This window comes from Panthera pardus, unplaced genomic scaffold (genome assembly GCF_024362965.1).
Source record: "Panthera pardus isolate Hobbes unplaced genomic scaffold, ASM2436296v1 HiC_scaffold_17, whole genome shotgun sequence".
Taxonomy (NCBI): Eukaryota; Metazoa; Chordata; class Mammalia; order Carnivora; family Felidae; genus Panthera; species Panthera pardus.
The window spans coordinates 37,014,138-37,139,395 of record NW_026526732.1 but is presented as its reverse complement, the minus strand read 5'-3'; the positions used below and the strand labels follow the sequence as shown (position 1 = coordinate 37,139,395).

General features: G+C 38.6%; 2 protein-coding genes across 5 annotated transcripts; both read right to left on the bottom strand.

Annotated features, from left to right (window-relative positions):
- Positions 1–45,435: 45,435 nt before the first annotated feature.
- Positions 45,436–62,516, bottom strand: KIAA0408 (KIAA0408 ortholog). Of its 2 annotated transcripts, none has more exons than XM_019418291.2 (5): positions 62,382–62,516; positions 56,797–57,159; positions 56,628–56,707; positions 53,339–54,659; positions 45,436–50,626 (listed from the first exon to the last, which is right to left on the bottom strand). In XM_019418291.2, the coding sequence occupies exons 1-5, from the start codon at positions 62,514–62,516 to the stop codon at positions 50,453–50,455; spliced, it is 2,073 nt and encodes a 690-aa protein (XP_019273836.2). In that variant the 3' UTR covers positions 45,436–50,452. The 2 variants fall into 2 exon arrangements, with proteins under 2 accessions (XP_019273836.2, XP_053760488.1); XM_053904513.1 differs by lacking the exon at positions 45,436–50,626 and adding an exon at positions 51,906–52,128.
- A 7,965-nt stretch (positions 62,517–70,481) lies between these two features.
- SOGA3 (SOGA family member 3) lies at positions 70,482–124,928 on the bottom strand. 3 transcript variants are annotated; one of them, XR_008422896.1, is made up of 8 exons: positions 123,937–124,927; positions 120,827–122,025; positions 120,143–120,367; positions 117,954–118,112; positions 89,713–89,784; positions 82,969–84,144; positions 81,230–81,536; positions 70,482–72,540 (listed from the first exon to the last, which is right to left on the bottom strand). XR_008422896.1 is itself a non-coding variant. In XM_019418290.2 (8 exons), the coding sequence occupies exons 2-7, from the start codon at positions 121,922–121,924 to the stop codon at positions 82,197–82,199; spliced, it is 2,742 nt and encodes a 913-aa protein (XP_019273835.2). In that variant the 5' UTR covers positions 121,925–122,025; positions 123,937–124,928; the 3' UTR covers positions 81,457–81,536; positions 82,170–82,196. The 3 variants fall into 3 exon arrangements, 2 of the variants coding, with proteins under 2 accessions (XP_019273834.2, XP_019273835.2); XM_019418290.2 differs by lacking the exon at positions 70,482–72,540 and adding an exon at positions 82,170–82,208 and having other exon boundaries at positions 81,457–81,536; positions 123,937–124,928; XM_019418289.2 differs by lacking the exon at positions 70,482–72,540 and having other exon boundaries at positions 81,226–81,536.
- Positions 124,929–125,258: the final 330 nt, after the last annotated feature.

Here is a 125,258-nt window from a genome sequence, read left to right as displayed (position 1 = left end):
TTCAGTTAAAGAATTGTGTCTGATTTTAGGAGGTGACAATGCAAGTGACTTTCCCAAATTAGGCGTATGTGGTCCAAGGACTTGTATCAGATATTTAATAAGAAGCATCAAGTATTAACAAGAATTTCTATGAAGGGGTGTCTAGATGGCTCAGTAGGTTGAGTATCTGATTTCAGCTCAGGCCATGATCTTATGGTTGGTGAGTTTGAGCCCCACATAAGGCTCACAGCTGTCAGCACAGAACCTACTTTGGATCGTCTGTCTCCTCCTCTCTCTCTCTCTCTCTGTCTCTCTCTCTCTGTCTCTCTGCCCCTCCCCTGCTGGTTCTCTTTCTCTATCAAAATAGGTAAATAAACTTTAAAAAAAGAAAAGAGTTTCTGTGGAAACAAACAAAAAACAAAGGTTGGTGATTGGAGCACATTGTAATCCCAGTTTCTAAGTTCTGAAAGCAGCCTGTTTATAAGATTTCTAGATGTGACAAAGTGGCCTAGGTCAAAGTGGCACATTTTAGAGCAGCCTGACCTTGGCCACTGAGGAAGTTTTGGTGTGATGGTGGGGTGGTCTGGAGCCAACAGCCAGGAAAGAATTCTTACAGATAGATGTCTTTGGTGCAAAAGGTGACTTTGCTAAAGTATGGGGACAAGACCCATGGGCAGAAGAGCTGCACTGGGGTTATGAAGAGTGACTGGTTTTATACTATGAAGTTGGGGAGGTAAAGTCAAATGGGAGGCCTCCAGAGGGAATTTGGTATGCCAAAGAGGACTCCTAAGATACCTGAGGCCTTGCTGTTGTCAAGCTAAGGTTGTTTTTCACCTCTAGCAAAGCATTAACATTAGGACGGTAGGAGGTTTCTGGAGAAATGTTATACTCTGTATTTGCCTCAAGTATTTGTCAATGGGCTGCAGGTTATAAGGAAATTTAATTTTACCTGCCATTTCCTTCTTGCCTTTGTTCCCCATATCATTATGGAGAGATGATGTTGGGGCTCTAGGAAACTGAGTCTATGTGTTTCTGGAGCTTAGGCTATTGATAAGATTGCCTTTTTCTTGTAATTTATTAAGATACTTGTAAACTGATGGAGACCCATGTCCTGTATAACTGTGATCTGTATCAGTTGCTCATTTGTTTTCTTTCCTTTCCTTTGTCCTTGGGCAGCCTGAAGTGCCTGAGAAATATCAGACATAACTCACCTGGGGAGGGGGAGGTGTGCTCTAGCTTGCATTTTGTACTCAGCCCGCCCCCTCCCCCATCATACATAACATATATCTTCAGACATACATAAACACACAGACACAGAGACTCTATAACTTCCAGATTTTAGCCAGGAATCAGGTACAACAATATATAAGTCACTAGTTTATAAATAACAGTTGAATTCAAATTTTGTCTCTGGCAGATGGAACTCGTTAAGCTTACCTACTCCAATGGCTAAAGCTTTTTAAAATATAACTGAGGGGCAGACTTTCGTATCTGTCACTGACAAGTAACCTTACAGAGTCTGTGGACTAGATTTTGGGCAAGAGCTTTTACAGCACTTTGTATTTTAAGAGTCCTCTTCCCACACTCCCCACCCCCCTTTTCTCTTTAGTCTCAGGTGATTGAGGGAAGTGTTTAGTTTCTTGCTGGGGTGTTTACATTTTGAAGACATGGTAAGATTTACATATTAAAAAGTCAGAAAAAGAATGTGAGTTTTCGCCAAGAGCTTTAGTGCCTCTGGGTTCGTTTAGACAGTTCCCATAAAATGTAGTTGTGCTACCCTGTAATTAGGAAAAACACTCTGTAAAACTAATTTTTTGGACTCAGAGTCAAATGGGGCCTCTTCAGGGTTGGAAATGAAGAAGGTGTCATTCGGGTCACTGTGGTCATGGAAGTGATAAACCCACTGGACTGTGCCAATTTTGTGCAGCAAGAGATGGGTCTCATCCTAATGTTTTCCATGCACTGTGAACCTAGCAGTGACCGTGATGGAGGAATGGACACAGTGCCAGGCATTAAATATCCAAGTGAGGAAAGGGAGGGCCCTGGTACAAATATTGTCCTAGGTGCCTTTGCCTTTCCATTTCCCTTTTCTTCCCCACTGGAGATCCTCAATAACCCTGTCGGCTTTTCCTTGGTGACTGAGACACTTCTTAAGGCATGTTTCTTAGCTCTGCCCCTTTCAGAAGAAAGTGGAGGCAACTGAGGAGCTCTGGTATCTTGGAGGCAACAAACATCTTGCCTGGGAGGATCTATAAGAAAGTTATGGATTTGGGGTACCTTGGTGCTCAGTCTGTTACACGTCCGACTTCAGCTCAAGTCATGATCTTGCGGTTCATGAATTCCAGCCCCGTATCAGGCTCTGTGCTGACAGCTCAGAGCCTGGAGCCTGCTTCGAATTTTGTGTCTCCCTTTCTCTGCCCCTCCCTTGCTCATGCTCTGTCTCTCTTTCTCTCAAAAATAAATAAACATTAAAAAAATTAAAAAAAAAAAAAAAGAAAATTATGGATTTGAAGGTCTGTAGAGATACTGGCAGTTGACATTTTGGCAGCCATGTGCAACAGTTCAGAGCCTTTTCCAAACCAACCAAGTGAAACCCTACAAGGCCAATTGGCTCCCCTACCTCCTACCTGCTGCATAAAATCTTTAAGAAAAGTTGGAATTTCAGTTAAGATATAGTTTCTGATTTCACTTTCTGCTTCTTGTTTTTCTCCTGTTACCCTAATCCTACTTGTTATCAGAAAATTTTGACTGGATGCCACTGTGAGCCTTCTTCGTAGGTGGCCACTTTCCTTTCCAAAGTGTCCCAGCTGACCTCTCCAGAATTGAGGTCTGCCTCTACTAGCATGATATACACATGGTCTTTGGGAAAAGCCCCTAGGCCTCTGGAGTGCAATACCAGAGGCTCGGCAGGACATTATGCCATGGCACTGCAACATCCGGGAAGCTTCCGTGCAGTTTGGCATACATCAAGGGACTGGTATACTCCCTCAGGGTTCTTAGGAAGCCATAACACCAAATGTTCAGAACATTTCTATTTGTCCATTAACTTTTTCTCAGCAACACTGTGCCAGGGATTGAACCCACAATGTTCCATTGGGTCAGAGAATGGAGACTGGCAATGTTGAATGACATGATAAAACAGAAACCATAAACCTGTTTTATTTTCCTCTGGTGGTGCCATTGGCTTCTAGCTGCAAGATTATTTTCACTTTTCTGGGTTAGGACACATAGTCCAGGTACAAGGCACTGACTCAGTGTTTACAAATGAAGTTCTCCCCTCCTTCTTACCTAAGGGAATCCTTTCCTTGTGCCTTTAGCCCAGAGCCTCTCCTTAGGTGGGGACAATAGCCTAGGAATCCAGTCTACTCCCTTAGCTCTCCTTGGCATGGAAGGAGAGGCATGGAAGTTCTTCATGGATCTCAAAAGTTAAAGCTTTTGTAATTAGTGGTCTAATATTCTTATTAGACCATGAGACCTTGATCATGCTGCTTTGGGGAAATTGTTGGATTATTATGGCAATCAACCTTTTGGGCAGACAACACACAACAGAGGCAACATGCCAAAGCACATAGCAGCATAACAGGCTCCCAACGAGAGGTGCTCCTTTCCCAGATCAGGAAACTACCTGACTCTGGTGGTTAGTTAGCAAGTTGCAAGTAAAGAGCAGTTAACTGCAAGGGCAATCACAAATTAATTGCAAGGTGCTGACTCTGTCTACCAGTTGCTCCGTGCTAGTCTCAGCCTATCAATAACCAATGCTATGGCTGGACCAGCCCTGTGGTTCTCATTATCATTGCAAGATCCCTTCATCAATAACCATCAGGAAACTTTTTTTTAAAAAAGTTTATTATTTGCAAGTCCTGAAAAGTACATGGCACATCTGGGGCCACATGGTGAGGTTGAGAGGAGGGAGGGAGGAAGGGAGAGAGAGAGAGAGTGAAGGAGAGAGAATGCATGGGCCTGATATTCTGGTTTTATTGCATTTGAGAGTGGAGGCCTAGGATTTCACAAGCTCACTCTTTATTGGTGAATTTAAAACAAAAGAGTGGGATTTTCAAGCATAGAAAGAGAAAAAAAAACACAACAAACAAACAAACAGGAACAAAAAACCCAGAGACCCAAAGGTTAGTTATTGAAATCAACCAAGATCTCTAAAACAAAGAAGAAGCCTCAGTGTGGGTAGCTGGCCTGACTCATTATCTAGTTGTGTGGCTGGCAGTGTGTTTGAGATAGCCGTCTTTGAGGCGGATACCTCTTTGAGGTGGATGCCTCAGTTAACAATGCTTAAATCAAGCTCTTGCATTACAAAAAGAAAGAAAAATAACCACTGTCAGGATTTATAGTACCCTGGTTTCGCTCTAGAATACATCCTTGGATTAAATAGCTATGGTTCTGGTGACAATGATATTTTCTACAGATATCGCCCTTATGTGTCCTGCCTTCTTCCTAAGGCAGAAGCCAGAAAACACACACCCACAAACTTATTTGTATCTACAGTACAGGCATAAAAACTAGGTTTGATCAAATAGATTTAAGCCTTATATATAATAATAACAGAAACTTCTACAGCACCAATTATTCCTTGTTGAAATAGTCAGATGTCAGATCTGAAATGTGGTGTCAGATCTGTACTGTGTCATTTATTTAGGTCTCCAAGGGTTGTGCATTTCCCTCACATAAATACATGGTGTCATTAGCATGGTCCTCTATAATCTGGGGCCTACTGGTCTATCTAGCTTGGTGTCACATCAGTCCTTTCACTTAATAGAAAGGAACTATTAGCTTGCATATAATGCTCACATTTTATAATTTTTTTTTTTAACGTTTATTTATTTTTGAGACAGGAAGAGACAGAGCATGAACAGGGGAGGGTCAGAGAGAGGGAGACACAGAATCCGAAGTGGGCTCCAGGCTCTGAGCTGTCAGCACAGAGCCCGACGCGGGGCTAGAACTCACGGACCGTGAGATCATGACCTGAGCCGAAGTCGGCCGCTTAACCGACTGAGCCACCCAGGCGCCCCAATGCTCACACTTTAAACAACATCTCAAGATATACAATTCAAAGGCAAGCAACCTTTTCAACTTTATTATTATTAAACTAAATATAAATTAAATATAAATAATTACATTGGCTTGTTAGTCTGCCCTATTCCATGGGTACAAATTAGCTGTGATTTGGCAGAAAACTGTGAAATGATCATGTTTCCATATATGTTTTATATCACATACAAATATTTTTAGATTTATAGAATTTTATTTTCTATGCCAATTTGGCAGATATAAATATATTTTAAATAGAATCTAGTTAAGAGTGCGTTAGAGGTTCCCCTGTTGTTCAAGAAGTGATCAGAAAGTTCAGGAGTTAATTGTGAAGCCTGACAGAGAGGTCCTGCTTCCTGGATTGAGAAGATGAGTTACCACATCATCTGGGCCTCTCTTATTCCCCGAGATGTGTCAAGAATAGTGGTAACAGCAGAAAGAATAGTAATAGTGTCTCTTCCTACTGCTACCTCTACAGGCTGTTGGGATGTTCACTACTACTCTTTCCCTGTAGAGCTGAGTGTATCCGTTTGCACAAACAACATACATTGTATATTTTCTCTTCTCTAGGTCAAAGTTAAACTGGGGGCAAATTTAGACAAAGAATGTATTGTATGGAAGACTGAATGATGAGCTTGTCAAAGATCTTCTCACTTAATAAGGTAATTAAGAAATTGGTTTTACTGAGCTCTTGACCGGAAACCAGAGGAACAACAACTTTGCAGGAAACACCTCCGATATTAGAGGGATTCTAATTGACTCATTCTCCTTATTGTACAGCTACTCATCATGACTGTGCAAGCATGAGAACCTCTAGGCTCTGCTCCATTTGTGAACTGATGTTCAGCAGGTTCTCAACGGAATGATAACCCATTATTCCCCAGGCTCAACTTCTTGGCACCCTGCTCCAAACCAGTTTCTTTTGTGAAACACTTGGAACTCAATAAAATAATGGATAGGGGCACCTGGGTGGCTCAGTCAGTTGAGCATCCGACTTTGGCTCAGGTCATGATCTCACAGTTTGTGGGTTCGAGCCCCAAGTCAGGCTCTGTGCTGACCGTTCAGAGCCTGGAGCCTGCTTTGGATTCTGTGTCTCACTCTCTCTCCGCCCCTCCTCTGCTCATACCCTATCTCTCTCTCTCTCAAAATAAATAAACATTAAAAAAAATTTTTTTAATGAAATAATGGATAAAGCCTAAAACCAGTTATTATTCTACTGGATGCAAAAATTAAAAGGGAGAGAGATTTGTTTTAACAAATCTAAGGCTACTAAAGAAAAAAGGAGGGGTAGATGGAGAACTATTATTTACTGATGAGTCTGTGGCTCACTGTGCTAGGAGCTTAACAGGTTGTCACATTAAATCTTCATAAAAATATTTCCCGGGCTCCTGGGTAGCTCAGTCAGTTAATTGTCCGACTCTTGATCTTGGCTCAGGTCATGATCAGGTCATGATCTCACAGTTCATGAGTTCAAGCCTCTTATCGGGCTCTGTGTTGACAGTGTGGAGCCTGCTTAGGATTCTCTCTCTCTGTTCCTCCCCAACTTGTGCTTTCAGAAGGAAGGAAGGGAGGGAGGGAGGGAGGGAGGGAGGAAGGAAGGAAGGAAGGAAGGAAGGAAGGAAGGAAGGAAGGAAATCCTTTTAGAAAAAAGGTATGTCGGGGCGCCTGGGTGGCGCAGTCGGTTAAGCGTCCGACTTCAGCCAGGTCACGTTCTCGCGGTCTGTGAGTTCGAGCCCCGCGTCAGGCTCTGGGCTGATGGCTCGGAGCCTGGAGCCTGTTTCCGATTCTGTGTCTCCCTCTCTCTCTGCCCCTCCCCCGTTCATGCTCTGTCTCTCTCTGTCCCAAAAATAAATAAAAAACGTTGAAAAAAAATTAAAAAAAAAAAAAAAAAGAAAAAAGGTATGTCCCATACAAAGTATTTTCATATTTCAAAGATGATGAAACAGAGTTTCATAGAAATGAAGTAATTCAGGGTGCCTGAGTGACTCAGTCTTTAAGCATCTGACTTTGGCCCAGGTCATGATCTCACGGTTCATAAGTTTGAGTCCTACATCGGATGAGCACAAGCCCTGCATCGGGTGGGCGCGAACCCTGTTTCAGGTAAAAAACATGAGCCCACTTTGGGTGAGCCTTGCTTCTCTGTCTCTCTCTCTTTCTCTCTACCCCTCCTGGGATTCTCACTCTCTCTGTCTCTGCCCTTCCCATTGCACAGAGCTAGTAAGGAACAAACCTAGAGATACCTGATTTTAAAAGTCATGTTCTTTCTACCATGTACCTTTCTTATAAGATTTGTGTCTTAGTTTTCATTTCAGTTTCTTTTTTATTGTATTATTATTTTTTTAAGTAGGCTCTACACACAATGTGGGGCTTAAACTCTTGACCCTGAGATCAAGAGCCACTTGCTCAACTGACTGAACTTCCAGGTCCCTCATTCTTGGTTTCTTTTCAAAACTTGAAAACTCACTTAAAATTAATCCTCAGAGTTTGTAAATTACCAACTAACTAGGAATTTCCTACATGAGGTAAATGAAAATTAAGAAAGCAGTGTTTATAAGAGCTGCATTCTAATATCATCAGTGGCATAACTTATTAAAAATGGGGAGAAAACTTGAACCTATCAGTTTTTTAAGATGTTGAAGAAAGAAATATATGGCAGAACATATTCCTATAATATTTCCATCCTCTAAGAATGTACTAACAACACAGAATTTAATTCAGTGTGTCAGACAGATTTCAATACTCTGTCTCCACTAGAACTAATAAAATAAATTAACTTGAAATACCTTTTGTGAGAAGAGAGCAGAGACAAGCCAGAAATCATCTTTCAATGAGAACACACACTTTATAGGGCCAAGAAATCTCTGGACACTTTAACATGACTGAATAAGGAATAGAAGGCACTAACTATAGTGTGGGGTAGAGCGTATCACACATTTTTGCAATGCTGTAGCTATTTCCATGCCTAAGAATGTGATGTCTCAGAGCCATCGCACAGCCAGGAACCCCTCATGTACAGTCTAATTGGCAGGACAAGGGTGCACTGCATCCCAGTGACCGCCCGCTACATTAGGTGAGAACTCCATAGCAGGAGGGTAAGGACAATGCAATCCCCACTCACAGACAACCTGTTGACTACCCTGTCTCCCAGAGCTCATACTTACCTATGAGTGGGTTCATCTCTGAAAAAGCCTGAGACCACACATCTGTGTAATGACCAGAATGCTCTGTGTCGATGTGCAACTTTCTGTCAAATGTATAGCTATTTGCCTGTATAACATCAAGTGAATAGGCATTCATTAATTTTCCCATTCGTTTATCACAAAGTTTTCTTTTCTCATTTGGATGTTTAATATCCTTTAAATATGATCCAGAACTCATTTAGAAATTAAAAATTCTCCTTTCTTATACAGCTCCAATAACCAGCGTGATATCACCGCCACCTGGCTATAAATAACAGAGTGTCAGTGATCCTGCGGCCTCCCTCACACAGGGCGGATGATAAACTCCTACCTCTTTTCTCCAGAGGAAGCTCATGTTTTGTTATTTCCAGTTTATGGTTTATAAAAGATCTAATCCACAATGTTCTTCTATTTTTACATCTGCAAAAACTGAGTCTGGGAGACATAGGAGCTATTTAGGATATTTTAGTTCTGCTGGCCATGTTGACTCAAGGGCATTTGAGAGGCCCAGTCTCCAGCAGAAAAGCTAGGCTCACTGCTTGTTTCTGACACTGCTGCCTGCATAAACCAGGTGGCTCACTAGTGTGGCTTCTCTCAGCTCAACCACTATAAAAGTCATCTTGAGGGGTGCCAGGGTGGCTCAGTCAGTTAAGCGTCCGGCTTCCACTCAGGTCATGATCTTCTGGTTTGTGAGTTCGGGGCCACGTGGGGCTCTGTGCTGACAGCTCAGAGACTGGAGCCTGCTTCGGATTCTGTGTCTCCCTCTCTCTCTGCCCCTCCCCTGTCACACTCTGTCTCTCTCTCTCTCAAAATATAAATAAACATTTAAAAAAAAATTTTAAAGTCATCTTGAGTTATGTCGCTATCAATCTCAGAGACCTTCATCCATGGTACAGGCTAGTAATTTTCACTGGCAACTCACCAGATAATCTGTGTTATTGGTATCATCTCATATTACCATTATCAATATTAGAATCACAGATTTCTAGAGCTAGAAAGATGCTTCTGGATCATTGATTCTTCTCCCTAATTTTAGATAGGAGAAAAAAAGAGGTCTGATCAGGTGTTGGTGGAGACACAAGGCTCTCCCATGAACCAAGGTGAGGTTGTAGGATTTCATACAGAGTAAGACCATGAAATTCTTGGGTACATGACATGGAGTGCTAGGCAAGGAATGATAGAGACAGGTGGTCTGCACCATAAAAATGCATGAAAACTAAGAATTGTCATAGGCCAAAAGGTAGCTCACAGTGAGTTGCTGAGCAAGAGGGGTGTCATCTTTGAGGTCAGGCTTTTCCTGGCAGGACCTGGCTAGGTGATTTCACCCGGTAAACCAAGACTTTCAGGCCTTCTTTCTGACATTGATTTGATACATTCCTAAGTTTGATCTCAGAACTTTCTTCTAGACCCCAGGGAACTTCTATTCAAAAACAAGAAGAGTATAAGTATATACATTGATATTCTGTAAATAGGGACTTAATTAGAAGTGTGGTCCACCTTTCTAGTATTGTCCATTTTTTAATTAATTGAAGCACTTACACACATAACTTGAAATACTAGTTATTAAAATAATTGAAATTAGAATGGAATCAGATTTATAAGGCCTGAAGAAAGTAGGAAAATACATATTACAAATACATTAGATCACGATTGAGGAAATAAAGCCAACATATTTTTTAAAGGTAACTGATCTATATCAGTAAATAATTTGATTTTCTGCTAATTTGGTTCAAATGTCTATTGTTCTATGAATGTATCTATGTAATCTATTATAAAGTTCTATGAGGGGAACCTGGTGGCTCAGTCGGTTAAGCATCCAACTTCAGCTCAGGTCATGATCTCGCAGTTTGTGAGATCAAGCCCCATGTCGGGCTCTGTTCTCTGTGCTGACAGCTCAGAGCCTAGAGCCCCCTTCAGATTCTATGTCTCCCTCTCTTTCTGTTCCTCCCCCTCTCACGCTGTCTCTCCCTCTCTCAAAAATAAAGATTAAAAAAAATTTCTATGAATTATTGGAATAGAATAGCTTAGTATTTTCTTATATGTTCTTTTCTAACTTTTTATTTTAAAATATTTCCAAATTTGTACAAAAGTTGCAGGAAAAATGTAAATAACTTACATTACCACAGTATAGTTAACAAATTCAGTAAATTTAGCCCTGATACAATAGTTTTATCAAATCCACAATCTGTATTACAATTTTGATAATTTTCCCATAAAATTCATGGTATTTTTTCCCTTTAGTACAAGACCAGTCTAGGATCATATATTGTAGGAAGTTGTCATGTTTCTGTGTTCTATCATCTGGAATAGTTCTCAGCTTATGACATTCGTATTTTGAAGAACACAGGCAGGTTATTTCATGGAATATTCCTGAATTTTTAATTGTTTGATATTTTCTGATAGTCAGATTCAGGTAATGGCTTCCTGACCAGAATGCTACAGAAGTGATATTATGTCCTTTTCAGAGTTCGTACCTGGAGGCACATGAAGCCTGCCTACCCCTCCTTGCTCCTTGGTGACTTCTGATCCCTGGTCAGTGTGTTGTATGGTTTCCCCACTATGTAGTTATTAGTCTCCCCCTGGAAACTAATAAACAATCTGTGGAGGGACACTCTGAAATCAAATCATCCCCTACCCCTGTCTTCATATCTGTGCATTGATTATTTTTGTCCAAGCCAGTATATACTTCAATGGAAACAAAATGATGATTTTACAACTCCTGCATTCCGTTCAAGTTTATTAGTTCTTATTTGGCTCTAAGGAAGAGCCCTTTACTCTCCTCAACTTCTCTCTCCATGTGGACCCATAGATTTCCATTTCATTTGATGATATTACTGTCTTTATTTACTTAGATAATTAGAATAGCTCGGGTTGCCAAAGAGGCAGCTTAATTTGTGGCACAGCAGTGGGTTCCACGCACATCTTGTTCCTTCCTTGCTGCAACCCTGGAATCCGTCATCTCATCTAATTAGCTTCATGGAGCCATTTTAAAGAGTTTACATTTTAACATTTAACACAAAATGCAGAGACTTATTCTGGCATTCTGGATATAGTCCTTGTTATTGCTTGCTGTGCTAATGAGAAAAAATATTAAAGCGTTCTCTTTTTAACAAATGTGCAGCTCTTTAAAAAAAAGTTAATCATACTTCTATGGATTAAAAATAATCAACATGAGGAAATTTGTAATAGAACTTGTAAATTAGAGAATACTGTGCTGGATGAGAGCATTTCCCTTGGTCTCTAGGGCATGTTCATAAGGAATGATGTGCTAACTATACAATTAAGTATTGCTGAACTGATGGGAACAACAATAAAATCTGTACTTACCTGCCCAGTATCTACTGCTCAGTACACCTATCACTTCTGGGGACAGCTCTTTGCATTCTGCCACAACCTGTCAGCAATAAAAGTTTGCTTTCATCACTGATTTTTAAGCAATCTGAAGTACTGCATTTTATCTTTCTTAATTAAACCTTTTAATCCTATGATCCAATAATGAATTTCTGTTTCTCCAAATAAAACACTATATATTCATCAATGAAGACTATCTTGTTAAGTTATATTACAATACACAGATGGGACAAGTTTAGGAATAGATTAAATGGATCTCGATTCTGAGACAAGCTATTACCCAATGAAATGAAATTGTCGTCAGACCAATTTTATTTCTTTAGTGCATTTGCAAGTTATAGAATTCACTGTAGTACTTTAAGTACTTTAAGTAATGCAAATAGCCTGAGAGGCACATCTGAATAAAATCCTATGGTGAAAAAGGAGCAATTTTGAAATGAGTGTTGAGTTTTTCTGTGAGTAGTATTTTTCTTCCTAGAAGAATTTTTGTCTTTCTGGACCTGTTTCAGAGAAAGCAAAGGCCAAGAATTCTCTTATTTCCTTTGTAGTATTTTAACCAGTATTTCTAAGGAAGCAAGTATGACATGGTATGGTATGATGCGATATGGTAAATATTGTATACTCTTCAAAGCCTTTTCCAAGCTTTTGATGTGGCATCAGCATCTCTGGAGCTAGTTTAGGAGACCCAGGGCCTCTACCTCACCGGCTGAGTTATAAGGTGAGTGAGGGTTGACTGATTGTATATATAGTGGTTTTCAGGGTTACCTTCCAGATTATTCCAACATGTGAGAACTTGTTTTGTGATAGCAGAGCATGTCCCAGCGTGCTATTGGGCAGAGAGCACAGGATTAGGAACCAAATGGATCTCTATTTGAGCTTTGATCACTCCAAAGCTGTGTGAATTTAGGACACTTAAACTCACAAATTTCACTCTTCTAGAGTATTAAGTGGGGGCTGAGAGTAACCACCTCATAAGATTATTTTGAGGTTTAACTGAGATAAAATAATAAAAGTGCTTTGAATATCTTGAAGTGTTACATATGCTGCTTCTTTTTACTATAATAATAATTGTTATTAATGTTAACATTATAGGTGTGTCTTCATCTTTTCTGGATGGTCAATAAATAACTTGGAATCAACGCACTTGGACAAATACTGAACAAATGAAAACCGCAATAAAACACCTCGACTAAGAACCTTACTACATCAAGCACTATCAACATACTTTTATAAATATCCATTTATTGTTAACGATCCTATAAATCATAAGTTATTCCCATTTTGCAAATGAGAAAAATTGGGAGTGGACATATTCAATAATGTGCCCAAAGTCTTTAAGTGACAAAGCTGGGATTTGAAGTTACATTTGCTGGACTATGTCTTCATCAAATGTTGTGTTCAATATTAACTTTGTTACGTGTCTTGCTAACTTACGTTGACAACAGGAAGAAAGCTGAGATGTTATAAGAGGAAAGAATTTTCCATGGGCTATAATAAACTCTGAGTGGGATTGGGAGTGCTCATCAGGTGAACATGATTGTGAACAACTGAGAATATCATCAAAGATGATCACCATGAAAGATGAAAGGCAAAGGAGAGGCTGAAAGAGAGTTTGCTTTTTGCTTTATCAGATGGAGGACTGTGCCCTAGAAAGAATTGTGGGAGGAAGCTCTGGAAAGTATTTTTTCTTTTAAAGATCAGTGAGGTAGTGCAGCTTTTCTTTTTTCATTTTGTAAATTAAAACAAAAAAAAAAGCACCAACCAACAATATACCCTAGAACCAAACAGGTACAACTTATTCTGAAAACAAAAGAATTGGATTACCTGAAATCTAGGATATTATGACGCTTATTAAGGGAATGAAACACAGGGGTGCCTGGGTAGTTCAGTTGTTTAAGTGTTCAACTCTCGATTTTGGCTCAGGTCATGATCTCACAGTTCAAGCCCCATGTCAGGTTCTGCACTGACAGCACTGAGCCTGCTTGAAATTCTCTGTCTCCCTCTCTCTCTAACCCTCCCCTGCGCTCTCTCTCTCTCTCTCTCTCTCTTTCTCTCATAAATAAAAATAAAAATATATAAGTAAATAAATAAATATGTGAAAAGCAAAATGAGATTAATACATTAATTTAGAATTTTATTACTGTTGCATACTATGATGACTTAAAGACACTTATCAGGGTCAGACAAGGAATAGAGCAACACACATGGTTATGGTGGGATTTGCCTTACTTGCTTTTGTTCATTTTTTTCCCTTACGCGTAAAATTTTAATTTATTGACTACATGTGTTGGATTTTGCTTCATGGCCAATTGTACCCAAACTTAGTGTCTTAAAGCAACAAATACTTATTTGGCTCATGAAATTTTGTTTGGCTTTCGCTGGTTGGAGGTGAGGCCTTCCTTACTCAGGTGTCTGCAGGGAACCCAGGTTGGCCTCAGCTGGCATGGCTTACCTCTTGTCTGTGCCATCTGTCATGTTTGACCTGACCAGCCACATGGGCTTGTTCACCGGGGCAAGCTACAATCCACAAGTGCCTGTCAAGCTTCTTCTCCTCATGTCTCCTTCACTAAAGTTCAAATCAAAGGTGAAAAAATAGATTACACCCTTTGATAGGAGGATCTGTAAAGCCAAATTGCAATGACATGGTTTAGGGAGAGAAAGAATTTGTAGCCAGTTTTAGAATCCATCCCATTGATCTACACTTAAATATAAATAATATAAAATTAGAAATAAATGATTAATTATAAATACTTATTCTTTGACATAAATATAGATAATAGTCTCCCCACAGTTCGGAGTTTTCTTGAACCGAAGCCTACATATGCCTGTATCTTGTAGTCTATTATAGCGCTTAACTAAAGAAACACTCTGCATCATGGTAAAGTGAAGGTGTTGGACATCTGTTATTTTTTGCAGATGTCCCCTCGTCAATTTTTCTGATGTCTGTTAATGGCAGCTTGCTCTTCTTTTTGGAAATTGTTCCTTCCTCATTCCAAATTCAAAGGGGTAGACAGGCAAGCAATACATGTTTTTCAAACTGTACGAATTACCATCTCTTAAAATCTAAATCTGAATTTAAATCACACAAGCACAAAAAGCAGGGCCCTACCTAAAAAGACTTGAGGGTTTCTGCAGCTGACACCCCCAGAGATATCCTAGTTCCTGTATTTCTTGGAATCTGATTGTTTAGCATTTAGCATCTGATTGTAAAGCATTTTGCTTTAAATAAATACATTTACATATTTAAAGTATATATATAATTTGCTCCATTATATGTAAATATATATAAATTATATGTAAAGTAGAACATTTATGAAAAGATAAACATTTATATATTAAAGAAATATACTTAAGTTTGCTGGAAATTTTGACTTTTTTCAGCCACTGTATGCTTAATAATAAATTAACATAACTCATTCTAAAAAGGGATGTTACAAGCCCTGAATCCCAAAACCTCCCTAAGGGACAGTACATTCTTTCATTCAACAAATATCTACTGATTACAAACCATGCCAGGCCCTGTTATGTGATTAGGACATATCAGTGGACATAGCAGACAGGAATCCCTGCCCTCCTAGAGCTAATATTCTGAAAGGAGACGATATGGTTGCAATGACTCTAAAAATTCATGGGATGTAGGTCACTGAACCTTAAAATGCTCAAGGAAGTCTTCATTGAGGAAGTAATGGTGAGCTGTGCATTCAACTAAGATTTAGATAACCAGAAGGAAGAAACAACACTATAGTAAATGTATGCCTGGAATTTGGTATGCATTTTTAGTTGGTATTGGTAACAAAAAAATCTAAAATCTGCATTTAAAAAAATGTAAATAAGGTCGATCTCAATTTAAATTCTTCAGATGGTTTTCCAGTGCTTACACGGTAAGATCTAATATCCTCAATAGGCTTCCTCAAGATCTGGTTCAAGCATACCCATAAAGCTCCTTCTTTAACCTTTCTTCTCCTTGATTAATAAAACTCTAGACACACTGACCTACTTTAACTCTTACAGCTTATTAATCTTCATGCCAAGCTTTGCCTATGAAGCCCTTTACCCACCAATTTTGCTTAACTAACTCCTACCCATCCTTTACTTCTCAAACATTTTCTCAGAAAGCCTAAATGTCCCAATTACATAAGATTCCTTGTTACATACTCTCAACATTCTGTATTTTTCCTTCAGAGCAGTTAATAGAATATAATTAAATAATTATCTGTGTAATTATGGTTTAATATGTGTTCTCCCACTTGATCATAAACATTTTTGAGGACTTTCAATATTCGTTAAATAAGTTAATGAATACCATGAAGGTGTTGTGCCTGTTGAGACCCTTTCTTGTCCCGGGAGTGTTTACTGTAGGGATTACTCTTGTCTGGGAACCAATGACACTAGATAGTCTCACAATGAGATTTGCCAACAAGGGACTTTCTAGCAGAGAGTATAATCTTTTCAATCTCCCTGTCTAGGTTAGAGACTGCAAGACAGGTTGCTTTTTTAGGGTGAAAATTCTCCTTTCTCCTTTCATCTGTCCCTTCTCATAGGATGACTACCCACCCACCCAGTTGGATGCTTGCTGCGTTGCAGGATCTGCTGTCCCATCCTGTGCCTCTGGGGTGTGCGGAAATATCTTTACAGCGAGGTGGCATTGTGAATATATAGGGAGCAATCAAAAAATTAACCGATTTAAAATATTAATCAAATTCACAGTGGTGAGTGAGATTCCCTGGAAAATTATAAAAAAGTATAAAAAGAAGAGAACTAAAAATCTCAGGGCATTTACATTTAAGGGAAGATTTGAGGAAGAGAAACAGCATACTGAATGGGAGAAGCCAGCGGTCTGGAAAGAAAACATGGAAGCTGTATGTCATGGAGGCCAGGAAAGAGAATCATTCAAGATGAAGGACAGCCAGTGCTTTAAATGCTGCAAAAACAGGGCAGGGGTGTCTGGGTGGCTCAGTTGGTTGAGTGTCTGACTTTGGTTCAGGTCATGATCTCACGGTTGTGAGTTTGAGCCCTGCATCCAGTTCACTGCTGTCAGTGCAGAGCCTGCTTTGGATCCTCTATTCCCCCCACCCCCCTCGAATCCCCATCAAAAATAAATAAAACATTAAAAAAAAATTTTTAATAAAATAAATGCTGCAAAAGGGGTGGAGTATAATTTTAGAACTTTTCAAATTATTTCCAAAAAGGAGATCATTGATGACCCTGGGAAAAGATACTTTTATGGAGCTAATATGGCTTGGAGGCATGGGGCATATTGAGTTGGGATGTGTTTTAGAGCGAGTATATTTAAAGACTTGTGGGACAGAGATTATAAAGATGGAAAGATTTCAGATATATCAACAGGGAAGGAAAAGTCCCTAAGGGAGTAGGAGGAGATAGCATCTAGGACTCAGGAAAAAGCCAACCTTTGAGGTAGGAGGGAATTAAGGTTGAGTGTCTGGCATGAGCATGGAGGGGAAACATGACCCTGTTCTTGCCAAATGATGTTTGTTTGTTTGTTTGTTTGTTTGTTTGTTTGTTTTCAGTTATAAATGAGGTGAGGTAAATTGTCAAAAACTAGGAGAGGGTGCGAAGTAGAGTGCTTGGGAAAAGTGGAGGACTGAAATTCATAGTGTAATGGAAGGGACATAACAGAAAAACCAGAGTAGTGCCTCAGTAGAAAAACTGAGGCCCAGGTGAACTTGATGATTGCCTCATGTGGCAATATACAGACCAGCCTGGACTGGTGTAGGATTTCCTTTCATTTGTTCAGCAGTCCCACTAGATGAGAGGAAAGAAACTATTGGATTGGTATAGATGTGGATTTTTCTAGGTGAATGGCTAGGTGCCATGACCAGGATACTTCTCTCTCCTATGATCGTTATTTAAATTATAGAAGAAAATCCAAAATTTAGAAAACAGAGGAAAGAACATACCACATCAAAGAAACACACCAGTGGCACTTTGATATGTCTTTTTGTCTTTTTATGTCTTTTTACTATGTGTTTTTATTTTTTATATAATGAAAATCAATACTATATAATGAGGACTTTTTTTTAAATTTAAAATAACCTTTTACAGTGACAAAGTTATGTCTCAGGCATGGAAAATTCAAGTTAAGAATTCAAATTATGGGAATGATGGGTAGGTGAACTCTCATTTTTTCTTTTTTTCATAATGTGCTGAGTAGCCTATATTCTCAATTACATACCTCTCTTATGGCTACTTGGATAATTATCAAGTATCTTTTGCCCAAACATGACCTTGTAAATGCTTTTAGTAGTTTTCCAAATTGTTCTGTTAGACTGGAATTTGAAAGCAAAATAAATAATCTCCGTATTCAAAAACTACTCATGCAAATATCATCTCTTTTAGAAATGTTTGATTAGAAGAATTATTTTTACATGATATGGTAAGAAGATGAGTCGAAATTAGAAAGTTTGGTGTTTTAGTTTTTCATTGTGATCTAGTGAGAAGAAAAAGGCCAATGAACATCTGTTGATGTTTTTGTTACATTTAACTCAACTTTGGATGAGGTTCTTAAATCCCTCCTAATCTGATCTTTTTCCTCTCAATTGTCTCTACCTGCCTAGAGCTGCATATTGAATTTAATAGCTCAGGAAGAGGAGTCCTGCATCCCACCTGTTAGAAGGCCAATTGTATTATTCCTTTGTCTCCCACTTAGGCAAACAACATTCTCTTATACAGTTGGTCACCAACTCACTGCCAGCAGGCTTTCTCTCTCTCTGTTACTTCTTTGGCTGCTTGACCTCCTGGGCTCTGACCTGGCCTGCTACAAAATCCCTGACTGACTCCACTGAGCCCTGAATCTGATAACTCTGCTTTCAACATCTCTAGTCACCTCTTGTGGACTCCACCATGAGCTTTTAACTACCTCATTACCACTGGGGCGCTTGGGTGGCTTAGTCGGTTGAGGGACCGACTTCGGCTCAGGTCATGATCTCATGGTTGGTGGGTTCAAGCCCTGCGTCAGGCTCTGTGCTGACAGCTCAGAGCCTGGAGCCTGCTTCAGATTCTGTGTCCTCCCTCCCCCGCTTGCAGTCTGTCTCTCTTTCAAAAATAAATAAACATTAAAAAATAATAAGTACCTCATTACCACTTTTGTAAGGGCAAGGGGAAGTCCTCTCACCTATATCCTTTAGGTGAAAATAAAATTGTGTCTTGGATACAGTCCTGGCATTTAAACTCTCAGGAAGTACTTCTCCCATGAGCTGGGTGTGTATATGTGTTTATGGATTGGAAGCAGGGGAGGGAAGACATTGAGAAAGAAAGTAGATTTCCCGCCTTTTCTCTTGTTATGACTTTACCTTCTCCCACTCAATGCTAATCTTACTCTTCTCTGAGGCCATGCAGACATGGAGAGAAGAGAACTTTATTTATATATTTATTTTTAATTGTTAAGTTAGCTAACATATAGCGTAGTCTTGGCTTCAGGAGTAGACTCCCATGATTCATCACTCACGTACAACACCCAGTACTCATCCTAACAAGTGCCTTCCTCAAGGTCCATCACCCATTCTCCCCACCCCCCCAACCGCACACCCCCATCAACCTTCAACCTTTCTTCTTTCTGCTTCTCAACCTTCTCCATGAGAAAAACAGATGCCACACAGATTCCTCAGCATGTTTCTCTAAAGCCCTCTATTTCTGGCAGGGAGGCTTCACCTGCCTCTGTGATCAAACCTGAATATTCTAAATCCCTGGGTTGTTAACATACTCTAAATAACCCAGATTTTAAAGAGAGATTTACCTTTTTAAAGCTATATTTACTGAATCTGCTATTTTTACTTGAATTAGCAAGATAATAATTCATATCAGTGCTATGCTTACAGATATAGAATCTATCTGACAGACAATAAATCACAATCACGTTTCAATTCTAAGGGTATTTCTTCGAACTTTTAAGTCCTTGATTTCACAAGTTGCTCATTGACTCTTGTAAAACCTGAAATACAGGTTTTTTAATATGAAATTTATCATCAATTTGGTTTCCATGCAAAACCCAGTGCTCCTCCCAACAGGTGCCCTCCTCAATGCCCATCACCCATGGAATACAGTTTTATGGGAGGTGGTTTGGATGCGGTTCCTTTCCTCCTGTGACTTTAGAAAGCAATTCTTTTTTTTTAATATAATTTATTGTCAAATGGTTTCCATACAACACCCAGTGGTCCTCCCAACAGGTGCCTTCCTCAGTGCCCATCACCCACTTTCCCCTCTCCCCCCCAACCCCCATTAACCCTCAGTTTGTTATCAATATTTAAGAGTCTTTTATGGTTTGCCTCCCTCCCTCTCTGTAACTTTTCCGCCCCTCCCCCTCCCCCTTGGTCTTCTGTTAAGTTAGAAAGCAATTCTTTCCAGGATCTCAAATTTCTGTGAGGAAGAAAGTGTTTCTGGGTAAGGTTTTCTGGGGCTCGGTCATGCCACGTTCAGGTGCTGTGGCCTCTTCCTGTTCACAGAGCCAATGTTGATTCAGATTCCTCCCCACCTCCCATTTACACAGTCTAAAAATCAAGCTCATGGTAACTGAGAGGGAGAAATCACCGCACAGCAAACAAAAGGTGGACTTTGACTCACCTAACCCTCCTGATCATCAGCCAGGATCTTCTTGACCTCTAGGCTCATTCTTCTTTTTTTTTTTTTTTTTTTTCCAACTTTTTTTTTTTTTTTTTTGGGGGGGACAGAGAGAGACAGAGCATGAACGGGGGAGGGGCAGAGAGAGAGGGAGACACAGAATCGGAAACAGGCTCCAGGCTCCCAGCCATCAGCCCAGAGCCTGACGCGGGGCTCGAACTCACAGACCGTGAGATCGTGACCTGGCTGAAGTCGGACGCTTAACTGACTGCGCCACCCAGGCGCCCCTAGGCTCATTCTTCTTATGTCTGTTCAAGAAAAAGTTTGAAGGAGCAATGATCCCTAAGAATGTTCTATTATCTGTCCTGCTGCAGAAATAAAATGAAAAGCGGTTGTCCCACATTAGCTTTAGACTAGCTAGTACCCAGGTTTATCTGAAACCTGTGAAAGTAAATGGGAGCTGTATATATTTTTTAAATTTCAGTACTGTTTTACTTAATCCAATATATGTTATAATATCAATAAGTAATCAGTGCCAACATGATTAATGAGATATTTAACATTCTTTTTTTGGTAACAAATCTTCAAATTCTGGGTGTATTCTGTGTGCACATTAGTGGTTTTGTCAAAATGAAGGCAAGAAAAGTACGTGTAATGGAATCTATGATAATTTATTAATTGTGTTTGTCTGTATTTGTAATTATTTTTATTTTTAATTTCTTAAAGTTTATATATCTATTTTTGAGAGACAGGGAGCAAGCAAGAGAGAGTGTGAGTGGGGGAGGGGCAGAGAGAGAGAGAGAGCCAGAGAGTCCCAAAGGCTCCCTGCACTTGGGGCCTGATCTCTTGCCCCCAAGCCCCATAAATGTTAGGGTTAGGTTTGATTACTCTCACCCTATGACCAGAATCCATGAGTATCATAGACTCCTTCTGTGATAGCACTTACCACTGCGCTTCTCATTGCTAACTACCTTCCCACATTCCCCCTTTTCTCCCTAACCTTTCCCTTGCAATGAAAGAAGTACTTACTATGTAAATTAATGTGGTGTTTTTATATCTGCAATCTATAAGGACTTTCACATGCATCATCTAGGTGATACATAACATACTCTGGGAGGTAGGTAATAGCAGATAAAGAAATGGGCTGAGCAAGTTTAAGTGACATGACCAAAGTTTAGCAACGTTTTGATTTTTCTACTTCATTCTGTTGCTTCATTTTGAATATCTTTAAGGAAACAGGAGAAAGGGGAATTCTGGAAGCATTTTAGGCAGAGCAAACAGCATAAGCAAACAACAGCTGCTCAGTTTGGCTAAAGTTCACTGTCCATGTTCAGGAAAAATAGAAAATGTGGTAAAGAACAGTGCTGTGTGGATGAAGCATTAGATGTCAGGTTTGGGAGTTTGCATTTTACTCTGATGAGGATGTGCTGTATATTTTTGTAAAGTACATTCTACACCCAATGTGGGGCTTGAACTTATAACCCCAAGATCAAGAGTCACTTAGTATGTGCTATATTTTTTAAAGAAAGTAATTGAAGTAAAGAAGTCTTACTTTTTATTAATAAATTCACTGTTTATTTGCTGTTGAGAGCAAATTGACTTTCATCTTAGCAGGAGCAGGAGGAGAAATAAGAAATGCAATTTGCATGTGCCAGTAATAAGTTCCTGAGGCCCACATCTTCCTTTCATTCCCCAGTGTGGGCAGGAAGCACATAATCTGCCAGCTGGCTCCTTGGTGTGCACAACCGGTCACAAGGGTGGCAAAGTTAGAGAGGGTGGATGGACCAGTTCCAACTTCACCACCATTTTTTAGCCATATACTTAAATGAGGATGAATCAGCCACATCTTTGTACAAAAGACACGACATTTTCCTTTTCAATTCATGTATAATACTTTTATGGATTCTCTATTTCCAAGGCAAAGGAAAATTACATGTTTAGACTTGTAATTCTCAGCACAGCAGTGAGAGAAACCCCTTTAAAACATGTGTAATATCATGTTGTTCTTTTGCTTAAAACTCTATAATAGCTCTCTGTTCTACTTGGAGTGAAAGCATAATTTTTTTAAAACATCTCAGAGGGTTTACACAACCCTTCTTCATTACCCTCCTAGTCTCTTCTCTCTCCCTGTCTCTCTCTCTCTCACACACACACACTCTCACTCTTCTCTAGACACATTGGACTTTTTCCTGTGCCTCCAATACACTAGACACACTGCTGTCTCAGGACATTTGCACGTGCTGTTCCCTTTGCCTAGACAATTCTTCCAAATGCCTATAAGCTCACCTCTAAACCTCCTTATGATCTTTGCTCAAGTATCTTCTTCTCAAAGAGGCCTCAATGGTCACTCTATTCTAATAGAATCGCCTTTCCTCTTCCCGTTTCATTTTTCAATATACTACTCATCACCACATAGCATCTTATGTCTTTTATGTATATGTTTCTTTTTGGTCTCTCTTCAGCCACTAGACTGTTAGTACCAAGGGAAGAGACTTCATCACTTGTGCTTATGGTTATATTTTACAGGACCTATAACAGTGCCTGATACATACATGTGCCCAACAAATATTTGTTGAGTGAAAAAAATGAAGTCTTTTATTCTCCGGTGATTGAGCATAGAATTTCTTTGGATGTTTTCATTTGTTAAAGAAATTATAATCTTCTGATTAATCTCTATAAATCTCGATAAATTTCTTCATTCCCCTGAGCATTTTGGGTTGCAATACTAGAGCTTCACTTATTTATTTATTTTTTTCCTTTTCAGGACTGGCAATATCAACAGGGTTTTAGTCTGACTAAATAAAAATGACTTATTACTTCTAGGTCATAGAATGGGCTTGTCAAAGCCTAAGGCTTTGAAAATAATTTCCATCTGCTGAATGAGACATAGATACTGTCTGCAGTCAGAAATATTATTCCCCAATCTGTCTAGTTTGTTATTTCTGCTCTGATTCTATTTTATGTGTGTGTATTGAATTTGTGCTATTGAATATTGAATATTGTTTTATGCTCACTGACTGCTAACTTTGGAAATGCTTCAAAGCATGTATGTTTTTGTTTATAACTAAGTTTTAATATTTGAGGATCAAAGATCGGGTTTCTATGATGTCTAAAATGGTGGTGTGCATAGAGGTTCAGTAAATATAGGTTGACTTGGTACAGTAATGATAGTCTTTTAACTACGAGAGTCAAATAACGCCATAGAAATTATAACCATCATCCATGAGTATCAATTATAGCAAGCTTTTCAAGATCTGTATAACAAATAAATCCTGTATGTCCTTAAAGTATCATGATATGTGACATCAGAGAATGGAAAGAAAGGAATAAACAAAAAGATAACTTTCTATTTTATTGCTTCAATGTTTATCTTCAATTTATTAATTATCTTCAATAATTTATCTTCAATTATTTAAACATTGAGAGCATTTTGAAAATGCTCACTAATTTTATTCATCCTGGTATGTCATGCTTCCATATATTGTTATAAAATTGATTGGTATAATGCTCATAAGAACAATTTTAGTGAATCCTCCAAACCCATAGATTCCATGCTTCACCAACAAAGAATTTTATAAGAAGGGCAAAGTTCTATTAGAGAAAGTACCAGTGGTGAAGGCCTTTATTCTGTTGCCTCAGCAAAATGTAAGCTAACTGTTCAGCTCTGATCTGGAAGGGAAAGACATAGAAGCAATGTTCCCTACTCTAAATCTGAATCTACCCTTAGGTTTTAAAACCTCACTGCATGGACTCCACACCAGTGTCACTGTGATGTCATTCACTCCCCTTCTGCCATGCCTTTCCTGTTTCTAGAAAATCTCAAGGCTTTTAAGAAACAACATTGTGCCTGAAAAAATGTTCTAAGTCCTTGAATCAAAGGCTATTTATTAGAGATGATAATGGCCCCAGTTTTCTCTTCAAAAAAATGATACTTAGAATATCTGGGCATTGTTACAAAGAAACAGTTGGCCTACATGGGCATCTTTTAGCTAGTATCAAACAGAGTGAAAGTATCTGTGAAGGGATTTTGACAGCCCAATGATATCTGTACAATTTTTGCCAAGATTAAGTGGTCTGAAAATTTATTCTGTCATAGTATGGCAGTCCTGAGTTCCTAGAAATAATTCAATTAAAAAAAAGGAAAAACCTTTAAACTCATGTACCTTATTGATGCCTATTGTCATTTTCTTCAAAGATAAAAGTCAATCCCTTATTCTAAAATTTTCATTTTCATTAGTTACCCATTGGTATACCTAATAAAGCATAGCCTTTATTTATAATAAAGTTTATAATAACTTTAGCCTTACCACTCCAGCCTCACCTGAAGCATCCCTCCAGCCAAGCTGTTTTACTCACTTTTCTCCAAATTCCAATGTAGGCCTCTAGAATTCCCATTGCCAGACCTTTGCAACAAACTTGTTTTGGACTTAACACGACCTATGTGCTTAGGTCCAGTCAAATCCAGCATCCATCATAAATGTTCCCCTGATAGGGCCATGCTCCAGTTTTGATCTTGTAGATATTTAATTGCCTTCAGAATCATGAATTATCTTTTATTGAAGTGGAATGATGGGCATGTCTCCCTAAATCCCATTTCTTCATCTGTTGAATGGCATAATAATACCAAACACACAGAGTTGTTGTGAAGGTTAAAGTTTCTAAACCCTACGAAGTTATAAAAATATTAGGTCTATCATAATTTCTGTTCAGTATCATATATCATTTTTAGTTATCATTCTATGTGTAATTATCTTATTTATCCATCTAAAGCCTAAAATCTTTGAGAGTGCTGTATAGTTCTCATACTTTGTGTCCCTAACATGTCTGGCCAGGTATCCTTTTTGCTCTACATGAACATAAACATTTGTCAACTGGTGGCCTGGATTTGATACGGTGATGAAATGCTGCCAGAGTAGCTCACATGTGGTATCTTATTCATTATATAGGGCTTAATTCATTTTTGTAATTGTTAATTACAGTGGTTTTGGGATAATTTAAAACAATCATCGTGACAAAGAAAAGCTATGTTGTGTACATTAGTAAAAATATTACATTCCCCTCCTTTTCATTTCTACTAGAAAACCAGGGCTGAATTTTATCAAATGTCACCTGTTGTTCACTGTTTTAGTTTTTTTTTTTTAATGTTTTTATTTATTTTTGAGACAGGGAGAGACAGAGCATGAATAGGGGAGGGTCAGAGAGAGGGAGACACAGAATCGGAAACAGGCTCCAGGCTCTGAGCTGTCAGCACAGAGCCCGACGCGGGGCTCGAACTCACGGACCACTAGATCATGACCTGAGCCGAAGTCAGCCGCCTAACCGACTGAGCCACCCAGGCGCCCCAACTGTTTTAGTTTTTAAAATCCAGGACCCAGCCTTGAGTGTCTGTAGAACGACTTGTAATTCAGTCTTTTAGGGGCTGGCTATGTATAAAAACACAATGGCTTTAATTAGAGCTTTTAAGCAGCTGATAAAAGTAGAAAAGCTTGGGGTGCCTGGGTGGCTCAGTTGGTTAAGTGTCTGACTTGCTTTTGGTTCAGGTCATGATCTCATGGTTCATGGGTTAGTGTGGAGGAGCCTGTTTGGGATTTTTTTTTCTCTCTCTCTCCCTCTCTCCCCCTCCCTCCCTCTCTCTCTGCCCCTCCCCCACTCTCTCACTCAAAGTAAATAAATAAACATTAAAAAAAAAGTGGAAAAGCTTGAGATGGGGTAGAGAAAAAGAGAAAAGATACTTTGTTTTAGGGATCTATTTTTCTTTTAATTTTTTTAAATGTTTATTTAAAAAAAATTTTTTTTTTTTCAACGTTTTTTTTTTTATTTTATTTTTGGGACAGAGAGAGACAGAGCATGAACGGGGGAGGGGCAGAGAGAGAGGGAGACACAGAATCGGAAACAGGCTCCAGGCTCCGAGCCATCAGCCCAGAGCCTGACGCGGGGCTCGAACTCACGGACCGTGAGATCGTGACCTGGCTGAAGTCGGACTCTTAACCGACTGCGCCACCCAGGCGCCCCGTTAAATGTTTATTTTTGAGAGAAAGAGAGACTGAGTGCTATCAAGCAGGGAAGGGGTAGGGAAAGAGAGGGAGACACAGAATCTGAAGCAGGCTCGAGGCTCCAAGCTGTCAGCACAGAGGCCTACTCCGGGTTCAGGGTTCAAAGTTACAAACAGCAAGATCATGACCTGAGACAAAGTCAGATGCTTATGATATGCCCCGATTCCAGAGACCCCCCGAAAACAAACCACCAGAGTCCAGAGTCAAAGCCAAGCGGCAAGGGTCGTTTATTGCAGGTTCGAACCCGGTCCTCCGAGCACTCGTTGCCGGTGACGCTAAGAGGCCCCGAGCAAGGATCTTACAGCTTCTTTTATAGACCGGCACAAACAAGTTAGGGATTTTTTTTGAGGTTACAGAGCTGTTATAGGTTGACATTTAAATTTGAACGCTTGGGGCGCCTGGGTGGCGCAGTCGGTTAAGCGTCCGACTTCAGCCAGGTCACGATCTCACGGTCCGTGAGTTCGAGCCCCGCGTCAGGCTCTGGGCTGATGGCTCGGAGCCTGGAGCCTGTTTCCGATTCTGTGTCTCCCTCTCTCTCTGCCCCTCCCCCGTTCATGCTCTGTCTCTCTCTGTCCCAAAAATAAATAAATTTGAACGCTCAGCAGAACTTGATTGGTTCCCACCTTTATTTCAAACCATTCAGCAGAACTTGATTGGTTCCCGCCTTTATGTCAGACTACGACCGGGCGTGCCCTGGCTGGTTTCAGAAAGGCGGGGGGTGGGGGGGTGTGGGGGGGGGAAGGGAAAGATCATTTCTTTGCAGTTGTGAGTACACCTGGTAATTTTTCTCTTAGCCTCTCACTTAACTGATTGAGCCACCCAGGCGCCCCCGTATTTTTTTTTTTTTTTAATCCATTGCTTACAGGATATCAGTGGCTGCTTCAGAGACTCAGGTTAGTGGAGTTGCCAGGATTTAATTTAGCAGGTCTCTAGGGGAAATGTGACAGTCTGGAGCAGAGCAAGAAAAATATGTAACACAGCCAATATATTACTTAAGAGGCTACCTTTTGGTTATTAATACAAAGTTGAACAATCTGTTTCTCTATACATTATCACAGGTGTCCATTAAGGCTTTAAAGTTGAAGGCAGCCACAGATTCACCAAGTATTCCTTCTCCTCTTATGTTTGATGGCTTCTATTGGGTCATTGGTGATGGCTCATTGTGCTTCCAATGATGGCAAAGAGGGTTGGGCTCTCCCTAAAAGGAGGGGAAAAATAACAGGGACATTCTTATCCATGACTCCCAATGATTTTGAATGTTTCGGACTATTTAATCGAACAAGAAGAAGGAATTTTAAAAAATTACTTAAAAAAAACATAGGAACCTACAATTGCTTGAGGAACAAGGAGAAGACAAACTATTGAATGAGACCATTTTGTGCTACTTAGAAAACTAACTTTTAGCAATTCAGCAACATCAAAACTTTTAAAATATGTATTTGTATTTACTTAGAAATCCAATTCTTCATAATCTTTCCAAAGGAAATAATAAGAATTAGAGGTTTATTCACCAAGATATTACCTAACATAAATGAACTATAATGTGGCTCTTATAATACTGACATTAAATGTGATATTTATAATAACATGTGATAATGTTAAGAGGAAAAGAAGACATAAAATTATGTTTATATTGTATGATTAAAGCTCTAAAATATAAACAAAATGATATATACAATATCATAAGAAAATATACCAAAATGCTGATTGGGTTATATCTAGGTATAGACAGTATCAAGTTATCTCCTTAACTTTCTGTGTATCATATCAGGACAAATACAATTTTAAAACGAGAGGCCTAATTATTCCTGTTGAAATTAAGGGAAGAAATTTCCCTCCCCTCCTTTTTCTCAGAACATTTCCTTTAGAAAATTTGTAATTGTAAATACTTTGTCTTCTCTTTGAAAGGCCTTTTGTCAGCTCTGTGACCCTGGAACATCTCTCTCAGGGATCTGAGAACCATCACTTTGAAATGTAAACATCAAACATTCCTACCAAGTGAGGACACAGTGGGGATGAACCTGGTTGTCTATGAACATGCAAGTGGGTTGTCAACAGACTGGGAATCTGCCAGGCGACTTGATTTTGGACTTCCCAATCTCTATACTCTTGAACTGTGAGAAATACATGATTGTTTTTAAACCACACCTCCCTTCCCCCTTCACCCACCCCCATCCGTGCAGGCGAAAGAAAATGTAAACATCAAAGAAGATAGCACCCCAGTGGGAAGGCAGGAAACTCACTTTTAGTGGGCACCTTGTTCCAAGTTGCAAGAATACCTTCTGTTATAAAAATATAAGAGGTTTGCTTTTGCTCTGGATAAGGCTGGTTAACTAGTACATATGGCCACTCCATTACCAGGTGAATTTAGGACAAAATAACGTGTGACAAATGGTGCTATCCAGTTCTCTTACTAAGGACTAGTTATTGTCACCTTGATAACTACTGTTGTTTTACATAACTTCTATGAAATGACTTGAATCAGCTTTGCTATAGAAGGGAGTGAGATTCCTTTCTGTTTCTGCAGTCTCTTAGCAGATTACCTCTGATGTGCATTGCATTCTGGTTTAAGACCTATTCAGTAATAAAAGTGCTTTCTTTCTCTGTTAGTGTTTTGGGTTGGGAAAACATCGTGTTTTAAATTATATTTCTTCAACAATATCAATTTTTTTTTTTTTTTTTGTAGGCTTCACACCTAGCTCGGAGCCCAATCTGGGGCTTGAACTCGTGACCCTGAGATCAAGATCTGAGCTGAGATTAAGAGCCAGATACTTAACCTGAGCTACCCAGGTGTCCCAACAATGTCAAATTTTATGTAATGAGCTTTATTATGCTTGCAATGGAAAAATATTTTATTTTATTTTATAATTAGCTTTCATTTTCCTAAAGGATGATTTCTTTATCTTTTTGTTCTTAGTTTGTAACTACTTTGATGATTTACCCTACTCTAAGCTATAAGCTCCTCTCTGCTCAAAATCTTTTGACTTGGACACTGTTCCATTTTTTCTGAGCTGCAGATTGTAGAATTTTTAGCCTGCAAAATATATATCAGTACCATCTTGCTACAACTAGGAGCTCCATTAGTCTCCCATGGAGATCAACTTTTCAAACTATCCAATGTCCACTCTTATCATTCCCATTCACTATTATACTGGATGATTTCCAAGTCAATTAGTGAAGAAAAGGAAAGAAAAGACACCCAGATAAGAAAAGAAAGTAGAACTATGTCTATTTGCAGATGCTATGATCTTGTATGTAGAAAATCCTACCTCCCCCCACATACAAACACTAGCACTAACAAATGGATTCAGCAAGATTACAGAATAAAAGAAAAATATACACAAATAAATTACATTTCTGTGCATTAATAATGAACAATTTGAAGATGAAAACAATCCCATGCTCAACAGCATCAAAAAGAATAAAATACTTAGAACTGGTTTTAACATAAGAAGTACAAGACTTATACACTGAAAACTATAAAAAATTATTGAAAGAAATTAAATAAATTGAAAGACATCACATGTTTATGGATTAGAAGATTTAATATTGTTAAGATGGCAATAATCTCCAAATTGATTTAGTACAGATTTAGTACAATCCTTACCAAAAACCCAGCTGCATTCTTCTGCAGAAATTGCTAAGGTGATCTTAAAATTAATCTGGAAATGTAAGGGACTCAAAAGCTTACTATATAAAGCTACAGTAATCAAGGGAGTGTGGTACTGACACAAAGAAATACAGATCAGTGGAATAAAATTGATAATCCAGAAATTAATTAATGTTTACCAGGATACTGGGGAAATTGTGTATTCTCATGCAAAATCATGTACTTCTTCACCCCATCTCACATCATATGCAAAAATTAACTAAAAATCAATAATAAACCTAAATGTAAGAGCTAAAACAACATGTGTATAAGGAAATATAGAATTAAATCTTTATGACCTTGCATTAGGCAATCATTTTTTAGATATGACACCAGGCACAAGTGTTAAAAGACAATAATCTCTTAATGGACATTTGCATCAAAATTAAGAACTTTTGTGTTTCAAAGTGAAGAGGGAGCATAAGGCAAGCTGACACCCCGAAAACCACTGCCCCTCGATGGGATACCTATGACATTCCTCAGGCACTCCTGGCTGCAGAAGAACAAAGGAAAGGGAAAAACCTGTGGTTAACTGATAGAGATCACAGTCACACAGGACTTGAGTCTCCGTCAGTTTAATACTGTAAATTACAAGAAAAAGTCACTCTTATCAATAGCCTAGCCTCCAGAAACCCATAGATTCAGTTTCCTGGGGCCCTGGAAACTGTGGCCTGGGGGCCACTCCATGGTGATGTGGGAAACAAAGGCAAGAAGGCAATGGTAGATAGAATTAAATTTCTTATAACCTGCAGTCCATTGACAAATACCTAAGATGGAGGAGTATAACTCCCTACTGTCTTAACGGTAATGCTTTGCTAGACAGAAAAACCACCTTAGCTTGACAATACCTAGGCCTCTATCTTTTGAGTCTGCTTTAGCATATGAAAGTCCTTTTGAAAACTTCCCTTTTGCCTTTATCTCCTCCAACTCCATAGCATATAATCAGCCATTCCTCACAACACCAGTGCAGCTCTTTCAGCCCACTATCCTGTCCCTGTGCTTTAGTAAAATCACCTTTTGCACCAAAGATGTCTCAAGAATTCTTGGCCGTCAGCTCCGGGCTTCCACCACCACTCCAAAACCACATCAAAAGGACACCATTAAGAAAATAAAAAGGCAACACACAGAATAAGAGAAAATATTTGCAAATCATATATCTAATGAGGCACTTATATCCAGCCTATTTAAAGAATTCTTAGAAGTCAACAATAAAAGACAGCACAATTATAAACTGGGAGAAATTTGAATAGACAGGTCTCCAAAGAAGACATACCAATAGCCAATAAGCATATGAAAAATGCTCAAATTTTTTGGTCATTAGAAACATAAAAATCAAAACCACAATGAGATACCACTTCACATCCAGTCATGTGAATTCAAAAACGAATTGCTAAAATAAAAAAGCCTGATAATTTCTAGTGTTTGCCAAAGATGTGAAGAAATTTTAGCCTTTGCACATTGTTGGAGGGATCGTTTTACAATGATGAAGCCACTTTGGAAAAATATCGGGCAGCTCCACAGAATGTTAAACAGATTTACCTATGACCCAGAAACTCCACTCCTAGGTATCTATTCAAGAGACATGAAGCACATATTTTCATGAAATCTTGTTTCTGAATGATCTTAGCAACATTCTTCATAATAACCCTCAGATAGAAACAACCCAAAAGTCTATCAACTAATAAATGGAAAAAAGATATATCCATATAATGAAATATTATTTGGCAGTAAAAGAAGTGAAGTACTGATGTGTGCTACAATGTGAATGAACTTTGAAAACATTATGCAAAGTAAAAAAAAAAAAAAGCCAGTTACAAAAAGCCACATAGCATATAACTCCATGTCTATGGAACCTCCAGAATAGCCAAATCTATGAAGACAGAAAGTAGATTAGAGTTGCTGAGGCATGTATGTTTGTGTGTGTTGGGGGTGAGGTGTAGACTAACTGCTATTAGCCTATGATTTCTTTTGGGGATGATGAAAATGTCCTAAAACTAGATAGTAGTTATGGTGGTACAACTCTGTTAATAAACTAAAAACCATTGAACTTTACATTTTACAATAATGAATTGTCTGGCCTATGAATTACATCTCAATAAAGCTATTATAAAAAAGAAATCATTTGGGGAAGACTGCTTGTTCTGGCCAAGATGAAATAGCCCAATTCTTTCCAGGTCTTTCTTCTTTAAAAACCCTGGACATAATACTATAAACAAATATCTGAAGTCTCTGAAAACTGGGATGAAGACAGAAAAGTGACCGGTTACTGGGACTTGAGACACAATACAGGGTTGAGTTCCCTGGATTTTCTTTCTGCCTTCCATACATCCCAGACAGGGCACTGGGGAAGCCTGCAACCTGAACCATCAATCGGCATGAACCAAAATAACTGCAAGGAAAGACTATTTACCCTGGTCAAAGAACCAGGAAAAAAACCCAACAGAACAGAAAACCTTTTCGACAATACCTACTGCACTCAAGCAAAAAATCAACATTCAATACTCTGTCCACCTCACCCACAGCACACACTCCATGGTTTTGGCAGCGATGAGTGGGGAGACAATTCTACCTCCTACTCAATGGATACAGGTGGCAATGATCTGCTAGTCCTGCCACAGTAGTGTTATTGGGGTCCAGCTGACAGGAGGCCTCCATCCTAACCTGGCATCAGTGAAGTAGAATGAGGAGGAGCCAGCTGGGCTGGTCTTTACTCTGTATTTCCACTCACCCTGTGGTCATCAGGACACAGTGGGAGCCGAGCCTCCACCCTCACCTGACATCAAGGTAGGCCAAGGTGGTATAAGGTGGGCTGGATGCCACTCTGGTTTCCTCAATTCTGGTGCAGCAAGGAAATGCAAACTAGAACCACAATAAGATATCGTTGCATACCTATTAGACCACCTAAAGTAAAAAACATTAATAATAAATATTGGTGAGAATGTGGAGAAACTGGAATTCTCATACATTGCTGTTGGGAATATAAAATGGCACAGCCACTCTGGAAAATAGTCTTCCAAATTTTACAAAACTAAATATGCACTTACCATACGACCCCACCAATTGTACTCTTTTGGGGCATTTACCCCAGAGAAAACCTATGTTCACACAAAAACTTGTACATGAATGGGCAGGGTGGTTTATATAGTAAAATACTGGCAACTATTGAAATGTCTTTAAGTGGCTGTATGTCTTTAAGTGGCGGTGTGTATCCACACAATGGAATACCATTCAGCATAACAAGTAATGAAATAATGATATATGCAACAAACTGGGTGGGTCTCAAAGACATGGTGTTTAGTGAAAAAAGTTAATTTCACAATGTTACATATCGATGATTCCATTCATATAACATACTGGAAGTGACACAACTACAGAGATGAACAGTTTAGCAGTTGCTAGCACACAGGGACAGGTGTAGTGTGGGAGGTAGATACAAATACAAAGAGGTAACACAGGGAGTTCTTTGGTGATAATAGAAAAAAAAATCTGTATTTTGACTGTGATGACAATTACACAAATTTATACATGGAAAATGCATGCAGTTATACACACAAACACACACAAATGAATGCAGATTTTAAGGCAGTAATATATCAATGTCAATGACTATGCTACAGCTTTATTATATAAGATGTCATCATCGAGGGCACTGGATAAAGCACGCGTGGGACTCATTCTATTTTCTCAACTTCCCATAAGTCTATTATTATTTCAAAATAAAAAATATAAAAAACTGTGTTTTCTACTTGCCAAAAAAATGAAAATAAGAAAAATCTACATTTTTTTTTTTGGTGAATATTTCATCAATTTTATGTAAGCCCAGAAAGCATAACATTTTTATGCACAATTATTGACTGAAAAATGTGATACCTCTGTGCTTGGGGAAAAAAAGTAATGTCAATATTGCAGCTCCAATAAACTGGTCCGGACCCGCTACTCAAACAGAACGTGCTAAGGTTGCTCATGGCACTAGCTGCTAGATTGAAAAAGCTGAAAAGTGTGATTTCCCCATGTGTCCTCAGAGACCTGCACAGGCAATTGCAGGAATCAGTGTTTGGTTTTTAAACTTTAGATTATACCACCACACCCCACAACCCCAGCCCGGAAAGTCACTGATTCCAAAATGTAGTTTAAGTATTTGTAACCATTACTCTCATTATATATTTTGTTTTACAAGTGCTTGATTTCTTTTAGTTCTTCTTCCTGCCAATAGCAAATAAGTACCCCAAAGGTCTGTACTATGTGTGTGATGTTACCATTTTTTTCACTGATACATTTAAAGTGTAATGATTTTAAAATTAGATTTCCAACAAGAAATATATGATTTAATACAGGAAGTTTGGACCACAAGCTGGATATTGGGTAAAATAGGAAAGGTTATTTAAAATTTTTAGTACAGCCAGAAGTCAGCAGTCAGCCTTACCAGTGACACTGATGGTAAAAAAGATCATAGACCACTAGTGAATGGGTAGTAGGTAGCTGTCAACTAAAAATAGTAGGATACATTTAGAATCATATTTAAAATATGAGCTGTGATATTGTAGCACTGCCAAAGAGTCTAATCCTTTATATCTTTCAGTGGATACAACCCTGAGAATAATTGCAATAAGCCATCATTGCTCTTTTAGGTAACATTAAAAATGAACTATTCAAACAACCAGAAAATGTTGCACCAATAAAGGAAACAACAATATAGGCTAGGTATGGAAAGCACAACTAAAAAGACAAAAGTGCTTGATGATCAATTTAGAGTCTATTTAAAGAAAAAAGAAAAAACTTGCTAAAACTCCATGTTATAGTTATGGTCAAATCTGTTGGGAGCTTAAAAAGAGATGGAAAAGATGCCCTTACTGGCTGTTGCTCAATAGGTTTGTTTTGTTTTTGTTTTTGTTTTTAAAGGTTTTATTTTTTAAGTAATCTCTACCCAACGTGGGGCTCAAACCCACAACCCCAAGATGAAGAGTCCAGACTCCACTGACTGAGCCAGGGCAGGTGCCCCAAAGTCTATTTAAGTAAAAAAAAAAAAAAAATCTTCATTAGACTCCATGCCATAGTTATGGTCAAATCTATTGGGAGCTTAAAAAGAGGTGAAAATGATACCCTTATTGACTGGTGCTCAATAGTTCTAACACTTCAGAAGGATATCTTAGAATGTACTGGTTGAGAGATGAATGCTAACTTTGCTCTTTATCTTAAGTTGGAAAGATGGACACTAATAATTTAGCAATTTGATCAGCTATTGACTTTTTCCCCTAATTTTAAAAGGATACTTTATAGTATAATAGCCAGTACAAATAATTTTTAAAAGATATAGGATATTTACTTTTAATGAAGGTAAAAACACATATTGATCGATGCATGCAGAGAAAAAAAAAAAACTATGATGCCGACATTGGTGGAGAAGTCACCCTTTTGTATTTTGCATGAGTCATCAGCCCTGGACCAGCCCATCAATAATATCTCCTTTCAAAGAGTTTGTTTCTTGATTTTCCTTGTGTATTAATGGGTTGCCGAAAAAAAAAAAAAATGCTGGTTTTTGTTGTAAATTTGCAGAAATAATTATTTAGATGCTTATATTTTTAGATAAATTTGTAAAGAAATGGGAAGTGAGTTTGAAAACTTGCTCTTTGACATATATATGTGCTGACTTAGACAGAGAAAAATGCTGATTGAATTTTCAATTTAGTGAAATTATACTTTTCTTAGTGGAGAATTAAAAACGTTGTAACAGGGGTTAAAACATGGGTTAAAAGGACTAATTACATTTTTGCCTAATTATAAACAATTCTCAGAGTTGGCTTGCTCAGCAAAAACACTTCAAAGGTAAATTGTTTGTAGATGGGAAATCACGTTGTCACTGGGTGTGACAAGACACAGCAGAATTAAAGTGTGAGAGCGATAATGAGTTGATTTTATTGACAATGAAATTTTGGAAACTTAATTCAATTACATTGATAAAAGTTATTTTGTTTTTCCTTTGAAAAAGGCCTTCAGGATGTGTGGGTGACAAGGATCACCAGGGTTTGTTTGGCTCATCTGGCTGGTTAGGCAGCTGTCCCCTTCCACCCTCAGCACTCCTGGGTGTCCCTCCCAAGGCAGCATGCTGGGTCAAAGAGGAGGAACTTCCATGATAGAGGAGGATGGGTCTTCCATAAATGGGATAGAAGTAGTTGTGCTCCTGTTGAAACCTTCCAGCAAGCTCTCAAGGTCCATTTGTAGGAGAATGTAGGGTAGTCAAGCTTCCAAGACTCCAGACACATGCAAATGAGGCACGGCATGAAGCAGTCGGCTTTTCCCAGAAAAAATAAAAAGAAATAAAGAAAAAAAGAAAAGAAAAAAGAGGCCTTTCAACTATTCTTCCTTTAAGACAAGAAAAGAGACATCCTTACAATATTTTCTATGACATGAGTCGCTTGACTTTTCAGTTAAAAGATACTTAAATTATTCATCAGTAATCATGTCAAATATTCCAGTGTACTATCACTTTAATAGTGTTCTGGTCATCATACTTATTATGCTTATAAAGTTTGCAAAACAGCGAAAAGAATTATTCTTTTTTTTTTTTTTTTTTTGAGAGAGTGTGCACTCATGTGCATGTGTGAGGTAAGGGGCAGAGCGAAAGGAAAGAGAATCCACCACCAGCACAGAACCCCCCCAGGGGGCTTGATCCCACCACCATGAGATCATGACTTAAGCCTAAAACCAGAGTTGGATCCTTAACCGAGTAACCCAGGTGCCCTAAACTATTTTGATTTGTGTGTACATTTTTTAAACGCGTTCATGGTCTCAAAAGACAATGACACTATGACAGGAAAAGAAGTTACTATACAATGTAAATTCAGATTGGCTCAATTTTATAAAATAAGTATATTACCAGCTGTGATTAAATAGGGAGCAGAGAGGAAAACCTTTTTTTTTTTCCTGATAGCAAACTATATAGTGTTTAAAATTTGTATTAATGTAGTCAACAAATATTTACGAGCCTACTATTTGCTGACACTTTTCTAAGTGTTTGGCACAGTCAATGGAAAAAGCAGAAAAAAGTCCCTGTTTAAGAGCTAAAAAATGTGGGGGATAGGAACCAAATGTGGACAAGTAGGGCGATCCAAAGTTCCCTTGGACAGGGGAACAGAAAAAACAGAGAAAGACCAATTTTTAACTTGCAAACGATCCAGGGTTGTGGGACTTTGTCCGGACTGGAGCAGGCCATCCTGCATGTGTGCCTGGTGGGGAGGAGGGATAGCCCAAGCCTCCAGAGCGAGCTGAGAGGCACAGTTGGAGAAAGTAATCCCCTCCCTTGAGTGCTGTGGGAAGAAGGTATATAGGCCCCTCCAAAGACTAAAGACCCTGCAGGTGCCTTCCAGCCAGAGGTGCTTTGTCAGCTGGCTAGGCAGAGTGGCACTATGCCAGAACCAGGGGGAACAGAGCAGGATCCTTTAAGACATCAGGGCTTGAATTCCAGCCAAGCACCTGGGAGGCACAGGAGGTAGTGGAGCAGAACAGAACCAGCCTGCTTGTGCTTGCATTGCACTGTGAGGATGGCCTGAACAGAGTGGTCTGGGACACCCGGTCCAGGGAGGAGAGACTGCAGTGTCGCCATGTTTCTTCCCATTGGCAACAAGGTGGGGCCTCAGGGAACAGGATAGGGGGCCCACAGTGGAGGTGGACTCACCTACACCAAACCCCACCTCTCCAAGTTCGGAAACTGCGTCTCTACCAGAATGAGACTGACACTGACTGAACCAGACAGCACCTCCTCCAAACCACCGCAGTCACAGTTCCAAGGCACCATCAAATATCTGTCCAGTTGTTTTGCATTTTCTGATTTGATTCTTGGTGAATTCCTATTTTATGTAGACATATATATATTTTTTCATTTTTCTTCCTCTTCTTTCTCTTATTTCTTCCCTTCTCTATTCTGGTTGTTGGTTTGTTTAAGCAGACATTTTATATCTATTCTTATTACATCTCTTCTGTAGCTCCTTCTTTATTTTCCTCTCTCTCTCTCTGGACTAAGCTGTATAGTTTCTCTGATTCTCTGCCTGATCAATTTTTTTTTTCTTTTCTTTTTCCCACACCTGTCATTTCTCTTTTTGTATGAGATAAGGCTTCTTCCACCACCGTCCTCTTTCTAAATTTTTTCCAGGGTTACTTCAATGAACAAATTAAAGCACACTTGGTGGAAGATCCAAACCACCACTATGAGTAGGGAAATTAAAGAAACCAGAGTCAAAACAACAGAAAGCACACAACATACTCCAAAAATACCTCCTGAAGGGACAGGCCTGGACAGAGTATAACCCCTTTCTTTTTAATATAGTAGCACTCACAGATGCAAGACACATAACAAGCTATTAAAATACGTAAAGGACAGAGAACTACCCAAAATGATGAAACAGAAAAATTCTCCTCAAAAGTAATTCCAGGGAGAAATGACAGAGAATTGCTCAAAACAGATATAAACAATATACCTGATCAAGAATTTAGAATAATAGTCATAAGATTAATCACTGGGCTTGAAAAAAAGCATAGAAGACAGTAGAGAATCTATTGCTGCAGAGATCAAGGAACTAAGAAATAATCATGACAAATTAAGAAATGTTGTAAGTGAGATGCAAAATAAAATAGGTGCAGTGACAGCAAGAATGGAGGAAGCAGAGGGGAGAATAAGTGAAAGAGAAGATAAAATTATGGGAAAAGATGCAGCCAAGAAAAAGATAAGAAAATACTAGACCACGAGCGGAGAATTAGAGAAGTAAGTGATTCAATGAAATGTAATAATATCCAAATCATAGGAGTTCCAGAAGAGGAAGAAGAGAGAGAAAGGGACAGAGGTTTATTTAAACAAATGATAACTGAGAACTTCCCTAATCTGGGAAAGGAAGTAGATATCCAAATTCAGGAGGTACAGAGAACGACCTTCAGATTCAACAAGAATAGGTCTTCACCATGGCATACCACAGGGAAACTGGCAAAATATAAAGATAAAGAGAGAGTTCTGAAAGCAGCTAGGGACAAACGGATCTTAACCTACGAGGGTAGACACATAAGGGTAATAACAGACCTGTGAACTGAAATTTGGCAGTTCAGAAGGGAGTGACAGGAAATATTCAATGTGCTGAATAGGAATCCTTTATCCAACAAGGCTGCCATTCAGAATATAAGGAGAGATAAAAGCTTTCCCAGACAAACAAAAACTGAAGGAGTTCATGACCATGAAACGAGCCCTGCAAGAGATTCTAAGGAGCACTTTGTGAGTGGAACACTGCAAAGACTACAAAGGACCAGAGACATCACCACAAGCATGAAACTTACAGATAACACAATGATACTAAATCCATATCTTTCAATCATAACTGTGAATGTAAATGGACTAAAAGCCCCAATCAAAAGACACAGGATATCAGAATGGATAAAAAACCAAGATCCATCTATATGCTGTCTACAAGAGACTCATTTTAGACCTGAGGACACCTTCAGATTGGAAGTGAGGGGATGGAGAACCATCTATCATGCTACTGGAAGTCAAAAGGAAGCTGGAGTAGTCATACTTATATCAGACAAACTAGATTTTAAACTAACAACTGTAATAAGAGATGAAAAAGGGCATTATATCATAATTACAGGGTCTATCCATCAAGAAGAGCTAACAATTATAAATGTTTATACCTCCAACTTGAAAGCACCCAAATATATAAATCAATTAATCACAAACATAGGCAATCTTATTGATAAGAATATGGTAATTGCAGGTGACTTTAATACTCCACTTACAACAATGGACAGATCATCTAAGCAGAAAATCAATTAAGAAACAATGGCCCTGAATGATACACTGGACCAGATGGACTTGACACATATATTCAGAACTTTTTATCCAAAAGCAGCAGAATACACATTCTACTTGAGTGCACATGGAACAATCTCCAAGATAGATCACATACTGGGTCACATAACAGCCCTCAATAAATATAAAAGAATTGAGATTATACCATGCATATTTTCAGATCACAATGCTATGAAACTTGAAATCAACCACAAGAAAGCCTCCAAAAGCATGGAGGTTAAAGAACATTCTACTAAAGAGTGAATGGGGTCATCAGGCAATTAAAGGAGAAATTTAAAAATCTGTGGAAGCAAATGAAAATGAAAACACGACAGTCCAAACCTTTTGGGATGCAGCAAAGGCAGTCTTGAGAGGAAAATACATTGCAATCCAGGCCTATCTCAAGAAACAAGAAAAAAACCCAAATACAAAACCTAAAGGAACTAGAAGCAGAACACCTAAAGGAACTAGAAGCAGAATAGCAAAGAAACCCCAAAGCCAGGAGAAGAAGAGAAATAATAAACATCAGAGCAGAAATAAACAATATAAAGTCCAAAAAAACCCAGTAGAACAGATCAATGAATCTAAGAGCTGGTTTTTTGAAGAATAAACAAAGTTGATAAACCCCTGGCCAGACTTCTCAAAAAGAAAAGAGAAGACCCAAATAGATAAAATCACAAATGAAAGAGAATAGTTACAACCAACACCACAGAACTACAAACAATTATCAGAGAGTACTATGAGAAATTATATGCCAACAAACTGGACAACCTGGAGGAAATGGACAAATTTAGACACCCATACACTACCAAAGCTCAAATGGGAAGAAACAGAAAATTTGGATACAGCCATAACCACTGAAGAAATTGAATCAGTTATCAAAAATCTCCCAACAAATAAGAGTCCTGGGCCAAATTGCTTACCAGGAGAATTCTACCAGACATTTAAAGCAGAGTTAACACCTATCCTTCTCAAGCTGTTCCAAAAAATAGAAATGGAAGGAAAGCTTCCAGACTCATTCTATGAAGCCAGCATTACCTTGATTCCCAAACCAGAAGAGACCCCACAAAAAAAGGAGAATTACAGGCCAATATCTCTGATGAACATGGATGCAAATTTCTCAACAAGGTACTAGCAAATCAAATTCAACAGTATATTAAAAGAATTATTCACTATGATCAAGTGGGATTCATTCCTGGGCTGCAGGGTTGGTTTAATATTGGCAAATCAATCAATGTGATACATCACATTAATAGAAGAAGGGATAAGAACTATATGATCCTGTCAATAGATGGAGAAAAAGCATTCGACAAAATACAGCATCCTTTCTTAATAAAACCCCCCGAGAAAGTCAGGATAGAAGGAACATAACATCATAAAAGCCAAATATGTAAATCCCACAGGTAACATCATCCTCAATGGGGAAAAACTGAGAGCTTTCCCCCCAAGATCAGGAACACGACAGGAATGTCCACTTTCACCACTGTTGTTTAACATAGTGTTGGAAGTCCTAGCCTCAGCAGTCAGACAACAAAATGAAATAAAAGGCATCCAAATTAGTAAAGAAGAAGTCAAACTTTCACATTTGCAGATAACATAATACTCTGCATGTAAAATCCAAAAGACTCCACCAAAAGTCTGCTAGAACTGATACATGAATTCAGCAAAGTCACAGGATATAAAATCAATGTACAGAAACCAGTTGCATTTCTATACACCAATAATGAAGCAACAGAGAGAGAAACCAAGAAATTGATCCTATTTACAATTGCACCAAGAATGATAAAATAACTAGGAATCAACCTAACCAAAAATGTAAAAGATCTGTATGCTGAAAACTATAGAAAACTTATGAAAGGAATTGAAGAAGGCACAAAGAAATTGAAAAATATTCCATGCTCATGGATTGGAAGAATAATGTTGTTAATTGTCAATACTAACCAAAGAAATCTACACATTCAATGCAATCCCAATAAAAACTGCACCGGCATTCTTCTCAGAGCTAGAACAAGCAATCCTAAAATTTGTATGAAACCACAAAAGACACCAAATAGCCAAAGTAATGTTGAAAAAGAGAACCAAAGCAGGAGACATCATAATCCCAGACTTTAGCCTCTACTACAAACCTGTAATCATCAAGACAGCATGGTATTGACACAAAATCAGACACACAGACCAATAGAATAAAATAGAGAACCCAGAATTGGGCCCACAAAAGTATGGGCAACTAATCTTTGACAAAGCAGGAAAGAGTATCCAATGGAAAAAAGACAGTCACTTTAGCAAATGGTGTTAAGAGAACTGGACAGCAACATGCAGAAGAATGAAATTGGACCACTTTCTTACACCATACACAAAAATAAACTCAAAATGGATGAAGGACCTAAATGTGAGAAAGAAAACCATCAATACCCTAGAGGAGAAAACAAGCAACAACCTCTTTGACCTCAGCTGCAGCAATTTCTTACTCAACATGTCCCCAAAGGCAAGAGAAATAAAATAAAAGAAATAAAAGTGAACTATTGGGACCTCATCAAGATAAAAAGCTTCTGAATTGTAATAGAAACAATCAACAAAACTAAAAGGCAACTGACAGAATGGGAGAAGGTATTTGCAAATGACATATTGGATAAAGGGTTAGTATCCAAACTATATAAAGAGTTTATCAAACTCAAACACCCAAGAAACAGAAGCAAATAATGCAGTGAAGAAATGGGCAGAAGACATGAATAGACACTTTTCCAAAGAAGACATCCAGATGGCCAACAGACACATGAAAAGACTCAACATCACTCATCATCAGGGAAACACAAATCAAAACCACAATGAGAGACCACCTCACACTGGTTGGAGTGGCTAAAATTAACAAGTCAGGAAACAACAGATCCTGGCGAGGATGTGGAGAAATGACAACCCACTTGCACTGTTGGTGGGAATGCAAACTGGTGCAGCCACTCTGGAAAATAGTGTGGAAGTTCCTCAAAAAATTAAAAATAGAATTACCCTATGACCCAGCAATATCACTACTAGGAATTTATCCAAAGGATACAGGAGTGCTGACTCACAGGGCACATGTACCCCAATGTTTATAGTGCTATAGTGCACAATGTTTAAGTGCTATCAACAGTAGTCAAATTATGGAAAGAGCCTAAATGTCCATCAACTGATGAATGGATAAAGAAGATGTGGTTTATATATACAGTGGAATACTACTTGGCAATGAGAAGGAATGAAATCTTGCCATTTTCAACAACATGGTTGGAACTGGAGGGTATTATACTAAGTGAAATAAGTCAGTCAGAGAAAGACTGATGTATGTTTTCACTCATATGTGGAATTTAAGAAACTTAACAGAAGACCATGGGGGTAGGGAAGGGGAAAAAGTAGTTTCAAACAGAGAGGGAGGCAAAGCATAAGAGACTCTTAAGTACATACAACAAACTGAGGGTTGATTGGAAGCGTGGGGGAGAGGGGAAAATGGGTGATGGGCTTCGAGGAGGGCACTTGTTGGGTTGAGCACTGGGTGTTGTATGTAAGCAATGAATCATGGGAATCTACTCCCAAAGCCAAGAGCACACTGTATACCCTGTATGTTAGCTAACTTGACAATACAGTATATTAAAAAAAGAAAAGAGAAGCAAAAGGGTTGGAGGCTAAAAATAAATAACTAAGTAAAATTGATGAGAATGGAAAAAAATAAGTAAATAAAAATAAAGTTATTAGAAAGTCAAGCAGCTAAAAAATAAAAATAAAAAAATAAGAGCTTAATGCTCAGGTTATAACCACTCCCCCCACCCCCTCATTTCAAGAATTGTAGAAACCATCCCAGACCTTTGGGTACCTATTTCCTTTCTCTGCTATTATAGCATTTTCTGAAACATTCAAGAAACACTGGTCTAGATGCTCTTTTACTTCCTTGAATACCTAGATAGTTAATTTGAGACTCTGACACTCCTTGAGTGTGAGTGGGAAAAGTGAGTTTCAGGTACTGGGGGACCTTGAAGGATATCTGTGTGGCACAGATCATTCTGGGGGAACCTATTGCTCCCATGACCAGAATAGAATCGGCCATGGCCAGGAATTTCATCTTTTCAGACCCGGGCCTTTTCCACTGGAGGGCAGTGGAACAATACTAAATATTCTTCTCTAGGGCTACCTTTTCTTTGGCTCCATGAAGCCCATATCTTTCCCATTCAGACAGAGCTTAGAGTAAGTAATTTTTTTTTAATGTTTATTTATTTTTGACACACACACACACACACACACACACACACACAGCATGCAAGTAGGGGAGGGGCAGAGAGAGACACACACACACAGAATCCAAGGCAGGCTCCAGGCTCTGAGCTGTTAGCACAGAGCCTGACAATGGGCTCAAACCCACGAACTGTGAGATCATGACCTGAGCTGATGTCAGACTTTCAATCAACTGATCCACCCAGGCGCCCCTGGAGTAGTTAAGTTTTATCTTTAGTTTTAATTGCATTGTATTTCTTTTTCTTTGAGACAATATTCTATTCTCAGATGCATTTTGGGTGTTCCCTATGCTTACCCCCATCATGTATATAGACAATTTTTAGTGATTTTCTAAGTTTAAAAAAAGGTCTTACTCTTTGATTACGTGCCTGTTTTATATTACTATTGGAGAAAAATACCGCTTCCAATTTCTGGGATACCTATTTTGCTCTTATGGTCTATTATATGAAGGTATAAGTGGCTTATTTTATCCGATTGTCTGTATAAAATTTTTAGATTTTGCCGATACAGTCACAACAATAAAGCAAAGGTGGAGAGAAAAGAGTATCAGTCCACACGTAATCATCTTTACCTGTCTTTTTAAATTCCTCATAGTGAGGTCTTCTGATGCCCTCCTATCGATTCTAGTTCCTAAAAATATTCCGGATGAGAGCTCAAGATGCACTGAAGCTCCATTTATTTCAGTTCTGCAGCGATTACACTGCTAGTTGTCTGCTAGCAATTACTGGGTCCTTAACTTGCTATCCAAGTCTCCTTGACTCCCAACTTCAGTAAAGATTTGGTGTGCTGATGAAGACCTCTCCATTCCTATTTCCAATGGAAATACCCCTCCCTACCTCTAGCAGCATCTCTTCAATTTTTTACATGTTGGTCCCTAGGACAACACTCTTTGATCTAGAGTCCTGCCTTTGACAGTTTCCTTCCAGAGTCAATTCATTCCTACCTTGGCCCAAGCATCAGTTTTGGGTCTTAGCTGCTTTATGAAGAATCTCCTTGTAAATGACCACTTGCCTGAATCCTAAGCATGGATTAAGCATTGGAGTCTTTGATGTTGAGGTTTCCCCAGACCCTCGATTTGCCTGGGAAAGTCTAGTGCTTGCTTTTGCTGAGTTGAGTAAGTTATGAATTCATATAGTTTTTGCTCCCTGGGCTGCACCATGACCAGCTTCCTTTTTAACAAGGTGACATGCTTGTCTCAGCTCCTCTCTCCTTGCCTGGGATCTCCTAGGAAGAATCTTTATTCCCAACAATTTACCTCTTGAATTTTAGCAGGTAGAGACTATATTGCCCACTTTTACTCCAACATGTGACTTCTTTTAAAAAATATTATAAATGGTTCTCTGGCCTTCATTGCATATTGAATATTTCACTCCAGGTATCAATTCAGAGAATTTTTTACTGGGTTAACTTTAACACAAAATTTTGTGCAAAGATTAAAAAATGTATATAATTCAAGTTAGATAATTTGGCATTATTTTGAGGCTGAACGGCATTATATAGGAAAAAAATCTACAGATCCCAAATAGCTGGATTGAATTTGTTTAATGATTTTTATAAAATTACATAAGTAATTAGAGGATAAAGCCTCAAAATGAAATTGGCAGATACAATTTATTTCAGAGTAAGATTATAAATTGGAAATAACTGCAAGCTTCAAGGGAAAGTTCTCATTTATTTTGTAGTACATTTAAGTCCTATAGTATGAAAATTTTTCTATGATTCTTTTGAAGGTTGAAGAGATCAGGATTCACTTGGTACTATAGACGAGGATTGCTTTGGCTACTTATTAGTTTACCTTCAACATTTTGGCCCATATACAAAATGTATACAATATTAGAGGATAGGCATCAAAAAATGAAAAAAAATTTTTTGATAAAGTGAGCCTTCTTCATGACTTCTTTAATACTAACTCTTGAAACCATTGAAACCATATAAATCATGAATGATGAACCTTGATTAAGAAAATTGAAAGGCAAAATTAAGAGAAACTCTCAATGAAAGCAAAATAAACAACTTGTTTCATGCATAAAACATAAGTGGAAAAGAACTGCTCTTCCTCTTCCTCTTTTTTTGGGAAAGAGCTTGCATTAGGAGTCTGGGCAACCACCTATATATTTCTCAGTATTATCTTGGGAAATATTTATTCTATTATCTTCATTACTTAATTTCTCCAACTGTAATGAGAAATCACAGAGGCCAGCCTGAAGTTTGTTGTAAGTAAACAAGTCAAGGAATATAAATGTGCTTTGTGAACCACCAAGTCATAGATGCACATAGGTGTACAAGGAAGGCAGGACACTGGTGTTGGAGGCCAGGTTGCTGCCCATCCTTATAACCTTGGCAAGCACACAGACCTCTCTGAGTTTCAAGTTTCTCCCATCTCCACGAGATTGTTCTGCATGACTTTTATGGTCCTTCCCATTCTCGACTCTTCCTTCATTTCTAGATTACATCACAGCTTCATATAAGCATACTATTTTTTTTCAGAATTTGCCAAATTGTACATTTTGGATTAATAAGATCATTGCAATATGTATCAGATTTTAAATTTTTTGGTTTTTTCCCTCACTGGAACAAAAATTATTTTTTATGAGAAGAAAAATTCCTACAGTTGAGTAGACACTTGCATGAAAAATGTTGAGTAGACACTTGCATGAAAGCTGCCCCCCAACTTTTTTTTGTTTTAATTTTTTTACTTTATGAAGCCAATTTTTTTGAAAGACCATATTATGTGCTATATTAAGCATGTCATAGTTGTAAATTCTAATAATGATACTTGCTACTGAAGAAGAAACATGCAGAATTGGAAGCAAAATAGTACTATAATAGAAATCTGAATCTATCTAAAAATAATTAAACTAATTCCACATGTAAAGGCAAGTTTCAAAGGAGTAATATTTTTGAAACAAAAATTCAATAAGTGGTTAAATGGGCAGAGTGGCTGTCCGGTATAAGAAATCATATGGGGTTTTGTGTGGCCAGGTGCAGGAATTCATACAGACGTGGCTTTTAGATTTTATTATGTAGAGATATTTTAAGAGAAGCTAGGCTTAAGTGTGATTTTAGACTTCATAAAACTTTCGGCTTTACTGGAGATCACTATAGAAAAGGAAGAAAATCAAAATGTTCTCAATGTATGTACATGCCACAGCAGGTGTTTCCATATCTATTTTATTTGATAACTTCCAATCACTGAAGGAGATTTTAATGTCAAGTAGTTGTTTGTCAATAAATGTGCCTATGCCTGGAAATAATTTTAAAAATCTTTGTAAGGAAGCAGATTCTTTTTTTAGGTCCAGATATTTTCTCAGAATGACATGGAGTCTGGCTAAATCCTCTATGTAGAGGTAAATCATGCATGATAATATCTGGTCATCTTCATTGTCTACGTAAAAACAAATGAAAGTTAAGGTTAATTTTTGATAAAGTGAATTATGCAAACATAATGTACATATTTATATTTGGCTTTGGTGATAAGGCAATATAGAGAACTCGTGCAAGGATTGTGTGCACACACACACATGCACAAAAACTCAAGCACTTTTTCTGCCTTGTTCTTATTCCTTTCTGAGAGCAGACTCCTCAGTTGAAATAATGTAAGTTTTCTCCCCAATAGTCTGCTCAGGAAAACGTCTATTAATACAAGTGTTTCTAAGCAAATATTTCTGAAACGTTGACAAATGTCTTAAATCCAGCAATGACAGCATAATGAAGGGTATGTTGTTGGGAAGAACATGCTCATCCAAAGTAGAAAAACTACCAGTTAAAAATCACAATACATAAAAAAATATTTTTCAAGGATAATTGCCATTTACCTGATAGGTTTTTCATAAAAAATTATAAAATATTTTAAAAGAGAAAACAGAATATTTCAATAACTTTTGTTTTAGTATATCTTTACAATCAAGGAGTTGGACTATATACTAAGTTTTTAGTTTTAAACTCTACCATGCTATGATTTTAGTCAACATAGGAAGGTGTTAAAATATGTCCCACTGTTTCATTCAAATGGTAATAGAAAAGGTGGTTTAAAATTGTATGCCTGATAATATAATCCTTTTCTTTTATAGGTAACAAAAGCAAGTCCCAGGGAAGCAATGTGACTACCCAATGGTACCCATCTATTGGGGCATCAATGTCACTGCTTCCAAATCTCTCTAATCATTAGATATTTTGCTTTCTTGTTGCTGTTGTTATTGTTTTATTAAAGACTCCAGATTCCCACCCTGCACCCTTGGAAATTCTGCTCTAGTAAATATGAAATGAGGTCAGGAATCTAATTTTTTTTTTAAAGAAATCCTCAATATTCTGACTTGTAGTTAAAGATAGGAACTACAGATCCACATCAGACTACCTGGGATACAGTGATAGAGGGGAGCAGGGATGTTGCCCAGTTCTCGGGCAGTCTTTCCACTGTGGCATAGCAGCACCTTCCAAGCGGGTCTATTATTGTATGCCAAAAACTACCATTGTCCTAGTGTTTCCCCACTTCTAGATGAAAAGCATAAAACATAAATGACATCAGTTGGCATCTAGGTTACTTGTCTCTGATAGGTTTCCTATGGAAAAGGATATTCCTGAAAGAAACAAGAATTAAATGAGTGTATCTAAACACCAACCACAGAAATATAAACAATTATAAGAGAATATTATGAGAAACTATATTCCAACAAATTGGACAACCTAGAAGAGAGGGATAGATTCCTAGAAACATATAACCTACCAAACCTGAAACAGGGAAGAAATGGAAAATTTGAACAGACCAATTACCAACAAAGAAATTGAATTAGTAACCAATAACTCTCAACAAACAAAAGTCCAGGGCCAGATGGTTTCACAGGCGAATTTTACCAAAATCTAAAGAAAAGTTTATACCTGTTCTTCTCAAACTATTCCAAAAAAGAATGGATCTATAGCCTTTACTTACCATCTGCTCCATCCTCACATTCTAGAAGTTTAATTCAGCTCAACTCCTATAAACTCTCCTTATTGGAAAGTACAAATCTGTCCATCATCAAGCAACAGTCTTGAGCATTTTAAGGCAGTCTGGGATTTGGAAATTATTTACTTTACCTCAAGTCATGATGTATAATGAAATGAATTACTCTTAATTGTTAGAATATATCATAAGAAGAAGGTCATGGGTGCTTATGTCACAGGAATTTCTTAACCTTTCTGGTAGTAAAAGAAAAGCTTACATAGAAGTATCTACTAACGAAGTTGGTTTTATAGAGAGACCAGAGAGAGCAAAGGTGCTTCTAAGATCGTCCATGTAGAATTCCAAACACCTCAGCATTCATACTTCTTTCAGTTCTCAACATAGATCTTACATGTTCACTGTGTGTAACTGTGGCCAAAATACACATTTCTGTTCCTTATCCTACTCATGGATGCCAAAGTTTACTTTAAGGCTTTTTTTTTTTTAATGTAGCACACTATAAGAAATATATTATAATTTGGCTCTCAATGAAATATCATTTCTAATCTTCCCTGTTAATAAAAAGATGAATTAGCTTTTTACTACTAATTTTAGAGAAAATTAGAAAAAAAAAAAGGAAATGACTTACCTCTAAATATGACTTCAAATGAAGGAGCTTAACTAACAGCTTACTACAATTTAACAAAAAAGTAGAATTCAACATAACTGAATTTATTTTCATATCCTATTTAAGGATTATTTGTTACTGAAGTTGACAAAATAAGTTCATTTTTAAGTTCTGTTGTTTCTAAGGCAGTCTCATGATGTGGCTCTGGGGATCAAGTACACGGTTAAAGCCATAATAGACTACCAAATGATATACAAAAGATTTTGTGAACATTTTATGTTTGCTTTGGAAGTCTGATCTATTAAACCTGTGACAATTTTATTTATTAAAAGAATAAACAAGGAGATTAATGGCATTAGTCCATCCTTACATTGGTTAAGAAACTATGAGTTGTATATAGAAATCTACCAAGTGTTATTAATGTGTATAATTCTTATTTTTCAATGTAGTTGGGACCAAGAAAGTGGTTAGTTAATATATGTACCTCAAATGCCTTAAGTGGATACCTATTAAAAGGTATACAAAATAGAAATAGTACTGTATATTTTCAAAAATTTTAAATAAACACAAAGAATATATAGGTATACATATTATAATTTCAAAGTCAACACTAGCACAGAAGTTTTTCTTATCTAAGTACATACTAGGATACTTCCTGTTTCAACACATGCACCTACAAACACATGGCCATGCACATAACCTTGCTTTCTGCCACTTGCAAGAAAGATAGAATATACAATATAGTACATTGTTTTGACTTAAATCATACTGGCAAATTAATGAAGATGGCATTAAAAAATTCTGATCTAAGAAATCAAAATACAGGAAGATAATTATTCCATAGATTAAAAACACTGAAGACTGATGGGAAGTTAAGATTTAAACTGTCTGTCCCAGTGATCTTGAAAGACAGAGAAGAGACCGGATTGGCTGTAAACACTCAGAATGCTCTGTTTGGCAATTAGGACTTTTGTCATCTAGCAATCCAGGCCAGAGACTCAGACCATCGATGCTGCAGATTGCAGAGAAAAGGTATAGCTGGGGGTAGTTCTCTGCAAGGCGGGGGGCGCCGATGGAGATCTCGAGGCCCATCTGGATGGGAGACGGCGATTTGCTGGTCTAGCAGGTCGGGAAAATCCTTTTCCAGGTGAAGATTTCGCTGCCATGGATTCCTAGGAGACAAAGGAAGACATTTATCTCACTATACAAGCACAAAAAATGGGCTTAATATGTTATGGATCCCAACTACAGGGTTAATGTATTAGCATATTTATAAGCAAGTAAAAGCATCAATAACTAAAGAGGGTAATTGTCTAATATTTGTGGTCTTAAATGTTTTAATCAAAGCAGTTCATTTTTAATATGGAATATGACATTTGATAATCTTGTAGATCTTTTCACATTGCCAAATTTTAATACAACTGTTTTAAAACAACAATTTTTTAAAACGATGAGTTCAGGATTCAAAAGTTTATGTTAGATAAACTTGATGATGGAGCTCTAAATGTTTCTTAGAAGGATATTAGGATATTTTAGTGTTATTAAAAACAAAAAGCTAATAATTCACAGGAGAAACTGTGCTCATTTATGTCAAGTTTTTGGAACTTTCAGAAATCATAAGCAAAATTGCACACAGATCACCAAATGATTTATCTGATGCTATCTTTTTTTCCAAGAGCTGTTGTTACTATTTCTCAAGTTTCAAAGTTATCATGAACATATTTTAAAATATAGTTTTATTATAAATGCTAATAAAGAATCACTATATTGGTCATTATCTGAAGACTTAAACCATTTCCTTCCTTTCCCTTTCTTTTCTTTCATTTCTTCCTTGTTTTCTCTCTTTCTATTTTAATGGAAGAAAAACATTCTTAGACCCTTGCAATTAAAAAAATTCACGTGCCTGGGTGCCTCAGTTGGTTAAGCGTCTTACATTGGCTGAGGTCATGATATCTCAAGGGTCCTGGTTTTGAGCCCCACTTGGGACTCTGGGCTGACAGCTCAGAGCCTGGATCCTGCTTTGGATTCGGTGTCTCCCCTTCTCTCTGACCCTCTCTCACTCACGCTCTGTCTCTCTCCCTCTCAAAAATAAATGAACATTAAAAAATATTAAAAAAATATTTAAAAAATTCAAAAGGGGCACCTGGATGGCTCAAAGTGTCCAGCTGACATCAGCTCAGATCATGATCTTTCAGTTTGTGAGTTTTAGCCCTGCACTGGGCTTGCTGCTGTCAGTGCAGAGCCCGCTTGGGATCCTCTGTCCCTCTCTCTCTCTGCTCTTCCCCCACTTGCACTCTCTAAAATGAACAAACATTAAAAAAAATTTTTTTTAAAGCTTCCATGACACATATTATACCAGAGTATTATTACTGACCTTCTTAACAAAGCCTGTGCTCTTTCAGCTGAGATGGGTAGTGAGGATGGTCTCTATTCTTATGACAATAATCTGCATTTTCTTTTTCTCTCTTTGGAATCTTATTTTTTTAAAATTTCCACCAGCAGCAGGGTGAGGGAGGGGATGAAGAACTACTCTTAAGAATCTACACTATAGGACCCCTCCCAAATTCTCGACCAGTGCAAAAATGTAGCGGATCAATATTTGGCTGGTTATTTTACAACACATTTCCTTTTGCCGTCTGAAGCTATAGGGCTTTCCAGGTATTTATGGGCTCAACTGAAACACAGAGAAATACAAAAGCAGGGTAATTATTTGTACCTTGTACAAACAGGCAAGGTTTCTGATAAAATAGATAAAAACTGATGTTTTTATTTATTTTAACTTTATTTCTTAAATGGGCTTCACGCCCAGCATGAAAGGAGGGCTTGAGCTCACCACCCTGAGATCAAGATCTGAGGTGAGATCAAGGGTCAGATGCTTAACGGACTGAACCACTCAGGCACCCCCAAACTGATATTTTTATGGAGTCTGAAAGCCATATAAAAATAATTTTTTTACACCAGAAGAAGGCAACCTGCATAGCTTAAAACTATGCTGCACACACACTGCATTTTGCAAAACTAGGATTTTTTGAAGCATTAGCAAATGATAACAATATGTCACCATGTAACTTTTTGTAAATCATGCATAAAAAGGGACTGTTGGAGAGCTCTTTTTTGTAAACACCAATCTCTTCCACCTCTTTTTCTCCCATAACTAACAAAGAATATATTCTTTTGCGAACAAATTGGAACAAAGAAAGAATAACTGTTTATTTAAATACTTATTTTGGGGGAGCAGTTTTCATGCTAAGGATTTACACAAATAAGAATGGCCTTAAAAAATTTTAAGCTATAACATAATTTTATTTCCATGTACTGCCTTTCTGCTCCACAAATAAGAGAACTCTATGAGGCACTATTTTATGATGTGTTATACCCATAGTCACATTCATGTGACTAATCCCATGAGAAGGAAAATGAATCAAATGCTGGGAATGACTGCAGTAATCATGGCCAAGAAGTGAAAAGTTATTTTAAAAATATTTCCAATACTCTTTTCTTAAAAATATAAAAACTTTAGAAGAATAAAATTCTATAAACCAATCCATGCATTTTTGGAATGTTTTTTCAAGAAAGAAACTTAAAACAAACATTTGATCTTCTTGAGGTTCTTAAGCCCATTTATTTTACTTATGTTGTCCCATTTCAGAATGTTAAAAGAGTTGTCATGTACTATTCCCAGTCTTAAAAACTGTATTTTAAGAAGTTCATGTTGAGTTACAGTCCTAAGGTTTATGCTTATTCAGAAATAAAGGGTTGAAAAGTTAAGAAGATGCCAAAATATGTGCCTACATTTTATTTATAGAAATGGGCAATTGACTGAACTCTGAGCCACTGCTAACTATGGACACAGTTCTACCAACATATGTTAATTGTTTTCTCACCTCTGTTATCTTTTTCCAATCTACTCGTCGTTTAACTTGCTGTGCTCCATACATAGCTGTGTTTTGCTGAAGCTCTTGTTCTAATTGAAGTATTTGTAAATGCTGACTTAATGTGGACCCACCACTGACATCAGAATTACATCTGGTCCAATTATCCTGGAAGCATTTAGAATTTTGCAATGCAGGCCCTGTTGACTTCTCATAGGTTTTCAGCAGCTTTTCCACAACACCATAATTTGACTTAGGATCAGCTGATCTTGGCCGGCCAGACAAATTACTTGGTCTCCAGTCATGCTCTTGGAGCATACTCCGATAACTGCTAGGACTCATGTGTTCCTGCATTTGTCTGACGAGGCCTGTTGTGAATTTTTTGGTGGGATTGTCAGGCACATTTTCTTTGGGCACAGGCACGGGCACGTGGACACTGGTTTTCAGAATATCAGACACATCATCATTTTCTGATATGTTACCTATATGAGTAATTAAGGTATCACAGGGCTTAGGATCTTCAGATGATTCTGAGTAGCTTTGATTTTGCTGTATTGCCTGACAATTTCTATCTGTTCTAAATACAATTCTGTTAAATTCATCAGTCTTTGCTGCCAGCTTTTCATTCCTAGTTGTCCTCTTAAAGTCACAATTGAAACTTCTAAGTGACCCACTGCTCTCTGTCACTGAAGAGCTACGGTCACTACTTATATGAAGATCAGGATGAGATTTAGCAGAATGATCTGGAATCATCTTTTCACATTTTGGCTTATTGGGAGTAGAGCAGATTTTCTGATACCACAATGTAGAGGGACTATTTTTTGCACTGATCCCTGTGTCATATGACCACATGCCAAGTCCAACACTTTCATCACATGGATGCTGGTTATCTATTTTGGTTTTGGGTGCCAACAAAGGGAACATGATACCATCTTTCAAAGTCTTCCCTTCATTTAGACACAGCTTCAAAAGGAAATCAGGACTGTAGTTCCTTTCACCTTGACCCTCTTGGGTCACGTGGCTGTTGTGGTCTAAACTGTCCTTCAAACTTTCATGAGCTTGTTCAGAAAATGAGCTGGGAAAATTTCGAGATGTGCTTCTTGGAGGAGGAAGTGGTGGAATTTCATTTCTTTGCAGATCAATTGTATCAAATTCATATTTTTTCATAGAATTGCTTTGGAGCGCATTGGAACAGCTCAGATTCTTTCTATTTTTCTGCTTTTCTTTTTCTAAATCAATTGGAAGAATGCCCTGGCCATCGTTGATCATGTGGTCTCTGTGACGCATATGAATTACATTGGGCATTTCCTGAAGAAAAGAATCTGACTTCATTCTAAACAATTATAAAACAAGTTATATTAGTGATAACTTTATTTAGGACAAGTTCTCAAAAGAAACCATGGCATAAGCAATGAATTTCTGCTACAAGGACTCACAACTTCCCAAACAGCATTTTCATATAAATTCTCTAGTCAAAACCCCCAAGTCCTTTTACTGTAGGATCAAGTCCACCTCTCAGTACTGCCCTCACAGCCTACATGGTCTGACCCAAACTATCTTTCCATTACATTCTCAAATTGTCTCTTACACTTAGACTATACTGTGTAGTCTCTTGAGTGTCTGCTACTGGGATTTCCATTTCTGTGGGTTCTCTCCAGCCATTTCCTTACCTCTGCTCTACCTGCTCAATTCCTATTCATTATGTCACGTGAGCTCAAGTTCCTTCTCTTGACTTTGAAATGACATTCTAAGCTAAGAAGTATGACAGAAATCTGAATAAAAGTTCAGTGAAACATAAGTATTACCAAATGGAAGATGTCATTTGGGCATCATGTGGGCAAAGTGAGCCACAATAAAAATAGGGTGGCTCTTCAAGGTATAGGGAGCACTTTGGTATGGATGGATCATAAAGCAGAGGGTGGAGGATGAAAGAAACATTAAGTTACATTGTAATGTATTTGAATTACATACTAAGGATTTTGAACTTTCTTCTAAAGTTTATGGAGTAGCAAGGAGAACTTGTATACCAGGTGTGGTTTGTAAAAGAAAATTGACAGGTGAGTCTTTTCTAAGTTTAATCAAAACAAAAAACCTAAATATAGCAACAATATAAATTCAACAATGTCAATTAAAGTTAATTGATCATACTGATAAATATAGATAGTATTTATATTTCTTCAACTTGTAAAGTATTATGAAACAGATTACAATAAAGTATAGATAAATACTTATTAGTAGAGAATGGTAGGCAAAAGTGAAATGGGCAGGTAGAGGGCAAAATTATGTATAAAACATGGTTATATGAGAAAATCTATTGAGGTCAATACAAAAATTCTTTCTGAACTTTTTTTTTTTTTTTAACGTTTTATTTATTTTTGAGACAGAGAGAGAGCATGAACGGGGGAGGGGCAGAGAGAGAGAGGGAGACACAGAATCTGAAGCAGGCTCCAGGCTCTGAGCCATCAGCCCAGAGCCCGATGCGGGGCTTGAACTCACGGACCGCGAGATCGTGACCTGAGCTGAAGTCGGACGCTTAACTGACTGAGCCACCCAGGCGCCCCTCTTTCTGAGCTTCTTAACAGCTAAAGAAAAATATGGGTATACATTGCTGTTGCTTTTTAAGAAAAGCACATTCCCTCACTATGAGATAAATATTGATCCTAGAACAATCTCTCTTTACTTACCTTGTAGAGCATACCAATTTATTTTTCAATTTGGTGAAAACTTACAATTATATAGGTGCTTCTAAATTGAAACGGCTTTTTAAAATATCATTATATGTGTGTGTACACATATTTACAATATGTTGTGTTGAGAATTATGTATGCTTCCATTATATACCAAATAAATGTAGAGAAATAAACGACTCTTAGGTATAAAAGACTGCAGTAGAACATCATTATATAATTAAAATTCCACATTGTTAAGTCTGACATGTTTTACAGGTGTATTTAACTGGATTAGCCCAGCTATAGGCTCTTCCACTGGCCAAACACTCAAAATGAAAAAGAACTACATTAGAATATAGTTGTTAATGTATTATGCATAGTATATCTTAACCAAATACCAAAAGAGTACAATATTCTTAACAAATTACAAAGAATGAGAAGATTTGGTTTAAAAATCAAAAACAGAGATATATTCAATTAAGGTTTTTATTTCCTAAGATAACAGACTTTAATAACTCATTGTTAATTCTCACTTAACAAAGTGTAAGGAAAAGGCAGTTGGGATTCCTTAACTGAAAACAATATTTTTCTTGATTTTCTGATATGAAATAATCATAGATGTACCAGCATACCTTCTGTGGTTAGACTGCTTTCGGATTTCCTCTTGAAAGCTGTATAATTCTTCACTAACTTTCGCAAGTTCTTCCAGAGCCTTTATACATATAAGCAATAGCATGTTAGCACTTTGAAATGTAAGTATTTCTTCAGAAACAGTTCTAAGCTAATCACAGTCCTACTTACTGTGTTGAGGGCGCCAGAACAGCTCCTGTCCTCTACCCTGGAAGGCCTCAGGCCAGGGCACGCTCCACATTGTTTTTGGTTATCTGTGGCCAAAGGATCCATAATCCCTACTTTTGACTTTTTTGTTGCTTTTTGTTCCTTACACATTTGATTTCCTTCACGGAGTAAGCTCTGCTCTGTTTTATTTTCTTTTTCCAGATCATCCCCGTGATTCATCCCTGTAAATTCGCATTGTCCTGAATTGGGGTAATTTGGAGAAGATTCCACCACTTTATCTTGAATCGCTTTTTCACTATCATGATCAAGGATCTTAGCACGTTCATTCATGTTGATTTTCCTCCGAAGCTTTACTTCATGGCAAAGCTGTAAGGAAAGCAAAGATAAAACTTTTTCTCCCCCTAGTTTACTTTGTCAATTTTTTTTGATACTAAGCACACCATTCTGAGTTCTCTTTGCCATTTCATGATATACTGCTCTGGGGTATTAATGTTCATGCCTCTGAGTAGTGCTTCTCAAATGTGATTAGCCAGAACAACTTGGGTGAACCATAAAGACTAATTTTAGTAGGTCAAGGTATGGATGGTAATTTTTGTATCTTTGTGTAGAAATCAACTCTGCAAAAATTAAAAACAAACAAACAACTTGTATCTATATAAATGTATATAGAGGTACATCATGATGATGTAGAAGCACTGTTAACCAAGTTGAAATGTCCTGAATCAATTACTGGTCATGCTCTCTAACTGCTTTCAGAGAAAAGCAAGAGTTTAACTGATATTAAAATGATGTTTTAAAAATACATGATTCCACTTGTATGCCAAATAGTTGACAATATCATGTGGATATCATGAAATCAAAAGAAGTTTCCTTTGCAAGTTGTGTTGGTGCTACTGAAGTATTACTAGGAATTACTGAGATTTTTTTTTAATAGCAACCCTATACACATTCAAAAAGGATTTCTCATCCTGATTAAAACAAATGTGACCCTGTTCTATGTGATATTAGAATTCTAAGGCTTTGATCATCTATTAATCTATGTTAGAGTGGATCCCACATTATTTCCCTTTTTTTCCTTTTTTTAAAATTTTTAAATTTTATTTAAATCCAAGTAAGTTAACACATAGTGTAATCATGATCTCAGGAGTAGTATTTCTTTTTTCTTTTTAATGTTTATTTATTTTGGAGAGAGAGAGCATACAAGTCATGCTCTCTAACTGCTTTTGGAGAAAAGCAAGAGTTTAACTGATATTAATGCTTAAAAAATGCATGATTGCACTTGTATGCCAACATTCCAGTGTCTAAATAGTTGACAATATCATATAGTATGTCAGTTCATTTCATTGCCTAAGTAGATATTGTGAAATCAAAAGATGTTTCCTTTGGAAGTTATGTTGGTGTTACTGAGGTATTTACCAGGTGAAAGGGTGGGCCTACGCCAGCCGACTCCATCTTGTTCTGTGTCCTTCACCTTGACCATGCGTCCTCCCCTTGAGTAACCTCCTGCTCACCTGCCTAACAGGACTCTGACCCTTCCCCAGCCAATCGGCTGAGGCCACAGCCATTATCTCACCAACTGCCCCTATGTCCCAATAAAACCTTTGTCCTTTTGAAACTCGCTCTCTCTCCCAGGTATCTCACCTCTGCGTCGGTGCAGGTAGGGGATTGAGCTCGAGCTAGCTCGAATAAAGGCTCTTTGCTTTTGCATCGGACTCGGCTCCCCGGTGGTCTTTGGGGATCACAAATTCTGGGCATAACACTAGGTATTACTAAGATTTTTTTAATGGCAGGCCTATACACATTCAAAAAAGATTTCTTACCTTGATTAAAACAAATGTGACCCTGTGCTATGTGATATTAGAATTCTAAGGCTTTATTATCTTTCAGTCTATGTTAGAGTGGATCCCAAATTCGTTCTTTTTTTTTTTCTTTCTTTCTTTTTAATGTTTCTTTATTTTTGAGAGAGAGAGAGTGCTAGCAGGGCAGGAACAGAGAGAGAGAGGGGTCACAGGATCCGAAGTGGGCTCTATGTTGACAGCAGGGTGCCTGACGTGGGGCCTGGACTCACGAACCGTGAGATCATGACCTGAGCCAAAGTCGGACACTCAACCAACTGAGTCACCCAGGTGCCCCCATCCCAAATTATTTCTTGATGAAAGTTTAGTTTAATCTGCAGGCATGCACTCAGCTTACCCCTAAATAGAAGAAGTGGCTTTCTCCTCAGGCTTGAGTTGTGGGAAAGCTTGGCAAATTTCAAAGGCTTCTGTCAGATAACTATTGAAGCAAATGACTACATTTTATAGCCACAACCTATATCTACAGACATCTTTTAGTCAAGGAGTATAACAAAAGATTTATTGCTGCTCAATATTTACCCAAATCTCAGATGAAGGAAGCACTAAGCATAATTGGTGTCTGAAGGATATACAATATATTTATTTCCAAGGATACTTACATATCTATCATTGGATAATCTCAGGATAACATCAAATTATAGCCATGATTCAATTGTTTTAGCCCTCATAAACTTACTTGTTCTGAGCTATTGTGAGCATTATGATTTGGGCTGATCTTGAGAGATATCATAAGAAGCAACCCACAAAAGTTGGGAATCCTTAGTTGTTGAATCTAAGGATGCTTATCATGACATTGGTGACATTGTTCTTTTTTTTTGAGGAGCTATGGGTGAAAAACAAAATTGCTTTAGTTTCAAAATCAGGAACAAAAGTGCTATTTCTGGGAAATAGGTTTGCTTGTTCTGAATATTGGGAAATATGTTTCTGACAATTTTTCTGTTAGTTACTAGAAAGGCTAGCTGCATGCATTTCACATAAAATCCTTCTGTCTTCATCTCTTTTTTTTTTTATTTTGAAATACTTTACCTTATATAACATTTTATATCCCACTTTAAATTCTCTTGAGATTTAAGTGAGGTATGGAGAAGCAAATAATATCATGCTATTGATGAAAAACAAATTTATTTTGTATAAGGAAATCTGTGTTATTTCATATCCAAAAAATTGTCAATGGTTATCTGATTATTTGAAACAAGGCAACAAATAGGAAAAATTGCAACATGATTAAAAAAAAAAAAATCCCAGGTATATAAGAACTCTTTCTAGGGCTTCTATTTGGATTAGTCCAGGTTTCAAATGATCCAAGTACGTACATGTTGGTTCTGCAATAGCAAATGCAATGATTGTGGATAGTGGCTGAGCAAAGAATCATTAGCATCTTAATACACAACACTGGGTCCTCTCACTAGAAGATATCACTTGGAATCACTATGGTTACATGTGCACATTAGGGAATCTAAAATTCTCTAGTACTTGGCTTAAAAACTTGTTTCTGAATTAATACACAGAACCTAGTGATATATGCTAAACAAATACAGTCTGTTATGCTTGTGGCATGTTATATAATTTTTTCAAGTGTTGATGTTTTGTTTTTTTTTTTAACTTTTTTTTCAACGTTTATTTATTTTTGAGGCAGAGAGAGACAGAGCATGAACAGGGGAGGAGCAGAGAGAGAGGGAGACACAGAATCTGAAACAGGCTCCAGGCTCTGAGCTGTCAGCACAGAGCCCGATGCGGGGCTGGAACTCACGGACCGTGAGATCATGACCTGAGCCGAAGTCGGACACTTAACCGACCAAGCCACCCAGGCGCCCCTCAAGTGTTGATTAATTTTAGTTTTAAAAAATGTCTTGATTCTCTGTGACATGTGAAAATACTTTCCTCCTGTCTTCATCAAAATTATTTTACCCCCATTTGTAGCCTGTAAGATGAGTATATATTTTTTTGAGTAGGCTGCACTCCTAGCGCAGAGCCCAATGTGGGGCTCAAACTCATGACCCTGAGATCAAGACCTGAGCCGAGATCAAGAGCTGACTGCCCAACCGACAGAGCCACCCAGGTATTCCAAGATGGTTGTATTAAAAGTACATTCTCACAGGCTACAAAGTTGGAAGTAGAAAAATATATATTAGAATGATAAGGGGAGCACAATGTTAGTATTCAGGTATTAGAAAGCATTGTCTATCAGTATTCTGGGGTAAGCACATTATCCAAACATATTCTCAGTAATGGAGCTATATATTTCACACTGTAAGACATAAATAGCTTACAGTTACTATCCAAGATGAAGAAAAAAATATTACAGCCTTCTATCTCCTTGATGCAGAAAGGAATAGTATTTCTACAAACCATCATCCTATTTTTAAAATATGTTTAATGCCTACTAATCAAAAGGGTAATATTTACCATAGATAGAATTTACAGAGTTTTCAGAATAATTATTTGACCTTAAAATATTTAACCAGACAGCAGATTATTTTAGCTACATGGCTTAAACAATAGGCTAGACTAATCCTGACTCCTTTAAATTTTTTTGCTTTAATGCTAGACTTATCTGAGTTACTAACTGACTTTCCAAGCCTTTGGGAACTAATGACCCATGACTTCAGGTTTCTGTTTGGAATTTTGGATTCTTATTTGACTTAGACATCTCCTTGTTGATGCAATCTCAGTCTTTGGGTAAACGAGTTAAGAGAGTAAGCAAAACACATTTTCTAAACTATAGAGGTATGAGCAGTGGAGTCTCCTTTTAATATAATCATGCACTACATACCTGCCTTCTCAGTTCTAGGTTACAGAAACAGTTTAATAGCTACCCCTTTTAATTTTTCCTTGCAGTGTGCCAATTTATATTTTATTCACAACCAATTACATGGCTGTTAATGAAAAAAATATTTGTGCTATAAACACATAAAGCACCAGCTTTGATTGCTTGTGAATAAAGGCCAAAGAGTCTGTTAAAAATAATCACTTAGGCAATGTGCACAAACCATATAATACCATGGATGTCACTAGAAGAAAGCAAGGTAAGTATAAATAATTTTGTGTTGAAACAAGCTTAAAAAATACATCAATGTAAACACTTAGAGGGAATATTCCAGGGCCAACAAGCTGAGGGATGGTTAATGGGGATAAAATGGCTGTTTGTATCAGAGTCACGGCACGTCGTATTTCATAACCCTTTCCTCACAAACGTGCCAATAAATCCGGCACATTTTGCCAGATTAAATATCACGCCCGCTGCCATTTTCTGTTTGATATATGGCACTCCTTTTGACTATACTGACTTATCTAATATGTAATTTCCTTTAGTAGATATCATCCATAAATCATCTCAAGAAAGATCTGTATTTTAATGCCCAATTTGTAATATATGTTCCACCAATTATGCCTTTCTTAGATTTTCCTCCTGGACCCTGTGTTTGAAAACTCATGCAAAATACATACTTCACTTTTGATACCAAGGCACTTCAGTCAGAAAATAATAAATTGATATACTTTAGATTGACATTTTAAGTCCTTAATTTTCATGCAGGGCTATAAAAAAGCATAGTCCTTTGGATACCACTGGATAAGGTTCTGCTATTTTTGATCTAGCAAATATCACTGAGACATGCATCTCTTAGGCGGAATAAGGAAAAGAGAAATAGTTTCCAATACAACACAAATTTGAAACAGAATTTTCATTCTGAGCTTTAAGCTTCAATGTATTCAAAACAAATCAACTTGTACCTCTTCTATCTTCTTCTGCATGATTTTCCATTGACTCTCCCATTCCTTCCTTTCATTGTCAAACTGGTCCAGTAACTCCATCTTTTCCTTGTGCCAGTTAGTCTCTGTGTTCTCCCACTGCTTATGCAGGTCCATGGCAACCGTGTGAGTGTTAGTGAAGGGGTATTTCTGCTTGTCTCTGCCTTCTTAACTGTTTCTTGGAAGCTTGGAGTTGTTTTATTTGAAGCAGTCCCACTTGCCTTTAAAATAAAGCCTAATATAAACATAACAAGAAAGAGTTCCAAATCCATTTGCCTTTTGAAAACACATTATCATTTTATTAAGAGCCATGACATAAACAAACCATAGGAACACTGCCCTTAAAAGAAGAGAGGAGATGATTAACAATCTGCTTAAGAAGGACTAGCACAGTCAAAAAGTAAGTATTGTCCAAAGAATTTTTTTCCCCCTTTCTGAAATCAGACAGCAAAATTAAATACATACGTGATATGTAAGCATTCTTTTTAACTATCTAATCTAAAGATGGAATTTTTTCTGTGACTAAGAGTGGTAGTATGAAATTCAACTGTATGGCCATGTATCTACACAACCGTGGTAAATTCTACTGCAACAGAATTACTCCTTTTCTGTTGCAACCAGAATACATGTTTCTATGAATTAAAGTCCTGAAACAGTGTTGGACTACAGTTTCAATTTTATATTCAGAGTTAAAGCCCATGCCAAATGGGATTATTGTATTAATAAGAAACCTGAGTTGGCAGTTGATCTGGGACTGATGTATCAGCAAAAAAAAGGACAAACTAAATCATAAAAATATCTTCATTATTTTACTTCATCAAGGAAAATGTAAAAACAACAAAGTTATCCTGGGAGCCACATGTTAAAACTTATCTCTCATTTTCTTCTAATGGACCATATATTCAAATCTGTTTAGGCTACTGAATACAGAGCACTGAAGAAAATGGTTTGCTCATTTTGCAAGGATATCCTTGATCACATTAGGCTGTGACTGAAATAGATTTCTAGCTTTTAGGGTATGCGTGTTTAGGGTTTGAAGATGGAATTTAAAATACCACATTGGTAACTTTGTTATAAGTCATCTAAAATTTCTGAGATTTAGTTTATTTATGTTAAAATGGAAGATACTTACAGGGTTGTTATAAAGATTAAATGGCATATGGCATGCAAGATAGTTTGAAAATTTTAAACATTTTCCCTATTTTTTGCTTTAAAAGATATTGGTCTGACTTCTACTAAAAATAATTTTTATTAAGAAAGTCATATAGGGTGCCAGGCTGGCTGGGTCATTGGAGCAGACGACTCTTAACGTTGGGGTCATTAGTTCAAGTTGGGTGTAGAGCGTACTTAAAAAGAAAGACATAGACATTTATTAGTGGGTAGAAAAGCATGTTTAAAATGTTTAAACCATCATCTAAGATAATCATGTCTATTAAAAGTCTATATCTTCAGGTTTCTAGGCCATGACCGAAATGTGTTAATTTACCAGGTAGTGGCTTATGCTAATTATGAGCAAAGTGCCCCCAGGGTCTATAGCTGCTTGGATGTTGGTGCTGTGGAATGAAGCCAACATAACCAGGCAGCAAGCCCCATTTTGTAGTTGCAGAAGATGGCTGCATATTTCGTGTCCCAAATATAAGATAAACATTGAAGATTAATTTTATTTTTATCAGACTGTTCTGAGCATGCATATCCAAGTGGTAAACTGTTCCAAACATAGTTTGAGCTGCAATCTATCAGTGAATTATAACAGACTAATAAGGATAAAAAAATGTCAGTGCTATATGAGGGCTCCACCTTCAAAAACAGCTTAAAAACATTGAGATCTACATTGTTATTCTTCTCTTAAACTATTTCCCACAGACACTTTGGTCATTTTTACCTACTTCTTGACACTCCCAATACTATGACTAACCCAGTCAAGAAAAAGAAGTAATTTCAGATTTAGCCACTTGAGATGTTATCATGTCTCATTTTATCCACTTAGCCATGCTCTTTTTCTAATCCCATTTTCCATCTTCTCTGTCATCCTTCCTTCCTTTGACTACCTCCCACACCAATGAGCCAGGGACCACATGTACCTGCCATTACCAATGCTAGTTGCCCAAAATAAATACGTCAGTGAAGACCTAACAAAATGAAGATAGTAAAGAATATACATGATTTTGTTTTCTGTTTGTTTTGGAGACTCTGTCATTAATCTTGATTACCTAGTAATCTTTTAAGTTCATCTAATAATTATTCCACAGGAAATGCAGACAGTGCTTATTTTTAGACTGGTAGACTGCTTTAAAACCATATGTAATTAACTGTGAGCTGAAACTATCTTGCTCACTAGCAGGTAGTTAACACTAGGACTTCTTAGGAAGAGTGGAATGAGTGATTTAAGACCTCAAGAGATAGTTGGAAACGAACCAAGGAAATTATAGAAAAAAAACATACTTCTTTCAGGCTAGCTGGAAAAGAGGTGCTATGACCACCCATGATTCATCCTGTCTTTAAGCACTGTAAATGTTCAGAAATCATCATAAAGTGTCTCCTATAGTTATGTACAAATGGCCCCAATTTTTCTTTCTATTGCTAACTCTTCTAGAACCACTCCAGACCAGGGTTAAAAGGTTAAAAGATGCCAGACCCTTCCTCTTTTTTTTTCTTTTCTTTTTTTCTTTTTCCTTTCCTTTCCTTTTTTCTCTTTTCTTTTCCTTTCTTTTCTTTTTTCTTTTCTTTTTTCTTTTCTTTACAGTCTAACTCAGTCTAACTCAGGCTTGCCCCTTGTAAAACAGCACTATATATGAACCCAGGTAATGTTCCCAAAGCAGACAGAATCCTGCACTTAACTGCAAAGACCACTCATCATTTACTATGGACAAGGGCCAATCCACACAGCTTCCCCTCTCCAGGGCCAGACCCCCATCTAGTGCCAGGAAATGTAATGGTTATGGATCAAAACCAAGCCTTTGAAAGAAAATTCCTATAGAGCAATATCTGTGCCAATTTTTGTGGGAGGATTTATTTTGCCTTCCTAGCATCTATGTCTCGTTATAAATGTCAAATATAGTATGACTGAATTTATTGCTTTCTCCTCCAAAAGTAAAATGGGGTCCATAGAGTCACTGCAGGGATTACATGAACATAAGAGAGAGAATGCTTAATAAAAGTCTCTCACATCATTCTGAACCATAGTGGGTGCTCAATAAATGCCTGTTCCTTGGTTTCTTCCTTCTGTCCTTCCCTCTTTTTCTTTTCTTCCCTCCCTCCCTCCTTGCCTTCAATTATCCTTCTTTATGTTTTCTTTCTCCAGAATAAAACTGAAGATTTTCACGTTTTTTTAAGTTAGAAAATTAATAGAAGCAAATCTAATTGTGTGAACTCTCATGTTTTCCTTGTTTGCCCTCATTATTTTTCAAGTATTTTAGGATACGTGGCAAGTTGAATATTCAGAAAATTTTGTATTGTTAGCAAAGATTTGGATAGATAAATCTTATATAAAACTGTTTTTATTATAATTCTCCTTAAATATTAAAAAATCAACTAATGGGGGCAACTTTGGAGGGACTTAATGTTCTATGATGAGAAGTTATGGGGTAAAGTGGTTCAGCAGATTCTAAAACTCATTTTCACTGCTCTCTACTGATGCAAATACAAAAGTTCTCTTTGTTTCTAGTTGTCACTCTTTTTCGCCCACAGATATTGGCATCTATGTGGGAGAGAAGGAAGGATTACTGCTATCTGCATCCCTCCCTGTGTCTCTATCAATTCACTCCGTGCACAATTTCATTCAGAATAAAAATTTATTAGAGCAACTGTAAAAGGGTAGAGTGAGCTGCATTACTCAGTCATGCACACGTTCTTTTCTCAACAACTCCAAGGTAGCATTATACAATCCGTGTAACCTACTTCTGAGTCCCTGAGGCCGAGGCTGGAAGTCAGAATTGTTGGGTTGTGAGTGGGTTGCAATGAGTATGGTGATGGGAGGAAAATAGTTCTGCTTACTTAGGCCCCACTAGCAGGCAGCATTTAAGAGCAACTTAGGAGTCTCACAATAAATTATTTTAATTTCTCAAATTAGCCTCAGTGTGGTCACAGGAACACTTCTTTGAGGAGTGTTCCATTCTCACTACACCTGGGTCAGTACCATTTTACCCACCATCTCCCCAGCTGGAAACTGGACATTAGCCAAACAAATCAGCATTACGGGAGCTGACTCTCTCGCTACTTCTCTCTTCTGAGATTTTGGTTCAAAGTATTGTTTTTTGCTCTCCCATCTCCTTTTTCTACACATACTTTTCCTATCATCAAAGATTTTTCATTTGGAGGAGGTTACAAATGAATGTTGGCATGCTACGCACCGTGCTACTCAAAATTCCTAGAAGAATCATTGGTCCTAGAGATGCTTTGCTTCTAACTTTGAGGGATTTAGAATTCCCATGCCTATACCCATCAGAGTTATGCATCAAGATTCTCTAGCTCTTCCTCCAGGCTATCAATCATTTGCATCATTTCAGCTAATTAACAGACCTTATTCCTCTCCTATTGTTTTACTAGCAAATGCATCTTTCCAAAGACAACGATTTGATTTGATTGCAGGGCAAAAAGGAATATTTTTTTTATTGCTATTTCTTGCTATTTCAACATGTTCCTCGTGTTCCAAAAGGGTCAAAGAGACACTACTACATGCAAGTCTGAAGAAATGCTTTTGTCTTCTCATTTTATTACCTTCTTCTTCCTTGTTTTTCCCCCAGTTAGACACTCAAACTAGAAAACACCCAAAATATAGGTGTACTGATTTTACTTCTCTTAAAAAATAAAAGCTTTGAAAGAGACTTTAAGTATCTAAAATTAATTTGCTTAAACAATAGAAGATGTAGTGGTAAGGTCCCCTTCTAATTACAGATTAGTCGGTTATGCATGGCACACACTTCCACTAAAATTACAGAAACACTACTCATGTAGTGAGCAAACGCCATCATCTTGAATGAACTATGTTTATTTTTCTTTGTAATTTTCAAATACCAATAACCTCATGGGTTTTGAATTTTACTTGCAAATGTAAGAAGTCTTCATCCTAATGAAAAACAACATTCTAATAAATACATTTAGTGAAATCCTACAGTAGGCAAAGTGCTGTTCAAAGTACTGAGAAGCAGTGTTTTAAAAACAGTTTCAGAGGGCGGATGTCATTGTCAGTCCAGAGTTGAGAAATCCACTCACAGCAGCTGGACCTTCTCATCCCTGGGCGTCAGTAAAATCCGTTATGCACCCCGCCCCACTGTTTTTACAGCCCAGACGCAGACACTGGAACAGGCAGATGTTGAAATAATCTTGCACTTAAACAGTGCCCATAGTTTAAAACACATCAGCAGTAGCCCCTCTATATTTTGCCAGAATGAATCACTTGATTTCAAACGGTTAGGAAGAAACATACCTTTTAGCTCTGGGGAGAAATCCTATGGATGTTCCACCATTTGGTCAATCTAGCAATGGAAGGATAGCTAGGTTTTTTTTTTAAAGACAAAAGTCTCAGCTCGGTGAATTTTGCTTCTTTGCAGAAAATGGGAATGCAAAATACGTCCAACCATGCAAGAGAGCAGTACTGGCAAATCCCTTTTAAACCTTCACTCCTTTCACAAATCAAGAAGCCGCTCAGGTCAGTGTCACAGCAGCAGCTGAGACTCCTGTGACGTCAGATACTTGGAGGCGGCCTTCAAGCCACTCTTCCAACCAGAGCTCTGTAACTTTAGAGCAGCTCATACTCTGGGTAAACAACTCCAGGTCCAGGACATTTTTAGCTTTTATAATGGAGCCCACTATTTTCAAACTTGCCAAAAGGGCTGGTGTTAATATCACACAATGACAATGGCCAATTTTAGAGGTTATTTGAAAAAGTCACCTCCTTCTTTATAGTCAAGAATTATTTCCTTGCATACTTCTCTCTTTCCCTTTTTCAGTGAGAATCAGAATGTACTCTTCAGTGCCTTGAGAAGTTGGTGTCTGGATGTGGCATAACAACATGTGCAACAATTTTATATATATATATATACACACACACACACACACATACACACATACACATATATATAATGTAATATATTTAATATATATATATGTATGTAATATGTTTAATCTCCAAAGATTTGTGAAAACGTATCAAACTTCTGTCTTTAAATAAAGTAGGAGTGGGACATATATACAGACCAGCCTCATACTCTTTGTGTTTCTATGACAGCTTGCTGTCTCTATCTACATTAGTGATGTCTTTCTGCCAGAGGAAACCAGAGACCATAGAAAAGAATAACACTTATTATGGGAGGGAAAAAAACCAATGAGATGCTCATGTGTTTGTTTTCAGTTGAGGTGTACCACAGCCCAAGTATATGGAGAGGCTCCCTAAACCATGGCCAAATTGATCTCTCCTGGAAATGCCAGGGAAGATGCCTCTCTCCAGCAACATTTGCAGGTTGCATGTGAACTTGTACATGCATCCATCTGCTCATGTTTGGTTTAACTGAGTTAAAGAAAGTGTCTAACACAATTCTGTGTCTATTTTAGCAAATAAGCCATTTAAGGGTTTAAATACTAAGATCTTATCCTCAAGTCTGAAGAATTTCCTCTGTGTGGTCATTAAAATGTTACATATTCACTTTCACGTTATTTTTGCCTGCTTCCATATGAATATTTCATGGGGACCTCAAAAGTTTAATTATAGTAACCTGCCCATGGTAACACGTTAGTACATATAGTACAATTGAAGGAAATCATGCTCTGTGTTTTGAAAGCCTGGCATCATAATTTCAAAAGCAATAACAGTAATAATAGTTATAGCAATAATAGTGATTACTCATAGACAGCTCTCTGCAAAACTCTGGGCTAGGTACTTAGAATATATCTTTATCCTAGTTCACCCTCATAGCAAATATATCTGTAGATATTATTACCCTGATCGTACTGATAAAACCATGGCTGAGAGATGTCAAGTATCTTGCTGAAGTTTGTAGAAAAACATCATGTGGAGGAATAGAGCTTGGAACTGGTTTTTCTTTTCTTTTCTTTTTAAATTTTTAAAAATTTATTTATTTATTTTGAGAGAGAGCAAGCACAAGCAGCAGAAGGGCAGAGAGAAGGAGAGACAGAATTCCAAGCATGCTCTGCACGATCAACACAGAGCCCAATGCAGGGCTTGAACTCATGAACTGTGAGATCATGACCCGAGCTGAGATCAAGAGTGAGATGCCTACAGACTGAGCCACCCAGGCTCCCCAGAACTGGTTTTTCTAACTGGAGATGTGAGAATTTTGCCACAGAGGTCTTGGTTTCAATTCTATTGCCACCACTTCTCTGTGTGAATTTTCAAGTGTGTTTCATCTGTAAAGGGATAATTATATTTACTTCATGAGGTTGTTGTAAGAGTATGAGGGGACACTTTTAGTGCCAAGCACACAAAAAAAGTTGGTTTATTTCTGCCTCTAACCTTACCAAGACAGGAGGATAATCCTGGGGTGGGGCAAGGGATTGCCCCAAAGGACCTCTACAGAATTATCTAATAACATTGTTCCCCCTTCACTCTCTTCCATTCCAAACCTCTTAATTTCCATGAGTCCTTTGTGAATTGAATCAAGGCTTTTCTAAATCCTATCAGAACTTCAGATAATATGCAGGTAAGTATGGGAGAAATTATGTTGGGCTATACTCTATAGTATCACTCAATAGTACCTATTCGAATGCCCCCCTTCCATGGAAGCCCCAATAATTATTTATTGCAGGTGCTTCTATCTACTTCTTTTCATGGTAAAACCGACCTTAAATTACACAGAATCAAAAACTAGGGAGAGACACTGACAAGAATTTCACTCCAGGTATATCACTTATTCTAGTATTTACCAACCCTTTTGTTGAATAATTTTTTTGTATGTAGTAGCTTCAATTTCCATGCTGTATTATATACCCAGAAGATGAAAGCATACAAAGGCAATAAATATTGAGTGCAGATGCTTTTGAATCTTTCCACTAAAAACTTTTAAGAAAACTTTGAGAAACATTCCTACTGGTATGTATGTAAAATGAATGGATTAAAAAGACCGATGCTGGTATATTCAGCCCTTTAATGATATTCAGATATCTTGAAGTGCCTGACATTTTCAAGCAGCTATCAGAATGGCTGAAAACATTATGGCAAAAATGCAATTTGTTGTATACTCTAGATTACTTTAAACCATTTCAATATTTACACCTTCAAATATGAAATTGGCCCAAATAATTGCTCTGTATATTGAAGAGAATTTGGAAGAATCATGCATATCTGGTGACATACTGATCCTAATTCAAAGTATAGCTAAGGGATAAGGACATGTATAACATAATATTTAATGTAAAGTAAATGCAGCAACATGAGCTGCTTCAAGAAACATGAAAGAGAATCCTGAAAAGGATTTGAAAAGGTCTACATGCATAATGATATTAGGCCACAAACTAAAACATTTTGGAAAGGGTAAAAAAGGAATATTGAGTACACAAATGTTTCTAGTTGAAGGTGTTTCTAGATTTAGAGAATTCTAGAGCCAGAAAGAACCTCTGAAATCATCTAGTCAACCCTCTCATTTTATAGCTGAGGAAAGAGGCCCTGATGTTAGGTCATCTGCTTAAGGTCACAGAGCCACTTACTAGCAAAGCCAGGAATAGAATTCTGGTCTTCTCATTCTTGGTGGAGTGCCTTGAAGTTTAAAATTCCATGGAGTTCAAGGGAAGGGAACAGAACCCAGGGATAGGGGGTTGGGGCATGAGAGGTTGAATTCTGGCCTTGTCAACTTTTAAGTGTAGTTTTCTGTTAAGTCCATATGAGGGGGATGACATTCCATCTTCCAAGTACCACACAGGAATCAAATAGCAGAGTATTTACCTTGATGACAGCTTGTCTAAAGAAGCTGTGTCTTGAGATAATATAAATCTTGGGTCAAAATGCAAAGACAAATGGATTTTCATTTAGTGGTTGAAGGAAATCTGGAAATAGACGCTCCAATTTTGCCTTTAGCAGGCCAGTACACATTTAATTTATAGTTTGCATCTAAGTGATGATTTTGAAGCATCACAAAGTAGTTATTTATTTAGTCTCTTTATGCTGTGACAACTATGGTTGTGTATGAGGCTGGGTGGCTTCTGACTTCTTGCTTGTATAGTTTTTCTGTTCTTTTTCTTTTCTTCTTGAACCATATCTACCAGTTGAAAGGGTACTGTGTTTCTACTTTCCTTGGCAAGGAGATGGAAAAAATTGGAAAAGTGGTGACTTTGAGAAACTGAACTCGGGGCACCTGGGTGGCTCAGTCGGTTGAGCGTCCGACTTTGGCTCAGGTCATGATGTTGCAGTCTGTGAGTTCGAGCCCCACGTTGGACTTTGTGCTGACAGCTTGGAGCCTGGAGCCTGCTTCGGATTCTGTGTTTCCCTCTCTCTCTGCCCCTCCCCCCATATGCTTTGTTTCTCTGTCAAAAATAAACATTAAAAAAAAAAAAAACTGAACCCACTCTAATGCATATTAAAATTTAGATGCTCTTACAGATGTCATATTTAAAATAATCCTTTCCTTTAGAATAATGCACGTTTTGCAATTTTCATAATACTTTATGATACAGGGTCTCAGTTGCTTAGCAGGACTCTCTTGACTCTTAAATTATCTTCCATTTCTAGGGAGAGGTCTTGGGCACTCCAATTAGCATTCCGTGTAACAAATATCTGTGAGCACCAACTCTGTGCCAGGTATACTGTTGGACCCTAAGGCCCAGAAGAAGAATAAGATAAATCCTTGTTTGCAGCAAGCTTGGTCAACTCTGAAGATTCCTGAAATGTAACCTGTGGCATTGACTGTCCACATTCTGAGCAGCCCACGACCTTGAAATAAACTTACAAATGAAAGCAAAGAGCCTCTCCTGGTGGTCCCCATTCCATCAAGGTGACCACAGACTTGTGGCACTCCCAGACTTACTGGATACTGCAATCACTCATAGAATTATATATAAAAAAAAAAATTATGAAAGCTGGAACTTGACCTCAGATTTTTGGAATCAGGTCATCCAGTGATGAGGCCAAGGTTTCTTAATTTTTATAAAGTTCCACAGCTAATTCTGTCAAATTTGGTCCTGTGTTATTTTAGTCCTAGAATGACAGAGTTTGGATTTTGTGTTAGTGACAGAAATATAATTTTGATACTTATACAAGAGTCTGTTTTGGTTTATAAAATTATGAGAGTCACACACAGAGTATTTATTACCCATGAAAGTTACATATTTAGATTGTTGTGTTTCAGTGAATGTGCTTATTTCCCCAGTGCTGGATGTCTTCCCTCTGGAATCATGGGATGCTGGCTCTCTCTTCTTTCTGAGGGCTGGTGGCATGTCAACAGCGTTTTTAGCCAAGCAGATCTGTCATGGGGCTTATGTACAGGCATTTCCAGATGACAGAAATATTAAAAAAAAAACAGTTTTAAACTATCTGTTCTTTTTAAGTACTGGTCTGTATTCTGAAGAAACAAAACACAAAAACATTTTAGAAGTATGGGCTATTTAAAACTAGAGATAGATCTTGCTTACTGTTCTCAAATTAGTTTTTAGCATCTCATTATATTATTTCCAGATTCTTGAGCTAGGAGATTTTGATAATGATGACAACAAAATCTAAATAATAAAAGTACTACTTCTTATTCTAGGGCTACCTCTTATTCTAGAAAAGAACCTTGGGAACATTGGTCCACCACAAGAGGGCTGCCCTGAGTCACTTCTCTCTGGAAGGAAGTTCTAGCAATACTGTGGGGCTGAGAGAGGCCATTTAGCCAGTATAATTTGAAGATACAGCAATAAGTCCCCCGCCTTCTCCGAGAGTTGCTAGCCCACATATATCTTCTACCACAAATGTTCAATGTATCATCATTAGGTGGTAGCACTATATTTCCCGTTTGTGACTGTCTAATAAAATTTCATTGACAGAAGAAGCAGTTACATCTTGGCTAGTCACATCTTGGCACATAAAAGAAGAGCTAGAACACAGAAGCGACTGGAAGGAACAAATAAATATAGGTAAGCTTTGACTGCAGCCTGGGAAAAGAATCCGTTTCACAAGACATGGAGTGGGGAGACAGAGGGAAGATCAGAACAGGATGCTGTATGGGTGGGTGCCCAGGTGGAAAGAAATGTGACATCATGGTGTGGGAAGGCTACAGTAAAAAAATCTAAAGATAAGGGTGTAGACGGAGAGGCCAAAAGCCCCAGTTCAGTGCAGCCCTGCCCCTACCCAATCAGAGCACTCTCTGGAGCCCCCAGACCCATGGCCCACACCAAGGCCTCTCAATAAGTCCACATGAGACAAAAACACAGTACCCACAAGGCTGTGCTTGCCCTGACACTATATTCTTTTGTTGATGTTGTTGCCATTGAAATATTTTGCACAGGAAAACTCCCATGACTTCATTCTTATCTATTCTGAGTTTACCCTGCTTGTCTGAATCTGTCCACTTTCTACAAATATCAGTACTTCAAACAAATAGCTACTTATGAGCAAATTATATTCCCTCTAAGGTGAGGACATGAGTTTGTTCTCTTGAAAAGCTTTCTCACCTCAAGATTTGTGACATCCAAGGCTGAGGGATCCTTAATTTCCGTCAATACCTCCTTTGGCTGCTTCACTGTGGCTTTTCTTCCTACATGGAATCTAAGCAGTTAGAGTAATGCTAAGACCCTCCATGCAGTGGCCCTGGTGCCTCAGCAGATATGCAATTCCTTTCAGAAGGTATAGGAGCTCAGATTCCTGGGAGTCACCTAAAATCCAGAGTAAATTAATTTTGCTGACTTGTTAACTTCTCCCTCTGAAGTTCTAAATGACTGACTGAAGCTGACACCTAAATTGTTCTATTTAAAAAGTTGAGGTATGTGAGGGCGCCTGGATGGCTCAGTCAGTTAAGCGCCCGACTTCAGCTCAGGTCATGATCTCACAGTTTGTGAGTTCGAACCCTGCATCAGGCTCTGTGATGACAGCTCAGAGCCCGGAGCCTGCTTTGGATTCTGTGTCTCCCTCTTTCTCCGCCCTCCCCCGACTCATGCTCTCTCTGTCTCTCTCTCAAAAATAAATAAACATTAACAAAAATTTTAAAAGTTGAGGTCTGTTTTCCTTATCTGGGAGTTAATGATACAGAGGAAATGAGATGGATTGTGCAAAAGTTGCACATGTTCATGAAAAACAAGAAAGGGAATTATAAAGTAGATACTAAGTGGAGTTTTCTGACTTTAAGAAATAATAGACTCTATCAGGTATATTTCAAAAAACAAACTCTTAAATTCCCTTTCCTTACGAAATCATTTGAGGCCAGTAGGCAAACTGATACGCTTCTTTCTGCCCCTCACACCCTCTTAATTTTCAACGCATAGGTTAAGGCAGGTACTTTTGACATGAACTTAAAAGAGCTGACTTGTGGACTTTCAAGGTACATTATGTTGGATAACCTCAGAGAGAAACAAATGCTATTTGCCAGCCTTTGATAATCACTTAATGCGTCTTGTTTGTTAATGTACATACTTAAGCAACTCAACTCAAAGCACTCAGAAGGGACTACAGAAAATAAAGAACACACTTTTTTCAGAATCAATCATTTCCAGAGCTCCATCTCTGGCGTATGCAGTATAAAAATTCCTGAAATAGTTGCATCATTTCTTCTCTCTTTTTTTTTTTTAAGTTTATTTATTTTGGGAGAGAGAGAGCAAGAGCAGGGGAGGGGCAGAGAGAGGGAGGGAGAAAGAATCCCAAGTAGGCTCTGAACATCAGCGCAGAGCCCTACACGGGCCTCAAACTCATGAACCACGAGATTGCGACCTGAGCAGAAACCAGGAATGAAACGCTTAATTGACTGAGCCACCCCAGCGCCCTGCTGCACCTTTTCTTAATACTGCCAGGACATTTGCATTTTAGGAAGTGAATTAGGGCTCTAAACTTTTCTAAAAGGTTCTAATTTTTCAATTTGTGCTATCCTCCATATTTAATATTTAATATTTATTTTGGTATAAGATAAAAACTCTTATTTATTTAATATATCTGAGAATATACTAATAACTTAAAAGAAAAATAATCAAAACAAAAGCAAAATATTATGAACTGAGCTTGAATTTTGGTTTAGAACATTCTAAAACACAACATGAATACTTTTTAAAAGGCTGAATAACTGCTAAAATTCACTACATATTCTTATATCACAGTAAAGTTTATATTTATAAAATTTTGTGATTTTATTTTCAGATATTGAGTTTTGATGGTACCCTATTTTGAAAAATAGCTATAGAAAAACTTATACAACTATGAACTAAAAGCGTTTTGTAATTTTAACAATGAAACTGAATAATCAGAAAATGTCAGCATATTTAAGTTTATTAAATATAAACATCTGAGATATACAATGAAGCTCTTTAGGACGATATAGCCTGGCTTAACAACGGGCAGTGAAAAGTAGAAATTTCTGAAATTTCTCCTCTTTTTTTAAAGAGGTGGATGTCACCCCTACTGCTCCTATTCCCTGATCAAGTGAAGTTATAACAGTACTTGAAAGTTGCTCCTGGAAATGTTTAAAAATTAACTCACAACTTCACTAGGAAAGCCACAGAGTTATTTTAAAACTGAGAGCGAGTAGTGTAGAGTGAGTGACTGAGTCTCTAAGCAGAGAAGGCATGGATTGAAATGTATTTATTAAGTTCTATGGAAAGGATCTTAAAAGATTCTATGATTCTGAACAGACTGTCAGAAGGACCAACATTTAAAACAGCTACCATCACTTCCCCTCGTCCCAACTGATCACACAAAAGTACTACTGAGAAGCATTTGGTATGTTATCACATTTATTATTGCCTCTATAAAGGATTTCCTGTCATGTCCAGGCCATAAAGCTTTCTTACTCTGTATGAGTTTCCCTTTGGAATCCCACAAGCTATTGAGAATACCAGGACGTACTCAAAGGTTAATCTAATCAAAATATGGATGCAATCACTTCCCCTACCAAAGCTAGTTCAAAACTACAGAGAATCAAAATGATCTCTCATTAGGCCTGACTGGTTTATAACTAGAGTTTAAGCAGTAGTGTCTTCGTGAATACTATTTTTGAGTTGTACCAAATTCCAGCAGTTTAACGAGCAGCCAACTTTTCTCACTTTGTGATATCATCCTCCACTACGTTCTCCCCAATCCTTACATTCAATGAGTGCATCTGACCTGAAGCATGACTCCGAGACGGAAGCGGGCTGTAGTTCTACTGGAAGACAGCTGCGAATGCTGCACCAATATGTGGAGTTCAGACTTAGTTACCAAGCTGACATTCTCTGGCAGCCGATTAAATAACCATATCCCACTCTACCACACGAATTGAAGTGAAGGTTGGAGAATGCAGGCCAATACACATTCCAGGCTCAGCACTGAATTTTCCTTTGTTTTATGAGTTTGAGTAGTTCTGCTTAAAAATAGCCAACTAAATTTTTTTCTTAAATCCAGGCCAAATTACCAAAGACACTCCTTCCTACGCCCAAGAATGTGCATGCAAGGGAATTTTCTGCAACAAGGTTTACTTGTTTGAATTATCTTCAGGTCTAAGGATGAGGCTGGTGTTTTGATCAGCCCAGACCTGTCTTGGTAAGCCTCTCCTTTCTTATTCAGGCCACAAGACATGTTGAGGTATATGTAGCACCCCTGTATTTGTTTATTTACGGTATCATTCCATCCAAGAAAGCCTCAGGATTTTAGTGTTTTCTTGGGGAAATCTAACATGCTGTCAAGTGTCCAAAATAAATTGCAACCACGAGCCTTTTTGTTTTTACACTGGTTTTACACTTAAACAATTAGCTGTTTACATATCTGTCCTGGTCAGGCAACCAATAAAAAGTGCTAAAAGAGTAAAAACCAAATTTTACTTTGTACCTAACAGCCATCACTTTACAATGTTTGTTAAACAGACAAAGGATCTATGTAATCTGCTGCATTGTCACATCTCTTGTGTATGCTTTCTCATCTTGGTTTGGATGGTAGAGTCCGTTGGCACTCATCATTCCTGGAGCGTTTGTAGTGCACCACATGGGAAGCTTTGTGGCAGAGATAACTGCATAAAAATCCCCAAAATGGTAGACTGTCAGGGTGTATGTGTGGGGTCATCTTGAGGCTTTAATGGAGCGCATGCATGTGCCTATATCGCCAGGTGTGTGCATGACCCTGCACATACACACTGCCCATGTTCATTTTCCTTTCTGTCATATATTATTCCTATTTGTCTACTCTGATTATGTAGGTTGATTTTGAGAACCTGTATTAAGAGTTTTCTAACACTGAACCACTGTGGAATTAGAACCACTTTGTCATAGTGGCAAGGGCAAATGATGAAACTTTAAGGGCTACTGAAACCTAGACAACTTTTGATTGTATATAGTGGGTATCACATAGCTTACCCTAGCTTTGGTTTAGGCTGTGTGTACATATTTTAGATAACTCAAACATCTCAAGAAATGATTCTTCAGGGTTTAAGAAAATACAAATACCTGGACTCAAAAATTCACTTTCAGTTAGTGAGGTAGGGCCTCAATTTTAGAAACATACCAGGAATGCTGATGTGCAGATAGGATTGAAAACCACTGATCTAGATACTTAGTTCTTGATCCTTCTTCTCACCATAAAGAAAGTTAAAATTCTCAAGCCTGTTTCTTAAAGCCACACAGTGTAGTTAATATCCATGATACTTCTGAATTGAACATATGCACTGCATATCATGCTTCATCAGAGGGACAATATTTACAATTTGGGTGGGACAATTATTTGAGATTATGACTCCTTTCCTCTTACTGCCAACGGAGCTTCTCCATCATTGTCACAACTTATAACACCTCCATTAACCACCAAATGTTCCATAAGTACCTGAGAATCATTGCTTTGGTGGATGTATCTGGCTTCAAAGGCAATAAACATTTCAGATACATTTCAGCCATTGAATATTTACTTTCAGTTCTGTTGACAAAATGGTCTCGCTGAGATGGCAGACTTGAGGCTTATCAAGGATCTAACACACAGACTTTGATTTTTAAAGTGGTTGTTTCCACTGAGATTTTTTGTAAAGTAAACTTGATTTGATCGAATCAGTGATTGAATGATTAAATATAGTATTTACCTTATTTCATTTCTTTTTGTCATTAAGTTCTTTTTTTTTTTTTTTAAGTTTATCCATTTATTTTGAGAGAGAGTGCATATGAGCAGGGGAGGGGCAGAGAGAGAGAGAGAAAAAGAACTCCAAGCAGACTCCATGCTGTCAGTAAAGAGCCATACACAGAGCTTGATCTCGCGGCTGTGAGATCTGAGTTAAGATCAAGAGTCAGATGCTTAACTGACTGAGCCACCCAAGTGGCTCGTGACGTTCTACCTAGCCTTTTGAAATTTGTTTTGTTTAATGTTTATCTATTTTTGAGAGACAGAGACAAGACAGAGAGTGAGTGGGGGAGGCACAGAGAGAGAGAGGGAGACACAGAATCTGAAGCAGGCTCCAGGCTCCCAGCTTTCAGCACAGAGCCTGATGCGGGGCTCAAACTCATGAACCATGAGATCATGACCTGAGCCAAAGTCAGGCGCTTAATTGACTGAGCCACCAGGCGTCCCATCTACCTAGCCTTTTGAATCTCTAAGATGAAAAGTCAGAAGTACATAGTGACAGATTCTGTTGACTAACTACTCCTCACTCCAGATCTCTCTTCCTTCCAGAATAAAACAAAATAAAAACCAAAAAGAAATTTAAAAACATGGAGATTAAGAGAAGTTATTTTTAGTATAATTCTGTGCTTTATAGAATTAAATGAAATTTAACATACAATTTTCAGTTCTCAATAAATGTTAGCTATCATTTATTATCATCATCTAGTTATTTGATTGTTAAACTAAGATGTATTTATGTTCTTTTTCAGCATCATATAGAAAAAGGGTTAGGAGCAGGCTCTGACCAGATCTGGCAAAGCTATTTCATGTAAATGGATTACCTTCACTGTTAGAAAGCTCTCTAGAGGAGGTTATTAGTAATTTATACATATTGAGATTTCCCTTGTAAGTTTAAATATATATATATATATATATATATATATATATATATATATATCTCCATGTATTTTTAAAAGGATGCGATGTGGTTTTTCACTTATTTTTCTTTTTTTTCCCTTTTTTTTCTTATTTTTTCTTTTCAAACTTTTATTTAAATCCCAGTGAGTTAACATACAGGGCAATATTGGTTTAGGGAGTAGAATTCAGTGGTTCATCACTTTCATACAACACCCAGTGCTCATCAACACAAGTGTCCTCCTGAATACCTATTACCTATCTAGACCATCCCCCACTCACCTCCCTTCCTCAACTCTCAGTTTGTTTTCTATCTGTAAGAGTCTCTTATGGTTTATTTCCCTCTTTCTTCCCCCACCCCCCATATGCTCATCTATTCTGTTTCTTAAATTCCACATATGAGTGAAATCATTTGGTATTTGCCTTTCTCTGACAGACTTATTTCACTTAGCATAATACACTCTAGTTCCATCCGTGTCATTGCAAATGGCAAGATTTCGTCTTTTTGATGGCTAAGTAATATTCCATTCCATCTTCTTTACCCATTTATCAGTCAGTGGACACTTGCACCCCAAAGTTCAAAAGCAACATTATAAATAATAGCCAAACTATGGAAAGAACCCAGGTGTTCATCAACTGATGACTGAATAAGAGCAGTTATTTTAAACTGAATTGTCAACTATTGTGAAGTTTTTTCCCTTCTTCTTCCTCTTCCTCTTCTTCTTTTTAATTAATACTCAAAGGGAAATGGAGGTACTGGGGGATGAGGATTCAGGAGATTGTTACTAGAACCAATTTTCGTAGTAGAGCAAAAATTTTCCAACGTTATTCTTGATGCTGAAGTGCAAGATACCTCACTTTACCACAGATTTTCGTATTCACCAACCAACCTGCAAACATTTCTGAGTACATAACTTCCACGAATGTTGGTATTTCTGAATCTTGGTGGCAGTGGTGCATTCCAGCTTTCTATTGGGTAAATAGTCAATAAGATGGACAGAATAGGACACCAGATATATGGAACCTATCTGGGCCATTTTAAGGATGAGGAGAAAGGGGGATGTTCAGTTTCACCTGAGTTTATACTAGAGATCCACTCCCGCTGGAACTCTGCTACTGGCCTTGGATTGCGATTTAGTGAAATTCTAGAGAATGACCATATTTTCCTTACTCAACTGTCTGCTATGGAGGCAGTTCTGTGTGGTAATCTATTTATTATAGAGGACAGAACTCCAGACAACACATCTAATCAGCAATGAATGTCCAAGTATAATAGGTAAAGGCAGAAATGGCTGTTTTGACTGGAACTGGTTAAATGCAGTAGGAGGGCTATAACCATTTTCTCAATGAACTAAGGCCTAATTCACTCTCATGCTTCTGAACACATCTTTTTAGACAGAATACCACCAGCATTGCAATAAATTATTGAGTTTCTGTGATGGTCACATTTCATTTGTTCACCATAGTTTTCATTGCCATTTACTGGATATCAAAACTAGTTAGTCTGATAGAATCTAGCAAAGTTACTTTCTAAATCTGTCTATATTTTGAAATGTGACACTAACTCGTGAATGTCTAGGTTTTCAGTTATCATAATAGTCAACTACTGAGAAATAACTGACAGACTTAGTCAATGTTTACAACCATTCTTACGATTATTTATCAAGAAGAGTACAGCTTAATATGCAAAAGAAAAATATTACAATGACTTATATAAAAAAAATCACAATTACATCCTTACCTGAAATACTTTAATGCTTGGGCTTCTTATTGAATTTGGTAGTGGTAAGAGGTGTCTTTTTAAAGAAATAAGCAGTCTTCAGTGTTTTTATAGCATTGATTACTACAGAAATTATACTTCTTTTACTTCTTGTCTTGAAGGGTGAACAAAATAAACAAACTGAAAATACTACAATGAATGGTAAATGATGAAAGATTTACAGTACAAAAAACAGTGTAAAAAGGAAGACAAGTTTAAATATTGTTGTGTAAGAAAGTGATGAAAATAATACAAGAATGAGAATAAGTAAAATGATAGGCTGGAACATCTGGGAAGGTAAATGCAGAGACAAAGAGAAGAGTTAATTAATAATAAAATTTTTAAAACTTAAATTTATATTAACTAATCTAAGCATTCATCCAATTTAAGATGAAGAACCCTCCCTTAAGCCTAGACTTACAAAATCTGAAACCTCTTATTATTATACACAGTGCTTTCTCCCACTCTGATCTCTATTTTTTCCCCCTGAAGGTATAATTGAAAACCCACATGCTCAACGTGTTCAAAAATCTGCTACAAGGAAACTAAAAACCAACTATTTGACATAATTAGAGAAAAAAAAATAAGCTTTAACATTTCAAAATCCAACAAGTTGTATCATAAAACTTTTTTTTCCATAGCAAAGCAGAGCAACATGCAAGGTAAATAAGCAATAGGGTTGCAATTTTTCTAGTTGTGACTAACAGGCAGTTAATTTAATGTCATGCTTCTGTGTAGTGACTGATTTTTGAGTGTAAATCTCTTGCGTGTCTTAAAAGCCATGCATGCTCTTGTACTTCCGTGGCTTCTCCAATGGATACTGGACAGGAGGCTTGCCAGAGAGGTAGCAGTGCCTATGTTTTACAAATTCCCTTTTATGTGGTTAATTCTGACAAAATGCATGGGTCTTTGGCCACCATACCTGGCTAGAGCAGCTCAGTCCAATTCATCAGTTGTGCCTCTACAAATTAGGATGAAGGAAAAATGCTGGTTTTCCCTGTTCGGGAATAGTTATTACTATTTCTTTGAATTAGCGTTGCGTTAAAGCTAACGTAAAACACTCCTTCCCCAGTCCTGAGATTCTCAGCTAGAGAGCTGGCAGTGATGTGTTTCTAGAAATAATGATCATGTTACCACCATTCGTGGCAAAGGAGAGGCTTCCAGTTTTTCCTCTTGGTGGGGCTCTAGACACAATATCACCTCTCTTTACTGCGGGTTTGTACATCTGTCAGTAGTTATACGATACTCCTGGATATTTAGTAATGAAAAAAAAAATTACTTTAAACCCAACTTGAATCTTGGGTTTAATCTTGAACCTGAAAATCTACAACTGAAGATTCCCATTTGGGATCTTCTTGCAGGTTGATCAGTTAGAATCAGTAGAGTAGTACCGAACATGCTGACAAATAATGATGTATCTTCAACATCCTTTAATCTTGACACAAAAACTGAGGGGGTGTGTGCACATTTCCTTTTTAAACACAACAGCGGGGAGGTCGTTACTAAGTGACTGGGTTATGGAGACCTGAGGCCTGAAGAAGGACAGTGTGAGAAAACAGTGTGCTGTGGGGCCACCAAGCCCAGTGAGGCTCTGAGCGGGGGGAAGGGGGGGTTCCCTAAAGCGGGGCGTGGAGGTCGGTGCGCGGAGACGCCCCGCCAGGGACCACGAATCCGCGGACCTGCCTCGCCATCGCCGTGGCTCGCAATAGGCAGAACTGTACCTGACTCACGGATATGGGCTCCTCGGCGCCGCGGTCTTCCGCAGACTTGGGCACCTCCAGGCGGTCGATGAAGGTCTGCAGCTCCTTGCGGAAGGCTTTCATCTGCGCGTTGATGCGGTAGAGCAGCTCGTGCTCGCGGATGCGGCTGCCGTCGTCCTCCTCATCCATCAGTCCGAACAGGTCCCCGTTGGCCACGTAGATGCGGGCCTCGGTGATGATGGTGCTGGTGTCGGCGATGAGCCGGTCGATGGTCTTGCCCAGGCGCTCGGCCTCCGAGCGGATGTCCTTCATCTGCTGCCGGTCAGAGAAGCTCTTGGGCCAGGGCCCGGGCGCCGGGTAGAAGGAGCGGGTGGGCGTCAGGCAGCGGATGTTGCGCACCTCCTCCGAGTCGCTCTCGCCGCCGATGGGCCCTTCGCGCTTGCGGTGCGGCGGCCGCGAGTCGTCGTCGCTCTCCTTCTTGCCCGCGTCGCTCTCGGCGTCGCTGTCGCGGGGGCTGCCGCGGATGCCCAGGTGCGAGGCCAGGTCGTAGCGCTGCATGTTGGACATAAGCACGCGGTTCTCGTACTGCAGCTGCATGACCTTGCCGCTGAGCTCGTTGATCTGCAGGCGTGCCGCCTTCAGCTCCTCCTGCAGAGCCTCGGTCTTGGCGCTGTCGTGGTGCCGCGCGCTCTCGTGGCCGCCGGACTTGTACTTGTACTTGTTGAGCTCCGCCGTGATGCGCTTGTTCTGCTCCTCCAGGTCGGCCACGTTCCGCCGCAGCAGCTCCGTCTCGTCTTCCACCAGCTGCAGGTGCTGCCGCAGCTCCGACAGGGATTCGCTCTGCTCCCTCATGAGGGGGTTGGCCGAGCCGTTGAAGTCGTCCCCCCTCAGGTCGTCCAGTTCGGCCTTCAGGCCTCTGTTCTCCACCTCCAGTTCGACGATTTTCCTGCCCAGGATGTTGGCTTCTTCCTCCACCAGTCGCAGCCGCAGCTTGAGTTCAGCCTCCCTGGTGCTGGGAGGGCCCCCCGCTTCTCCTTTGGGCAGAGGACTGTCCAGATCCCCATAAAAGGATCTGTACTTCTGAAGCTCGTGTTCGAATCTGTCCTTTTCTTTATCAATCTTGGCCATCTTCTTTCTCATCAAAGCGGCTTCTTCCTTCACGAACTGCAGCTGGCATTTTAGATCTTCATTGTCCTCCTCATTTGAGGAAAAGAAGGGAAGAGGAATAGATCATTTTATGTAAATCGAGAAAACAAAGAGGACACCTGCAAAAATAATGGCTTTTTCTTGTAATTAAGATTCAACGAGAGAGAGACAAAGCGCGAGAGAAAAGTAGATGACGTATACTTTCTACAAATCATTTAAGATTATTTGGCAGATAAAAAATTAGGACAATAGCACATCCTGGAAACAAAAAGAGAAACACTGTGGTCATCACTATTCAGCGATTATCATATGTTGTAACTGCACACAACTGTTGGGATGTCATTTCAATAACATTTGTTTTGTATGTTTTACATGATATGAATTCCCCTGTCTAAAAATAAATGTGAAACCTATTCCCTGGAAGGAACGTGGACTTAACATGCACTCACTGCCATTTACTGAGCACTGACTCTCAGCCATTTTCTGTAAAGTTCTTTATACATGTGACCTAATTTAAGGTTAGTAAACTTACTAAGTAGTATTCATTGAAATACTTGGTTTAAAGATGTTCAATAACTTGTTCAAGGTTACAGAGCTGGTAAGTGGCAAAAGACAAAGGTGAAATTTGAATTCATTTCTGCCTGACTCTCAAGCTTATGATCACTCTAAATGGTCAAAGAGGGTAATCTCTTCTTCCATCTTTATTCAAAGCAGAATTGCCTTTTAAAGGCGTTAAAGTAAGGGAATTTTAACACCGGCCTGGCACGTCCAAGGAGAAACTGGACAGTGTTTCATCCAGATCACTTGAAAAGTAAAATGTATTCCCCATCAGCCTGAAATGGATAAAGTTGGCTCTGTCTGGTAAATGGACGGTAGCACAGGCTCAGAGCTAATATGAAAGCACATTTGTCCAGGGACACATCTCCCGGAGACAGTTTCCCAAAACTCTCTTCTAAGTACATACTTTGGGTCACTTATGTAACTTCTGTGGGTTTTGTTTTCCTCATGTTTAAGTGGAAATAAAAATGCCTTCCTTTCCCAGCCATGAGTCAGCGGGGCTTGAGATGAGTTGTGCTAAAGTAGCAGCAACCACTGGTGGTGAAGGTGAGAATAATAAGTTTCTGCCAGAGATGCTCATTAAATATGAGATGAAAGAGATGAAAAGATGGAGAGAGATGAAAGAGATGGAGAGAGCAGGGCACAGGTCTCCTGTCCTCCCATCTGCTAATGAGAATTAGTACGGAAGGGTTGAGAGCTGCTGAGTGTGCAGAGCCTGACCATCCCATTCTTTATATTATTATGCCCTGACATTAGCCCTGTGAGGAAGGTGATCTAGGTCTACTTTATAGAAAAGGAGATGAGCTTCAGAGAGGTTAGTAAACCAGTAGAGCACAAGTTAATAAGTGACAGAGCACATCTGTATTCTGACTGATTCCAAAACTCTTATTCTTTCCACTGTACATGTTGCCTCTAGAAAAGCAGCCCAAGAAAAGAAAATTAGGATATTGGGGAAAAATTAAAAAAAAAAAAATTAGATGTGTTGGCCTGTATGCTTTCCTCTAGAAGAGGTTTAGAAGAAAGGACAGAAGCACAGAGAAAAGACAAGAGAGAACCTCAGGAGCACAGCAAGAGAGAAGAATGAGAATGTATGTCCCACGTCATGTAGAGCTGACATGAGAATCCATTTCACAAGGGAAGAGAGAAGGTGCTTTGCAAGAGACTGTGTGTTGGGCTCTCACACTAATTCAGTGAGGATAAAAGCAAGGACACATTACAATGTTTAATAGCACAGCAACAGGAGGAGCAAAGAGAACCCTGATGTTTCCAGCTTAGGTGTCTTGATGGATGAGGCCGCTAATAACAGGGATAGAGAATGAGCCAAGAGGAGCAGGTATGAACACAATAGATCTAAGTGTATTAAACTACTGTCTTTGAGGGCTGTCAGTGGAGGGCCATCTAGTGGAAACATCTATCAACAGGCAAGTGGAATTTCAGGCCCAAGATGACAAAGATTATATACTCTGACCCTGCAGAGACTTCAGGTCCAAAGGGGAGAACATGAGAATGCGTAGAGGTGATGGTTGAAGCTATGACAATGGCTTTGAAAGCAACCAAAAAGAGGAGGGAAAGAAAGAGAGACCCAGAAGAAATGATTAAAGGGTTGGTGGGGGCAGGAGTCAAATATCATGTAAGAATTTGAAACGATGTTTGAATAGAAACGTGATGCAGCAGTATGCTTATCAAATATGCTTTTATATAGACTAGGCTTTGTTGGGAAGTAAGAGTAGGGGAGACTGGGGGGTTAGGTTGAGCTACACGTATGATAGAACTCCTTGATTGCAAGGCAAGGCATTTATTTGCTAGTAAAAAAAAAAAAAAAAAAAAAAGTAAAATGCTGCAGTTTGAATCTAACCCAAACAGCAGTGGATGTGATATAAGCCACAGATTGGAGCAGAGTAACACCTTACTAGGCTATGTTAAGCAAGTATAAAAAAGAAGGATATCTGATTTGTGTATATGTAAGCTCTCCTGCCCAAAGGAATGAAAACATAAATATTATTTTAAGACTTGGACATATACTACATGTAACAAAGTCACTATGAGGAAAGGAGAATGATGGGCACGATAGTCACTATTTTTTATTTGTTTTAAAGAAATCTTCTCAAGATACAAAATGATAGTTTCTGCAGTGCTGAGAACTTAAGAACCCTGTACGCTAATGTGCCCTGCAGGCTCAGCCTGTCACCTAACTATTGTAGCTGCATTTGCAACTGAGCAGGGAAATACTGTATGTAAATGCTGAAAATGTTAAATCAGAGATGGTAGGGAAAGTGTCTGGTTGACAGCAACTGAGCAGTACATGCTTGCTCTTATTTTCCACAGTGAATGCTAGGCAAGAAACATTGTAATGCTTTGAAATGAGAAGCACGTTGTCTCTTATTTTTGTGTATGTTAAAGACATACTCTTTTTTTTTTAAGTTGATTTATTTATTTATTTTGAGGCAGGGGGAGGGGCAGAGAGAGAGGGAGAGAGAAACCCAGAGTTTGCTCTGTCAGCATGGTGCCTGATGCAGGGCTCAATGTCACGAACCATGAGATCATGACATGAGCCGAAATCAAGAATTGGATGCTTAACCAACTGAGCCACCCCAGCACCCAAAGACTCACTCTTAAGAAAGCACAAATGACCTGTGAAGAAGGGGAGCATAAAGATGATGAGGGGCCAAAAGAAGTGAGAGGAGTCTGGCTTTGACTCAGCCACTGCCAGAAGCTACATTACACTCTAAATGAATTACATGCATTAAACTCATTTAATTTGTACAAGAATGCTCTATTACGATCCCATTTTATAGATGAGGAAACAATGGCATAGAAAGAATAAGTAACTTATCTAAGGCCATACAGCTGGCATGCTACTGTTCTTAATTGTCACGCAAAACCATTTCTCAGTAAAGTCACTGTGCTGCTGAAGGAGCATGTAAACAATTCATCAGAGAAGCTGAAGCAAATAAAAATGAAGTACAAAGCTGTACAAATAATAGGAGGCTGAACCATATGAAATTGCTTGGGTCAAAATCACAGCATGTTGACAATTTCATTTGGCTTAACCTAGCAAAAGGGGACACAGGAGTATCCAAAAGTGCATATTGAACATGTTGCAGTGTCAGACACTAGACACTGACAAGTTAAAGATGAATAACATGACCCATGACTACAATCTCCCCTGGCTAAGTATGGGAGCTGAATACGTAAACAAGAATTACAATAGAATGGGATGCTTGCAGTAATCTAAGAATCAGTGGTCCTCAACCCTGACTGAGCAATAGAATGATCTGTGACTACTTTATAATTGAAATCTCCCACCCGAGACAGTTCCGACCAATCTGCTGGGGTGGGTTTTTAAAAACCCTACAGGTAATGATCTCTGAAAATAAATGAACCGGAAACACTAGCAGGGACTTCAAAGGCCACAACAGCATACTTAGGAATTTCCCAGGCATTTGGGCCATGACATAACAACTGGTGGACTGCAATGTTTCTTGACTGCTGTAAGATCCCAGGTCCCACTAACAAACTGATGAAAGCTGTGGATGTCTTTTACAGAAAGGTACCCAAGTGCACATGGAGTGGGAGGGTCATAGAGTTAAGAAACAAACAAGTTATAAACAAAAGAGTTGGAAACAGATAAGCATTCCTGGATAAGAGAGTGTGGTTGAAAAAAATAAATAAACTTTAACACAGTAAGTATAACAATAGGCCACATGTGGGTTTTTAAAAAAGTAAACTGCTGATTAAAGCTGACTTAGGATTTTAGAACAGGGAGAATAGAGCCCCTTCTCCTTCAATGAGGTGGAGAGAATTGATGGCAACATGTGAAATGATCCTTAGCAAAATACATGGAGACAGGTGGCTAAAGTTATGGCAAAGACAGAGTGAGAAAGTTGTAGTGACAGAGCATATTTGCATTTATTAAGGAAACCATGAGAAAGAGAGAAAGTGGAGTAATGATCTTAATATGAGACTGTCTGGGATTTTTGAACTGCTAAAGTCTATCAATGTCCTTGTGCCAGAACCAGGAGATATATTAACTAAGAACAGAGCAGGAAGAGAGAAGAAAAGGAAAGATAAACATTTATTATGCTGTGCTTTAAAAAAAATGGAGGCAAACTTTTTCAAATTTTGGATATTTAAACATTGCTTCAGGTAAAATTATTATCTAACGAGAAAATGCCTTGTAAAAATTTTAAAAAAAGGTATGCTATAGTATGAGATTCCAACTTATGCAATTAAAAGTCCCTGACTAGCTAAGTGTTTTTAGAGAGCCATAATGTCACTTCTGTCCCCAAATATTTCCTCTTCTGTCTTAAAATCTCCTTCATTACATCCATTAGTACCTTCTGCTCACCCTGAAAGCAGAGCTTTCAGAGTCTTTTCAGAGTCTTTACTGTGGCTATATTTCTAAAGTTCTTAACAAGCCCATGTTGAATACATTTTTTAAAAGATTTTATTTTTAAGTAATCTCAGCACCCTATGTGGAGTTCAAACCCACGACCCCAAACCCCAAGATCAAGAATCTCATGCCCCACTGACTGAGTCAGCCAGACACCCCCGAATACATCTTTTAACTTTTATTTTTATTCCTTCGTTTCCTTTTTTTTTTTTTTTTTTTTTTTTGCTTCTCTAATCACCGGCATAATTACTTCCTTCTAGGGCTCTTATCACCAGCCTCTCTCTCCCCTCACCACCTCTTCCTACAACATTCCTTTCTTTACTCACTCCTAATGCTATAGGAACACCCATTCTATTGACTTTATTAATTATGAGTGAACAAGATTAACCCCATGCGTACATTTCTCAAACATAGCGATACATAAGGTACAAATGGCATATTGCTATGTGCTTATTGCGTAAAAGCAATAACAGGGATGTTAGTTAGTGTTAACATTACAAGCCACGATACTGAATGCTTTATACTGCCTGTATGTATAGTACATAATGGATGTAAACTTTCCTTTGCATGAGTGTATCTGACTACCATGTCCACTTACAGACGAAGATCGTTATTATGTACATTTGCATAATACTTGATGTACCAGTTGAAATTTTATCTCCACATACCTCTGTGGGAGTCTGTTGAGTCTTTTTTTCGGATTTTGGCAAATCTTTGCTTCCTCTTCTTTTTAAGGATAGCTGAAACAAAGCAGGGATGTATTTAGTTTGGTGAACTATCATTTTAACTCCATTTTATGTTTTTAAGTGTCTAATGTCATGTGACCAAACCAAGCCAAATAAAAAGTGTTAGTTCAATAATCATAAAGGAGGAAAAAACACCAAACCACGTAGATTTTTTCTTCAGACTGGGAAATACTTCACAGTAGAAGAGTAAGTGGCAATCATCTAAATAATCTGAGGAAGGGCAGGAAATCTACCGTGGAGCTGCAGAGAACAACCTGGATAAAATTCAGACTGATGACCCAATATGCGACATATTCCAAATGAAAGCAAATCCCTGTTAGCATTCTGCATCACCAAAATGGGAAAAAAAAGAGGAATAGGGTATTTCCAGTCAAAGGCAGGTTTCTATAAGCTTGTAAAGACAAACTTTTACTGGGTTTGTGTAGAATTGGAACAATTTTACTCTTTCCTCACCACACATCTACGCAAACAAATACAATACACAGATACCCATACAAACGTGTAGTATGTAGGGGATGGTTACAGTGAAATGGAGAGGACATGTTCTTTCTAAAGGAGCAGGCTGACTGGGTGACTCACTCGGTTAGGTGTCCCACTTTGATTTCGGCTCAGGTCAGGATCTCGCGGTTTGTGAGATCAAGCCCTGCATTAGGCTCCACGTTGATGGCACGGAGCCTGCTTGGGATTCTCTGTCCCTCGCTCTCTGCCCCTCGCTCTCATGCCCCACTTGCATGCTCTCTCCCTTCTCTCTCTCAAAATAAATACATAAAGTTAAAAAAATAAATAAAGGAGCAGGCTGAGTGGGAATTAGCTTCAGCTGATTGGTACAATACAGGAATGTGGGCTTTTCCTAGAGTAGCTAGGAATCTGGATATTGTATTGGTTGGCCCTAACTGAAATTCAGACAAACAACACTTTGTAGGTCAAAAAATACATATCTAGTGCCAAATCCTTTCACGGAACAGCAATATACGATCCCTGGTACTCTGTTCCATTTCTCAGCACCAATATAATAAGAAGGGTCCTTCTGTATAAATAATAATCCATATGTATGAATACCTACCATATACCTAATATTGTACTGGATATCCAAATATCAATTAAATAGTACACTTATCATCAGGAAGCTCAGAATACACCATGGGAGACAGAGAAGCGAACAATTATACTGATTGGTAAATGCCATGCTTTAGGTTCTGTGAAGCAGGGGCTTTGTCTTAGCGTGGCATCACCACTATTAGGATAGTACTTCATCACATGACAGATATTGGGAAAAATATTTGCTGAACTAATGAACAAATATAAAATAGGAGGTTGTGAGGTCAAAGAGGAAGATGGGGATATAGAGCGAATATAAAGGCAGGAAAGGCTTCTCAAAAGAGGAGGTTTCATGAAATTTGCAAAGAACTTCAAATTACATTTTTCCCATGTTCCTTTCTAACCCATATCCAGTGTTCAATGTAGGCATATGTTCAGGCCCAGAAGGCAGAGGCTGCATTGCTGCAACTGTTTGCATTCAGTATGAAATTTAAACTACAGAGACAAATGAATGGCCTGTGTGCTTATTTCCACTTCTTTACAGAAAGATGCTATGTTGCTTGTATAATCTTAGAAACAAAAGCTGTGGGGACTGATTCGCCATAACCAAAAGTGGTTTACAAACCAATCAGCAAAAACAGTCCCAAGAAAACCCAAGAATATAGCAAGATGAACTAGGGAATCCTGGAACAGTCTGCGTAGGGGCTACCTACAAAGAAGCACTCAAATTCACTTTATTAAATATTTACTGAATACACTTATTTTGAACATATTTTTATACATTTATTAGTGCTTACTAATGCACTTCATAAGGTACCTGTGATACAATAATAATAAAACCAGCCTAATCACTGCTTATTATGAGGTTCCTAATTTACCTGGTAAATGGTCTTTTCGGTCTGCAATTTACAACAGTGTGATGAAAGAAATGATAATGTAAAGATAATATTAACTGGCATCGATTGAGCACGAATTCATGTCAAACACTTTACATACATTATCTCAATTAATTCTTAAAACATCCCTTCAATTTAACAAGCTCTCCAGGTGATCCTGACGCATGATAAAGTTTGAGAAGCACTGGTCTGAAATCATTGCTTGATAAGTAGCAGAATCAGGTTTTGACCCAAGTCATTTTGATCTTTATTATACTAGATCATAAGGAGAAAGGCTTAAGTCATTCTGGGGAGGAGATGGTGTGGGGAGCTAAGGATAATTTCCAGAAAGAAGTAATATCTTATCTTAAATCTGGAAGAAGAGGAGTAAGCCAGTCAAAGAGAAGAGCAGAAAGGGTAGAGCAAAGCCTTGCATGTGGAAAAACCATTTCTGGGAAACAATTCAGTATGTCTGTAACAAAATGTAAGGAGAATAAATGATGGTGATGGCATGAGTCAGATCTTGAAGGATACTGAATAGGGTTGTTTCAAGAAAAAAGCATCCATAATCAGACTGTCACAGAAGAAACATACACACAAAAGTAGAAGTTCCAATGGCCATGAGGTAAAGGGCCATCATACAAGGGAAATGAGGGGAGGTATGTTCTAATTCTGAGAGCTTTTTGGAGGGGGTCTTTATTTTTCATTCATTCCATAGATATTTGTTGGGTTCTGGCATATAAATGATACTATATAGTTATACAAATATGACTGAGCAATATTCTATTCTCCTCCCCACCAAAGAGCTAACTTTATGATGGTTAAAAGCATGCAGATAATTAACTAAAACAGTAGACAGAATTAACTAAGGGCAATAAATGAAGAACAAAAGATCGAGAGGACAAAGAAGCAGATATGATCCCAGATCTGCAGAAACCAGAGGAAATCATCTAAGATGGCTGATCTTTGAAGGATGTACAAAATGTCAACAAACATAAAACCAAATAAAAGAAGAAGCAAGGAGTCAGGAGAATAGGTGTGTCTTTATACATCACTGCCTTTCTGACAAAAAGTAATGGAGGCAGAGACACTACAGAGGTGAGGCCGAAGAAGGCACTTATAGGGCTGAGGTCAGCTTGTGGAGCTGAGAAATTTAGACTTTATCCTGTGGGCAATGTTAAAATGAGCCCTCTAAATTAATATAGGAGAAATGCTGAAACCAGGCCATCGTTTCCTAAGAGGCATTTTCTATTTTACTTTTATTTGAATAGCAATCAAGCAAGGTGTCAAACCCACAGCCCTGAAAAAAGATTTCTTCCTGAATAAAGGTACACAGCCTTTAAGGTGCCTCTAGTCCAAGTACCTTTAATAATCACATTTAAATGTTCAATAAATATTTCATCATCTTTTCATATTCCAGCAAGTTTTTATTAACTTTCTGACTCCAATAAAACAAAGATGAGGCTCATCTGGATAGGGAAAGTTGGAGAAATAATGTAAATCCAGTCTCTTTCTTGTGAGTATAAATTTTCATCATCTCCCCCTCGTCATCTGGGCACCTCTTCAGGGAAGCAGTTTGGGATGCTAGAACGAAATCTCACATTTCATCTTTGCTCTCGAAGTAGGCGCTTCCTACTAGATAAATATGTTGAAAACATGTCTTGCCCATGTCTTAATTCTTTGCATTCCCTGCCCCAACTAGCCCAAAAGAGACTGCTGTTCTTTTTATCCATGTGAAGGCCAGGAATTCAAGACTTTTTCCCAAAAAATATGTTGGCACAGCAATTATATAAAATGGGTTGTTTGTGTTCTAAACAAACAATTGTTTGTTTTGACACTGCCCTTTTTCCTCAGCTGAAATTTGGTCCGCTTCTTAATAGGTAGCATCTCAGCGATTAAACAACCTGTCTGAAATGGCACCGAAAGACAGAGTATATATAAAAGTCTCCTATGTATTTGATAAAATTAAAGAGATCCATTTGTACAGTGATGAAATCAAGAAGGAAACCATAACTGTATTAATATCTAGTATTTATGAGTACTAAATGTCTGCTGTGCACATTTCTAATTGCTTAGTATGTAAGTACTCATTTGATCTTGCAACCGTCTTAGGAGTTTGGCACCATTATCTGAAGCACACCAGGGAAAAATCATCAGCTAGTAAGTGGTTGAATCCCGAGGTAAGTTATCCAGCTTCAGAGCTCTTGTTCTGAACAATGACGTTACAATGTTCCTCCAAAGGAAGAAAAGTACAGGATTATATTATTTCTAAGCATATTCTTCTCTATGCTATTCCACCACTGCTGCATGGGCTTGGGGCACTAGTTTACATACATTACACACAGTCAATGTGTTTTTCTATTTTTAACATAGGAGTCACCAGAAGTGACATACACACTCATTGATTCTCACAGTTGTCCTATAAATATTGCGACTTAGGGCAACATTGGGAAGGAGAAATGGGGATTACCAATTTAAGACTGGGGGAAAACTGAAAGAAGCAGGAACTTTGCTTTGCTATGGTCTGAATGTTTACGTTCCCCCCCCCCCCCCGCCCCCATCCAAATTCTTATCTTGAAATCCTCATGTCCAATGTGATGGCATTTGGAGATGGGGCCTTTGGGAGGTGCTTAGGTCATAAGGGGATGGATGGGTCATGGATGGGATTATTGCCCTTACCAAAAGAGACTCAGAGAGCACCCCAGTCCTTTCTGTCCAGTGAGTATACAAGTCTGCAACCTAGAAGAGGGCCCTCACCTGGCCATGCAGGCATCCTGATATCAGACTTCCAGGATCCAGAACTGTGAGAAATAAATTTCTGTTGTTTATAAGCCACCCAGTATGTGGTGCTTTGTTATAGCAGCTGAAATGGACTAAAACAGGCTTCATTCCGTTTTGAAGGGGAACAGGAGAGGCTCTAGAAGTCTTCCCTCCTTCCATCCTATTATATTCTGGATGCCTACCAGAGAGTCTGGCAGAGGATAGGCTGGCAAGAGTGCCCAGAGATCTTGCTCACAAACATTCTCCACCACCTCCCTTAAAAGGATGAAGCAGGATCCCAAGCTCTATATGAAGACAGGATCTTGGGGCCCAAAAGGAATGTGGGTGAAGGAAGTGAGCTAGGATTATCCCGTCGTGCCATTCTGTGCAAAATCTTCCAGCAGTTTTCCACCTCACTCAGTATCAGAGCCATGCTTTACTAAGGCACAGGAGACCTCAATTACACACTGGATTTATCCCAGTAATGTTTTAAAAAGACTTCACCAGACTTCAACCAAGACCAATTAAAATATTTCACTGTTAGGCTCAGGCATTTTTTTTTTTTCCCCAAAGTTCCCACAGTGAGTACAGTGTGCTCTGAGAATCACTGTTCTGCTCCACGCAGACCCTCCGTCACCTCCTCCAAACAAGCTCTTCGGCCTCATCTGCCGCCACTCTCCTCCCCTGCTTTCCTTGCCCTAGTGTCACCAACGTCCTTGCGGTTCCTCAGACATGCCAAGCATGCTCCAAAGAGGGGCCTTTCCTCTGCCTACAAGCACTCTTCCTTCCTACACTCCCATATCCACCCCAGCAACTCCTTCGGGGTCCCTAATCAGAGTCCTTCCTCTACGATTGCATACAAAACAACAAATAACTCCATACAAAATACCTCCTCTAGTCTCTTGCTCCATGCACTGCTTGTCGTCCTAACCTCGCTTTATTTTTCTTCATAGCTCCTTTCACCATCTGACTTGTGTATTCGATTCATGCCTATCTCCTCATCCTGCAACATGAGCTCCACCCACGCAGGAACTATGTGTTGTTCCTTACAGCTCCGGCTCTTAGAAATATACCTGGAATGAAGTAGTTGCTCAGACAGTATCAACTGAATGCAGAGACCACCACTTAGACCTGGTTTCTTACACATTTGTTTTTGAAGCATTCGAATCCAAGAAGTTGGTAGAAGGTTAAAACAAAGAAATAAAAGTCCAAAGTTCCATTTAAAGTTTATAAAAATAAAACTTTTCAATAGAAAAAACCTAAAGAGCAAAAATGATGAGCTGAAAAGTATTTAAAATGGGACATACGATATACCTTCACGGCGCTCTAATATTTTTCTTGATTTTTACCAATCCCACTTTCCCCAGTGTCAAAAATTAAGATTTTGGCTCTCAAATTCATTTGTAAAGGATACCTGATACCAACATTCTTTGGTTTTGTGGCCGATTTTGTGGTTTCTACTCAGCAGCTCCTCTCACACAGTTTGTGTTCTGGTGCTGACCTTCAAAGTCTCCAGAGCCTTGGCTTCAAGCCCAGGTCACAGAGACTCTTCTCCAAGTTGCTTTCTAAAGTGCCTTCTCTTTGCTCTCACTCATGGAAGGACCAAGTCAATGACTCTCCCACTCTCTCCCTTTTCCTCACCTTGGAGAAACACCAAGGTGAATATTCACCAATATTCACCAATATTCACCAATGTGAATATTCTGATGTGAACTAAGTTATTTTCCGTGTTATCTAACTCACCAAGGGTTTACAAAAAATAGTCAGGAAATTATCGGCATAAAGGCACCTAACCTTTGGGTTCCAACCACTGTCTATTATACGTTAGACTTAAGACTTACATTAGTGATTAGGTTTTCCACAGTAAGACTGTTCACAAAACTAGTTGTATTTCTCCCTTTCCAGTAGGCAGTCCATTTGCAATGTGCCCCATTAAGAGGCAGAGACTCTTTCCGCGGCTCTTCAAACAGGGCTGGACTTGGGACTTGTTTGGAGTAATAAAATATGGCGGGAGTAAAATGTGGTAGGAGAGGTGACGCTGACGCTACCCTCAAGAGACGCTTGCACACTCTGCTCACTGTGTCTTGGACACACGCTGCCCCATGTGATAAGCCTGGGTGGAATAGTTTGCTGGACGGAAAGAGTCACATGGCTTAGTTATTCCCACTGACCTGGACGATAGTCAGCAAACTTCCAGATGCAGAGCCTCTGAGCTGACAGCTGGCCAAAAGTAAATGCCAGGACCCAACTGAGACCACAATAATCCATATAGAGGACCATAGAATTATGTAAATAAATGACTGTTGTTTTAAGCCACTAAATGGTTACAAAGCAAAAGTGGATACGTTTTTCAACCATGTTTCACCATTGGAATTGAAAAAGTCCCAGTTGATATTTATGAAAGAAAAAAAAAAATCCCTTATTCAAATTCCAGAAGAGCAAATGGCCCATGTAAAAAGTCAAGAAAAAGAGTAGAAGTGGGTTATCAAACACAGGAACTAATAAAGCTCAATGTACTTTCCTTGTTTTTATTTTTCCCCTGCCTTTGACAATATTTTGATTCCATAAAGTATTTTTTAATAAAACTGAGCTTTAAATAAATTGTTATAAAAGGCCACCTTTCAGTTCTATACTGCAGATGCTTCTTTTGATAAAAGTAGGTGTTCAATTAGCACCAAAGGTGTGATAGGAGTTAAAAGCTAATAAAGTTCATCCTAACAGTCAAGTTTATTACACAGTCTGGCTCGGCACATTTTTGAAGTATTTTTTCCATTTGAACTTAGCTTTTATTCTTCCTTTTAAGGAAGATGTGATGTATAACATTTACAGTGCTTCCCTAGATCTAGGTTTCTTAAATATATCTGTCAATTCCACTAAAACTAAAGTTTTATCAAATTGTTTGTTCTTTTGTTTGTATAGCTTTCCCAGGCGTGGGAAGAAAATAACTTTAATTTTAAAAGACTTTCTACTTAAGCCAATTTACAGAATAGAAACATAAAGCATATAAAGGAAGCTGTACCCAGACAATCCTTAATTGTAACGTAAGGATTAGATTTTGCAAATTTCTAATGCCTGTTAGTTAAGAAGACCAGAATTCAGAAAAGAACAGAATGGAGAAGAGAGTAAAAGAAAGAAACCAGTAATTCATTTATTCCAAGAAACAACCTTGGAAGATTCAGAAAAGGAAACTGATCAACAGTTCAAATCCGGAATTTGTTCCTATAAGATACTAATAAATTTAAAAAGCTGTGCACTTTTCATTCTTAGGAAAGATAGTGATCCCCTTCTGCATGTTGACACAGAGGTATGTGTCACAGAGGTGGAGAGGCAGATCTGGCATACAGAAGTGTATATCATGGAGGCGGAGCCCCAGTTCTGCAGGAATAAATCAACCTTCTTCTGCCAGGAGGTCATCTCCTTTTCTATCCTACAAGCCCATTCCTATCTTCCGAGTTATGAAGCTTCCAAACCTTGTGTTTTTTTTTGTTGTTGTTGCTGTTGTTCATTTTTTTTTACCTCCAGTGAATGCCTAAATGAACACTTTTAAAAGCTGGAAAAGCTCCTTTTCTTGCTGTAAAACCTTAAACCAGTACCAGATTTGTCTTAGTTATTTTATTTTTAAGTAAAGGAATCCACTAAGTTTTCCTTTCCTTGACTCCTTCACCTTTCTCCCTTTGTGCTAAGGTAGATATCTACAGCAAGGTCAGGTTGACTAGAGAGTTGTATAAATTCTTTATTGCTAGGGAATACTAATGAGTGAACTTTGTAGAGCATGCTAGGAAGCCAGGATACCAATGAAAGAGAAACATTTGAATCTTTTTGTCTTTTTAAGAATCAGGATTATCTCAGGGCCACATGGCTTTGAATGGCTCTAGAGCTGCACAGTATCTTTCTTTCATGAAAGTCATTGTTTGGTACGAATAATTACTTTGGAACTCTTCTGCTTTTTTCCTAGCATATTGCTTGCTAATAGTGCTTCAATGTTTTTACATTGGAACTCACTTTCCATGATTAGTAAGTACAGTGAAATTCAGGTAAGCAGCCAGTAACTTGAAGAGCAAAATATTGAATTTAATCCCAGAAAATTAATTTTGAATTTAATCCCAGAAATATTAGGGAGAGAGAGAGAGAGAGAGAGAGAGAGAGAAATGAAGGTTCATTATTTAATGGGATGTGGTTACTATAGAACCAGAGGAAGTGAACTTGGAAGGAAGCTGGAGTTCATATTGTAATAGTTGGGTCTTATAAAAAACTTTTTTTGGAAAAATATCCCTTTTAAAAGTTAGGTTTGGACACAATAAGGGCACCTAGCTGGCTCAGTCGGTAGAGCATGCAACCTTTAATCTCAGAGTCGTGAGTTCAAGCCCACGTTGGACATAGAACCAATAACTGCTTGTTATCCATTGTGTGCTTCATACCATATGATCAAAACAACCTCTGGATCCTTAGAAAGACTTAGTCTTTGTATTCTCTGAGCTACTGTAGGACCCCCAAGGGGCTCAAGGCTACTGTTGAGAGTTTCTTTTTTTTTTTTTTAACGTTTATTTATTTTTGAGACAGAGAGAGACAGAGCATGAACGGGGGAGGGTCAGAGAGAGAAGGAGACACAGAATCTGAAACAGGCTCCAGGCTCTGAGCAGTCAGCACAGAGCCCGACGCGGGGCTTGAACTCACGGACCGCGAGATCATGACCTGAGCCGAAGTCGGACGCTCAACCGACTGAGCCACCCAGGCGCCCCAAGAGAGTTTCCAATATAAGAAACTCTCACATCATTGTAGAAACCCTCTTTTGGAGCAGGGTATAGGTTGTTAGTGGGTCTTCCAAATTATGATAGTAAACTGATCCCAAAGTAAGACCAGCTTGCTTTTAAAAAGCAGACAACATAATAATCAATGCTTCTCTGCTATTCGTATCATATATTACACTTGGATAGGAGCCATGCAAATGCCTCAGAAAGTCTCACACAAGCAATAGATTTAGGACACAAAGCTTTCCAGGTTGAGTTTATTTTTTTAAATCTGAAAGCCTGGTTAATCACTTTTGAAATAATACTTGTTAAAAAATTATTTTATGCCTTGAACCCATAATCCACAATATAGTATACTTACTTAGTATACTTACTAAGCTATGAATATCTTCAGCAAATACAAAGCTTTATATTCACTTCTAATTTGCTATAGCTCATGAATTGATTTCTAAGCACCATTGCATTTGGCAGCTAAAATGCATTTAGAAAATTATGGCTCTGTAGTGGTAGCAGGTTTTTATGGCCTTTTCTATAATGACCCGAAGGGGGGAAACCTGCAGCCAGCATTTATAAGTTGAAATGATGATTTGTCCTCTCTTTTTTATATGGTGTCTCAATAGCTTCTACCTTATTAATACAGAAGATTTTGTTCAGAATCTTGTGAGAAATATGCAGAAAGTGCATTACAATTGCCACTGAAGTGGCAGGATGCTAAGGGGTGAGTACTTAGGTACTTTAAAATGATTCTTTCTACACATTTAAGATATTTTATGATGAAATTTTAAAGGTCAGAATTCTCCATCATTCCTGAAATGTACTGAAAAGGAGCAGATATAAATTTATGGAATAATTCCTACACTAGGTTAAAAGGTGACAGCCCATAGTTGTGCCTTAAAAATTTTGGAATTAGTTGCCAATTTTTAAAATGTGGACAATTTACATTTTAAAAATCAAGATCTCCAGTTGTGCTTGAAAAATCTGAAGGTCTGGTAAAGTTAGGTCTGATTATGGCATGACATCCTCGGGTTGGAACTAAATACTAAGACATACAATATCCAGTTTGCTCCATCACTCTTAACAAAGCAGCTTCCCTCATTTATATAACCTGTTTGGCCCTCCAGTAGCAGTGGACCTGGACCACTAACATCACATATGTGAAAGGTGACTAAGAAAAGCCATCTTCCATTCAACATCCTACAGGAATCCTTTATATACCACCTAGACTTTTCTTGTGCTTTTGCAGGAGCTGGGCTTCTACATGTGGTAAGTCACCCAATCCCTTTACAAATGGCTCTGATGGATAAAATGTCTGTATTTTGATCCCAAATCTACTTAAATTAAAAATCACTTAAAGTGATTCAAAGAATAAATCTACCTTTCCTTCTATATTAAATCCCTTCAAACATTAGAAGAGAGTGATCACATGTCAAGTATTTTCTTCTTCAGGTTATACATATTCAGTAAAACCTTGGTGTGCGAGCATAATTCATTCCAGAAACATGATTGTAATCCAAAGCACTTGTATATCAAAGTGAATTTCAAGAACCATTTGTTCAGTTGTGATCATGTGATGTTTGGCCTCATGTACTACTTGTATTAAAAGACATGGCTTGTTTATCAAGTTAAAATTTATTAGAAATGTTTGCTAGTTGCAGAACACTCGCAGAACAAGTTACTTGCAATCCAAGATTTTACTCTATGTGTGTCTGTGTGTGTGTATGTATCTATGTATGTGTATATATATATATATATATACATACATAAATACCACATGTATATACATATATATACACACACATATATACATATATATATATATATACATGTATATATATATATATATACATATACATATATAAACACACTCTCCAGTTCTTTTTTTTTTCATGTTTCTTTTTTTTTTTTTTGAGAGAGAGAGACAGAGTGTGAGCGGGGGAGGGGCAGAGAGAGAGGGAGTCACAGAATCTAAAGTAGGCTCCTGACTCTGAGCTGTCAGCACAGAGCCCCATGTGGGGCTCAAACCCACAAACCACGAGATCATGACCTGAGCCAAAGTTGGACGCTTAACCGACTGAGCCACCCAGGCGCCCCACTCCCCAGTTCTTTTAAGCATTCATCATATGACATGGTCTCATACATAGCTTTTGGTCAATGAAACTCCCTTCGCCTCTTTTTGTGTAAATAGCTATATTTCTATCCTTTTGTATTTGTGTAAATTAAAAAAAAATCACATTATAGGACCTCCACATTTATTCATATAAATTTCATCTTATTAATGTGCACTCTCTTATGTCGACATCATTCTGATTGTCTTTGCCTGTATCTTTTTTTTTTAATTTTTTTAACGTTTATTTATTTTTGAGACACAGAGAGACAGAGCATGAATGGGGGAGGGTCAGAGAGAGGAAGACACAGAATCTGAAACAGGCTCCAGGCTCTGAGCTGTCAGCACAGAGCCTGACCCGGGGCTCGAACTCACGGACCGCGAGATCATGACGTGAGCCGAAGTCGGCTGCTTAACCAACTGAGCCACCCAGGGGCCCCTGCCTGTATCTTTCTTGATTGCTACTAAGGAGGATTCCACTTAGATATGTTTTAGAGTATAATAGGTATTTATGACATAGTTGAAATAATGTGAAAACAAATGGCATAAGAAGAAAGACTAAGTTTAAAAAAAAGAAGACTGAGTTAATTTCTTTTAACGAATTTATGAAAACATGAAAATATTTATGACTAAAGCATGACAATCACAGTCTTTATAGTCTCTCTGATGTGCCAAGAAAATAAAAATCATGAATAAAGTATGATTACAAGAGTTTTGTCTGCAACTCTTAAATTGATTAAAAGAAAAATCTTGTTTCCATGGTTTAATTCAGTGACAATGAACTATTTCTGGGAACTGGCCCTTTTCCATTTTTAAGGACAGAGAAAGTAAGGGCAGAAGTAATTGGTTTAATAAAAAAAACCACAGAGTATGTTTTAAAAAGCTTCATCCGAAGCCAGACATAATAGACATATATTGTAAGATTCCATTTATATGAAATGCCTAGAAAAGGCAAATCAATAGATATAAGGAAAAAACTGAACCCAAGCTCTTAAAATCAAATAATACATCCATGGAGTGTGTTTTGTGTTTATGTGTATGTTCACATTCATAGAGCAAACGAGTATGAGTATGTGTGCATATCTATGTGCATATGTGAATATATGTATATATGTGTTGGAACATACATGTGTATATACGTATGTGTTTTAGGCCCTGGAAGGAATTTCAGCATATCTTAAACACTGCTCAGTGGATTATAAAACACAGGGACAAACAGAATCTCTGCAACTTCTATCTATATACCATACAATTTGAAACCTATTATAGACATCACTAGAGAACACATACTCATTGAAATGTTACAATCTGCTTTTACTTCATATTAAGAGGTACTGTAATATCCTTTGGAACTGTATTGTATTTGACCAAATTAGTTCATTTTAAAGTAATTTTGGAATAAATGGACAATCATTAGATTTCTGAAATTTGAATTTGAACAAAAATAAGGACCATATTCTAGGCTAAGTAAATCTACTTAGTCCCTTGATATAATCCTAAAGGATATACACATGTGGACATGCATCTTTTTTAGACATGAGAACAACTTAACAGCTACACACATAGTAGTGCCTTTATAAATAATAAATAAGTACCTACCTAAGGGGAATACACACATGAATATAAGAGCATAAGATATAAATGGAATAAAAATAAAATATTCCATATATTAAGGAAGTTATGGATAGGAATCACAGATGAACCAGATTCATTTCTTAAGGTATTATTATTTTTTAACTCTCTTTTTTCTCATGTTTATTTCTTTAGTTTTGAGAGAGAGCGAGAGAGGCAGCACAAGTGGGGGAGGGGCAGAGAGAGAGAGGGAGACACAGAATCCAAAGCAGGCTCCAGGCTCCGAGCTGTCAGCACAGAGCCCAATGCGGGGCTTGAACCCACGAACTGTGAGATCATGATCTGAGCCACAGGCGGATGCTTAACAGACTAAGTGCTCCCTTAGGTATTATTTTTTAAAGAAAACTTACCATTTACATTGCTGGTCAATTAGAAAGAATTTAGGGTGAATATAAGGGTGCCTGGGTGGCTCAGTTGGTTAAGTGGCTGACTTTGGCTCAGTTCATGATCTTGGGGTTCATGGGTTCAAGCCCATGGGTTTGAGCCCCACATCGTGCTATCTGCTGTCAGCATGGGGCCTACTTCAGACCCTCCTCTTCCCTCTCTCTTTCTCTCTCTCTCAAAAATAAATAAAACATTAAAAAAAAGAATTTTGGCCAAATATAACACAAATTTATCACTTTCTCTCTACTAAGATATACTTGAACACAAAGATAAAAATATAGATGCAGTAACACTGGTAACTGAGGTTAACAGTCAAGCATTTTCCAGAATCTGAGAAAAATTTCCTTCAACAGTAGCATCAGTGGAATTCAACAAAGAAACATAATGTATCTATGTGTAACCTTTACTGTCTGAAACAGAACTGGAAATGCAGACCAATCAAAACCAAACATCCCTGTTTCTTAAAAGGTTAAACACAAGTTTGCCATATGACTCAGCAATTCCACTTTCAGGTATATACCCAAGAGGAATGAAAACGTGTCTTCACATAAGGATTTACACAAGAATATTCTAGAAGCATTATTCATAATAGCTCAACCCAAATGTGCACCTACTGGTGAATGGATAAATAAAATATGGTGTCCATACAATACAATACAATACTATTCAGCAAATTTTTTAAAAAAGGAATGGTACGTCTGGGTGGCTCAGTCAGTTAAGCGTCTGACTCTTGGTTTCTGCTCAGGTCATGTTCTCACAGTTTCGAGTTCGAGCCCCGCATCAGGCTCTGTGCTGATAGTGCGGAGGCTGCTTGTGATTCTCTGTCTCCCTCTCCCTCTGCCCTTACCTTTCTCTCTGTCTCACACCCTCTGTCTCTCCCTCAAAGTAAGTAAACAAACTTTAAAAAGTAAAGAGGAATGAACTACTGATACATGATATGACATGGATGAATCTCAAAAACATTACGTGAAGTGAAAGCCGGATGTAATAGGCATATATTGTATGATTCCATTTATATGAAATGTCTAGAAGGGGCAAATCAATAGATATAGGAAGCAGATTCATGGTTGTCTGGAGTCGCAAGAGGGAGGGAAGGATGGGGTTTAACAGTAAGTGGGTATGAGAGATATTATGAGGTAATGAAAATGTTCTAAAACTAATTTATTGTAGTAATTGCATGCCTTGGAAAATTTACTTAAAGATCACTGAATTGCATAGTTGGAATGGGTTGATTATATGACATGTAAAAAACATGATTATATGACATGTAACAAACATGCCTCAAAAAGTTATTAAAAAACAGACAACTAGCCAGCCAGCACTTCTACATCCCAACCCTACTTGCCCCAGCACATGCATAGATATTGCACAGGTACTGCTTTATCATGTATCTGGAAAAAGAGCTCGGCTCATTTGCAATCAGCAGCTCTCAGGCTGTTAAAACTGCAATACTCCAATACTCTAGCAGGGAAAGAGCTAGATGATTAATTGGGCAATGAATCATTAGATATATTCTTTTCTTTTTTTTAAAAAAAATAATTTTTTTTTTTTTTGAGAGAGAGACAGAGTGCGAGTGGGGGAGGTGCAGAGAGACAGGGAGACACAGAACCTGAAGCAGGCTCCAGGCTCCAAGCTGTCAGCACAGAGCCCAACTCGGGGCTCCAATTCACCGACCGAGAGGTCATGACCTGAGCTGAGGTCAGCCACCCAACCAACTGAACCACCCAGGCGCCCCAGATATATTCTTTTCTTACTCAGGTCTTCACGGGTAGAAACACAGGCAGAAAAGCCTTGGGAACACCCAAATTGGGGTTTGTTATTTTTCACATACTAAAGGTAAGAAAAGAACAACTACAAGATGCTTCAAATTTTTCTAAGATTCAAATTTTCCTCATAACATGCCTGAGTGCTACAGTAGTAGAGTTTCTCATATTCCTTCAGAAAAGGCCAGAACTAGATAGATGTCTACCAGCCATCAGACGTTGGGTTAGGGCTGTGCATATCAAGTTGTGCTATAACTCTGGGTCTGAAAGCGAGCAGTGAGAGGAACAAAGCAAAAATTGCACAGTGAGTAGCTGGAGCCAACACTGAATTTAAAAAGAATGTTTGAGGGGCACCTGAGTGGCTCCGTCAGTTAAGCGGCCGACTTCGGCTCAGGTCATGATCTCACGGTCCGTGAGTTCGAGCCTCGCGTCGGGCTCTGTGCTGACAGCTCAGAGCCTGGAGCCTGTTTCGGATTCTGTGTCTCTCTCTCTCTGCCCCTCCCCCGTTCATGCTCTGTCTCTCTCGGTCTCAAAAATAAATAAACGTTAAAAAAAAAAATTAAAAAAAAAAAGAAAGTTTGACATTCAACGATATTTTCTAAAAGGAAAAAGAAGTGGAAAAAGAGATAAAAGTGCATTGGACAAAGGCATTTCAGTGGAGAAAGGATCTTTCAACAAACGGTGCTGGGGCAATTGGAGATCCGCATGCAAAAAGATGAATTCAGATGCCTAACTCATACCATACACAAGAGTTAACTCAAAATGGATCATAGGCCTGAATGTAATAGCCAAAAGTAGTAAAACTCTTAGAAAAACAGTAGTCATTTTCCTGCAGGTTAGACAGAGATTTCTCAGATATAACATGAAAAGCATAAATGATATAAGAAAAACATTCATAAGTTGGACTTCATCAAAATAAAAACCTTTTGCACTGCAGATGGCATCATAAAGAAAGTGAAAAGACAAGCGACACAGAAAACATTGCAAATCGCACATCTGATACAAGACTTGTACCCAGAATATATGAAGTTTATATTAAAACTCAAGAATAAGTAGACAAACAATCCAATTAAAATGAACCAAAAATTGAATGGATATTACACAAAAGATGATACATGAATGGAACATAAGCACAGGAAAAGATGTTCAACATTATTAGAGAAACACAAATTTAAGCCACAAAGACATGCCACGTAAATAAACCTCAAAAGAAGAGCTGTAACAAAAAAGATAGACAATAAGAGTTGGCCAGGGTGTTGCCAAATTGAACCCCCTCCTCCTTTGCAGGTAAGAATGTAAAATGATGCAGCCACTTTGGAAAACAGTTTGGCAGTTTCTTTAAAAAGTTAAGTGTAACTGCATCGTATGACCCATAAATTCTCTTAGATACCTACCCAAGAGAAACCAAAACACAGGTCCACACAAAAACTTTTATGTGAATGTTCACAGTAGCATTATTCATAAAAATGGGGGGAAAAAAACTAATGTCCCTCGACTGATGAATGGATAAACAAAATGTGGTGTATGTACACATGCATATTCAAATATTATTTGGAAATAAAAAAGGAATAAAGTACTGATATACATTACAAGGTATGTGTAAGCCTAAAAAACATTAGGCTAAGTGAAAGAAGCCAGATACAAAAGGCCAAAACTTGTATGATTACAGTTGTATGAAATATTCAGAGAATACAAGGCTATAGATTTAGAAAACAGATTAGTGCTTGATTGCGGTTAGGAGTGAGAACAGGAGGTGACTGCAAGTGAGCACTGTAGATCTTTTTGGGAGCAATAGAAATGTTCTAAAATTGTCTTATGGAGATGGTTCCACAACCCTGCACATTTGCTAAAAAGCATTAAATTCTATACCTAAAATGAATTTATGGTATGTAAAATACATTTCAATAAAGCTGCATACAATAAAATATACTGGGGAAGCTAAGAGAAAGGTATTCAGTTAAAGAGAAAGGGAGGAAAAACCCAAAAAGTATATGTCTAAAAACTACTCTGGAAAACAGAAGATAGCTTTAGGAATATTGTATCCTTGCTAAGATAATGAACATGGCCTCTATAAACTAAAAACAGAAGATGATAGGGGAGATTAAGATCTGAAAAATAGGAAGGTGTTGGGAATAAGAAACCTCACAGAGAACACTCAGCTTCAATGCAAGAATCAAATTTTGCACTGGAGTCTTCAAACAGCACGACTGACATACCAGAAAATTAACTCCCTGATACTGAGAACAAACTTGAGAAATTGTCCAAGGACACAGGTTAAAAGGACAAAAAGAAGGTGAATGAATGAGAAGATAGTCATAAGCGGCACAAAGTGAAGAAAATGTGAAGGAGAGAAAATAGAGTATGTGTGATTGACAAGCCTATACTACACGAACGCTCCTCTGAGATAATTAATAAATGTCAATTTTCAGATTAAAGAGTCCACAAAGACCATCACCTAGATATGTCCCGGCAATAATTTTGAACTGGTTATTCTCTTTAGCTATCCAGACTCATTCTTGCCCCTTCTCTGTCCTGCTCTGTGCTTCAGGAGGCTGCCCTCTGCATATATTTCTCCCCAGGCTCTCTTCCCTGCCACATGCCTTCTGGTTGAGTTTGGCCAATAGAAGGCACTGGCAGAAATGCTGAGCAATGAGGGTAGGAGGAGAGATAGTTCACAGTATCTCTCCTCACTCCCTCACTTTGTCAACACCATATCTTGCTGAGAACCCTCCAGAGGACAACTCCCACCGGGTAGCCCCTCCTCCACAGTTCCAGCTTACACAAGCCCCTGTAACATCATTTCCTTGGCAGCATTTTTATATCTAGAGGTGGTGATGATTTCTATGTGTTGCCAGTCTTCTCTGAATGCCTCACCAGCCCAAATTAAGAGCATGTTCCCTTAATCCTGCCCACACCACTGTGAGTAATCTTATTTACATGATCCATCTACCGGAGGATCCTGATTGATAGAAAGGGTAAAGACAAAATATCCATAAATATGTAGAGAGAAAACAATCTGACCCACAAAGGAATCAAAGTCAGACTAGTCTCATATTTCTTCACTCCAAAACAAATGCCAGAAGATAATGGAGCAGAGTATATGATGTGAAAAGAAAAAAATTTGACTCAGTAATGCCATCTTGTCATTCCTGTGTGAGGTGAAAAGCACAAAGGCTCTTTTCAAAAGTACAAAAACTCAGAAAAAGTATAACCTCTACAAACTTTTCCTGTTTTAAAAAAAATTCAAGATCATTACCTAATCAATTAAAGATTATTTAAAACTGAGGTTTCAGAAATTTAGTTGTAGTTTAAAATCATTGATAGTTAAGTATTGAAACTGAATGTATATTGTTTGAATTACATATGAAGCAAAAGACATTCTTTAAATTCAAACTATATACTGTAACAATAAATAATAGTAACAATCTTATCTTATAATCTTATGTTAACAAAGATCAGACAGTAATCCAAGGGGTTGGGCTAACTGAAATAACTCTTAATTCCTTATTTTATTCTTGATTTTAGTAGTTGAGAAAATTGAGAATCATACATGTATTACAAAAAAAAAAAAAAAAAAAAAACCAACCTCAACCAACCTCAAAAAACCCTTAGGGTTAATACTAGTGGAAGTAAAAACAGAATAACTACCTTCCAAATCATTGTAGAACATAATTATTCTATTTTAAATGTAGCCATGTCTCTAAAGAAATGAACCTGAAAGCTGTATTTTACCCTTGAAAAACAATACTTTACATAAAACAGATCGTCTTGAATACACACAGGTGGCTACCATTTGATAAAGTTCAATGAAAATCTTTTCTTCTATATGCGAGGGCGTGGTGGATACAACCACATACCAACATATTAGCCACTCATTATGCACTTGAATACAGTAATCAATTGGGCTGTCTAGTTATTTCTGCTATTATTCAAGGTTGCTGGCCAATGTAATGGTAAGAACGCTTACTTTGTGAAGGAAAGAAAAAATAATGTAGTTAATTTTATTAACCACTTACCACCATGATTAATTGGCTAGACAAATTGGAAATAACTGAGCTAGCCAGCAGATGAATATAGAATACTTTGAATTTTTAATTTTAAGCAGTTCTGAGTTGAATCACGCTGAATATAAATGACCCCATTAAGTGAAATATATAAGTATAAAATGGAAAATGGCAGGAGAGAAGCTAAATGACATCTTTAAATGTCATCTTCAAATGTCATTTACCATCTGGATAAAGATCAGTTTAACTGACCCTGAAATGTAAAAATGGAATTAGAATGGAGACATCAAATAAGTGATTGTATTTCCATTAAAATGCAATGAAGTCTAAAATCTTCAAGATATAACTGAATTTTCAATTTGGAAAATACTTCCTAATATACAGCAAAATTGCATGGTATATTTACTCCAATGTAACACAAGTATTGGAAAACAAAGGATCCGAGTAAATTCTAATTTAAGAGCTAAAGACGAGCTCCTCTGACAGCAATCATATCTTCCTAAACACCTCTTCTCTTGGCCAAGCATTTACAGTTTTTCTATCTCTAACAGTCTTTGTGTGTGAATTAAATAGAAATACAGTTCTTAAATTCAGAGAGCATAGAATTTAGCTGTTGGAGTCACTAAAACACACAAAGCAATCTAAAGTATCTTGAACCTGAATACAATAGCCCTCCTCTCTCTGCTAAGATGTTTCTCTGTAAGAAAAATATTTATAGAGCAGCAAAGGTAGGAGAGGCATTTATCCAGACAAATCAGTGGTCAGTCCCGTTGGCGAGTGCAGGGGCAGACAGTGTAACTGCATTGTTTGCACCTCCCTTGAGACCCCTGCAAATGTAAGGTCCTGGATGGTGAAGCAGTAAGGACTAAGGACATGTCTTGTGGAAGACAGAACAGGATACATAGAAGTTAGAATGGCTCTACAGTGAAGTGACCTATAAAGGGGAACTTCACGGTCATACACATTCATGGGGAAAGAGAAAGGAAAAGTGTTTCTAAGCCCACTGTAAAAGAATTAGACTCTTGGGTAAATCCAAAATTTCACTCTCATGGATTTAAACATTCTCTCGCAGAGTTAAGTTTTAATCAGCTCATCTAGAACTATGTGATAACAAGAACATCTGATGTCCACACGACCTTACGGTTTATAAAGCACGCCACACATATTATCTTCTGTTGTCCTTGTGAATGGGTTGCCTAGGGAAAACATTTATTTTCCTTTAAGAGGTGATTAAATTGAGAGTCAGCTATTAAGTGACTTATCTGAAATAACACATGTATTAAGTCTATAAAAAGAAGAGACAGCATCAACAGACCTGAAAACACATTTTTTAGACCTATGGTCCCAGTTTCTTTGTTCTCTCCAAAGACTTCCTTTCTTTCGGATAAAATAGAGTTTCCCTTTAGATACCTTGGAAGTCCTTGCTCCATGCTTTTTCTAAATGTGTGCTAGAGATTCAGGACTTAGAGATTCTAGGAGAATTGAGGTCTCTAAAGAAGGCATGTCATTTGTGGGTCAGGACGATAGAAGTGGCTATGCGGAGGGGACTCTGAGTCCCAATAGTGCAGTTGTGCAGCACTAGCCGATGGAGACCATGGGCTTGGAGGCAGGGGGATCAGTATGGACCGTGCCAGCTTACTAGTGCTATTAGCCTTGTTGAGCTTTGAGTGTTTATCTCTAAAATGAAACTATTAGCAACATAACTATACCTACAATATCTGGCACAGTGATTGGCACTCATCAATGGTAGCGGCGGCCCTGGGGTAATTTTCCTTAGTTCTCCAGTCAAATTAACTGCTAAATTGACTATCCCAACACTGAAGATTTAAAGCAAATAGTTTGGGAATGACAAGACCTGCAGCCTTCTCTTACTCTCTAAAGCGGCATTTCATATTGTCTCACCAAAGGATACAGAAGTCAGATGCAGAGCTGAGGTCTAGGGTGTCAGAGTTGTACCGTCGTTTTTGAGCCCCTGTAATCATTCCCCATCCTGAGAAACCTATAAGACCTTGTTTTAGGGAAGACTTGTTGTTTCTGGGGAATTACTGGGGTTTGGGAGAAGCATGGTAGAGGACTAGAAGTTTCTAAGAGATAACAGTATCAAGAGATCTCTAGTTCTGGAAGCAGGGTGAGGCTGGAGCTCCTTTGTAGCGTGTTTGTATTATACTAAGCCCCACAAAAAAAAGCCTTGTTTCTGAGCCATAGTTCTTGTTCAACATTTATGAAAAAAGAAACCGAAGCCTATAAATTTCAAGATATTTGCTCAAAGTCACAGGGTATGGGAAGTGGGTTTCAAAGTCAGTTTCTAGACTTCATGACATATGTGCTTTCTAACAAGCCACAATCAAATTCACAGCTAATGACAAGATCTCTAAATTTTATTTTCTGCAAAACTATAATTCTTAGTTTATTGATTCTATAAATGAAAATTGACAGTTGTTATGAAGGCTCAGCCATCCACTGGTTGTCCTGTGAGGTCTGTTTATGATTAATTTTGTTCATGATTGCTCTGAAGACCTGCTATGAAACTTGGTATTGCCTCCATATCCAGTCACAGTTAGGAAAGAATTACTTTCAATATCTCTCTCCCTGCCTTGATTGCTCTTAAACTCAGAGCTGTTTCCCAGCAATGCATACCTCTTGGAGTAAGAGTTTCCTCATCTTCCCAGAATTCTTACTTGAGCAAAATTTTAAACCCTGATTGCAACAGTTATGATTTTTTGAGAACCATTTCAAATTCCTTTTTAAGGTAGGTGGGGGAAAGAAGTCAGAGAGGTGAACAACTCTTTAATACCTGTGTAGGTAAAGTAGCCCCATGGAGATATTTAAACATACATAAGCTGCTCATCTCTTACATGCAGATCACTCAAAGTCCAGCCTAGAGCCCCAGGACCCCTGTTAAACTGGCAGAGTCCACGGCTGGAGACTTAGCTCTCATCAATATGGTTTATCAGCAAATGCAACAAACATTTCAACATGCATTTATTGAACATTTTCTGTGAAGCCATGCCATTGCAAACATTGAAATTAATAGATATTTGAAATGGGAACCTAATACGTAACCAAAAGGAGATGCCTAATTAGGTAAGATTTATATTCATACAGTGCCCTACTGTTTCAAGAATATGAAGTGCAAAATTCTAGCCAACACACAAACTCGCTGTAGGAAGAACCTTTACTTTCCAAGCTTTGAAGCCCTTGTGCTCTTCACATAAATATACAGAAATTTGAAGTTTACAATAAAAGTTCTGTATGTTTCACAAAATACTCCACCAACATTGATTTTCTTATCTGTGTATACTACTTTGCTTTTGCTGGGAGCCTGGCATCTGGGTGAGAGAAAAGAGCCATTTACATAGGACCGAGTCCTGGGAATCACTTCACTGTGCATACAGCTGCATATGCAATTTCATGAAAAAAAAATCCAACGGAGTTTATGATTCCTAAATAAATACGACTTTGAAAATACAGTCACGACATACAGTAACCTGGAAAACGAACTTTCCTCTGTTTACCTGGCATATTATTTTTTGCTTTTAAGTTAGTCTGTATTATTCATTCCTGTGTTATTCAACAAACTACCACCTCTGAAAAGATGTGACTAAAGTAATAGTGTTTAATTGACACATTTAAAAATATTTATGGTAATTTCATTTAAAAAGGTCAATGACTGTTCTTCTATTTTTCAAATTATAACTCACAGAACCAGGGGAAAAACATTTGAATGCCAAAGAAATTCCCCCTTAAAGGGCTGCATCTTTGCTGATTTATCACCCAGCTTTTTTTTTTTTTGCACTTTATAACTTAGATAAACATGCCCTATCAAAACCAAGTAAAGTTATACTCAATTCATTATTTTATATAAGAAAATAAATAGGCAATGGTAAATGTGCAAGACAAGCATTTGTTTATTAAAGTGTTCTGTCCGTAAAGAGAGTCTGAGCAGACATATTCTTTTCAAAAAGAGAGAGAGAGAGAGAGAGAGAGGCTACTGTTGAAATTTATGGTACCAATTATTTTTGTGTTCTAGAATGAGAGTTCATTGTAATAGATAGGATATATTAACCAAGTGCACAGAAAATAAACGTCCCAAGATAGATAGTGCTATTGCAGTAGGCAAGTTAAGAGCCCTCTAGAGCAAAGACCAGGAAAAGTTAAGAAGATTATTTTAAGACTTGCATGAGGTTAAGGGACAAAACATTACAAAGAGTATAGATTCTTAAAGTAAAAAGATCAAATAAACATTTGTCATCATTATCTCAGTTAGTCTTCCTTCCTTTCCATCTTCAAAGGTCTCTACTGGTTATTTTTTCCCTCAAATGTCTGTCATCAATGCTTTTCCAAGTGTCAGATCTTAAAAAATTTTTTTTAACGTTTATTTATTTTTGGGACAGAGAGAGACAGAGCATGAACGGGGGAGGGGCAGAGAGAGAGGGAGACACAGAATCAGAAGCAGGCTCCAGGTTCTGAGCCATCAGCCCAGAGCCTGACGCGGGGCTCGAACTCACGAACCGCGAGATCGTGACCTGAGCCGAAGTCGGACGCTCAACCGACTGAGCCACCCAGGCGCCCCCAAGTGTCAGATCTTAAAGGTGACGTGAGAAGACCCCTCCCTTCTGAAGAGAACAGTGTTTCAAAGCTCTCAAAGCAAAGTTTCTTCCTACAGCAGAAGGACTTCATGAAGGACAGTGACCTCCCATTAACTGTAGCAGAGACCCATGCCACACAGAGCTTTCTCCATATCCTTCCTTTTATGCTATTTGTACATTAACCTGTCCAGGAATTCAAACTGCAAGCTATTCATAGTTTCCATGAAAAAACTTTTGCAAAAACCAGTGTCTGAGTGTTTGTGATGCTGAAAGACCATCATTTTTGCCAGGTTATATAAAAGAAAGGCATTTTTCTACTGCAAGAAAGCATAGAGCTAGTAGCAATCAATGTTTTGTAATCGGATGAAAATACCATTAAGATTCTAAGGCAGCATCCTAAGAGGTCCCTCTTGTTTGCAGCTGGCAGACAACCAACTGTTTCAATACAAGCAATGAGTTGCAGTAGACTCAACTAATTATGTCTATCCTGCCTCTACACAACTCTTCTTACCCCCCAGTGCCTACTCCATACTCTCAGAGGAAGAAGATAAGCAGATGGATGTGAGCAGGTACACAGGACCTTGTGCAACCACTAGCCTTGAGAGCAATTGGTCAAAACCCTTGAAGCCAATTAAACTCTTAGTAAATGGTTTCCAAACTCCAGCAGATGGCCTATTGGTCCCAATTGCGCAGTTCAACATCTATATGACTCCATATAAGAAACTAAAAACTGGGAGTTAGAGGATTGCTTCTCTTAAGTATATCCTACTTACCATTTTATAATTTACTCCATAACTTTTGTCTTTTCTTCATAATGCAAAGCTTGGCCTGATTCTATTTTCTCCACTGATTAGAATGCCACAAAGGGATGACAGTTGTGTGGTTAACCCTATCCAAGGACTTGAATATGTTTTCATTTTACAACCAAGGAAGCAGATGATTAACTGAAGCTGTCACAGTTATACAAGGCCAAGTTAGGCTTCAAACTCACACCTCCTACCCCACAAAGTGAGCCACTTATTACTGAAACTCAGTTTCAATATTCATCTTCTTGGCAGATAACAAAGTTACCGTTACAAACATCTCATTTTAATGAAACATTTTTGATTTCCAAATAAAACTACCTTTTCTATTCCTGACACTTTCCTAGACACTATGAATGTCAACCTCAGATAAATGATTACAGAACTTTCCTGCCAGGATACTTTCCATTTTTCCTTTATTACATTTAGAATCCCCCAGATATTTATCTTCCACTCTCTTGTCCTTCCTCTCTGTTTCTATGTTTTCCTGACTGCCACCCACCTTCTCAAACTGGGAATGCTAGTTTAGAGCCCATCTTTTTAATAAAAGGTTACTTTAAATGCTGACATCCTGAATATATGTTCCTACATTCCTTATACTTTTATTGTTGTAGTTTCCAATTAGGGATTGGAGTTTGGCTTTTATAACTCCAAGAGAATGTGAGTTTCCTTTTTGGCATGAACTTATACCCACGTTGCTTGGTGCTGTAAGACTGTTTTCCCAAATCAGAGTTAGAGCCCTGAAGGAGGAAATAGTTATAGGGAAGGGCGTAGGGAACAGAATCAAGGAAATGTATTTTTATAATGATTTTCCTGAGGACATTCTCAGGTTCCAGTCCTTCTCCTTGGTAGCCAGATTATTTTGGCTTTATTTACAATGGAAGAGGTCCCATCTGTCTGGCTAATGGACAGCAGTCTATAGGCATTTCCCCCTTTTCTGGAAGCGGAATAAAATCAGAAAGCTCTTATACCATTCTTAAATCCAACTTTCCAGATCTTCACTAAAAGCCATTTACATGATATCAAATCATAAAGTATTTCTCTTTTATACTTAGTAATCAAATGAAGTTTGTTCTGACTTGAAGCCTAATGGAACTGACAATGAACTTTCTCTTTGCTTTCCTATAAGAAGAAAGAACTTTCTCTTTCCTTTGTTTAATTGCTATGGTTGAATTGTATCTCCTCAATTCACATGCTGAAGCTGTAACCCTAAGTATATCAGAATGTGACCTTATTTGGAGATAGGGTTTTACAGAAGCAATCAATCTACAATGTACAACCTAAAATTAGGTAGGCCATAATCTACAACGACTGGCATCCAGAAAAGGGAAATTTGGACATAGATATAGGGAGAATGCAGTGTGAACATAAAGATGGCCATCTACAAGGAGACAGGCCTGGAACAGATCCTTTCCACACAGCCTTCAGAAGGAGTAAACCCTACCTACACCTTGATTTTGGACTTTCAGCTTCCAAAACAGTGAGGAAAACAAATTTCTATTGTTTATACCACACAACGTGTCGTGGTGTTTTGTTACAGTAGCCCTAGCAAACTCACATAGTCACCTACTTCATTTTTTTTCCTGCAAATTAAACTTTCATTTTTTGACACACTTCAACTCTACATTATTGTTTAAGAAACATATACTTGTACATATATAATTTCACATTTGATCTCTTAACTTCAGGAAAAAAAATCTATGCTACTCTTTAAAGATAATGTTCTGGATTTGATGATAAAAGTCATGATAGCTTCAGGAGATGTTGAGAATCATTAAAACAACATTTTACAACTGAATAAACTGAGGCAAGTTAGAAACCTTTTAAAATCGCCCCATTGGTTATTGGTGAAGATAGTCACATGGCTCCCAGCATCCATACTGGAGCATACAGCCATCCTTAGGCATTAACCAAGAATTATATATCATTAAAATAGTTTTTCCCTAATTTGTCATGTTAAAAAATGTTTAAAATCAGGATAATATAACAAGTAGAAACTTAGATCGCAAAATAGTTTACCCCACTGAAACCATCTTCTACAAATTCCTGACATATTTTATTTAAGTTTATGTCTTTAGAGAGAGAGATGGGGAAAGAAGGGGCAGTGAGAGAGGGAGAGAGAGAATCTCAAGCAGGCTTCTCACTGTCAGCACAGAGTCTGACTCAGGACTCGATCCCACAAACCCGTGAGATCATGGCTTTAGCCAAGATGATCAAGAGTATGTCATTTAACCGACTGAGCCACGCAGGCGTGCCCTTGACACCTTAAGCAGACTTGATTATTTTCACTGTTACATGGTAAATATATATTTATACCATTTTGACATAAGCATAACAATGAAAGGTGCAATATCTCATTTAGTCCATGGAAAGATTCGGATTTTCATTTAAATTCTGCACAGTTAAGCAGAGGAAAATGTCCAGAGGACCACATGTGTATCAGCTAATGCTCAATAATAGCTTCCACAAATGCACTGCATTCTCAGATGGTTTTCAAATAATATTATTTTAATTCAAATTGCTACTAATCACAAAGCTAATTACTTCTTGATAAATCTTTTCTGTGTCTTTTCTCCTCCGATTTATTTCCTTTGATACTAGTTTTGTTCTTTGAGAAGATCTAGGAGAAACATGGTAGAAACTTCAAATACCTAATGTGGAAGAGAACTCTTGACTCTTCTATACCAAAGAGAAAGAACTAAGATGAATTGGCTAAGGTTACAATGAAATAGATTTCAACTCAAAACAGAAAACCTTTAAACAGAGATACGCTGTGACAGAATTGGATACTGCAAAAGATCTTAAAGGTTAGTCGCAAGAGATGTTTTAAGCATTAGATCATTTGGGGGCTTTGTTATAAAGAGGATGGAAGCAATGATTTGACTCATTTTGATTCAATGGTTTTTTATGATCTTTTTACCCCAAAAGTCTGTGGTTCTATGAACTCATTAATAATCACAGGACCAGTTCTTCCTCTCAACTGACACAAGGCTTAGTCCTTCATACTTTTGACATCCTGCGTGTCTGGTATAGCTGTGTAATTTCTTTAACACAAATTTGGATGACAGGATGAAACCACAGTCAGAGCTCATATATTTCACACAAAAGGCAGGCCTGAGGTCAGTTTTCCTTTGCTAGTTATTAATTAGTATGAAATCATGTATCTGTTAGCATATTGGGTGAGAACAATGAACTGTTCTATAATCATTAAAAAACAGAATTATTTTAACAGTCATTTTAGTCCTGGGGATTCTTTTGTAAAGAACTACATATATATGGGGGCACCTGGGTGGCTCAGTTGGTTAGGCGTCCCACTCTTGATTTTGGGTCAGGTCATGATCTCATGGATCCTTCCCCCTCCCCTGCTCACATTTTCTCTCTCCCTCTCTCAAAATTAAATAAACTTAAAAAAAAAAAGAGCTAAATATATATGTTGCATACCGTGAGATAATCAAATACTAACCTCCTTCATTTTTTCCAGTTCATTCTGTAAAGCTTGTTTTGCAATCTCAACTTCTATAAGCTGTTGCCTCAGTTTTTCGTTTTCATCTTCTGTTGTGGTTCGCTTTTCTTCTACATTTTCCAATTCATGGTGAAGTCTCACAGATACATCCTTTGCAACCTAAATTGAAGAGTTTTAACAATAAAATATAGTTAAAGACAGTACAATAAGTGAGCTAAACTTATACTCACATTAAAAGTACTAAAAGCCAATACACAAATAGTTTCTATGCTATACCAGGCATCTTTCCAGATGCTTTACATATAAGTCATTCACATATATAAATTATTTAACCCTCACAACAATCCCATGAGATAAGTACTATTATTATTCCTATTTCACAGGTGAGGAAAGTGAGTCTCAGAGATGTGAAGTAATACGCTCAAGGTCACACAGCTAACAAGTGGTCAAGTAGTCTGGCTCTCCACTCTGTTTCCTCAACCTCTGCACTACACCATGGTAATAGATGTTCAATCATGCTTTATCATGTGTATAGAAATTTCACATATCTCCTCTAATTCTACAACAAAACAAGATGTTTCCATTATCACTCATTTTAAATACTGGAAAACGGGGGTGCCTGGGTGGTTTAGTCAGTTAAGTGTCTGACTTCAGCTCAAGTCATGATCTCGCAGTCCCTGAGTTTGAGCCCCGAGTGGGGGGCTCTGGGCTGACAGCTCAGAGTCTGGAGCCTGCTTTGGATTCTGTGTATTCCTCTCTCTCTGCACCTCCCCTGCTCTTTCTCTCTCTCTCAAAAATGAGTAAACATTAAGGAGTTTTTTTAAAAAACTAGAAAACAAAGTTTTCTGGTAGGAGTGGGGCCTGAATTTTAATCCTATAATGTCAGGTGCTTACTTTTAAGAAATATGTCAGTCCTTGAGATTAAGTTTTTGTTTTTGTTTTTTGATTACAGTGTACATTTTTGCCTTTTGTTTTGAGATTATCTTGGAAATTTAGGGTTTGGAACAAAACCCTATGGTGTAGTATGATGTAGTGGCTCAGGACATAGACTGTGGTTTTATACTGGGTGAGGAGACAGCTTGGCCACCTACTAGCCTATATCCATGGGTAGGGACTGGGCACTTATAACCTCTGTAAAAGGTTCAGCTACCATATAAGATGATGATAGGATTACTAATCCTAACCTCATGGGTGCTTTTTTTTTTTTTTTTAAATCTTGAGCTAACATTTAGATAGATAACTAAATGTTAATGTATATAACAATGCTTCCCACCCTGCTTGGGACATAGTGAACACTCAACAAATGATAGGAGAAGAAAAAGAAAAAACAAAAAGAAATAATACAATGACTTTCATTAAATGTTTTCTCACATCTTTCTTTAAAACATAGGAAAATTACACTTGATTTTTATATATTGATGAGGTTAACATAATTAAAATTATGTTTGGTGGTCCAAGGTTATGAAGATAACATTGGGTTTGCATTGTCAATGGATCTGCCTGCAGTCAAACTGAACTGAACAGACCTCATCTACTTACAAAACTTATTTCAAGGTTAAAATTTCTCCACTGGGGGAAATTCTAAAGGAACAACTTCACATTAAAAACGAGGTTCTTTCACTTACTGCACTCTTTACTTCTCCAAAAGGGGCAGCAAGTGGGACAGATTTCTTTTCAGGGAGTTAGCAAAGTGGTGAGTACAGAAAGGAAGGAGGTTAGGGAGACTTTGCGGAGAGAAACCTTAACTCCGATATCGTCCCAATGCTGTTCCTATTCTGGGCTTTAATTCCTCTCTCCGCAGGAGTCTACATCTCGCTGCTCTCGATTTCAACTGGCCTTTACTTGGAAGACAGCCTCTGGAGGCCAGGTCGACGCCAGAGCCTGCGCTCTGCCACACCCGCGTTTCTGCTGGGGGCGGAGGGGAGACGCCCTCTGCCACCGTCTCTGGAAGAGTCGCCGGGACTCCCTAGAAAGCTCCCAGGGCTCGCTCTCCGCGAGGCACTCCACACACCCTAGACCCCTCAGACCCACTGGTCTGTTCTTTCCCTTCCCCTGCCCGGAACCTGATACTTTGTGGTCAGCGCTGCGAAACTCCGTGTCTTTGCCAATGACCACTGAAGGCCTTTCATAGCAAAGAGGTCCCCACTTGCTGCCCCTACCCCGCGCCTCCCAGCCCCAGCGCTGCAGACCTTGAGGTCCTGCTCCAGGCTGCGCAACAGCTCCCCGTCGATTTCCCCTGTCTGTGCGTAGCGGAGTCTTTTGCGCTCGGCTTTGCGGAGGCGGTACTGCAGGATCCGGCAGTTTTTGTTGGCTCTCTCCAACTCGTGGCGCATTTCCTGCAGTTGACAGGCATCCTCCTCGAAGAAAGTGTCCCTCATCTCGTCCATCTCGGTCCTCAGCTCATCAATCTCGTTCTGAAGCGGTGACAGGCCGCGGGTCAAAATTAACCTCGCCCCCCGGCACTCGGACATGTAAAGTGTACACCCCATGCCAACTCCAAATTCTCCGTTTTATTGCCCCCTCTCCATAAGACAGGAGTGACAGAGCTGCATGAAGAAGAAACTATAAAAACGGGCCTTCTTTGGGCCTTCCCCAGCTCTCCTACTCAACCTCTCTCCATGAAAAAGTGGGACAACCCATGATAATTAGAGAAACGAAGGACCACATTTGGATTTAAATTAAACCTAAGGCTACTGATCTTAGGCTGCTTTAAATCTGGAAAAGGCCTAGGAACCCCCTCCTCTCATTTCCTGTTCCCTTCCCTCTTTAAGGCTCCCTAACATGTTAACAGCCTCTCACCCTCGCGAGACACGCCCTAATCCTCCAAAGCCCACACCTCCCCTCCCCCAACCGGGTTCCCCCACCCTTCTCACCTTGAGAGTCTCGTTTTCCTCTCGGAGCTTCTCCATTTCCTCTTGCATTTCTTCCTGCTCCTGGAGCTGCTGCGGGTGCGGCTGCGACGAAGGAGGCGCCGCCGCCTGCATGCCCCCTCCAGTTGCGCTGCCCTCTGCGCTCTGCTGGGGGCCCTCCGCTGCCGCCGCCATTGGGGAGACGGAAGGGACTGCAAGAGGCTCGCAAATCGCAGGGGCGCCAGAGACCGGGGAGCTGCGGGTGCTGCTGCCGCCGTTCTTAGTGTGCATCTGAGCCGCGGCTGCCGCCGCTGCCGCCCGCTCTTTCTTGAGGTGGAACTGGATGAGCTCAGACTGCAGACATCCTTCCTTCCAGTAGCTCCCTCCGCCACCGCTGCCACCCCCCACAACACCGCTTCCGGAGTTTCTGCTGCCGGGGCCTAGGGTTTTGCCCGCAGAGGAGGATGGTGAAGGGGAGGCCCCCTCCCCGCCGCTGCCGCCCCTCTGCTGAGCTCGTACGCCTTTCCCTCGCCAGCCCCTGGGCGGCGGCGGCGGCGGCGGCTGCGGAGCGCCCCCCTCCCTTTCCCCGGAGCCGCTGCCGGCTCCTCCTCCTTCCCCACCCCCTCCTCCTCCTTCCCCTAGCGGAGGGGGTTCCCCGAGTTTAGCAGACACGGGCTCTAGCTCCCGGGGAGGCTCCTCCGTCGGGCCAGGCCTCCTGCCGCCCACCGGGGCCAGGGTCGCCGCGGGGGCCGCTTCAGCACCAGCCGCGAGATGGACAGCTCCCGGCACGGCCCCTTTGGGCGCCAGGGGCGCAGCCTTCTCCGCCCCGCCTCCGCCTCCGCGGGCGCTGGCCGGAGGCACCGAGCGGCTCCCGGTCTTGTTGCCTTGCTGCTGCTGCAGCTGCTGCAGTCGAACAGAATTGAGTTTAGTGCCGGTCCCCACGGGGGACCGGGTGGTCGTAGTTGTCTGCCGGACCGAATTGTCCCTTAGTCTAGCAGGTGATTGTGCACGCTGCTGCTTTCTGCTGCTGCCCTCTGGGTGCAGGCGAGCCTCAGTGGCAGAGATGGCGGCAGAAGCTGTAGCTGTGGCAGGGGCAGCGCCCCCCGTCGGTGGCTGACTCATGGCGGTCTAGGAAGAATCTATCAGATGAGATTTAGAATGGTCCATCACCAGATCATTCTCATTCTCTTCCCTCCTCAAGTCCTCCAACCTTCCTTTCTAATCTGGGGTAGAAACAAAAGAAGGGAAGCACACAACATGTCTGCATTGTTACAGAGCAAAGGGTGATTTCCCTAGAAAAGAGAAGTCCTAGAAAATAATGAGATTTTAAAAGCACTTAATAGAAACCCCGACTTCAGAAACAGGTGCAAGAATTGTCAATTCTCATTTTGCCCAGGGAAGCGCCATCTCCATTTAATTCCATCTCAGTAAAATGGTGATGATCTGAAAGCAGCTTAATGTAACATTCTCATGGTTGCAGGTTCTGGCAACGCTGAGATATGGATCAGAAAGGAATTGGTAGGAAGAGATTTAGGGGAGAAAAAGGTTAGGGGATAAAGTCAGGCAAAAGCTTCAGAAGGAAAAGGAGGTGTCCACATGTTAAAGGTGAATCCCCTTTTTTAACTTTGGATTTCCTCCTTATTCAATCTGTATTTTAAAGCCTAGTTTAGTAGAAAATGTTTTACTTAATTATTATTCTCAATTAGAGGAAAAGGGTCATGATGTAGGCTTCTAGAGAAAATTTTCCGTGGATATGTGGTACTTTTCTCAGACACCTTTAACTCTTCATGTTGTTCTTGGTTAGAGAAATGCACCCATTTTCCTTTAGACTAGAGCTAAAATAAAAGTAATGAATGACTTTAACTCAACTTCAGTTTCAAGAAAGTAATGGCATTGAGAATCACCTATATGGTGTAGTTATTAGTACCCCTAAAGGTATTCTTCTTTAAGCTTTGGCAAATAATTTAAAAATATATATACTTTTGGAAAGGTTCATTGGTGGCTCTGCACAATTTCTTAAATTATAGGTGATGACATCTATATTTATCCAAATTTTATAGTTTTTGTGAGTCATTTTGGTTTTAAGTGTAATTGCTAAATAGAAAATATTTTCATTCTTAAGCATCTTATTACATGTTATATATCATAGATAAAGTTGTACTTTTAAAGTGCCCAGTTCCTTCTATGGAGACAAATTCTTAGACAGAATGACCCTGCACCCCAGAAACCTGGTGCATCCTCACTCATGGTGGTAAGATAAACCCTTATTGTGTATTTTTTTTACAAGATCAATCCATCACTGGCTTTTAAAATCCGGGAAATAGCAAGCCATTGCTTTATGAGGTTCTTCTCCCTAGTGATCATCTACCTAGTTAGTCAATTTGGTGCTTTTTCCTTAGAAATATCGTCTCTCTCTAACACACTGAAAAGAGTATGACTAGGCAGAAAGTTCTGCTTTAAAAAATTCCTCCGATGAGGAGAGGAGATGCTTGCCAGTTACTTTACTAGCATTATTCCTGTTATGGCCTATTTTAAGTATAACTTAGTCAACATGCATCAGCTCCTCATTTTATGAAGAAATATTACTGGAAGTTTCCTTCTCCACCTGTCTTTCTTTTTCAGGATCTCCTTCCAACTCAATTTGAAAAATAATAGTGAATAAAGAAGACATTAGGGGGAGAAAAGTTATCCACCAACTTATTTTCTATATGTTCTCTGGAGCCTCATGCTCCTAGAATATCTGGCCTAGTTCATGGTCATGGGTCACACTAATATGGACCACCTAAACAAGTTACATTGCCAAAGCAACCTTATTTTTGTTTTATATTAGGCATAATCACTCCGGAGCTGAGAGCCACCAGACAACGTTTAAACTCGGTTCTCAGACAGCTTTAACCCAGGAGAAAGCTCAGGTTCCAGGAACTCGTCTCCCACAATCAAAGGTACCACGCTGTCACGTGGTTCTCACAAAGTGACAAGATGCTGTGCCCCTTCAAGGCTTCCCCCGTGGAAATAGCCGACCACGCAACCCCGGATGAGCACAAACCAACAATTTTAATCTCAAATTTTATCTGCCCACCGACCCACCCCATCTCTCATCACCACCCTTTTAGAAATCCAGAAGAACTGCTCACTTCTCAGCAGACGCGATGTTTCGAAGTTGATGCAAATGAACAGCGGTTTCCTTCTGTTCTTCCGGCGACCTCAGGGTTTATTTTTATGCCTTTTAAAGACAAGGAAAGTTTAACTTCGTGGTATTATATGCGACTTTCTGGCTGAGCACGACTTTGGGCTGTCTCGCCTCAGTTCCACACCCAATTCTCCAAACAATGGCGTTAACGTGCAGACTCGGCGGCCCCCAGAGCCGGTTACTTCCCGCGGCCCGTGACTCGGTTGGAGCTGCGGCTCCGAGCAGGCGAACACGAGAGGTACCAAGCCGTGCCAGACGCTCCCCAGGAAGTGCACTGATATTCATGAGCTGACCTCACCGGACTGGGCAGGGGAGAGGGCGGGATTGCAAGGGAGGATAGCTTAGAAGTAACCAAAGAGAGGCTACTTTCAAGAGGAAAGAGAAGAAGGCGGGGACGGGCCAGGGGCGGAGGATGGTAGGGGAGGTGGCAGGAAGACAAGAAGGCCGGAGCCACACCCGAGATGGAAGATCCGTGGCTGCGCTCAAAGTCCGTGCTGCGCTCTCATATCCCGTACTTGGCAGAAGATTCCAAAACCGCTCGAAATCGGATGCACTGGTTTTCTGCAAAGCTTTGTCCTGGACCGATCAATCTCCATCAATTATTTACTTGAGCTCTTTTCTCAGGGAGGCGTATTCGAACAGCCTTCCTGGCGTGACTGACGTCTCCTGATGCAGCTGCGAGGAGCTGGCGGACGGCTGCTGGGAGTTCTCTTTGTTCGCTCACTTTAATTCCGGTAGAGCTCTCCACGCGGTGCACCCTCCCCACCCCCAGCCCGGGCGGAGTCATCACACATCGCTTTCCCCAGTAGATAATGGTTGCCAGACCCACCGTCCCACAGACAAAGGGCTCTTGTGATGCCTCGACCAATTTAGTACAAACCGACTAAATATCCCTTTACAGAGATCGTTTACAGACGGGTTTGTCCTCGGTACATTTCCTTCTCTCCTTTATTGAGTTCTAATTTCAACTGTGAATACAAGGCGTAATTGCTAGCATCCATAATCTTTACCGTAGTGCATGTGATTAACGGGAATCATCCAATGTGTTTATAAAATGTGAGATTAAAGGCAATTCATGGGGAAAGGAGGTAATTCAGAATATATGTCTTTACAATGTACACTAATCCATACTGTTCCACAGTAATATTTTTTAAAATCCGAATAGAAATTCTTTTCCTGTTTTTTTTTTGGGGGGGGGGGGAAGGTTGGCATGAAGGTCTCCCTCCTACCTCAAAGGATTCCATCGTGAACTTGGTGATTCTCATC

Bases quoted from the DNA above. Each gene is read 5' to 3' on its own strand.
- SOGA3 (XM_019418289.2), bottom strand. From the start codon at position 121,924: ATGAGTCAGCCACCGACGGGGGGCGCTGCCCCTGCCACAGCTACAGCT. The intron at 120,368-120,826 runs GTGAGAAGGGTG...TCACCGCTTCAG, and splicing joins AGGAAAACGAGACTCTCAAG to AACGAGATTGATGAGCTGAG. The intron at 84,145-89,712 runs GTATGTGGAGAT...TCCTCAAATGAG, and splicing joins CTCAACAGACTCCCACAGAG to GAGGACAATGAAGATCTAAA.
- KIAA0408 (XM_019418291.2), bottom strand. From the start codon at position 62,516: ATGGACCTGCATAAGCAGTGGGAGAACACAGAGACTAACTGGCACAAG. The intron at 57,160-62,381 runs GTACAAGTTGAT...CTTTCCTTACAG, and splicing joins TGCAGAAGAAGATAGAAGAG to CTTTGCCATGAAGTAAAGCT. The intron at 54,660-56,627 runs GTATGCTGGTAC...ATAATTGTTTAG, and splicing joins AAGCAGTCTAACCACAGAAG to AATGAAGTCAGATTCTTTTC.